This window comes from Tursiops truncatus, chromosome X, assembly GCF_011762595.2.
Source record: "Tursiops truncatus isolate mTurTru1 chromosome X, mTurTru1.mat.Y, whole genome shotgun sequence".
Taxonomy (NCBI): domain Eukaryota; kingdom Metazoa; phylum Chordata; class Mammalia; order Artiodactyla; family Delphinidae; genus Tursiops; species Tursiops truncatus.
Window position 1 is genome coordinate 109,292,152 of NC_047055.1, and position 144,179 is coordinate 109,436,330.

The following is a 144,179-nucleotide window of genomic DNA, read 5'->3' on the forward strand; positions in this document are numbered from 1 at the left end:
GCTTGGACCACTCACTCCTTAAGGAGAACCTCTGCAATTGTAATTATCCTCCCATTTGTGGGTTGCCCACCTGGGGTTATGGGTCTTGACCACACCCCATTTCTGCTTCTCCTACCCATTTCATTGTGGTTCCTTCTTTATATCTTTAGTTGTAGAAGACTTTTGCTGCTAGACTTCAGGTCTTTCTCGTCAATAGTTGCTCTGTGAATAGTTTAATTTTGGTGTGCTTGTGGGAGGAGGTGAGCTCAGGGTTTTCCTACTCTGCTATCTTGGCCACAACCTATGAAATTTACTATAAAAACTGATTCTACATATAAGTGATACCAAACAGTATTTGCCTTTCTCTGCCTGGCCTATTTCACTTAGCCTGATGTCCGCCAGGTGCATCCATGTTGTGACAAATGGCCGAATTTTCTTCTTTTGTATGGCTGAATAATATTCCATTGTATCATTATGTACCACATTTTCTTTATCCATTCATCTATTGAAGGACATTTTAGGTTGTTTCTGTATCTTGGCTCTTGTGAATAATGCTACAGTGAACATGGGAGTGCAGGTACCTCTCTGAGGTACTGATTTCATTTCCTTTGTTTATATACTCGGGAGTGAGATTGCTAAGTCATATAGCGGTTCTAGTTTTAATTTTTTGAAGACCCTCTGTACTGTTTATCATAATCACTGTGCCTATTTACATTCCCACAACAGGGTATAATGGTTCTCCTTTCTCCATATTTTTGCCAACATTGGTTATTTCTTATCTTTTGGGTAATAACGATTCTAACAGGTGTGAGATAGTATTTCATTGTGGTTTTGATCTGCATTTCCCAGATGATTAGTGATGTGAGCACATTTTCATGTACCTTTTAGCCATTTGTATGTCTTCTTTGAAAAAAATATCTATTTGGGTCCTTCACCCATTTAAAAATTGGATTATTTGCTATTTTGCTATTGAGTTGTGTGATTTCTTTATGTATTTTGGATATTAGCCTTTTATCAGATATAAGGTTTGCAAATATTTTCTTCCATTTGATAGGTTGTCTTTTCAGTTTATAGATTGTTTCCTTTTCTGTGCAGAAGTTTTTTAGTTTGATGTACTCCCACTTGTTTATTTTAGCTTTTGTTGATGTGGCTTTGATGTCTTATCCAAGAAATCATTGTCAAGACCAATGTCAAGGAGCTTTTTCCCTATGTTTTCTTCTAGGAGTTTTATGGTCTCATGTTTTAGATTGCTAAATTTTGGGATAATTTGTTACACAGCAATAGATAACTAAAATAGTGGATTGAAATAGCATGTCCCAGACTTACAAAGGGTGAAACTCATTTTAAAGTGAAATTTATTAACTATTTTAACATTGAAAAGCACCTTAATCTGTTAATTAAAAAATACTTGATCCCCAAAGCTACTACAATTTCACAATTGCTTTAAAATGAATATGTGTTTTATTAAACAAGCAGTATCTATGTATATCTGAAAAATATCTGTGTATGAGACATGTGAAAGTGTTCAGATTTTAAAACTTCATACCTGTTCCTCAGAACCCCAAAGATCTATGGCCCATTAGTCTTAGAGGTCAAACTAATTCTACTTGTCTTAATAGATGTAAAAAAGTTGGATATGATTTGGGAGCTAGTGGAACCAGCCCTTTGAAGCCCACTGATGATTTATCATTGAAAGATTTTTCTCCATAGGCCTAAGTTCATACATTGACTGAAAAACGATTGGTATCTAGGCAATGGCTAAAATATATATATATATATATACATATATATTTATATATCACATACACTTATATTTCATGATGTTCAGAAATGAGCACTGTGATTATTTTCGTCTTTATATATTTCCAGGAATTATTTTCTGAATACTCTAGTTTACCACTGAACATACTATAGGTAGTAATAAATTCTCATAATAACATTTGACCTTTGACACTTGTTTTGATCAAATGTTGCTTTAAAATGTCTCATACTGGAGAATGGGAAGCCTTATCTAGAAAAGTAAGTTAAGGAAAATATTAGGTTTTTTCCTTAAAGGTAGAGTGTCTGATTTTAAGCTAGTTCAGTGTTGTAGTCGCATCTAGTATCAATGTAATTTCTTTCACATTACTCGGTATTATGTGCCTGGTATATTTTCAGAGCAGTTTGGAAAGCAATTGAGTAGACGATGTAAGTGTTCTTTCTACTGAGCATTACCTGGTACGAATGGATTATATAATAAGACCATTTACTTTTGTGGAATTCAGTGTGTGATACATAGATCTACTGAATTTACTCCTGGCCTCCCATAACCCAAAGGAAGTAAACTTAAAACTAGAAGAAAAAGCAATATCTGAGACTAAATTTACTGATGTTGAATCCTTACCTACAAGATGAATGTAGCTAAACATATGAACCTATCTGAAAATAAAAGGAGGATAGCTCATAAAATAGTGTTGGGACAGTTCACTGTCCATTGGAAAGAAAAAGTTGGTTTCTTCCTCGTACCATTAACAATAGTAAGCTCCAAAAGGAGTAAATATTTAAATGTGAAAAATAACATCATATAATTATTAGAGGAAAAATTAGGAAATCATTTTCAGTTTTTGGAGGGGGTGAAGGATTTTCTCAGTTTGGCCCCAAGGTTTTACCATATTAAAGAAAAATTGTATCACTTTGACTGTGTATAGTAACCGTAGTAATAATAATAGTAGTAGTAGTAGTAGTAAAATCATTGACGTGACAACACTAAAACAAATTTTGAAAACCCATAACAAACAAAGATGTCACAGGGTTAAGAACATATTCTTATTATATAAAGATATTTTAGAAATTAATAAAACAGATAAACACTTAAATAGAAAAATGGGCAAAAGATTTAAATAGGCAATTTTCAAAAGAAGAAATTCATATAGAGGCCAATAAACAAGAGAAGATACTTAATTTCTCAGTAATTAGAGAGGTACAAATGAAAATGGCAATATTGTGGTACTTTGTTCAGGTACCATACTGTCAAAGATGAAAAAGATTGATCATAGCCAGAGTGGATGAAGGTGCCAGGAAACAGGCAATCTCCTGCCCTGTGGAGGCAGAGTCTAAGTTGACTAACCTTTCTGGAAGGCAAAATTGCATTAAAATTTATTTAACATTTTTTCACTGAAGAATTCACTTCTAGGTAATTAGTCTAAAGAGGTAATCATATAAGTATCCCTAAGGTGTTTTATTTCAGTGTTGTATAGAATAGCAAGTTTGGCATGAACCCAAGGGTCCATCCATGCAATAGAAAAGTAGGTGTTTATTTTAAACAAATAAACCAGGCCATATTTATAGGCATTGACATGGGAGTAATGCCACAGACTACTTCATACTTTTAATTTTTATTTATTTTTAACATGTTTATTGGAGTATAATTGCTTTACAATGGTGTGTTAGTTTCTGCTTTATAACAGAGTGAATCAGCTATATGTATACATATATCCCCATATCCCCTCCCTCTTGCGTCTGCCTCCCACCCTCCCTATCCCACCCCTCTAGGTGGTGACAAAGCACCGAGCTGATCTCCCTGTGCTATGTGGCTGCTACCCACTAGCTATCTATTTTATATTTGGTAGTGTTTGTATGTCCATGCCACTCTCTCACTTCGTCCCAGCTTACCCTTCCCCCTGCCTGTGTCCTCAAGTTCATTCTCCACATCTGCATCTTTATTCCTGTCCTGCCCCTAGGTTCTTCAGAACCATTCTTTTTTTACATTCCATATGTATGTGTTAGCATACAGTATTTGTTTTTCTCTTTCTGACTTACTTCACTCTGTATGACAGACTCTAGGTCCATCCACCTCACTACAAATAACTCATTTTCGTTTCTTTTTATGGCTGAGTAATATTCCATTGTATATATGTGCCACATCTTCTGTATCCATTCATCTGTCGATGGACACTTAGGTTGCTTCCATGTCCTGGCTATTGTAAATAGAGCTGCAGTGAACATTTGTACATTTTCAAAAGGCCACAGAATAGTGTGTGTGGAATGAGCACCTTTAGTTTACATGCGTATGAAAGTTGGGAAGACTAACAGATAGCAGAGAAGTTTCTCTTGGCGGTGGATGGGGCTTTGCTTTCATTTCTTTTCTTTTTTGTGTTGCTTAATTTTTTTGATTACAGTGAACTCATATTACTTTGAACTATGAAAAGACACTGAAGGTTTGCATTTTGAGTAAAATTGAAAATTAAGAGGAACTTTTCCATAAAGTACCCACATTTAATATAGTTATCTTGGATCCCTTGGGCCTTGTTTTAATCACTGTAAATAACTAAGGTAGACAAGAAATCCCTGGCCTGAAGAGTCTTCACAGAAAGAAAAATGGGGAAGGACCAAAAATTGTCTGAGTTTAACCCCTTTTGAAGGACACTCAGCTTTGTCCATATCAGATTGGAGTGTTGTACACACACCTTGACAGTGATACTTTTTGGGAGGGGGTGTGGCTGAATATTATCTTCCCTACTCCTTCCCACTTCCCTGTTTTTCCACTTCTTTTTTTGTGCCCTGTTAAACAGTAGCATTATAACAAGAACAGATACTTGAGACCTTCTTCTCAAGGACCTCTGGACAACACCTTGTTTTGCATATTCAGAGAATCAAAATGAATAAATAACCCATTCCAAGTTCAGTTTAAGGCAACTATAATGACTGCAAGCCTCACCTAAAATATTGGTGAGCTGAGGCCTTCAGCAGTTTAGCCTTTGCTGCAGGGAACATCTGTGAATAGCTGCCGTTAGGGAAAGGAGGTCACCAAAAGCTTGGCCTTGCCGAGTCCCTCTGTCTCCCTTCACTTCTCCTCTCAGTAAATAATCAGAATGCTGCTTTTTGCTTGGAGGTGTAAGGTCTATGCAGTGGTTCTAAATTAGGGATGCATATCAGAACTTAGGGAAGATTTTTAGAAATAAAAATGCCTGGGAAGTACCTCTAAGAGATGTGGCTGGATTGCTGGAATCTATTTCACTTTAAACATTCCTTAGGTGATTCTCATGGTCAGCCAGCACTGGGAAACATTGGAAACCATAGCTTATTGCATACATCTGCAAAGCTTTGAAGACCTGGAGGCTCATTATGCCGTTAGAGATGTCTCAGGACTCACTTCTTTATAAATCATATAAAAATTGGCTTTTGGTATTCTCTCCAGTTAGCAGTGAGCTCTCCCTTCTCTGAGTGCTTATAATACTTCTCGTATGTACTACATTACTCAAATGGTACCCTAATCCAACATTATGTCACTAATTCATGTAATTAACACTTATTTAGCACCTACTACATTTCAGGCTCTATTACAGGGATCATTTCATATTTACTGTTCCTGATTATGTGTTGCATCTCTCCCTGTAGGTACTGTGTTCATCTCAAACCACTGTAATAAGGAATTTACATGTCTGTCTGCCCATCCCACTATGGCTGAGTTCAGAGATTGTGTCTTATTTTTAATTGTGTTTCTAGTGTTTAGTGCCTCCCCTGCACTTAGTGAATGCTCAATGAATATTAGCTTATGTTATTATCCTTGAGGGAGCTGGGAGAACTCATGGTGTGTTCTAGGACTAACAGGTCAGTGATAACTACTCAGCATGGCTAGTACATAGCAGGCATGGGAAGAGGTGGTGGGAGTAGAGGTTGAAGAGGCATCGAAGATGAGACCATGAAGAGTCTTATATGCTATGTTAAGAAGTTTTGATTTTATATACAATCGTCAGTACTATGATCTGAATGTTTGTCCCTCCAAAATTCATATGTTGAAAACCTAATACCCAAGGTGGTGGTATTAGGAGGTGGAGACTATGGGAGGTGAGATTAGTTTCTTTATAAAAGAGATCCCATAGAGATCCCTTGCCCCTTTCCACCACTTGAGGACACAGTGAGAAGTCAGCAGTCTGCAGACTGGAACAGGGCCTTCACCAGAACCCAACATGCTGGCACTCTGATTTCGGACTCCCAGCTTCCAGGACTGTGAGAAATGAATTTCTGTTGTTTGTAAGCCACTCAGTCTCTGGTATTCTGTTACAGCAGGTTAAACAGACTAAGATAGCAAGTCACTCAAAGTTTTATGCACAGAAGAGGCATGATGAGAGTGCAGCTGGGAGGAGGTTAAGAGGAGAACCAGGAGTAGGCCGTGGTTGGTCAATTAGGGTTTATTGCAATAATCTAGATGAGGTATGATACAGGCCTAAGCACAGGCCGTAGTGGAGGGGTAAAGGAAGAGAGGATAAAATAATTCATGAGACATTTTCAGTGGTTTGCTGGAGCTGGTTTGTACTAGTTTGTGGTAGCTGATTCTGTACCTCTTTCCCCAACTCCGTGATCCATGACTTCACATTAGTAGCTTACAACTGGCCATGGTGGGAGTATTTACACTATGGAAATTGGCAAACACTACAAATCACGGCTTTTGCTTTTTTTCCTGGGAAGCCATTTTACCAAGACATCACTGCATTTACCTTGGTTTAAAGGTCATTTCAGCTAGAAAGCCTTACCTTATTGCAGTGTGTGGATAAGGTGCATCCTCTGTGTGCTCTCATAGCACCTACTCCATGTACATTAGAATACTCAACACTCTGTAGTTTAATAACCTGTTTACTTATTTGCATATCATGCTGGGGTGTAAGCTTTGTGATGGCAGCAACATGTCTGCCATGTTCATAACTGTACCCCCATGCTTGTCATATAAATAACTGTTCAAAGATAATACTGTGTGAATGTATAATGTTTTTTCCCAGTAGTTAGTGTGGCAGATATGTTTCTACAGCAATTCCAGAACTGATGAATTTTCACAGTTCATACTTTTATTTTTTTAGGATAAGTTGAATGAGTCAGAATCACAATGTAATTATCAAAAAAGCCATATATGTCTTCAGCTCTTGAAAGAGAGTAGAAAGAATATATCATTTCTCTGATCATAACATAAAAGAAATATTTTAAGAGAGAAATTATTTTTCATTTTGTTTTAATTTTTTCTTCCTTGCAGATATGAAGACTACAATTTTCTTTGCATTTTTAAGTGTAGCATGGGAAGAAAGAGACTTTTGAAGATCTAAGCCAGCATTTTATAATAGCTAGGAAAGTACTCTTTCAGTGTTGAGATTTGGAGAAGAAACAAAAAGTATTGGGAAAAAACTGAGACTTCCTTTTGCTTTTTCATGTTGTTAACATTACACCTGTCAAAATAGATAACTTTCTGTCAAAATAGATATGTATACTTACATGCACATATAAAACATATATAAAGCACAGTTATTAATTTAATATTTGTGAAAAATTTATAACGTAGCTGTGTTCATTATCTACTATTGCATCACATGTGGCCCTAAAACTTAGTGGCTTAAAACAGTGCGCATTATTGGACTCAGTTTCTGTGGGTCAGAAATCTGGCAACAGCTTAGTTGTGTGGTTCTGACTTAGGGTCCCTCTTGAGCTTGAAGTCAAGATGTTGATCTGGGCTACGGTCATCTGAAGCCTTGAAAGGAGTTGGATGGAGGATGAACTTCCAAGGTAGCTCACTTGCATGCGTGGCAGGTTAGTACTGGTTTTGTCAGGAGACTTCTCCATTGGGCTGCCTGAGTGTCCTCATGACATGGCAGCTGACTTCCTCCAGAAAGACTGATGTGAAAGAATGAGCAAAGAGGAAGCCACAGTGCCTTTTATTGACCTAGTCTACACCTTTTGTTGCCTTATTCTGTTCTTTGGAAGCAAGTCACTAAATACAGCCTACACTCTAGAGAGAGGGGATGGTCAGGCTCTACTCTTTGAATGGAAGAGTATGAAAGAATTTGTGGACATATTTTAAAACCACCATGATGGCAAAATGGTTGTTTTGTAATTCTGAGTGACAAAAGTCAAATTCACAATTACTTGTGTAATATCAAAATTGGGTTAGAAAAATAGCATAAAAAGTTAAAGAGATGATAATTATTAATAGACCAATAATCACGTAAGAGGTGTTTGAAAAGAGAATAAAAAACTTATGACTAAGAAGGCAAAATAATTGAATCACAGGACTTTAAAGGGTTCTTACAAAAGAGTAAGAAAAATTTTTAAATGACTTAGGATAGCAGTCGGGGCATGGGGAATGGACAGAATCCAGAGGTGGAGGCAAGATGTGAAGACAGCTGATCAGACTATGGTAAGGAGATCCTGGAACAAAGGCACATTTTGCCCCAGCCAGAAATCTATATGTGCTTTCTTAAGGGCGTAGGCTTGTTTCAGAGCAAGCCAAATTAGGAGAAAACAAGGTGAGTTAATTGGCATGGAGGAAGAACTGTGAGTGAGGCTGGAGGTGAGGCCTAATTCTGGTGTTAATGGTTTATCATTAAACAAGCTATCTCCCCTAGGTGTTTGACCTTCCATCCCCATCCTATCTTTATTCCATGTGTATGTATTACATAATGTTTTCGTGCTTTCTTCTGCCATATTGAGTATTGATTTTCTGTTAATCAAGTCTCCAGCTTTCCAAAGCTGGACATTCCAGGTGAGGGGATGCAAATATTGCAGGTGAAGGGGAAAAGATAATTGCCCCATGAGGACTCAAATGAAATTAGAGACCGTATTCCTGAGGTATAAATTGGGAACTGATGGCAAACAATGGAATAAAATGACTTAGAGAAATTAGAAATCAGTGCTCTCAACAGTCAAAGCACAGGTCCCAAAGATAGACAATGACACTTAATGTTCTTTCTGGCAAACTGCTTTGCAGCTTTGAATGTTTAGTGTGAGTCTGCTTTTTTGGAATCATGGCACAGAGCATAGCATATTCTTAACGTATGCAGACTCATCTAAGTGGCCTCTTAGGAAAAGAAGGAGTCTCTAGAAAGGCAAGTTGAGTGGTGTCTTTCCCAATAAGCTCTTGTATGTATTGAAAAGTAGCTTTGCAGTGTAGAAACTGGCTGTACCTCAGTGGAATGGATGCACATTGCTTTGTTTCTCAGAAGAGTTGGTAGTCTTAAAATATTTCCTTCTCAGATGCTGCAATGATGTATTCTAGTTCACTTCATAACCTTCTGATGAAGCCAGGATGTTTCCCAGGATTGTCTTTTCTCTGTAACCATGGTTCCAACTCTCTCCTCTGCCTTTGGGCCTTGCCCCAATCCACCCTGTCCTTCAGTTCTCTCAAAATCTGGCCCAAAACTTAACCCTTCACAGAGTCTTCTAAGATGAACTCCCTCTCTCTTCCATCACTACCAACTTAGAGTCTTAAGTCTCAAGTCTTTAGTTGATGGTGTATTATTAATAACTGGTTGTTTTTAATCATTTCCAAGCTGTGCCCTTTCTGTTGTCCAATGTAGTAATATAGTAGTAGTTGAGACCATGGGCCTAGATCCTAAATTGCAGCTCTACCACTCGTTCGTTACCTGTGTGACTTTGGGCAAGTTACTTAACTTCTCAGCATCTCCATTTTCTCATGTGTAAAATGAGAATAATATTAGCACCTCTCTTACAGGGTTGTTGTGAGTATTGGAGGATAATATGTATCAAATGCTCAGGAAGCCCTCAGTAAATATTAGTTATTAATAGTAAGAGAAGCTGCATCAGCAGGGCTAGTATGTGTAGAGGAAAAAGTGTGATATTGTTGAAACCCAGATCTGCAATTTAGTAGCATACTGACCTTGGGCATGTTATAGAAGCTCTCTGAGCCTTAATTTCCTTGCGGTAAATGAGGAAAATAATAAACACACCTGCTCATGGAATGAACGCAGGGCTGGTACTTAGAGGTGCTAGCAAATGCCTGTGTACTTCCTCAACAACAACAACAACAACACAACAATTGCTCATTTTAATGAAGCCCAAATCTATTTCCTCATTACCTCCCCCCTCCTGCTGATCAGGTAATTTAGTGGTGCTTTAATGAAGAAAAAAATTAATCAACCTGTATATTCAGCGTCCCAGAGAGTGAACACACAGCTGCTTGAATTTTTCACTCTGCATCTGGCTGGACTCCCATTGCTGGCATTATTGTGTAGGTTTGTTTACCTCTTCCTAGGGAACATTCACATTTCCAGGTAATATTCTTGTGTCCACAGAATTTCCTGCCCTAAATGAAAGAATAGGGATTTGTGAAATGGAGGCAGGAAAGTAGGTAGTCAAAATTGACCTGAACCAAATGGTCAACCCTTTCCTTGGGCCTATAGTATTAATCTAAATAGCTGATTCTGGATCCTGATTTTAGTGTTGCCATTGTTTCCACATGCTCAGTGAATATGGTCATTGTCTCTAGATGCATCCCCTATAGCTCTTATGACAGTGACAATGAGAGCAAATACTGCATTTGCTTTTTCCTTTGTCCTTATTATACCCCATGAAAAAAGGTAAGGAGTTTGGGGCTTCATCTTAACACATAATGTAGACCCTAGTTTTGTGAGGAATCCTTTAGAGTCTCTGATGCATGGGCTGGCAGCATCGGCATCAACTGGGAGTTTTTAGATATGCAAATTCTTGCGCTGCACCCAGACCTACTGAAGAGTCTTTGGGGGTGAGGGACACGCATCTGTGTTTTGCATCTCTCCAGGTGATTCTTGGGCCAGAGTTTGAGAAAGACGATAATCCAGAATCTTGCCAGATTTGGGTGACTTGTAACAAAATGCTTTAAAGAAAGAGTCAAACTCTAGCCATGAAAACCTAAAGAACGTTGGCCTAGTTTAAATCCGAATAACTGATTCTTCACTTTAGATTTTATGACAATCCTGGAGCTTTCAGTGTCCTTGAAGGTTGTCATGGAATTCTAAAAAAATTAAACCTCAAAACAAAATTAATTTTAATATAATAAAATAATCCACTCTGGGCAGATTATGGAGCCATTGGAAAAGAAACAAACAGAAGAATGGCATAACTTTGTAGGTTTTAGAATCACTGTCCTCAGTATTGGCCAGGAATATTTTATGATTATATCACTATTTATACACGTAAACATGACTTGTACTGTTGTTTTCACTTTAAACCCATGCTCAATTGTAATCTGTAGAATTATAGTTCTTAATATAAAAACATTTCCTCACAAACCAGACATGATAAATAAGTCTGAATGTGACCACGTAAATACACAGCATGCTGGACTTCCACGGTGCAGATCCCTCTTGAATTAGCTCTCACTCCTTTGGAGCAATACGTAATATCAGGGCCACCTGCTGTAATGCAGCCAAAACGAAAACAAGCCATCAGCTGCCAGGCACACCTCTGTCGCAGAGGTGAATGATTCAGGTAGACTTCAGCATTTAATGAAGCCCGTTGTTTCCTATAAATTAACTGAGTGCTGTTAAATTTTGCTGATAGAAAATAACTGTTCTGACCATGAGCCCCTCCGTTTATCAAGCTTGAAAGACAAACAAGGATCTGGAGTGGCACAGATAAGAGAACATAGAGAAAATCCCCCTAAAGGAAGTAATTCTTTTTATGGCCTTGTAACACGTTGGCCTCCGTATAAGGAGATACTGTTGGTGATCCTGTCACTGCCCTAGGATAGGTCATGTGAGTAGTTTTTCCAGTGCTAGGGCATAGAGTTACAGGCATAAATTATGGCTTGGACATTCACTACCAGCTGGCTTAACTCCTTTCAGAGGGAAGTATTTTGGAAGCAAGGCCTGATGTGCCTTGTGGGCCCTGGAGAATTGTCCATCCAGAGCAGAAACCACAAGAGGGGCTGGCTTCCCCCTTCTTGCCAGTGAGATATTCCTGTGACTGGTGTTATAGCTTCTTGCTCCTCGGTAACTTCATCTGTTGATGAAGTGGGACACCTGTAGGTCCTCCAGTTTTTGCTTGAAAAATAAGTACAAGGATTAAAATATCTAAAGTGAGGCCATGCCTGATGAGAGAGCAGAAGAGCAGTAAGGTGATGCCCCCTCTATTGACGTGGGTGCTCTTGTCCTTTTTGCTGCTGAGAGGTGAAGCCTTCTGAGCAGGAAGTGGTGAGGATGGCAGGGAAGTGGAGAATAGATGATGGCCACAGATGAAAGTGGCGGGCTCCCAGACAAGCAGAGCACTTTGGGAATTACTCTTCAAGGGTGCCTGCCTCCACCCTTTGCTATGGTACAGAACCCTCCTACGTTCTCGAGTCCTTTGACAGCCGTTCTGCTGGGCAGCTCCTTTCTGTGTGCTCATGGTCCCCAAATCACTGGTGTGTAGAATTGCTTGGTGTGTTGTGTGTGTCAGTCATAGTCCTGTAGCAGCCACAGCCCCTGCCGACGCTGTTTAGCCTGTGACCCACTATTGACTAAAATCATCCAGCTTTTAAAAGTGGCTCATTTTGTTAAACAGGAAAGGAATATTTCTGAACTCAGCCCTGTACATGCCATGCCCTCACCCATTTCTTATCTTTCAAAACACAAAACACCCGATCTGAGCTCTCCTGATGCTTAGGTATGAGGAAAGCAATGAGGAAGGACGAGTGTGGCTGGTGGCTTCTCCTCGTAGGAGAAGAGTGCTCCTCTGCGGGCTTCCTTCTTCAGCCTAGTAAGCACAAGTGTATTTCCGCATAGCTTTTGCTCACGTGTGAGAGTTTTGGGGAAACTGACCCTACCCTTGGCACTAGGGGTGAGATCTGTCACTTAGGCCTGAGCTCCTCAGAGTAATCCCATTCCTTGGTCATAGATACTGGTTCACGGGTGGAATTGTGACACAGTAATAGGCATTCCTGGGTAAGCAGCTTCCAGGCCCTTTAGAGCTAGGTTGACTCTCTCCCATATCTTGAAGGGGATGTAGCTCTGGGAGTCACTAGAGTTACCTTGAGACCAGAAAGGGGAAACAGCCTGAATATAAAATTGACACATGGAGGAAAGAACCTAGGACTTCAGTTTCGCTGTTGAACTGCTGAGCCAAACCTACCCTGAAACCTGCAGGCCCTAACACTGAACTTTCAAATTACACAAGCCTTTTATTGTTTAACCTATTTTGAGTTGGCTTTTTGGTTACTTGCAACCTAATTCATCCTAATAATACAATGGGTGGAAGTGGGATTTGAGGGGTATGTTTAATTAAGACAAATTTCCACTATGCTTCCAAATTAACAGAGGAGACGTCTTGGGAGTGGAAGATTTCAAGGAGGGGAAGGGGCTAGTAGAAGACATTGCAGACACGAGTGAGGCTCTTGGATGCTATTATTGACGTGCGTATCCTCTTTTTCTGTCTAGGTATAGGTTCCCCTGTAGGCTGAATTTCTCCCATAGCTACCTATTATTGAGCAGATACTCAATGACTATCACATACAATTACATGAAACCAAAGCTATGCTACCGAGAAAGCATGTACACCTCCTCCATTCACTTCTTGGTTTATTTAGTAGTGTCACAAAAAGGTCATATTTCCACAGTCCATCAGAGTCTGAGTCATTTGGGCTTTTTACTGAAGAGTAGATCTTTGGGATTATGGGTGATGACCCTTTGTAGGACACTGAAAACAGATAGTGCCACAGAGCAGAGGAAGGGCAGGCAGCACAAATTAAGCCTTCATTCTTGTTGTAGTTGCCTTCAAAATGTTTTGTCACTCCCTTGCCCTCTTTAATTCTTTTCTGAGCTATATTGACCCCCGCATCTTTCAGTGTCACTTGTACTATATACTCATTATTCCTGAATGAGTGTGTATCAAGGAACTTCCACTTTGTGTAAAACCAGTCAAGAACAAATAACACAGTGTTCACTCCTGTAAGATGCTGAGAGTACATACTTGCTTCCAGTAAAATGACTGAGATGTGTTTCTCTTGGGTGAGGGGGTCCCATGTTACGCTTCACACCCTATTGTCCTCACCATGGGTCCCATCACAGTTCACGCCCACCACAACATAGGGCCAACAGTTGATCCGAGTAGACTTGCCTTTAAAAATAATCTACTTAGTATCTGTTTTCGAAACAAATGGTACAGTAGGCCTCCAAGTTAATGCTGCAATGAATGTAATCTGTTTTATGGAATTACCAGGTTAGAGGCAAGAAACAATTTTAAGACTTTTAATATATAAAGTATCCAAAAAATCCCCGTTTGGTTTGAATTTTTCATACATTTACTTCTATATAAGATAAACAATTTATAAAATATAACAGAGAAAGCTTTTACACAAGATTTAAATAAAATTGTTAATGATTCATTTGTTATAACATTTATTTTGACTTATATTCATAGCTGTATACAGATGTATCAGAAATGATGGCAGAAATGAAAGCTAACATTGCTGTGATTAAATGAGCTAAATTTGGAGTTTTCCAGCACTGGCAAAAATTTACAAATATCCTTTTCCATGAGATATGAAAACTTCTTTGATTTCAGAGAATTGTTTCTCACTTTTCATCATCTGAAGCAACTTATTATATTAGTAGTAAATTAGAAGCTGGTATGGCAGGAGAAATATTTAAACCCCACTTAATTTCCCACTGCATTTTCCCACAAGTCTCGTAGATTCTGAGTATCCTTTCTGTTTTCTTTGGTGAGTGATTTGAGGAAAACTTAGGTGACTTTTATGTAGGAGCTTGGAATGTTTCATGGGTGAGTGGATGCAAGGAGTTTAAGAGGAATTGTTAATTAATAGTAGCAGAAAGTTATGATTTGTATGCAATAGCTAATAATCAAGTTCACTCCTTACAGAGGACCACTTTGCCAGACATGCTGTTTTTCACATGGGCCAATTAAGATGTAAAGCTTGAAATCAGATCAACGAAGTGTTTTTTTAAATCTTCCTGGCAGTTGGGGGAAATAACCTTACTCCATAGAACCTCTCTTTTACAGTGATACATGTTGTGATTCCATTTAACCAAGGGATTCTTTGAAATAGCAGCCTCCCTAGTTCATTAAGGAATTTGTCTGGCAATCATTAGTCAAAAGACTGGTGAGCAGAACAGTTTAAGCCCAAGAGGAACTTAATTGAAAATTAATTTGAAATTAAGAAAAAACCTTCTGGGATGATAACATAAATCATTTGGGTTTCAACAGGAAAAAAATCCATTTAGGTATCTTTTTTATTGATGTATAGTTGACTTATAATATTATATTAGTTCCAGGTGTACAACATAGTATTCAATATTTTTGTAGATTATATTCATACAAAGTTACTATAAAATATTGACTGTATTCCCTGTGCTGTACATTATATCCTTGTAACTGATTTATTTTATACCTAGTAGTTTGTGCCACTTAATTCCCTTCACCTAAAAAAATTAGGTATCTTTTAACAGTATTATATATTTTTTAAAAAGGTATTCTTCCACCATTGACAAGTTCTAGGATAGAGATGACAGCTCCAAACAGCCAAACACCTGATGAGAAAAAAATACTGTAAAAAATACTGTGTTCAGGAAATAATGAAGTTTATTTAAATACAGATTAGGCGCTCCACTCTTCCTCTTCCCACCCCCACCCCCTGTCTCATCTCCTTCTTGCCTATCCAGATACTCTAATCCTGTGGTGATTCCTAAGTGACAGCTTGCTATCTTGAATCCTATCACTGTCCCTCAAGTTTAGTTCAGTTTTGAGATGAAGCTAGGGGTTTAGAAATGTTGCCTTGGGGGCTTCCCTGGTGGCACAGTGGTTGAGAGTCCGCCTGCCGATGCAGGGGACACGGGTTTGTGCCCTGGTCCGGGAAGATCCCACATGCCGCGGAGTGGCTGGGCCCGTGAGCCATGGCTGCTGAGCCTGCGCGTCCGGAGCCTGTGCTCCGCAATGGCAGAGGCCACAACAGTGAGAGGCCCGCGTACCGCAAAAAAAAAAAAAAAAAAAGTAGAAATGTTGCTGGGACTTAAGATGCTGGGAAATGTTAACGCTGACGCATTCTTGCTACCTGGAACCAAGAGTGAGTAATAGGGAAAAATATATCAGGCAGTATTTCTCATTGTTCAAAGGCCAGTTGTTCTTGTCTGATTATTTCTTCAACTAATAAGTACTGTCGGGCTGCTGTGGACAGAAGGATGGGAGAGATGTAATAGAAAATGAAATATTGTATAGGTCACAATTTCTCCAAAGGAAAATCTGCCAGGGAATAGTAAAGAAATACTTCTCTTTGAATGCATCTTGAGGAAATGTTGGAACTTAATTGAAAAGTTGTTGTGAATGACATTGCTATTTGCTGCTACTAGGCTTCAGATGAGAGCAGAAAATCATACAAAGAAGTTTAAAATCATAGCGTTGATTAGAGGCTATGCTCAAGGGGCAGCTACCATGAAGGGAAGCCCTAGAAAGGTAAAGAATTGTGAACTGGATGGTTCCTTCCTTTCCAGGCCTTCCTTGAGATGCCTTCTGAACGCTAGAAATTGCAAAGCAGCAATATACAAAGAATTGGAACTTTGTAGTCTTTATCGCATAGTACTCCAGTAGACATAATTTAAAAGTCCTTTGTCATAAAACATGGGAACACAAGAATTCAACTCCAGTTTGCCACCTTAGCAGGGGAGAGGTGTGAGGAGAATTTACTGAGGTGCAAAGAAATCTGAAGAGTATATGAGAGGTGTCTTAGTTTAAACTTATGGAAGACCAGAGAAAGAGAAAAGGGAATATTTTACTTTGAAACTAGATCTATCCTGCTTTCTGAATAGAGGAGAAACAACCAAGAAATTGGAACACAATTCAGCATGAATCCGGAACAGAACTGGTATGGCTCTCAGGGAGTTTATAAAAATGTAGAACTTAATAGTTAAAGAAACACAGGTTTTTGGTGATATAAATCACTTGGAAGGCAATAGTTATTTTAAAATGTGAACGCTGTGATGAATGCCAGTTAGTGGCATGCAGCGTTTGAGCCATTGCTTGAAAAGTGGGTGCTTTTTTTTTAAAACCGTTTTTAAAATTGAAGTATAGTTAATTTACAATATTCTGTTAGCTTCATGTGTACGGCAAAGTGATTCGTATATATATTCTTGTTCAGATTCTTTTCCATTATAGGTTATTATAAGACATTGAAAATTGTTTCCTGTGCTGTACAGTAGGTCCTTGATGTTTATCTGTTTTATATATAGTAGTGTGTATCTGTTAATCTCATACTCCTAATTTATCCTTCCCTCTCCCCCTTTCCCTTTTGGTAACCATAAGTTTGTTTTCTATGTCTGTGAGTCTATTTCTGTTTTGTAACTAAGTTCATTTGTGTCATTTTTTAGATTCTACTTATAAGTGATATATGATACTTGTCTTTATCTGACTTCACTTAATATGATAATCCCTAGGTCCATCCATGTTGCTGCAAATGGCATTATTTCATTCTTTTTTATGGCTGGGTAATATTCCTTATATATATATATATATACACACACACACACACACACACACACACACACATACGGACAGACACACACACACACCATATCTTATTTATTGATTCATCTGTCGATGGGCATTTAGGTTGCTTCCATGTCTTGGCTATTGTAAATAGTGCCGCTAAGCACACTGGAGTGCATGTATCTTTTCTTTTTTAAAAAAATTATTTATTTATTCATTTTTGGCTGCGTTGGGTCTTCGTTGCAGCACGTGGGCTTTCTCTAGTTGTGGCGAGCAGGGGCTACTCTTCACTGGGGTGTGTGGGCTTCTCATTACGGTGGCTTCTATTGTTGCGGAGCACGGGCTCTAGGCACGCGGGCTTCAGTAGTTGTGGCATGTGGGCTCTAGCGCGCAGGCTCAGTAGTTGTGGCACACAGGCTTAGTTGCTCCCTGGCATGTGGAATCTTCCCCGAGCAGGGCTCGAACCTGTGTCCCCTGCATTGGCAGGCAGATTCTTAACCACTGCACCACCAGGGAAGGCCTGGGGTGCATGTATCTTCTCAAATTAGAGTTTTTTCTGGATATATGCCCAAGAGTAGGATTGCAGGATCATATGGTAACTCTATTTTTAGTTTTTTAAGGAACCTCTATACTGTTCTCCATAGTGGCTGCACCAATTTACATTCCCACCAACGGTGTAGGAGGGTTCCCTTTTCTCCACACCCTCTCCAGCATTTGTTATTTGTAGACTTTTTAATGATGGCCATTATAACCAGTGTGAGGTGGTACCTCATTGTAGTTTTGATTTGCATTTCTCTAATAATTAGCGATATTGAGCATCTTTTCATGTGCCTGTTGCCCACTTGTATGTCTTCTTTGGAGAAATGTGTATTTAGGTCTTCTGCCCATTTTTTTTTCTTTTTTTTTTTTGCGGTATGCGGGTCTCTCACTGTTGTGGCCTCTCCTGTTGCGGAGCACAGGCTCTGGACGCGCAGGCTCAGCGGCCATGGCTCACAGGCACAGCCGCTCCGCGGCATGTGGGGTCTTCCCGGACCAGGGCATGAACCCGTGTCCCTTGCATCGGCAGGTGGACTCCCAACCACTGTGCCACCAGGGAAGCCCTGCCCATTTTTTGATTGGGTTGTGTTTTTTTTGATATTAAGCTGTATAAGCTGTTTGTATATTTTGGAAATTAATCCCTTGTTGGTACCATTGTTTGCAGATATTTTCTCCCAGTCTGTGGGCTGTCTTTTTGTTTTGTTTATGGTTTCCTTTGCTGTGCAAAAGCTTTTAAGTTGACAGTGACTGATGGGGGAGAGACAGGAATCACTGTCCTCTCCGTGAGGTAGAAGCTAGATGTTGTGTGAACTGAACATGTCTCTCAGTTGAATTGCATGTGCAACATTTTGTTCATGGTTTGGGGCAGATACAATCTGCATCAACTACAATATCCAGAAGAGGGCTATGCACAGGGTTGTGGCAGTAAGAGTTCATTAAGTTAAGTACTCATGCCAGTCCCAGGTTCTTCTGCTTTTGGATATGACTATAGTTTGATTTTCTTATAAATACATGGTGCAAATGTTAGGGAACAAGCTATTGGAACAGACATGGAATGAAATAAATACATTATAGATGCCCATGTGCAGGTGGGAATAAAGGACTGCCACGGTCTGACCCAGAGGCACTTCTGCCAGCATCTTAATTTCAGACACAAAGGGCTTCAAAGGCTCTAAGGAAGATAACAATGAAGGGGAATCAGAGCGTACCAAGAGGGCAGTTTCCACTGAGTAACCCCGAAACCCAAATCAATAGTGTCTTCTACCCACAAAGGTACTGAGGTAGTTACAGGATAACCTCTCATATTAGGATCTGGATATGTTCTAGTGGTTCGCCCTTAGCCCTTCAAACCTCAAACGGTGGCTGGATGTTGGGTGGAGAGCAATAGGCAGTGGTGTGCTGGAGCCGGCTCATGCTAGCTTGTGAGACAATTATTAAATTTTTAGGAATTTTTGAGCTAGTTACTAAACTGTGAATAGCTTGAAATTGGCTATGCCCGCCCCCCACCCCGCCCACTTCCCCAGAAAGCCAGTTGTTAAAGTTTTTCAGCACACCACTGGATATGAAGCTTCTTGTGTACACAAAGGTAAACCTAGAATTGGAACTCTTCTTGGTCCGAACACTGAAGACCTGGTTTTTCTCGAGTCATCTGGTTTTTTTATTTTGTTCATACTTCACGATGACCTAGCTGCCATGGCACCTTATGGGCCATGATCTTTATCTGTGTTGACCGTGCCTATAGCCTTAGTTCTTCCATATCCTTGACCAGTTTTTAGTTTTCCCTTGGTGGTGTTAATTCTGCTGGAGACCTTAACTAGGCCTCAGTTTGCCTGCCTTGAGTCCTGGCTTATGGCACTACAGCTTCAACACCCATGATGTCTCAGAGAATTAAATAAGATTGTTCATTATCTGTGTGTATCTTGAAGAATGTTCCTCCTTGTAGCAGACATTACTGGTGCTCTGTCCATATCCTTTGACACTCACTATTTTAGTGTATGCCAACAGCATCTACAGAGAACACCTGCACTCCAGTGTCTGATGGCAGTTGTAAGGTAAATCCCTCAGCTTCCTCATTTCTCAGGTGGAACAATTCTGGCACATTTTCCACAACTATCTCCCAGAAATCTCCAGTGGGATTGAGTCCCAGTTGCCCAGAGAGGTAACGGTTCATTTACATATCCCCTCTTATCTTCCTTCCCTATATCACTTTCCCTCTCCCTTGCTGGTGCTCCTGGAATCACCTCCTAAATAAATGACTTGTACCCACATCCTTGTCTCTGGGTCTAATTCTGGGGAAGAACCAGCCTAAGACACTCATCCCCCTCATTTTTATGCCAACAGCAGAATGGAAGGCACTTATGAACTACATTCTGAAAAATTCTTGAGTTATAATACCAAGACAAAGAAGATTCTTGATTGGCAGGTCACATATTAATAAATGTTCAACTTGGCATCTCCTTATTTTTAATGCTGTGTGATGGCCAAACATTTTTGCAGTGGTGCTTGTTGCTTTCCCTTTGTCATCATCAAAGTGAAGTAAAAGGGACACACACATATTTGGTTTTAGTCCTGTGCTTTATTTTTAATTCTGTATAAATAAATACAAAATGACAAAAAGATATACGTTTACTGAACATTGCATTGATAGTGTGGCATTACACAGTGTGTCACAATATTTCAGCTTATAATTGTGTCCTCTAGCTGTTGATGCATAATTCTATAACTTTTAGGGTACAATTCGTCTGGAAGCTTTAGTGGAACCCCTGAGTGCTTACACTTGCAAAAGTTTGTTTGGGGAGTATCTGAGCCACAATGGCTCAAGTCTAGGGATATTTCTGGAACATCTAAAACAGTAAAAGAGTAAGGGATGGAGAGGATATTCTTTTTGCGTTCATGAGAGGCATGCAGGGGTACAAATCTCAGACTACCACACTATAGTTATTTCAAGTTTAAGCATTGGATTCAGTATGTCTATTTATAAAAATTATTCAGTAGTACTGATTCTTTCTAAAATTTGCGTTTTAACCATGGGAGGTCAATTGGCAAGGCCTGTTAACAACATTAGGGTTTTTTCTTTTTTTTTTTTGTCATTTTTCTACAATACACGGTCAACAAAAGCGAAAGATTAAGTGGGACCCTTTGCCAACAACCTCACATTTCTTAATTCATATAAATGCAGACAGATATAACAGCCTGGGATCTTTCATTTAATGACCTCCAGTTCATGGGACTCAACATTCTTACAGATTCCACATCCGCGTTCCTGTTCAAGCTGCTGTGATAAGTATTTATTGCACATTCTTTTAGGGCTCCCTCTCAGTGGATCCTCTTGAGTTTGGTGAGTTAAGTGCTGTGACTCAAGGGAATTTTTTAATATTCTTGTGAATCAGTGATGCCTTCTGCAGAAATGAAGATTTTCATGTAGATGATGAAATGTCATCTCAACATAATACCCTGGGGAAGATAACACTTGCTCCCAAGAGGGAGGGGCCTGGCATCTTGAGTCATGCCTTGGTGATGAGAATTTTTAGTTTTTCCAACCCTCACTCTTGATTATTTTTTTAATCCTAAGAAATGACTTTTCCATTTTAAAATCTTTGCCTCCCCCTCCCCCCAGGTTTTGATTAACGACTGTCAGCCCCCTCAGCCCTGTGTAAGACCACCCATTCAAGTATAAACACAAATGAGAATGTGGTGCAGTGAGGTTGAAAACAGAAGTCTCATGTTTAATATCTAACATGACTTTTGTCCTGATGCCCTGTTGATCTTTGCTAAAACATACAGCTTTCCATCCTGCTTTGGATTCCAGCAAAAGCTAAAATACTTCATGAGTTACAGAACTCACCACCTTTACTGAGGGGTGTGGTAAAAGAATCTACTTTGAGCTCCAAAATGATCATCTACAATTCATTTTTAAGTGAAATTCTTTAAAAAGAAATCCCGTTTTTATCTTTTCCTATGGAACAAAGACAGAAATGGAAAGTAAAATATTTCCCCTATCAGAAATTGTCCATGTATTGAAGGCATCCAGGTTGCCTGATGACATCATCGCAGGAGTATGGAGAGGGGCAGTATTCGTTCTTCTTCCAACCTTACTGAAAGTTTTAGCAGTGCCCTTTTATAGGCAGCAGCTTGAGTGTTGGTCTATTTTTAAGGGAGATTTGGACTAAGATGGAATCATTTACTAAATATCTGCATAAGTCTGGAATGTGAACGTATTTTGCCATTAGGATTGAAACTTAACTAAGTATATGTTGAAATATGAAAATGAGCTCATTCATCTTCGCTTTTCCCTTGGTCCTTATTTTCTGGGCTATTTAGGGAGATGTTGATGCTTGAGAGTAGAGCAAAGTGGCAAAAATCCAAGGGATTAAATTTAGTTCTTATGTATGTCTTCCTGCCATAAAATATTTCCAAGTTAGTTAACTAAATTAATTGAACATGCAGTTGTGAAGTGGAATTCTTCAAGGATTTGCTAGTCAAGGCCTGGTTTTCTGACCTAAGTTTTTTTATCTGCATTACAGGTTGGCTTCTGAAAAAGGAAGCCCTTCTGGCCTTTATTCCATTTGTTGGAGAGTTACCACTGATGAGAGAGTGTCCACACAGAAATTAGCCTGTGGATGTTTACACACACACACAGGCACCCACCAAACTCTAGACAGCTTTTTTCCCGTGTGTGTGTGTGTGTGTGTGTGTGTGTGTGTGTGTGTGTGTGTGTGTATGTGGGTGGTGTGAGAGACAGAGACAGAGAGAGACAAAGAGAGAGAGAGAGAGAAACAAAGGGGGTGGGGGCAGAGAGGGAGAGAGAGAGATCTGATTTCAGTTTCCATGGAAATGGGCTAAATAAGGACTTTAACAGACAGGAGTATGAGTGCAACTTCTTTGCTATTCCCAGCTCAGAACTATTGAGAGAAAATTTGAAATCATTCCAATCCTTTACATTTTTACAAGATCAATATTGTAATTTGGTACCTGTGACATATAATTTTGGATTCAAACTTTCTTTGTGATGGTGAAATCATGCATCCATTCAGTTAGCCCTGTGAAATCAACTCAAATGAACCCCCACCACACCCCCCAACCACTGATTTGACACTGCACGCATATATACTGCTTTGTCACTCCCCTCGCAGGCTTTTCTGCTCCCTCTCCATGTAGGTGTTGACCTACACCGAGCATTTCCTTCTCAACTCTAAATGCCTGTGGGAGATCAGAATTCTACGGAAAAGAGAGACCAAATTTATATTTTTCTTTGGCCTCTGTTGACTTCCTTTGAGCCCAGGCATGTAGGTACATAGGATTCTTCCTGCTACAGTTTTATTCGACTGTTTGTGATCATATATTAAACTGAGGCCAGGAAATGTGTCTTTCTTTTCTTTCTCCAGAGACAGAGATGTAACACTGTGACCATTAAAGCCAAAGAAGGCACCATATGCAGGGTTTTTATTAAATGACATCTGCTGCTAAACAAACAAAAAACCCAAACCTCTATCTGTAAGACATTAAGTCATATAAACTTCTTTGATTGCTCATTTGGGGAAAAAAAACAACAAAAAAGAACACATACTAACTGCTTTTAAAAAGCACTGAAATATCTGAATGTAAAAAAGAAAGGAAAGGGAAAAAAAGTAAAACTGAAGATATTTCCCTGGCCCACTGCCATTTCTCTCTTTGGTGGTGTCTATCAGAAGATTAGAAACCTGTATGAAAAAGTGAAAGCAATAAGTTTGAAATCTTCTTTACCCTTGGAATTTGCTCTCAAGATTGAAAACAGGATGCTTTATTGGAAGATGGGGCTTTAATATGAAAGGATAGTCAGCTAAGGCCTCAATGTATTTGGCATGAGGCATTTCCCAGGTTTAGTGTGCTAAGTGGCTCGGCGGCTGCTACAGCCTATAAGTTCCTTGTGTAAGCCTAAAGTATTGCCCTCTGGTGAAAGCTGGTCAGATGGAGAGGAACTGTGGGATTGCCAATCATCAGTGGGATGGTTTTCCCTGCTGATTTTGTTTTTGTGTAGGTGTGAGATGACGTAAATACATATTTTAGGTGTCAGAGGAACTCAAGTGCTACAGAATATAGGACATCATTTTCTGTTTCCTGAAGGAGTTGGTCATTTTTTATTCCTGATTTTCTTTAAACATCTTTAACATGCCTTGACTTTAGGTAAAAAATAGAGTTGGTTAATTCTCCTTGATAGACAAGTGTTTTAACTCTTTGTGGGAAATTTTTCTGGGCAAGTTTTCAATTAATTCTACCTGAGCAGGTGTTGCCTGCCACGGATCAAAGTGGTGTGACTCACACTTTGTCAAGCGCGGGTTGCAACTGTGGTATTTTTCCCAGTAGGGTTTGATGCTTATCTGTCTCAAACCTGACCAAGCTGAACTAATAATGTGCTCTAGGATTTGAATATTCCTTTTTAGTTTAAAAGTAATTTATTACTTTCAGAATCACCTACTTTCCTGTTGTGAAGAAACCCAACTAAAATAGTGGGAAACACAAGGTAACACTGGGGTCTCTGTTGAAGAAACAGATAAGACTTCTGAAGGCTGAATTTAGTGATTAATCTGACTGACAAGATGTAATCTTCAGATCAATTGCCATGGTTACAACTTTAAAATTCATTGTGATTTAGCCCAAACCTTTACAGAATAATATGCAATTTCAGGAACTTCTTTCATTAGCTGTGACAATAAGAGAGGGACCACATTTTGCTCTCTAAACTATTTTATGTCTAGGGTGAGTATCTTTCCCAGCATCATTAAATGCTTGATATAGATTCTCTTCCCTTTTGTCACCCACTGAAGTTGGACTGCTAAAGGAACGTTTAGCTGTTATGACTACTTCATTGTTAATCATTGTTGGCAGGAGTTACCTTTGATGTTAAAAAAATGCATTGGCTATCTAGACATCCTTTTTATAGCTTTGAAACATCTGCACATTTAGAGGAATGAGAGAAATTTGGCCAAGGAATTATTAAACCCAAGTTGAAACTGTCCTTGTTTGGGCCTAGCATTCAACAACTCTGCTCACAGAATCTAAGTGGAGTGTGAATACGTAACTGTGGGTGGGTGAATTATGGGATCATAGACAATAAAAATAGAACCTGAGTGTGTTTCATAAAGTTACTAAGGAGGAATTATGGATTGAGAATTCAAAAGAAAATGTGGGGTCCTTTTATTTAAAAAGTATAGATTCAGGCTCCATATCTTTTATCTTATGGAGATTCCTGAACAACTCCATTATTCTCAGCTCATGTTTCCACTCATTGCACACAAATTTGATTCATTTCACCTTCCCAATAATTACCTTTTTTCCTGCCACACTCTAAATCTTAGGAACTGCACTAGGGCTCCTCTCGCCAACTTCTCTTTTTTTTTTTTTTTTTTTTTTGCGGCACGCGGGCCTCTCACTGTTGTGGCCTCTCCCGTTGCGGAGCACAGGCTCCTGACGCGCAGGCTCAGCGGCCATGGCTCCCGGGCCCAGCCGCTCCGCGGCATGTGGGATCTTCCCGGACTGGGGCACGAACCCGTGTCCCCTGCATCAGCAGGCGGACTCTCAACCACTGCGCCACCAGGGAAGCCCCTCCCCAACTTCTCTTAATGTCTACTTCCTGTGTTTGTGTGTGTGTGTGTGTGTGTGTGTGTGTGTGTGTGTGTGTGTTGTGGGGTGGCTGTAAGTTTCTGGTGTTGGATAGTTCTTTCTGTTACTTGTGTGACTTTTCTCCCAAACTGATGTTTCTTATCACTAGGCTTCCCTGGGTGGCACCTCCTTTCCTTGACATGGATGAAAGGTACTGGCTTTCCCATCAAACTAATGCTGCAGATAAACGGCAAATGCCCACTCCTTAAGACTGGGAGTTGGCAAAGCGAAGTGACCACCCCATATGTACTTCTTCCTTCCTCTCCACTCCTTTTCTCCTTGGCTGGATTGCAAAGCAAAAATTCTAGGTAAATTTCCACAATTCCAGACTTTGGGAGAGATCTCTGTGGTTTGGGGTCACTGCTGTTCTCACCTATGACTTAGAAAAATTCCATCAAATGCAGTTTTCCACTAGAAAGCTGTTAGCGCTTTGTAAATTCCAAGAAACATTCACTTCCTCAGGTTTCTTTTTCTTAAAGTGTATTATATGGCTGGTCTCAGACATGCTCACGCACAGGAAACATATAAAAGGGGAAGATAATATTTTTTATGGTTCCCTACAGATAGCTGAAGCCTTTGGCTTGCCAAATCCCACCGAACCACAGGGCTGGGCCTACTAAAGCATTTTAATGTGCCTCAAATGTGTCAGGTATGTTGTAAAAGGCAGTGTGCATGTGCATGTATGTACTTATGTGTGTATATGTGTTATAGGTGTGAGTGTACATGCATTATGTGTGCCTGGTGTGTGTGTGTGTGTGTGTGTGTGTGTGTGTGTGTGTGTGTGTGAAGCAGCGCTAATGGGTCGTTACCAATTTTGGCCAGTCACCTATGGTCCTGGGAGGCATCATGGAATTTGCCTTGGTGATTCTGGAAGGGGGCAAAAGCAGTTCTGGCAGAATGTTAATTTAAAGAATAAAGATGTGAAAGTCTGAGCCAGACATGTTGAAGTTTCACCCTGGAAATTAAGTACATTGTTTTGCCAAAGAGAATCGTATGGGTTTTCCCCAGGATGAGCCTGGAATGGGTGGGTAATAGGAATGGGCCGAGTCTTTGCCATTTTGTGGGAATTAAACGAAGCACTTTATAGATCTCAGTGAGCAGAGTCTTCAAACTTCATATCACATGCTACAAAGTGGGGCTGATATCCCTCCACCTCAACAGAAGGCTTCCCTTTTCACGGCTGGGCAGAGGGTTCTGTAAATGGCACTGTTCAGTCACCCGTGCCTCCTTTGTGCTTCAGGGAGGGCTAAGCAGTGCTTCCCCAGCCTTACCCTTAGGACAACCCAGGTACATTCCTTGTGCCTCAAGTTATGCCAGAGGAAGCACAACTAACAGGTACACGTAGAGTCGTTTATTCTCTAGCTTCCTCCATCCATGTCTACGATATCTAGCTGATGGTTGGGAGTCAAGAGAACTGGGCTTCAATTTGTATATCTGTGTCCAAGACACATCTGTCCTTAAATGTAACCATATGTCCATGGCCGTGATTTCCTATGTGTTCACTACAAGTATTACCGAGATGAATGAGACACATTCTCTCCCTCTCTTGAATAGAGATCACTTGGGAGCACCCCTTCAAGGATGGCATGCTGCTGCCACAAGCATAGACCTGTAAAGCTTGGAAATAGGCTGCTCTGCTGCTTCTTCTTTAACAGGGCCCATGCCCACATGTCACCTTTGCTGGCTGCCCCCTCTGTGTGTGTCTATGTGTGGGGAGTGGTTACTGTAACTCTGAGGCTATATATTCCTTTGTTGCAACAGTAAGAATGTGGTAGCGGCCTAGTATTCTTTCTGCCAATAAGAGCATGATGCAGAGGGGTCCTTTCCCCAGTCTCGCCCTGGAGAGTGTGTTTAACTGGTGCTAGAACATAGATTGGACAATGAAAACACGTTTGCAGATAAAATAAATGAGTGAATGAGGAATAAAGGAAGAGTAGTAGGCACCTGGCTGGGCATGAAGAGACCAGTACCTAGAAGCAGTTTTGGCTCCTTGGAGAAAAGATGGTTGAGAAATTGTTGATTGCCCTTTAGCCAAAATGAGGACACTAGGATCACACTCCCAATGAGGTCTTTATTAATTGAGGACAGTTGTTCTTCACCCTTTTGGGGTCGCAGACCTCTTTGGAAACCTGATGACAACTATGAACTCTCTTTAGGAAAATGCACATATGGAACATATAGACACATTTTTGCGTATAATTCAATTCTAAGGAGTTCAGAGTCCCGCCCTCCCACCAACTCATTCATGGCCCCCAGGTTAAGAGCCCGTGATTTAGACACATAGAATTTGGCAGTAAAGTGGCAGAATGGAGAAAGGACTGAGGCTAGGAGCTAGGAGACTTCAATCATAGTCCTGTATCTGCTTCTAACTGGCTCTGTGCGTGTAATTTCACTTCTGCAGGTTTCCATTTTCCTAAGTGAAAAACAGAAGGGTAAGCTTAATTCTATCCAACGGTTCATCTGGTGTCAACATTCTGGAGGGGGAAGAGGCTGGCGTGTCCCACAGGAACAGCATTCCTTCCACCAAGGGCCCTCTGTGGGTCGCCTCCTTGGTAGACGTTGCTTTCTTTGTACTTTGAAAAGAAACCTTCTTTCCCCGGGTCGGCTCCTCCAAACCTTTGCCGTGCTCATTTTAATCTAACCTGAAAATTGACACACAGGCCATAGCTGTCTGCTCACCTCGCTTCCTCTTCCTTGCATGGTGCCCTCACAGATATCAGAGGACTTCAAACACATCACCTGGGCAGAAGGGGGGCAGGTGAAAGGCGGGCTGGGGAGGACAGCCTGACACTGCCTATTCAGGTGAATGGATTTTAGCTCATTCACTTTCCTCTTTGCTTTCTCCTGGACTGGCATGAAACAGAAATAAACAGTTGTAACCACCACGGGGAGGTACTCTGCAATGTGTTGGCTGAAGCCATTCTCAGTTCTTTGCCAGAGAATCTGGTAGTACTAATTTAATATTTTCCTTCGTGTTGCAGATTTACCATGCTTTAAAAAAATAGGAACTTTGTCTTTAAATACCTGGTGCTTTTTATGTAGCACAGACTTAAAAGCAAATTACCCCAAAGGAATGTTCAAATGTCTTCAGACAAGCCGGGCATAGTAATGAAATAAGCGCCCTCCCCTCCCCACTCCATTCCCAACTACCTGTAATCCCTTTCTTTCAAGGATTACAATCCAACTCCACCATCTAGGGCTTGTGCCACCTTCACACTCACTCCACTAAGTGATGATCCAGCCAAATTTTGAATGTCTTAAAATGACCAGGACAACTGCGTTTTTACATAGCCCTAATCCTGGGCTCTGATCTGCACAAATCTGCTTCTCTGTAGCTTTCCATCCTGAGCTCTAGTGCTACTGTGTGGGATGGACAAATTACAAATAATAATGTCTTGAGTTCCTTCTCTATGCCAGGCCTTGCCACGAGTGCTCTCTGAACATCTTCTCATGTTAATCCTTACAGTAAACCCACAATATCACTCAAATGTAGGCTCTCGAGGGCAGATTTTTTTTTTATGTGATTTGTTTACTGCTGTCCCCAGTCTCTAGAACAGTATCTGGGTGATATTAGGCACTCAGTAAGTATTTGCTGAATTGAAAGATAGTTACTGTTATTATCGCCATTTTACAGATGAGAAAACAGAGATTCACAGAGATCAAACACTACTATAAGCTGCAGGGCTACTTTAATAGGATCCAAAGGAATAAAAAGCCATTATAAGGAGGATATCATTTGTGTCCAAGAGGCTCTGACTCATGCCACACCCTCAGGGCGGCTGCCCAGCCCACTCGTTCTTGAGATAGACACAGCCACGCTCCATTGCTGGGGCTGGAGGAAAGTGATGTCATGGTCCCAGAATGCCACTTAGAACAATTGGGTGGTGGTTGGTTAAAATAAAAGGGTTCTCAAGGGCCTTGTTCAGAGCAGCATATTGCACAAATAACTGTAGCCATGGAGGATGGCATCTGATTAGCTCACTTTTGCCTGAAAATTGAGGGGGTAGAAATGGTAGAAAAGGTAGGAGCAAACACAAACAAATGTCACAAACCAAAGCAAAGCAAAACCCCAAAACCTAAAACCCCCCCAAACCCCAAACAAAGCTTATGAGCTGGAACAATGGCGAAGGAGTTTCATCAGCGATTATCTTATTTTTTCTGTGCAACAAATATGCTCCTTTTAGCCCGAGGAGCCCTCATGCTATTCATTGGGCCATTGCTATAGGACTTAACAATAATGCCCTATTTCAAGTGTCATTTTCTTTCTTGCAAACCCCAAGCTTCTTGTGAATTTACATCTTCTGTTGAGTTTAACTCAATGAGAGAATATCACCCTTACCCTGACTTTTCTTTTTTTCTTTATGAATGGCCAAGAAAGCCCAATATCACAGTTTTTTTTTTTTTTTTTTAGTTGAGCAGGGGAAATATTTTTGATGAATGGAATATTTTCTTTGGTAAACAAACAATAAATACCAACTCAAAACCAACCAAATAAGTTTCTTTGGTAAAGTGGACATTAATGTCTTGGTTGGAATTAATTGAAAAATAAAACTTTTGCAAGTGTTTGCTAGGATTGTTCCTTCCCTCTTTATAGCAATTGAAAAAGTAAAACTTCATGAAGTAAAGACTTAAATTTTGGGGGGATGTGATTCTGACCTATTTTCAAAATGTCTTCTCCATGGTGGGGCTAAACCAATGCTATCAGAGCAATTATTAATAATGAATATTAACAAATAAGTAATAATGATCTAACAATAAATAATAAGTAGTCAATCTTGGCATGCAGACTCCCCCCAAAATAATTCATTCATTCCACAGTCAGAATTCCATAAGCTTAGATTTCAAGTGCTGAAAAGAGAAGTTGACAAGTTTGAAAATGCCCTTCATTTAAAAATACAATATCCCAAGGTGTGCAGAGACCCAATCAAGAGGGAAAACTACTATCTGTCATAAAATAAAGTTCCACATAAGTCATTCTGGTTGACCAAACTGAATGGTTAAATTCTCAACAAAATCTGCTTAATTGGTATGTGTTGTATCAGTTTTGTGGAGTCACTGTAACCCAAGGTGCTCCACGTTGCTGGCACTAAATCAATGGCTGATTTAGAACACGCTCTTCAGAAAATGATTTAGCAACATATGATTTAAGAATAAAACCAATCCCCTCTTCAGCTGTGTTTTATCGATGATAGCCTAGTTGCAGGCCCCTTGGAGAGAGAATTGATCGCAGATCTATTATGCGAACTTGCCCTTTTTCGAGGATTGCATTTGTCCTTAGATTAAAGCTCATTATCTTCTAGTTGAGTGCATAACACATTGGTATGATCACTTAGTGTGTTTGCAGGAGAGCTTGAACAAGTGTGTAATGCACTAGCTATGATCCCCTGCACATATATTTAGAACTGTGTGAACAACAGTACATGAAATAGAAAGCACAGGTTTGCACTTGGTGTAGTTACATCTGAATCATTTGGGAATTTTTGCTGTCTGGAAAGACAATGGTAAACCTAAATCCCAAACATTACCCAGACATTAAAAAAAAGTCTGCCTTATGGCCAATAAGTCCTATGTTTCTTCCTTGGAAATGTACTTTGAAGGGAGTAGTAGCCCTCTTATGAGAAGATCTAAAATTGGCCTGCCCTGTCTTAGGCATGCTAAAATGATGGAAACCCTCCAGTGGTGTGACCCTGGGTGAGTCACTTTATTCTCCTAGGTCTCAGTTTCCTCCGCTGCAGGGGATGGGGAAGTTGCACAGTACATCCGCTAAGGTCCGGAAAGGTAAGGTGCTTTGGGGAAATGCTTACCACTACAGATGTCTAAATAAGCTACGTCTCTAAAAGGGAAAAGTACTGTAGACATTTACCTCAAGTGTGACCAGGTTTTAGCTTCATTTTTATAGACTTAAAGAAATGCAGGGGTCGGGGGCAACATACACAGCCTCTTCAGATCAAACCATTTCTGTTTAGATCCTGTAGATACTGCAAGTCAACAGTATAAACATCTAGGCTCGATAATGTACAGAAGGGCCGTGCAAGGAAGTAGAGGGGTACCAACGAAGGTGGGGGGGCGTGGGGACCAGGAAGATGAAAGTGCAGCCAGGTTAGCAGGAAAGCTTGACTGTCATCGTTGATAGATTTATGGTGGTGATTACATCTTCCAGTCATTTCCATTTATCTCACTTTCAGCCCTTTATGTCTGCCTGAAGTTCTCAGTTTCAGGACTTACAAAGTTTCAGGACTTTTCTTCTCTGTATCTCTGAGCAAGCATGTCTCCTGAGCAAAGGCAGACTGGCACTACAAGTGGGAAGCTGTGGCAGATAACCATGTCAGTGTTCATTTCTCCTTCCTCAGCTATGTGTGGGCAGATGTTATTTCTGGGCATCCATGCAAAAAAAAAAAAAAAAATGCATGTAGGGCCAAACCGCAAACAGCTGTACCAGCTGGCCTTTTTTTTTTTTTTTTTTTTTGTCAAAATGGAAATACTATCTCTGGGTTCAAGTAGACACCTGCTTTTCCTTCATCATGCCAGGTATTTCGGTTTGGCTCTGTGGTTTTGGGTACTCAGAGCCTCTTGCCAAGAGCTGTAAGTAATGAAGCAGATCCATTTGGTGACAAGCAACGAGATATACCAAAATAGAATTGCCTTAACTCTGCATTGCTGGAGCTGTCATTGGTTTAAAGGTATATTAACCAAACCATACCGATGTTAAAAGTATATTGATGGTGGGTGGGTGGGGTGTATGATAAATTCATTCTGGACAACAAAACTGCCTCACCCGGGTGAGTTTAGAGGTGACTCAGTTTCAGTCCATGGGTGATGGCCATTCCGCCATGTGTCTGTTTCTGAGGTTCTGGCTTGCTTTTGGTGGCCAGAACTTTCACAAACATCCCCTTGGGGTGTTGGGGGGATAGATGAGACGGCAAAGACCTTAGACCTTAAACCACAGACGCTGCTTGGAGCTGCCGCTCTGCAGAAGTTCTGGAAGCTTTACTGTTTGAGCGACGCTCGAAGCTATTTCTGCCTTGGCAGCTGACCTTTCAATCAGGAGGTTTTTGTCACAATACCAGCAACATCTGCAGTGTGAGTAAAAGAGGATTCTGCTTGCTAATAAGCTTTTGCTTATTTGATCTTAGTTTAAGAGACTATGAGTCTCCTAGGGTGTGTGTGTGTGTGTGTGTGTGTAAATTTTCTCTGATGACAACCTTTCGTTTTAAAGATTGAAGATATGCAATGCCCATTTCCCCACCTTGTCCTTTACTTTTTTTTGGCGATGCCTATTTCTTATTCTTAAAAACCAAAGAACAACTTTCAATTTGTTTCCATTAACATCATCCCTTTGCTCTTGATAAGACCTAGGGTGAAAATATAACAAGCAGACGCTATCACACTGTTGTAATTTGGTCAACCACTCTGGTACTATCGATATCCACCATTTCTACACACTCAATTTCCTCCCGATTTTCAGGATTTTTCTTCTCTTTCCTTTTTTTCTTAGAGGGTGGCAGGAAAGTCAGTATCACAGGTAAAATGGCAAAGCAGTGAAAGAAGGTGACAAATGCTATTAAAAACAAGCACCTGAACAGTGTACAGGTCAGATTTGAAGGCACAGCTGCAAGAGGAATCAGACCAACAAGATAGCAGAGGTAACTCTGTAAAATAGCTACCCCATGCACTTCCAGGGCATTTTTTACCCACTTCGTTCTTGTGAAATCCTTGCCCAGAACAAAGGTGGATAATAGTGGAGCACAGTTGTCGATTGTGTAGTTAATTCCGTAAATTAAGCATAGCACAGAGATGCAGTCCAGTTCTACTTTCCATAATGTCATGAAACCTATAACTCCAAACTCCACGGACACAACCGTTAGAGTGAGCCAGACATTAATCAGAGAATCTGCCACCAGGAATGCCGAGAAGAAGAGCAGGAACAAAGCACTGATGCAGGAGTTGTGCAGGGGGGCTCCCAGAGAGGAGGCGTATCGATCCATGTACACGAAGGACGGATTGAAGACGATGAACTTCACCTTGGAGGTGACAGAAAGTCTCCTCAGGGTCTCCAGGAGATCATAGAGTTCTTCTCTGTTCGTTTCCATGGTCTTGGCCACCAAAAACATTCTGGAGGCCACTACATCAACCTCATCATTGTACTTTTTAGAGAAGATGATGTCCTCTTGAAAATGTGAAAATTGGGGGGCTTTCAGGAAGGAATTTCTCAACATGTCTGTGAAATTTTTCTTAGGCAAGCCAGTGGTCACGTTGAGTTTCCGAAGGTAATTTAAATAGCTCTCAAACCAGGATATTCGCACAAACCCCTTGGTGTATTCTAGCACGTCTTCTTGGACACTAGTGTTCCAGTATTCTATAGACTCGTATATGTAAAACCCAATCACCGGACTGTAGTTGCTAAAGTACTTTTGCTGGGCAGTAGTGTACTCAATGGTTTGTGTCGCCGTTGCTACGATGTTACTAAGGTCTGACCCTTCACTGACCTGCAGATAGCCCATTAAGGCAAAGGAAATATAAATAAGGTAAAAGAGAACTACAAAAGGCTTGACATAGGTGTTGGTTATCCAGTCACAGTAATAGCGTTTGAGGAAACATACCAATAGGTGACTCTCGTAAGTGTTCGCTTCCTCGCCGTCAGTTGTGTCCTCGCTGAACCTGGCCGTCAGGAGAAACCTGTACCATGCGGGCTTCTCCTGCAATGCCTCGGGCTTTGGGACTTTCCTACAGAAGATACTATGCTGGTAATTGTTTTCTATGTAGCCAGTGAATACCAGGCTGGAACCATAAAACGAGAGTACATAGAGGTAGTTGAAGAAGATTGCGATACAGGAATTGCAGCAGAAAATCCTGGCTGCCTCAATGTTCGTGAAAGGGCTGGCCCCTATGCCAAAGGTGACCAGGTACATGGCAGTGGTGAGAGAAAAGGAGAGCATGGAGTCTGCATAGACTGCTGCAGTTCTCTCTTTAACGTGTTGGTCTTCTCTAGTTTTCCTCCAGGAGGATAACATTTCAAAAGTCCCATATAATCCATGACCTGAGGGGGCAGAAAAAGACCAGATCAAAAATTTTAAAGGCTAATCTCTCTAAAGAGGGGAAACACCTTGGTCCTGGGGAACTACTGGGTCAAAGGAAATATAACCTGTCCTAGGGGTGACAGGTGACAGTAAATGTCACTGATTTCTCCTGTGGAGAGAGAAACTCGTGTTTTAGTGAATCATAAATGTTAAGGGATAGAGGGAAGATAGAGGAGCTGAGATCTTCATGGCTTCCTTCTGGCTCAAGAAAGCTGGGTGGACTTTTGCCTATAAAAATCTGAGTAGACGTGTGCCTGTGTCTTTTGGGGATTATGCACATTGATAGTTTAGGGTTGTTGGTGCAGTTTGCGGAGTATTTGTTTGCCTTGGTTGGTGGAACACTCCAGAGAGGATGCCTGGCCACTCGTCATTTTGCTTGTCATCCCCACAAGTCTGGCTGGAGGTCAGCACAGACTAAGGCGGTGGGCAGAGGGTTCTGAGTTAACGGCTCATCACCTCATTTAAGTTTGGCCAAGTAGAAGGCTTTAGGGAGAAAGAAGCACTGTATTTAATCTGAGCCTTCACAGGAACCTAAATCACAGCCTCTTTTTGCTTCTTCCCCAAATATCAATGCAGGAAGCAATAAATCTGCGAAACAGAGGGAAGCAAAATAAGTAGGGACAAGTTTCAGTGAACAGGAAGGATGGAAGAAGGAACAAGATTCATATGAACTCAGTGGATAAAAATGAAAATTCAGGTTGCAAGTTTGTGGCGTGTCTCTTGTCTTCAGGGATGTCTGACCCGTTTTGGTTGTTTATGGATGGCGTCTCAAGCAGGCGGTGACTCTGCTGGCTTCTCTGCACTCTTTGGCAGTGGCCTCTGAGGGACCGGGCCAGACCAGTAACCTCTCTCCTGAACTACTTAGTGCCTTTGGCTCCTTGGTTAGTATTCCAGTAACCTTGGAACAGCACAGGTACAGTAAGTGCCCGTTTTGACTTTATTCTACTGCCTAAAACCAGATCTAGTTGAACTTCTCCCATCTTCCCTAGTTGGAGCCAGACATTTCCTGGACGGGCCTCCCCAGGTTTCCAGGCCGCTGCAACATTGAAAAGACCCACAAAGTGACCTGTTGTGGCTTTCTATCACCCCTGTCTTGGCACTGAGATCGGCAGATCTCATTTTCTGCTTCTACACCTTGGCATAGTCAATCCCATTACTGAGGAGAATAAAATCTTTACCCTGTGGTACAATAGTCTGGTTTTTAAAAATGAATTTAAAATCTCCAGCCAATCATAATACTGAGTAAAGTGAGTCACTGTTACCTTGTGTTCAGTCATTGAGCGCTTGTCTTCCCTCGTGCCCAGGCTGGTATTTATATATGTATTGTGAAGTCTTGGCCTCAAACCCGAATGCCCATTTCATAGTCACGATATAGATTTGGCATCTATCTTAATTTACTAGGCACTGCTTTACAGCCACTTTTAGAGGTCAGGTCAAGACTGTCAATTTGATAACTAGCACCGTGGCCCCTATTCAATTGGAGGCACCTAAACTCCCCAGACATGAAGTAAAAAGTGCACTCGTTGACTGGCATACTGTTGTTAATTATGTTTTAGATAGTTAATGTCTAGTCTTACCAGGGCAAACTATTTACTGAGTTTGTTGCCACTGTGTTCTCAGGAAGGACCAGCTGATCGTTGATTAAAATAACTGATCCCGGGCTTTCCTGGTGGCGCAGTGGTTGAGAGTCCGCCTGCCGATGCAGGGGACACGGGTTCGTGCCCCGGTCCGGGAGGATCCCACATGCCACGGAGCGGCTGGGCCCGTGAGCCATGGCCGCTGAGCCTGCGCGTCCGGAGCCTGTGCTCCACAACGGGAGAGGCCACAACAGTGAGAGGCCCGCATACCGCGAAAATAAAATAAAATAAAAAAATAACTGATCCCTTGAAATGAGGGTAAAAAAAGTACTTCCGAGGCATCTGCATCCTGGGGAAACAATACTGACCATTTCATCTGGGGCCATGTAGAATAAGTTCTGGTGGGCAAAACACACTTCAGAGTTTCACTGAAAATGGCAAATGGAATTTTATGTGTTTTCTTGCTAGAAAGAAAAAAAAAGTTTTAAAACAGGGCTTTGGTACTGAGTCATTAAATATGGTAAGAAAATAAAGATGCAGAGAGCAGAATTAGAATTACTCATATAGTAGGATTTGAATTAAATCTGTTTTGCAGTCCTTTTTTACAATTGGTGTGATGTTTTCTAATGATATTATCTGACCCTGACTCTTGTTGGAAAATACAGTAAGAATCCTTTTCTTACCTTGCTGTTGGATGATCTTAGAAGCTAATCGAGGAAAGGACTTTGAGTTAACAGAGCTATTAGGTGAAAAGAATAAGGCATTTGAGGGTCCAGAATGAAAATAATCAAACTCAAGGAGAGGTGGACGTAAGCTGTTCGCCTGTCTCTTGAGATCTGTTGCTGCATTTTAAATGCCTTATCCTTCTGTAGTTTGATCATTTTTATTGAGTCCTGACTCTTTTTGCACATCACACGTTCTTGGTTCTGGGGGCAGTTCCAGAGGATTCTGGTTTTATTCATAGGGGCTTATGCTTCTCCTTCATTCCTCTTGCTACAGGGGTGTGCATACAGATACAGAGGCCAGAAGAGGAAGCCCTGAGCAAGAATCTGTTTTACCTGATCACTCAGCGTTCGTTGCTAGTCATTGGTGGCCTGGCCTGCAAAGGCCCCCACCTTCATTCCTGATAGGCTAGATTCTTGATTCTCAAGCCACACCCCTCTAGCAGATGCCTACACCCTAAACTCCAAATGGCAGTTGTGCACTGTCTTCAAAGAGCTCTTTGGATTTCAGGGACAACCGCTAACACCATAACTGGGCCTCCTTACTGAAGCTCAGTCAGTCAAGGGAGAGATGAGTGCCAACATAGCTGCGGGCGCCTCCCAGGGATGAATAGCCTGGACTGCCTAGCTGGCACCAGACCTGATTCACAGCTGGGTATTTATGTTGAAGAGGTTGGTCTATTACCCTAATGGAAAGCGGAACTGTGGAGCCCCTATTTTCTGGCCTGGACTCAAGGGGAGACATGTTCCAAGAGCCGTAGGACATGAGGAATGCTCTGCCCCCCAAGAATGTCTGCTCTGCCCATCATCACAACTGAATTCCCTGTGGTTTGGCCTTCAAGGGTATTCTTTTAAATGCAGCCCCCTCTGGAATAGTGTGTCTACTGAAGCAGCTTCCCTTTGGTCTGGGGAATGGGACAGAGAACGGAGATGGGGAGGGAGTGCAGAGGAAATCATAGGTAAGGAGGATCTCACAGAGACTAACTCCTTCCCAGTTTTTCCTCCAGCCAGCCCAGGTCTTTGTTTTTACATCCATTTCAGAAACTGGGCCAATGAAAACCAAGGAAAGGCAGGGAAGAAAGATTTTGGTACATTCTGTTCCTCTTCACTTTCCTCTCTCAGCAGCTGCCTCCTTTCTTTAGTGTCAACAAATAGATTTAGCCCTTGGTGACCAGAAGCCCTGCACGTAATGGGAGCCTGGGCTCATCATCCAAGGGGCAGGTCCAAGACCTGGGGCAGCCTGAGACCTGGAAGTCAAAGACTGCTGCGTGGTAGTGAGCCTGCCAGGAACTGACCAGCATCCTAGCGCGCTCCCTCTCTTACAGCCACAGTGGTTAAGGTTGATGAATTGCCAGAGGGAACTGCTAAACAATACATACTGATTCTATCAAATTCTGAAGATAAAGAAGCTTTTAAAGTATTCACTTAGTCTTTGAAAAGCACATTCAAGATGTTTGTTTTGGTTCATCGCATGTCTGTATAGTTACGTGCATAGGAACACATGCCTATCAGTGTGTCAAGACACACACACAGGTCCAAGTTCTGATTATTCATGAGTGAATGCTCTGTGGCAGCGCAGGCTTTTAGCCAGGCCCTGGGATAAGGACAGTAGAGCTCTTCACCAGTGTTCAGATACAGTTTATACCAGGAGTGCAATTTAAATTTTATTAGCAGTAGTCTTTGGGATTTTCATCTAGTAAAGTCAAATACCGAAGGATTTAGGCTAATCATTTTTCTTCTTTTCCAAAGAATTTTCTATCTTTCTGTGCAGTTAACTTGCAGGCTTTGGAGGCAATGAAGAGACAAGGCAGCACAGATGATAAATAACACTAATGGTGGAAAATCCTCCAGTCACTTGGGGTGAGTGTCAGGAATACTCACAGATTAAATCTCACTCTCACCCAGACTCCTTTCTGGGACCTGACCAAAGCCTTTGGGATTGTTTACAACCCACCGACGCAGGAATCGACAAGTGAATAGTTGAGAGTTAACCTAACTTTACCCAGTAGATACACTTCCGGAAAGTTGTTCATAAAGTCACTTATATTTTATACGTATTTAATGGTTTTGCTATCAGAGGCAGTCTGGGTGATTTGTTTGTTTATTGTTTTGGCCAATGAATATCACAGGCAAATCGATCTACTTTGTACATTTGGACTTTGTAAGGCAGATGTTTCTTCAGGCCCAGATTCTCCTGCCTTCCCCAGCACACAGAACCACAGCGCGGAGGCTGATGCCTCTGGGTGCTCCTCACATTTTAATCCTTTAATCCTAGCAGGATTTCCTCATCCTGAGTTCTTAAAAGTAAGGAATAACTAAGAAGATGGAGGAGGTAAAATGAGATGGCTTCCAGTTTCAATGGGAAAACATTTAATATCAGGAGACACTGAAGCCGTTGATAGCATGCCTGGCCAGTGCCAGATTTCATATATGGAAATAAAATCACTACATTCTTCTAGAAAATCCATGGAGTGTAATGAATGCATGAGAAAAATCTGCTTAAAACGTATTTTATTCTTAGACAAGTTTCACTAAGTAGCTCATGTTTATAGAAAGCTTTTCCTTCCATGACATCCACATAAATTCATGATTTTTGTTTTTCTGAGAAGAAATTTAAAGTGTATATACGTCTGGCCTGAGTAACAGCTGTTTTAAGGGAGAAGTTCATTAATTGGGTTGCATTTACACTTTGCCTGTTACGAACATTTACTTTCTACGCTGAACTGTTTGGTTTATCACAGCCTGTTTTGTCTGACAGTTAAGAGTGAGAGTAAAGGTGTACTCTGTTTAAGTTAAGACAGATGCTCACATCAGGGCGAATATACACATCTTACTCTTTCTACCAGAGGCTTGTCACATTTTGGTAATTCTAATCACAGCATTGGGTTTTAATCTGAGAAATGATTTTCCTTCATTCGAGAGGTGCAAATAAGAGTCCAAGAAATGAATTGGCTAATAGCTCTTCCTTGTTTTAAGATAAAGTATTTACATACTCTGTGTGTGTGTATACACGCGCGCATGCACTATATAAAATCAGTGTGTACAACTGTGGCCCATAATATATGCTATGGTCATTGTGTAATATCTCTTCATATAGAAGACATATGTAATATATAAATATATGTATATGTGGCATATCTTATTCAAACACATTTTATATATTTACATATAAAATGTGTGAATATATACTATGTAATATAGAGAGAAATATATAGTATTTCTATTCAGACATTTAAACAATATATGTAAGGTTATAAACACATAAAAATGTATATAAACATGAACTTACTGCATGATATATCATATTACATATGATATAGGTAATGTGATATATAATATGTATTATGCACCCAGATTACACAGAGACACACACACATGTACCCACATACACACACACATGCATACACACACACACAAGATGACTAGTAAGTTGATATGAAATTTATTTTACTGGTGAGGAAGAGAAATGTTAGTGCTGCTACACCAGTCAGTGCAGAGAAGGGGCTAGAATCCCTCCCTTAGGTTCCATCTACACTTTGGTTCTTGGCTGGTGAAGTAGCCTAGGTGAAATGCAGGGTATCCTTGACAATGACTACGAATCTGCTTGCGTTGTGAGCTACTGTAGACCCATGTGGGCAACACTGCCGGGCCCCAGCAGTGACTTTCTGAGATGCTAATCCAAATGCAACAACAAACTAGGTGTTTCTCCTCATGGTCTTTTTTTTTTTTTTAACCAGCTCAATGTCCTTCCAGCTGTTGCTTCCAGCTGCCAGACCTTCATGGAATTGGCCACTCTCCTATTCCCTAGACTAGTTGGCTAGACCACCCAGAGGATACCCAAGAGACCTGGGTCAGAGATGAAGCACCCTTGCATTCCTCTGCCTAACTGGGCTCTGCCCTCCCGGACTGTGCCCCTAGTCCCGTTCTTGTCTTCCTTTATGGTTAAGGATAGAACAATAAAACGTGTTTGATCCATTCCCTCAAACCTGTTTTTCCCCACCCACCCCTTACTGTAAGGAGTGGTGGAGCATAAGAATAAAAAGCCGGTAACTAGCCACAAAACTTGATTACACAGTAGCCTTGTAAATTAGTCCCACAATGAGCACAGGTCATTAGAAAAAAGCTATTCAGGAAAAAACTTTGAAAAATTACTCTCTTATTTCAAATCAGATGTAAACAACAGTGGGAACAACAAAACCCCTATGAATCAATTATTTTTCTAGAAACTACTGAACCTTTTAGTGATTTATATCTAAGCAGAGTATTTCCACAGCATTCTAGCATACTTCTACTCCATCATGTAGATTGTTCTATTGTTGCAAATAATGGACTTCTACGATAACGTAGTAGGTTGAGCCATAAGAAATGACCACTTTTGTCGTTCAAAAATGGTCAGATATTGGTACCAATTTTGTAGGTGAAAAATGGTTGAATATTGACAATTTTGTATTTTATTATTATCTGGCTGATTTTTCCCTCCCACATTTCTCATGACTTTAGAAGTATACCAGAATACTCATCAGGAAAGCAAAACTTTGCAGGTTTGCTTAAGTTTAGAGCCAAGATAATTAAGAGTTCCGATTTCTCCATTAGAACGAAATTTCTTGCACAGGAACTTTTACCTCTTTATAAGCCTGAGCTCCGTATACTGCGTCAGATTCTAGGTGGCAGCAAATAAGAACCAATTCTCATAGAACTGAGCCTGAGCTTCTGGTTTCTGCTAAATATAGATAATCTTAGAAACCTGAACGAAGCCAAACATCCTTGCTATTAGCCTCCTCCTAACACTTAATCACATCCTTTCTTCCTTTCCTATCCTTGAATTTGAGTGGCCTGGCTGGATAATGTAGAAGGAAGAGGGAACCCTGGATCTGACATTAGACTGTCTCAAAATCCCAAACATGTGAAAGGGCTTGAAGAATATTTTTCTTGAAGAAAAGTTTTCGTCTCATCTGGGCTCTGAGTCTCTTGTATCTTAATAAATGCAAAGCAACCCTTATAAATTAGATTACCACATAGAAAGTAATATCCCAAGTATCTTTCACCGCAACTTTACTTCTCCCCTTTTAGCTGTACAGAATGTACATGAGGCACCAAACCTGCCAGATGAAGAAGGAAGAAAACCTTCCTTCTGTTGCCTTCTATATTCTCCAGCATTCCATTCCTTTCCTGATTTGTGTCTGATCAGCAAAGCTGTGGAAATATTAAGCCTGTAAGGAGAGCTTGCATGTGCAAAACCTGTGCCAATTTCTTAAATCATACCCAACTGCAGGGCAACGTTGTAAATCCTCATCCTTTAAAGGAAATTCCATAACGGATTAACATGATGAGTGTGAGATGTTTACAAATGGCAGTTCAGGTACCTCAATACCTGGTGTTAACATAGTTTGGAAAGAAAGGCTATTACGTTACGCATAAGGGGCATGGATGAAATAAACTCCTCTCCAAATTATAACTACTAAAAAATGTCAATGAGCATTTATGATACTGTAGACCTTTAAGAATTTCAGCTCTAAATAAACTGATCTGACTCATATGGACAGGGGTTTTGGCAGAAGTGGGGTTGTCTAATATGCATGACACTGATTAAAAACATTCTAAATCCTGATGTATCTATGATTACATCATTGCCAAAATGATTCATCTGTGTAGGATATATTCTTATTGCCAGAGATGTCACGTACCGTCTTGGCTAGAAACACACAGTCACATCCCATTATGGTGAACTCTCAGAGTTTATCCAAATTCTTTCCTATTCTGGAATTTTGTCAGGTTAATACTGCTTGACACACATGGTCTTAAAATTTTCCATTCTAAATCTACTGCCATTTTGGCATTTGGCTGGGTCTGGCCTTATGTGACTGGCATCACACTGAGACTGTTTAGTTTGTTGAATTTTAAACCTATAATTGTTTATCACATTATAGACCTATTGTCGGCCAAGGAAATGTCTGGAAAGGAAAAAGAGACTTTTTCTAAGATACTTTTCCTTCTAAAGGAGGCCATATATTTTTAAAAGTTTTATTTGATCATATATTAGTATCACAGAAAATCAAGAAGTTTTGCTTAAACCTGCTTAGTTTAGAAACTGGACAAGTTTATTGACTCATACTGCAAAACGCTTTGCACTGCATTTCTTCTTGGTCATTTGAAATATTTATTGGCATTTTAGGACTGGTCATCAAAAAACCAGAATTAAACATTGGTCCTGAATGCAGCAGCATTTATGAGCATGCTCTGGCTTATATTCCATTTTACAATCAAATCTGAGAACGAAGAGTTTATCTGAGAAATACGGAAGGGCAACTATCCTAAATCCGGACGCTGTTGGCTTTACGAGCATGTTAAGCATCCGTTACGTGATGCAAAGTATTTATTGCAAATGGGCCTTAGCTACTAAAATGCGTAGCTTCCTTTCATGTTGTGACTAAGTAATTTGAGATCTCTTTGAGCTGAAAATGTACAGAAAAGTTGCCTACTGACTGTCAGCAGGGAAAACTACCATCAAATCAATGCATGTAACATTCCTCACAAATTACGAGCAAGGGTGTATGGGGCACTGTGGCGCTTGATCTCTTTCACGACAAATGCCAGATTTTTCTGAATTGAATTCATGTGAAGTTCACTGATACTGGGTCTCCCTTGCTAACAGCATCTTTCCATCTCTTACATCCCTCCCCACACCAGCACTACCTGCTGTATTCCTTTTTGTGTTGACTTCTACTTACAATATTTAAAACTTAAAAAAGTACAAAAATCAGTTTTAAGGAATTTTAAATATTGTAATTTATTTTACTTAATAAAATTCAAGAAGTTTTGAATATTTAATTTCATTTTACTTATAGTGAAATTAATTTGAAGAAGTTTTGAATATTACTGTTTAGTTTTACTTAAAAATTAATTTTAAGGACCTCTAAATATTGAAATTTTGTTTTATGAATGCAGTTCATTTTCAGGAAGTTTTAAATATTGTATCATTCTCTGAGCTCACTGGTAACTACTTAAGAGTGTCATAAAACCAGGAATGATAGTCCTTTTTCTATCCCTGACATCCTTTTTTCTTCCCCTTAAGAACCTGTCTCCCTTCAGTTTCCCATAAACCCTTATCCCCATTTATCTTCCTCCCACAAAAACAATCACATTAAAAAATACACTGTTTTTAAAATGGAAAGCTAACAAACAAACAAACAAAACAACCCCCCAAGCATCTGACTAATCATGAGCAGAACATTTTAATTGAAATCTTGACTCAGGCCTCCATGGAAGCTCCTCCTAACCAGTCCTTACTCACGCCTCAAGGAACCGCCCTGTATTCCACAGCTGACCCACATCGTCTTGGGGTTATCTTAGAGAGGCAAGTGATGCTGCCATCTCAACAGACTGAGTTCCGGAGGAAGTATGGCAGCCTCTCCTGTGCTGAGTTCGGCAGTGATGAGTAAACCGATCTGGTAATTGCGCAGCATGCTCGGTCTCCGCACAGTGCCCCGCTTTTCCACCAAGGCTGCTAGTATGTGTTTATTGCCTGGGTTTCAGTTCCCACAGGCCGCAGGGCATGGAAGGCCGCACGTAGTTCTGTGGCTCCGCCAGCCCCGCACGTTATCATTTAACCATCATGCAGCTGAGATTTCCCGAGTAAATTCCTTTCTTTTCTACTACCCCCAAACAGGACACAAGGCATACTAATGAACTCCACCATAGTTTTTCCTCAGCCAATGAGAAATGCCACTTCATTTGTCATGTCAGCATCTGATTCCAAATGACATTTTAATTTTGCTAAAGGGATTGATGAGAAGTTGCCAAAGAAGAGGGGGAAGCTAACTGAATCCTTGGCCCACAAGAACTCTGCCATCAGGTTTGCTGGGCATGGCACCTTCAAAATCAGATGGACAGAGCAACTGACATTATGTTATGACCACTACAGCGTTACGTTGACAATTATCTCTATCAGGAAGTTCCTGCAGCCTCCAAGAGAGAACATAGTGGGATTCTCACACTATCATTTTAAAACGTTCTCCTGAGTTCATAGCAAAGACAGGAAAAAGTTACCTTCTTATTTATGTCTCACTTGTTGGCTTCAGAGTTCTCGTACGTTTACCATATCGTTCTGTGTGATGTTCGCATCCACTCAGTCCATCGGGTAGGGAAACCGAGGCCAGTGGACACTGTTCGCGCCCAACCTCTGTGCCCTCCCGTTCCCCATTCTTGAGCTCACGGAAGTCTTCTTACTCCAAATACTGGTAACCTGAGGGATTTCTCCAGCTGCAGGAATGTGCTTGGTCTTCCCTGGGAAGTGCTGGGGCGTTAATGACTCGGGGGAGAACCCTCAATGAATCATACATAGGGTTTCTGGGTACACTGCACAGCTTTCAGCCTCCTCACCCCTCAAGGAGACCTCTGAGGTCTCTCAAAGGTCCCCAGTGGGACTAAGCCACGGGTGCCCACAGCTTATGCTGATTAGCATACCCCGAATCGTCTTCCTTCCCTGTTTCATGTCCTCACTCCCATGCTCGGGTCTCAAAGTACTTGTATCTAAATCCTTGTCTCAGGGTCTGCTTCTGGGGAAGCCCAGCCTAAGGCGCTGGAGCACAGAGATTAATATCTGCTCAACACCATGCAGCTACTTAATGGAGAACCAGGCCTGGAACCCAGGACTTTGGACTTCCGGCACATTTACCAGATAAGGCTGCCTCTTGTGACCCAACACCACCTTATAGAACTGGCCCCAGGGCTTCTGGGCAAGAGGAGGAAGCCATAAATGAAACAAACTTGTTAGACGGCTTCTCCTTGCCTTTTAGGAACCCAGTCACCACCACCAGAAGGAGGAAACAGAAAAACAAAGGGTAGTAATTACCTAGCATGACGAAAGGGACTCCCAGGAAGGTGGAATTGTATTTCCCACCAGTAAGATTGATGATCCCGGCCGCAGTGAGAGTGGCCAGGCTTATGGTCACCAGCCCGAGCAGGCCCAGCCAGGGTTTGCTGCGGACGCAGTCCTGCATGGAGCAGCAGAGGATGGCCATGGTGGCCACCAGGATCAAGCTGGTGACCAGGTAGCGTTCTGATACGCGGCTGGTCTTCTGGAAATCTTCCCTCAGTGAGGAGGACGTGTAAGGGTACATTTTGACTTTGCCGTTAGATTTCTGGAACAGTCGGACGGTGTCGCAGAAGCTGGACTCCCACCTCTCTGCCACCATGTCGTTGAGACTGTTGATTGACTGCAGGTAGTAGGTGAGCTGGACGGCCTCTGCGGATTTCACTCGGTCCTTGCTGTGCACGGTGACGCCTCCAAGCTGATGCCCGTTGTAAACTGCCCTCCCGTCCTTTAAGTGAGTGATCGGGTACGTGATAGCAAAATTGGTCCGGTTGGTGGCCCGAGCATTCTTTAGCTCCTCCAGGACATGCACTATGTCGTCCACGATGCAAGTCTTATCGTTATTCAGGATACATATGTGAGCAAATGTGTAATTAAATCCAGGCCTTGGAACCTGGATCCTGGTCACAGCAGCATGCAACTATGGGGAAAAAATGAGAGTCAGTGTTGATTACCAAAAATAAGACAGTACTAAGTGACATTAGCTCTGTGGATTCAAACGTCTCTATTTTTTTGTGGGGGAGGGGAAAGGGGGTCACTCATGCCATCTCTAAGCTAAAGAGTTCAAATTAAATGTTATAACCTTACATCAGAAGTGGGTAGTAAGGATGTAAAACACAGATTTGAACTTGTCAGAAATGAAAATTCTCAGACCTGGTAAGTCACAGTCTCTGGGGTGTGGCCTAGGAATCTGGGTTTTCACAAGCCCTTCGGGGGATTCTGATATAGCTAAAGTTTGAGGAGCACCACCATTATTTCTACACGTTGTGTGTTCTTTATGTGTGACTCAGTTGGTCTATAAATATCTGAAAATCGTATACTGGTCCACCCCAGTATAAGGTCTCCCCTTGAAAATGTAAGAAGTGAACTAAGGTGCAATTCCAAGTGCACAGGCCCCCTGTAGGCCCATCCCTTGCTGCCGATTTGTAGGGCAGCTAAATGATTTCCCCATTCAATGTAGTCACTCTGTGACATAAAAGACAAGCGGTTCACCTTGAGGGCTCTTGTATTCTCTGCTTCCGTGGGAAGGGAGCTGTAACTGCAGAGCTTGGCTGGGATACATGGCAGTCATGCTAAGGGAACATAGTAGGATTTATTCCGCACACCTTGCCCTAAATCACATTTGCTGTGCCCGAGTTCTGTATGCCTGTGATCCAAGTGCACATGGGAATACAGACGCTCATTTAACAGCCCCTACTACGTGCAAGGCACAGTTCTAGGCCCTTTATATGGATTAAGTCATTTAATCCTTACAAGAAACTCTAAAGTAGGTACAAATACTAGCCTCATTTTACAGACGAGGAAGCTGAGACACAGAGAAGCCAAGTCACTTGCCCAAGGCCACACAGAGCTGGGCTCTACCAGGCAGTCTGGTTCCAGAACCTGTGCTCCTGGCCCCTCACCATACGCCTCTAGGTTGGCAATCCCAGGAGCCAGATGAAGGTTCTTGCTAGCAACTAAATCCTGGTTTTGTGCTTTCACCGCCCCACCTCTAAAAAATGACAAGGGCTCAAGTTCAGACATGTAGGAGCGTGTGTAATCTAGTCTAAGGTGAGAAAATACGGCCTTCTCTCTGTGAAATGAGGCCATTAGTGGACATGTAGCTGAGTGTTAAACAAATGAGCACATCTAGGTCCATGCCTGGCACTGAGAGGGCTCTCCCAAGAGCAGAGCTAGCCGTTATTACATACCTGATGAACGAAGAACATTTCACACTTAAAGGGAATAAAAGCCTCGTATCCGGAGTTGCCGTACTGTTGCTGTGCCATTATAGCTCATAACCTTCTGAGCGTCTCCATGACCCTGATAGATTTGCTCTTAAATCTGCTGTAGCTGGATTATTTGCTGAGACATTTTCCTGTGCATGCATGTGCCAGAGTGAGTGGGATACTATGTTTTTTGAAAATGTCTGAGGGGCACCAGCTGTCAAAGTCCTCCTTCCTCACGTCTCCTCACGGGCCCCAACCCGTAAACACTGAGAGTGTGTTTTCATCCATTCTTCTCTAACCTTGGCCCAGTGAATTTTGATTAAAAGAACGCCTAACTACAAAAAAAATTCCAAAATATGAAAAGTTACTTTGGAGGAGAGAAGAACCAAGAGGAATTTAAAGACAAGAGGGAGTTAAAAGAAAGACTTTGGGGGCAAGCTTCAGAATAGGCTAGAAAAGGAGTGGTATTGAAAGCATGCATATGTGTAATATTTAGTGCATTGTTTGTTCCCATGAACAGTCTAATAAATCTCCCTTAGAGTGATTACTAAATATGTCAAGAGAAAAAGATTGCCAAATAAGATGGTGCTAAGTCACAGGGCTGAACCCAGTTATAGCAAGGGGATATTTTCCATCCATTCTCTAAGGCGACCATGCCACGCTGGGTGGGGAGTTGTAAACTATTTAGTGATCTGCCAACTCTGCCGATCTACTGCTGGGACCCCCTGGGACCACAGACCAAAGAAAGCAGACATGCTGTTAACCCCTGTACCACCAGCTCATAGGAGGGAGGCTTGGAAAATAAGAACCTTACTGAAGTTTGAGAGGGAAGGTTTCTTAATTCTCAGTACCAGAACTGCTGTGAGATTCACCTGCTTTGAATTTCCGAAGGGAAGGTGGGTAGAACATGTGTCACTCTCGCTTCTCAGTGGCAGGGAGATGCTGGGTGAAAAAGCAGCCAGAGAAGGGGCGTTGGCTGAGGCCACCCACCTGGCAGGGGGAGTCTACTGGGATTCTACTGTGGGATAAGAGGTGCGAGGATAATGAGAGGTATGGGAAAGGAGAATGGAGACTCCCTCCTGGGGCTTTTGGGATTACTCACTTCTGATCTTTGGTTCTTACGCCTACACGTCAGATACACACACATTCTACTCTTGGCTGTCCACAGAGCCACAGGCAGACACACTACACGTGCTACTTGGACATCTACCTGTACAGGGTTTTAGAATGCCTTGATTTACTTTCCTAAAGGAGCCCCACTCAGGACAGCAGAGGCATTAGTAGGTGATCTTAGATTATATTCACAGGGGAAAATGGAAGCCAGAGATCAAAGCTATGCTTTTGTTTTTTTGCTTTATACTCACTTTAAATTTCTGCACTGAAAAAGAAAAGCAACGTGAAAACGATGACAAATTAGTTTACAGTGACTTCATCTTTGTCTTTAATCTTTGTTCTTAGGGGCAGAAGGGGGAAAGAAAGATAGGAAGACATCATAGCATGATAGTGAGATGGTGACCAAGACACCTCAGTCCATGAAATGGACAATCTCAATCCCTGTAAGCTTATTATTAGAGACCCTCAGAAAAGAAAAGGAGAGGGAAGTGACATAAAGTCATAGTCCTGACCCTTAATATAGTCTGAATCTGTCATGTGAATCAGCATATAATCCACGTTTCTATAACTATGTACAGATTTTGGATTATTCACTCAACACACATTGAATAAGTACTCATCAAATCTACTGTGTTGTCAAAATAGGATAATTTCCCTGAATTTAGGGTGCTCACACTTACACATGGAAAATCACATAAGAGATCTGACGTCCAAAACAAAGGGGCTATTCTAACAATGCCGAGCGCTCTAGTAAAGCCTAATCCAATGTCAGTCTTGATCGCAATATGTTTATTATTATTGTATTTGCCGCCAAAGAGGCCAAAGTGAATGTTAAATTGAGATTCGTTCTAGGGCTCTGAACATACTGTTTAAATTGTTAGATTCTTTTCTCTCATCACCCTTCAGGCTAAGAATGATGACAGTAATAGTAACTCGTCTGCTAAGCACTCTCTATATAGTTTTCAAAATTTCTTCAATACAAGACTCTATGGACATGGTTAAATCGTGATTCCCGTTTTATAGCTGGAGCAGCTGAGGCCTAACGAGTCTAGACCAGGGCAGCTTTAGAACTTTTGGGGAAGAATGAAGAATTGTCAGCCCACTTGGTTCAAATGACCGGCCTTGATGTGACTGAACTGTGGGATGGCCACATTTGGGGATCTGGGGTCCATTAAGAGAGACCAGAAATAATCCAAACAGCCAAACTTCATCTTTAGGCAGCAACGGAACATGGCAATGTTAACAGGTAATGAAGGGGATGGGTTTTGAACTTACTGAATTTTCTTATTCTCCATCCAGCCTCTTTAGTTGCCAAATGAAACTTCTAAAACCGCCTTACCAAGAAAAAAGACCGGGGGGCATAACGGAATCCAGTAACAGGAAGTTTTGACTTCGAGTCTGGCTTTTGCTGCTTAGGTAGGAGTGTCGGAGACCCTAGGAATGTCATTCTGCTTCTTCATGTCTCAGATTTTTCAGTAAAAAAAGGAGGTTGGTCTAGCTAATCTCCACGGACAATTTGGTTCTAACATGACATGATTCGAAGATGAGTGACACCCACAAAGTATACAATCAGATCCTCAGTGAGAGAAAGTTAACTTCATAAATATCAACTTGAGATTTATTACAGCTGCTTGAAGTATGCTTTTCCAACACACTGAAGTTCTTTTTAGGTCAGTGACAGATCTGATAGTAGATGAAACCCAGAAAGAAAACCACAGGATAGGGAAAATAGGTTTACTGGGGAAAAAAAAAGATTCCCTTCTCTGAGTGATTTCCCGTGCTGGGGAGGCACTGGCTCTTATAATCCCCTTCTGCCAGAGCCTGGGACAAAGCCAGTGTGGGCTGCTGGTCACGACAGGCCAGAGTCTAATTTCCTCTCTGCCTCTCCTTGGCACACTCAGATCTTCCTCAGAAGACAGCAGGGGCACCTTGTAGAGGAGAGTACAGAAGGGAACTGGGAGGAAGGAAGTGTCTGCTCCTGAGTGGTAATTGACGTAGGAAAAATACCTGTGGGTTCAGAAGAGCTTTTCCATACCTTCCAGCTCTTTTTGTATTTGTTTCTTGTTGAAAAATGGGAGAGAGAAGGCAGGAAGGCCATTAAGGCAGGGCAATTAACACCTGACGCTGTCCCCCAGCAAGCTCAGCTGTGCCGGAGGCTCAGAGGAGGTGGGGGGTCCCCAGGGGGGATCAGTCTGATGGCACTACCTTTATCAGCTGCCTTCCTTTCCTTATCTCACCTTCCCGCCCCCTCCTTCTGCCACTCCCAAATAAGCTGCGCACATGGGAACAGTTTAAAAGGGGAGCTTATTGGTTTGCCTTTCTAACCTATATCATTTGCCCCCAAATATTACCTTCAAAGTGATGCTAAATCAAAATTGCTTTAAAATGCTTTCAAGGAATATCTGGTTTTCATGCCCGAATGAAGTGTTTTCTTCACCGAGTCCCCTCCAAATTCCAGGCCTTGACCAGGGTCTATATGCTGCCACTGTAAGTGGGTAGGAACGGACTGGCAAGGTATCCTCACCCAGGACACAAGAAAGCACCTTGAAGTGGATGGATCTGGTGTCTGCAGTTCATCAATTACGCTAGCTCCCTCGGTTTTATGTTCTGTCTCTGCATGATCTCACTCTCACCCACTCTCTTTCCTCTTCTTTTAATAGAAGTGTATTACATCAGAACATCAGTCGCAAGTTGGGGATTGTTACTGTGATTCATTTGTAGTGCAGCCAAAAGCAAGTTAGTCATGCCTTAATAAGTGGACAGAAATATCATTCTGCCTTTGAAACATAACGTGTTCGGAGGACACCAAATTTAAGCTGTGGATATAGCTAAACAAGTGACTATCCACACGCTTCCTTTACACACAGGTGCCTGGTGTCATGCTGACCTGCTCCAGTGACAAAAAACCCAAACGGTTACCTTTGTCAGTACTGCAGTGCCAGTGCAGGTCTGGGAGAGTGGAATGTTTCTGTTTCTCTCCTTGCTTTACCAGGGGGTAAACAGTGTTTTGTGGGTGCTGACACTAAAAGCCCCACATTGTAATTCCCCAAACAGGTTGTTTGTCTTTGCAGCCTTGACTGAAAAGACATCGCAGCTTTGGATTTGAAGGAAATAAATCTGCGATTTTCCAAACAAAATATAGTAATGACGAAGGAAAAGGCAATTGCAATATCTCATTGCAACTTTTGCCTGATTCCACGTTGGTCTGGATGAGACAGAATGCAATGAACCACAGGTTCAATGCTCTCTTTTTTCCCGTAGTCTGGGAGAAAATTTGGCTTGCTCTTGATTACCAAAAAAAAAAAAAAAATTCCTTGATATGAAGGCTCCTGGAAATCTGTAAAGTTAAACTTTCTGATTAGAGTGGTTATTTTTGAATCCTGCTGTCCTCACTTGACTTTCATGGTCAAGCTTAAACTCTGCTTGAGCAAGTTTGTGGGTCATGAGTTTTGCTAGGTAACTAAGAGAACAGGATGCTCTCAGAAATGGAAGAATATTAAAGCTGACTGGCTAAGAGGCAAAGAGAAGTTCCAAGGAGCCGAATGCCTGGGGAACTGCCAACAACCCTTTTAAGATTTGGTCAGGAGACCACAAATAACTATGCAAGGGGACAGACAAAATTAAAAAAAGGATACCGAGGACGTCTAGGTCTGGAGAACAACTGTGAACCTAAGTGGGAAAAGCACTGGATCAGGAGTCAGAAGACTTCAGTTTGAGTCCTTGTTCTGGGTCTTGCTGGCCACATGAGTTAGAGATAAATAAGGAATGAACTTTGGAAAACACATACCATGCCACTTCCCTGCCCTAAAGTCTCCAGTGGTTCCTCATCGTGCTGAGAGCAAAAACCCAAGTCCTGACTGTAGCCAACAAGATGATCCATTGCCCCTGGCACTTTCTACGGATTCCTATCTCACCGTGCCCGAGTCACACTGCCTGTCTTTGCCATGAGTCTGCCTGGAATGTCTTCCCTTCAGATAGCCTTACTTCCTTCACTTCCCTGCTCAAATGTAATCATCTTCCCTGACTCCACCCCCAAGTTAAAAAAATAGCATCCCTCGTCGTCACCATCATCTTTGCTTGTTTTAAGTTTTTCATGGCACCAACTATGATATGGCATTACATTCTATGTAATATATACGTATTAGTTTCTTTATTCTGCTGTCCCCACTAGAGTATGTTTTACCATGCTGGAGTGTTTGTCTCTTTGGTCTACTTCTACATCTCCATTACTTAGTTCCTGAAACATATACTCAATAGTTATGGCGTAAACACATGACCATAATAATCTTGTGAGTGAATGGATTTTAGTCTGTCTCACGGGCATGATGAGGGCCAGTGAGGTGACAGATGTGCATGCATATTGTAAACTTTAGAGGGCTACACAAATGTAGTTCTTATTCAGCAGGGAAGCATGGAGTGGTTAGTATCTTCCAGCTGTCCAGACACAACCCTACAATTGATTCCTGATTCTCCTGGAGCCCGTGATCTTTCCCACGATTTGGCAACATCTTGTGCTGTAGTGGGAGGGACATGGGCTATGAGGTCAGAATGCCACCAGTTCAAATCCTGCTGCTTAGTGCTAGCTTTCAGGGCATAGATAGCTGCCCCTATCTCCTTACCACTTCAGTGCACACCAGCCCTGTTTCCAGCCTGATGTGGAAATAATGAAGCATTAACGTACTATCTCAATCCCAAGCAGCCTGGATCGATGACTCAAAACAGTTTGTGTATAAATAGCCCAGCTCCCTTGTCCCCAAGGTGGGCTGACTCTGCAACATGTGTTCTTCATTGGCTCCTGGAGTTGCCCAGTGGGATTAGGCTCCAGTTGCCCACAGAGTAACCGGCTTGACAATGTCCCCATAACTTACTTCTTCCCTTCCCCGGCTCCTGTTGCCATTATCTTATCAGTGCTTCCTGGGGTTGTCCTCCACATATACTACTTGCATCAGTTCCTTGACTCTGCGTCAACTTTAGCGGGAAACCAAACTAAGACAGTTACTTCAGGCATTTAATTCAGTTTCATTATCTGTAAAATGGGGATAAACCTGACCTCATAGGGTCATTATGAAGATCAAGTGTGATAACATAAAAAAGGTTTGTGGTCTGGCATTTAATATTGGGTTAAACCATATGAAATTTCCACTTCTATAGGTAAAAGAGTGGTTCAGTATTGGCAGTTTTATGTGGATCACCTAACCTTCAGCGAGGGTCTGTTCTTTCCCCTTTTAGCCCCTCCTCCTTTCCAAGAGTCCTGCCAGAACTCCCCTGGGAGGAGGGGGTCACAGACAATTTTATTTGGTTTCCAAGGACCAGTTTGGTGGTACCAGGACAGGCTTTTAGGAAAAAGACAACAGTTTGGGGCTAGAATATCCACTCATTCCCTTTTCCACGAGCAAAACTGAGACTTGCAGATACTGTGGCCATGAGTCCCTGCATGCAACTGGAATGCACACTTTTAGCAGTTTTCAGCTTAAGGGAAAAAAATGCTATATAACCCACATCCCTGATCTACTTGGAACTGCAAATAATTGATAACAATATTAAATCTACAAAATTATGAACAAGTGTCTTCATCAGACGAGATCTTTGGCAATTTTTTTTCCTTCAAAGGATTCACTAAGTTTGTAATGGGCACGGAGCAAGGAAAAAGTTCCGCCTAATGACATGGCGGCGGCACTCCTGAGTGGTGGACCATGAGCTTTATAAGAGCAAGTACTTGATTTAATTCATAAAAGAGTGTGTTACCTGATAGTGCATGTTTTTCCTGGAAATGGTTTTTTTTTCTGTTTTTTTCTGTTTCCCAAACTACTGACCTTACAAAGCTACTGACCTTAAAAATCACAGGAGTGTCTCAGCTGCTGCCCTCCTTTTCCAGATCTGAAAAGAAGTCTTACAGAGCAAATGGTCAAGGCCATGATAGTTTCTGTGATTCAGCTTGCTAGGGCCTTGACCTTTCTGGGAGGTGCCAATGTCGGTGGCCTCGTGTGGCGTGGAGAAGACAGACTGCCTGGACTCAGTTGCCAGCTGTGGCTCTTAGTAGATATGTGATCCTGAACACTAAGCTGTTACTTAATAGCTCTTTCTGTGCCTCAGCTTCCTCATCAGTAAAATGAGGTCAATCATAGTACCTATCTCCTTAGGATTGTTGGAGGATAAGTGAGAAATTGAATGGAAACTGCTCGATATAGTCTCTGACACGCAAGTGCTACCCAGTAAAGGTTTGTTAGCAAAAAAACCAAAATGAACAAACAAAAAACCCCCTTTCTATCCTCTGTTTTGCCTTGTCCCCCTTAATTTTTTTCTTTTACCCATAGAACTTCCTCAGTGTTTCTTGAAAAGTATCTTCAATGAAATGTAAAGGTGACAGATTTTTGCTCCCATCTTTACTAGAGACTAAAGGGTAAATGGGGTTAATAGCATGCACCAATACACATAATTGAAGAGAAGAGCTGGACTGTATGTGTTTACAAGTTGCACTCCCTAATTCCAGGATAAACTCCCAGCCTGAAACCATTCCACCTTTTTCAGGTTAGCTTCCCAGTTAGATTACCGTGCACATCCGACTAGGAAGGGGACTATGGTGTGGGCGAAAGAAGGAAACTAAAAGGTGTTAACTGCCTATGAAGGGTTGGGCTTTGTGCAGAGAATGCTGCATCTATCATCTCATTCAGTCCTCACAGCAGTTCAGAGAGGTCAATGTTACATTGCATTTACAGGTGAGGAAACTGAGCCTCAAGGAACTTAACTTGCCCACAGTCACAAATTTAGTAAGTGGATCGGCCCAGATTTAAATCTTGGGCTCAGAAGATTCTCTCCCAGTGGCGTTTTTTTGGCACAGTAAAGACCTTACCCCTTCATCTCTGTGCTTTGGCCATTTGGATATTGATAAACTTGTTTTGGGGTGTTAGGCTTAAGCATGGTCAAGCCACAGAATGACATGGTTAGGGGCAGTTATGAATTAAAAGTGGTGATGGGGCTTCCCTGGTGGCGCAGTGGTTGGGAGTCCGCCTGCCGATGCAGGGGACACGGGTTCGTGCCCCGGTCCGGGAAGATCCCACATGCCCCGGAGCGGCTGGGCCCGTGAGCCATGGCCGCTGAGCCTGCGCGTCCGGAGCCTGTGCTCCGCAACCGGAGAGGCCACAGCAGTGAGAGGCCCGCGTACCGCAAAAAAATAAAAAATAAAAAAAAAATAAATAAAAAAAATAAAAGTGGTGATGACGTAGCAAAATCAAGGGGTCAAACGTGACAAAGCAGCCTAGGGGAAGCAGCAAGACTCTGACCTGTACTGAACAGTGAGACCCAGCAAATGCCAGCTATCTATGATAGAGACCTCAGAGAGAAGCTACAATCTCATTACTAGTGACAAGCACATGCCACTAGCTGGAGATGCCGAAAACAGATGTATGAGGACAAGCCTTTCATCGGTCCAGATAGCATCCTTTGCATCTTGTGTGTTTTCTATGTGACTCTCCCCCCACCCCCCATACACACACGCAGAAGGAAAAAGAAAAAAATACGTTATAGAACATGTTTGTGAAAAGGGCCGGCAATTTGGGGGTTTATTGCAAAACATGAGATTTAAGTTGGGGGTGTACAGGATTTGGCTATCACTCCGCCACAAAGGCAGTTTAACATTGGAATATAAATGCTCCATGAGGGCAGGGACTCTGTTTCACTCCATACTGTATGGTACATAGAGGAAGCCCGACAAAGCCGTGCTGACTGAACCTTCAGTGTTTGTTCCTTCTTGCTGATTTATATTTTCTCTGGTGACATTGAATGATACTTCATTTGTACCCAAAGGCTACTGTTCTACCTGCATATCATTTCCATCTTAAATAAACAGATGACATTGAATTTAGTCCTGTCACTTACACACTGCAGACAAATGGCTGACCTCATTAGACAGACGGATATGGTTAGAATGCAATGTAAAAAATGTAAGAGCAGAGAAACAATTTAGGTAGGAGATTGGGTAATTATGTGTTAAAAAATAATTGGGTAATTATGTGTTAAAAATAATTATGTGTTACGCTTAATTATAGAGTAGTTTGAATTTTTTTCTAGTGTTTTTGTTTGTTGGAGGGGAAAAGTTTTTTTAAAAATACAGAATAGTTTAGAGACTAACATAAAAACTCCCAGGTACCTATATCCAGTGTCATGTCTGTTTGAAGATTCTGGCCCTGGTGTTAATGCTGTCCATGTAGGTGACCATATAATTTATCATGCAAACTGGAACACCTTTTTTTTTTTTTAAATAATGTTATAGCCAATTATGTCTCAGTTTTTGTTTTTTTTTTGCGGTACGCGGGCCTCTCACTGCTGTGGCTCTCCCGTTGTGGAGCACAGGCTCCGGACTCGCAGGCTCAGCGGCCGTGGCTCACGGGCCCAGCCGCTCCGCGGCATGTGGGATCTTCCCAGACCGGGGCACGAACCCGTGTCCCCTGCATCGGCAGGCGGACTCTCAACCACTGCGCCACCAGGGAAGCCCTCAGTTTTTTTTTTAAAAATTAATTAATTAATTTATTTTTGGCTGTGTTGGGTCTTCGTTTCTGTGCAAGGGCTTTCTCTAGTTGCGGCGAGCGGGGGCCCCTCTTCATCGCGGTGTGCGGGCCCCTCACTATCGCGGCCTCTCGTTGAGGAGCACAGGCTCCAGACGCGCAGGCTCAGTTGTTGTGGCTCATGGGCCCAGTTGCTCCGCGGCATGTGGGATCTTCCCAGACCAGGGCTCGAACCCGTGTCCCCTGCATTGGCAGGCAGATTATCACCCACTGCGCCACAAGGGAAGCCCTGGAACACTTTTGAGAGTGCAAGAGGGCACTGGTAATTTCACAGGAATACCAGGCATAGAGTGGGACCATCATAAGCAAAGCAGGATGTTCTCCCTATGTATGGGGGTCTCAGAGGGGGTAAGCACTGATGTGATTTCATCCATTTATGCCTCACAATGGGCATGAGATGGCAGTCCTTTGGTTTGCAGACCCATCACTGCTGATGGAACCTAGACTGTTGCAGGTGATGCTATCCTGTCATCAGACAGGCCTCTGGGAAAGGAATCTGGAGAAACTCCTTCCGTCTCTATCTACTTCCAACCACACCTACCTTCCCACCGTTGCAACTTCTTTCCATGTCACGGCTCTGATGTTTTGCAAGATTCAGCTCTCACATAGCCTAGTTCCGTTCACTCCTGCAGAGGTGGAGTGCATCTCCATAGTACCCTTAGAACATTCCATCTTCCTGCCCTGAGCACACTGGCCTTGCTGGAATTGACAGATAGCTTCCCCTTGGTTGTCTTACTGACATGTGGCTTCGTCCAGCCAGGAGCCGAGGTTGCTTTCCATGTGCAAAGGTGTCACTCTGGGTGATTCTATCTTGCTTTAAGGCCGACAGTGGCGCTCAGACTTGGCTGATGAAATTTTTCAAGGCTCGCAGATGTGAAGACTGTGATGGGTCGCAGGCAGGTGGGAGGCCAGAGCATTTTTGCTTCGTTGGGAGTTAGAGGTCACACAGAAAAAGTCTTAGGCATTTCATCACCAGTTAAAGCAGTGAACCATCTACTCAACATGTACTAGGTGTCTACACTATGCTGGGCATTAATATAAGCCCTGGGGAGATAAAGAATATTGACATGGTTTTACCCTCAATAAACTTATTGTAGAGGGACTTTAGGCAGATTGTCAGAATTGGTTAGCACAGGCAAACCATAGAGTGAAGTAAAGTGCTACAGTTCTATAATAGGAGTAAAGGGGGAGTACACGGAGTCTAGTATGTTGGGGTGTGTGTGTGTGTGTGTAGCAGTGGGGGGTACAATGAAATACAAAGTTGGAGAGGAGACGGGCCAGATGAGGGAGGATTTTCACATTCAACAAATATGTATTAGTAACTATTTGTAAATCTTACATCAAGCCATGTGAACAAGATAGGTATGGCTCTGCCCTCACAGAGCATTCAAACTATGGGAGATACAGACAAGCAAAGAGGCAATTACAAAATCTGCATGGAGTCCTAAGATGGGAGAAATACTGGATATTAAGGGAAGGGCACCTACACCAACCTTCCTGGCACCAGGGAAGTCGTCTTCTTGAGGAAGTGACTTCTAAATTAGCACTTGAAGAATGACAAGAAATTAACCACAGGCAGAGGCTTGGCATGGGTTCTGGAACTGGTGGGGAGACTATATCAGGTGGAGGCTACAGCATGGGCAATCTCGAGGCACAAAACGGATGTCGGGGAAAAGGAAGTGATTCAGGCTGGTCCGGGAACTGAGAGGAAAGGTCCAAACCACACGAAGCCTTGTCTGCTGAACCTGGAAGACAGGCTTTGTCCTGTCGGCACTTGGGAGCCAGTGAAGGGTTTCAAACAGAGGATGAGGTGATCAGAACTGTGTCTTAGGAAGATCACTCTGTCTGCAACATGGTAGCTGGAATGGGAAAACTGGAGAGTGGAGGTGGGGAACTGGACTAAAATATTAATGCAGTAACTAGTTCATTGGTGAAATGAAGATCTGAACCATAGTGAGTAGTCATACTGGCGTGAAAGAGGCAGAAGGTTGATGTCTCTACCTTTTTACAGATTTGGACAGCTTAGCCCAGGGAGTAAGTCAGGTAGCAGAAGCCGATGACAACTTTAAATCTGCAGTACTGATTAAACACTTGAACTGCATTTCCTACGTTTGGGTCTTAATGTGTCGTCTATCAACTGCATGTTTATAGATGTGCAGGTCTAGCCGATGTGTGGCCTTTCACTTTTCCGTGTGTAGGATTGTAAAGTGCAGTCATAGACCATACAAGTGCAGAAGTTCTTGGCCAGTTGCTTCAAGTTCCTCTGTAGCAGATGTGGTTGGCACCTTGTTCATATCCTCCAGCCCTTAGCTCTTGAGAACATACCTACCTAACCTTGAATCCCAGTACCCACCCCTCTTTGTCAGAGAGCCCACTTTGCCATCTGCTTGGCAGGCCAAAAGTTCTGGGGAATTAACGTCCCCTGGGAGCAGACCTCAAGCAATGACAGATGGGAGTTGGCATAGAAATACCCAGCTCCCTCCCCATGGGTGGGATTACTCATGGGTGAGTGTGTTTTAAACTGGTTCCCAGAGCTTCCCCAGCGGGTTGTGCTCTAGTTGCCCACAGCCTTCGTCTGCTTGATCACATACCCTTTGAGGCTCCTTCCCCTTTCTTTGTCTCACTGCCCTGCATCCCTTCTGGTTGCCCTTCAACTCCCAAATAAACTACCTTTACTTGATTTCTTATTTTAAGGTCTGCTTCTGGGGAAACCCAAACTAAGATGTCTAATAACACTCAAAGCCTCTGGAATTAGAGTTTCCAAGTCTCCTCAAAATACTAAAGCATTCTAAAACCAACCCCCCAGTTTCTTGTGTATTCAAGTAATGGTTATGTCAAAACTCAACCCTTAGGGAGTAAATTTATGATCTTTTGAGCTTCTCTTCATATTGTCTTTTGATGGTGGACACATTTCTTTGATGTTGCCAACTTGCATGCAGTAGGTATGCAGCAAATATTTCTCAAGTGGCTCTGATATGTTCATGAATGTAAATGTCCGGATGCTCCCAACAGCACTTCTCCCTCATTTGGGGCAGAGTTCATTCTCTTCGTTAAGGTTTATAGCCAATCACATGTTGGGTCCAGGGTATATTGGTGACAAGAATGCACGGTAACCCCTCAAGAAAGGATTAGGCCTACATCCTGCCAGGAATGAACTATGAGATGACACGATCTCTCATCTTTCTTGCTGATGGTAAAGGAAGCAGGCATTTCTTTGGCTTTCCTTTATTTGAAAAAAAAAACCACTCAGAGACACAGTTAGCAGCCTCTTTGCATGCTTCTGGAACATCTCAGCAGGTAAGGTCTCAGGCTTCAGTGTTCTCTGTTGACAGCAAGTGCTGGAATGTCACCCATGTTGGATGAGAGTCCCTATCTTTACATTTCTGGATTTCTGCTGTTATGGTGGTAGGTGTGTGGGAGAGACAGCTGATGTGTTCACTGGATTCCTTCCCAGGCAGTGATGTGCCCAGGGAGTATGTGCTGCCAGTACAGGTGTTGAAAGTCTCCATGATGGTGGTGTGTCAGATGTCAGTAAAACTGAGCTGATCTGCCTGCCAAGATTCAGACTGCTTTTCTTCATGTCGGTCCTCACCACTGTTGGATGCTCTGCTGGGATGGTGGCCTAACGCTTCCGCCTTTTTAACAGGGTCACTGAATAGAATGTGTATGTGTGTACAGTGTTCATTATTGAGGTATAACATGTATATAGGAAAGTGCACAAATCTGAAGTGTACAGCTCAATGAATTTTATATGTACGTACCTATATAAACATTGCCTGGATCAAGACACAGAACATCTGCTGCACCCAGAAGGCCCCCTTGTGTCCTTTCTGGTCAATACCCCTACAACCCCCAGGGGAAGGTTATTCTGACTTCTATCAACATGGATAGCTTTGCTTATTCTTGAGTTTGCAATAAATGGAATCATGCAGTATGTATAGCTGACCCTTGAACAACACAGGTTGGAACTGTGTGGGTCCACTTACATTCGGGTTTTTTTCAGTAAGTATATTCTACGGTACTACATGATCTGTGGTTGGTTGAATCTGTGGATGTAGAACCACGAATCTGGGGGCCAAACTGTAAAGTTATATATGGATTTTCAATCGTGCGGAGGGTCGGCATCCCTAACCCCTGTGTTGTTCAAAGGTCAGCTGTACTCTTTTGTGTCTGCCTTCTTTTACTCAGCCCATGGCCTCTGAGATTCATCCCAGTTGTGTTTATCTATAGCTTGTATTTTAATTCTTGCTGCATAGTATTTCATTGCACGAACATTTTTTCATTCTGTTATAGGTGGACGTTTTGGGTTGTTATCAATAAAACCGCGATGGGCATTCTTGTACAAGTCCTTTTGTGGACATCTGTACTCATTTCTCTCAGGTATATGCAGTGGTGTGTTGGTAAATGTGTAACAGTAAGTTCTCTAACAAAAATAGCTCTGACTTGTACGATTTGTCAATACCGCCACCATGACCAGTTTCAAGCTACCAAGGGGATGTGGGTTAGGAAGAGATGTGCCCAATCAGCTTTCAGGAGCCAGTGGGAGCCAGTCTCAGCATAGCACTGGGTACAGAGACCAGGAGTGGAATTTCAGAATCAGAGAGTAGGCATATATTTGGTTTAAGTTTTCCAAAGTGATTGTACAATTTTACATTCCCGCCATCGATGTATGAGGGTTCCAGTTGCCCCATATCCTCGGCAACACTTGGTATATCAGTCTTTACATTTTTTACCATTCTGGTGGGTGTGTACTGGTACGTCATTTTGGTTTAATGTGCACTCCATGATGCCTGAAGCTTAGCGCCTTTGCGTATGCTCATTAGCCATCTGGCTATCCTCTTTTCCAAAGTGCCTGTCTGAGCTGTTTGTCCCTTTGGTTATTGGGTTGTTGGGTCTTTTCTTTATTGATTTTTAAGAGAATATGTAAGTTCAAGACAAGTGGGGCTGGCTTGTAAAGAAAGCCAAACAGAAGAGCCCCAGAGGCAGCCTGGCGTGCTGAAAAGAGCCTGACATTGGGGCCACACAGACGTGATCACATCCAGCCAAGCTGGTGACTACCTGGTAACGTTGAGCATATGCCCTTCTTGAGCTTCAGTTTCCACATCATCAAAATGGGCTTACTATCTAGAGTGCTGTTGGTTTCTGAACGGGACAACGTAGATGGAGTGCCTGGCAGAGGAACACATCACAGGTTCTTAGTAAATGTTGGAGCCTCGCCCCATCTCAATCAGAATCACCTGTGAGCTTCTAGTCACGAGGAACATGATGGTTTTAATGCGTAGAAATCCCATATTCTCCCTGGCTGTCTAGTGGTGTCTTGTCATAAAGCTACCGCCTGTCTCATGACATGAGGGCTTTATTCTTTGTGAGAAGTAGCATTTCTCTTTTTGTGGGAGGCACAATGGCAAGGTTTCCTAAGCATGATCTTTTGCAGTGCCTTATTTGATGTGAGGCAGGAAGGATCTGCAGGGCACTTTTTAGAGCCATGTTCTCTGTTTAGGGGGAGAAGCTGCTGCAGAGCAGGACTAATAAGAAAGTGAGGCTGCTTTGGAAAGGGCTGCCGAGTGAGCAGCCTAGTTGTGGTCCCCAGCCCTCCCTTCTGGGACTTTGGACTTGTGAGGAGCGATGGACTCAGCTCAGGCATCACCCCCTCCAGGAAGCCTGCCCTGGAAATGCAGACAAGGTCCTCTCTGGTCCCCTGCGTGTGGACACATCTGTCTCATCACCTGCCATATTATAAGGACATCTTCTTTCAGCTCTCTGAGTCTTATTCTTTGTTATATCCCCACTCCCAGCACAGTGCAGGCACACAGTACTTAAGGCAGAAACGTTCTGGACAAGCCAACACACTCTTGCCCAAATCGCCTTGGCATCACCAGCATGCTTTAAACAGCTTCCACTTGCATGGCCTAAAGCCTGGTTAAGTACTGAGAAGTGATCAAGCAAAAGAACTAGGTAGTTCTCAAATACTCGGGGGGTGGGGTGGGGGGGAAAGCAAAACAAACAAAAAGGCCAACAGACAAGCAAGAGGTACCAGAACACGTGGGGAATGGTGATTGCTACAATGAGTATATGTACTTTTATGTCTAAAAGTAAAGATGCTGTGACAATTTAAACACAAAACAAAACAGCCCTGTAATGCTTTTCCAGCCCAGCTCTCAAGGGAATACACAGGCAGTTATTAATATAGGCAGTTCTAGAAAGAATAGGACCTTGGAATTTGGAATAAGGAGATTTTTAAATTCTGAGTCTATTATTTCCTCTCCCCTTTTCCATGCTGAAGTAGCTTTATCAGAATCAATATAAACCAGCCTGCAGATCTCAAAGTTAGTTCGGGTTCATTTAAGAAATGGATGAGCCCAGGCATTACTCTGTTACCTTGTAAATAACATAGCTGGTAAAGGCTGAGACACAAACACAGAAGTATCCCTGTAAATGTCACCTTAGTGTTTTCCGTCTCACATTAACCACTTAAATCATTGTTACACTCTGTAATGTGCTTATTATATGTTATGAGGTGCTTCTGCACTATTATAATGGATATCGGTGAGCTTTGTAACTTCTCTTTTTAAGTTAAAAAGGGTCAAAAATGTCTTTAATGGGGAAAACAGAAATGCTGAAGAACAGACCATTTTGAGATGGAAACACCTTCATGGTGCTTTGCACACAGCTTTATGAAGAGAGGTCCCAATAGACAGCAAACAGCTCTCAGTGGGGAAACCCCAGATTGTTTTTACGAGCTGGAGACTGGTGGCATTGGCGGGTCACCCTGAAAAAGATAAACCACTAGCCATCGGCTACTTCTGACTTGAAGCTCTGAGGGCATGGTGCACGGCCCCAGAAGCCCTTCTATGGAATCCGGGGGCTTATTAGCAGTGAGCACTGACTGCGGAGGCTCCATTGCGCCTGCTGGCCTGGTGACCCAGGAGATGTGGTGGTGGCGGTGAGGGCAGGGGGCGGGCAGGAGCAAGCTTTTGGATGGATTCCAGAAAGCAGCCTCAGCAACCCCAAAGGAAAGACTTGTTCACAGGAAAACGGGAACAGCATCTGCGTGGATTTGGGAGAAAGGTTGGGAGGGGCTTCCAGAATGTGCAGAGGGGCCAACGGCAGTAAAAACAAGAAATTTCACCTTGTTCTCAAAGCATTTAGCCTAGTCTCCTGAAGACTTGTTTGTATAAATCCTTCAAAATTTGGGGTTAACAGAAAGTTGCTGTTGTCGTTGGTTTTTTTTTTAAATTGAAGTATAGTTGATTTACAATGTTGTGTTAATTTCTGCCATCATCGTTTTTAGTTTTTAATACATTTATTTATTTATATATTTGTGGCTGCGTTGGGTCTCTGTTGCTGCGCGCGGGCTTTCTCTAGTTGTGGCGAGCGGGGGCTACTCTTCATTGCATTGCACGGGCTTCTCATTGGGGTGGCGTCTCTTGTTGTGGAGCACGGGCTCCAGGTGCGTGGGTTTCAGTAGTTGTGGCTCGTGGGCTCAGTAGCCGTGGCGTGCGGGCTCTGGAGCGCAGGCTCAGTAGTTGTGGCGCACGGGCTTAGTTGCTCCGCGGCATGTGGGATCTTCCCGGACCAGGGCTCGAACCCGCGTCCCCTGCATTGGCAGGCGGACCCTCAACCACTGTGCCACCAGGGAAGTCCCTGTCGTTGTTTTTAAATAAGCTGAAGTTATGTCTGGATGGCACAAACGAACTAAGGTTTTATTTTCATTTAAAAAATATATGTTCAGACAAGCCATGGGAAGACAGCTAGGTTGCAAGGATAATGGCTTTACACGTTTTAACTCAGAGTCTTACAGTTTTACTCAACATAAAACAAATGGAAGAGGAAGGGCTACCTCCCTAATTTATCCTGGCTGCCTCTCTGCTGCCTCCTCGTCATCCTCTGTGGTTCCAGCACGACTGGACTGAAAACCTGTGAGGTTTCCCCTGCACTTCCCGCCTCCTCAGTCGGAGCCAGCTGCTCTCAACCCTGCCCATGGGAACCACCTGTGGAACTCTACAAACTCAGATGCCTGGGCTCCCCCTCACACCTTTAAATCAGAATCCCTTGGCAAGGGCCCAGGTATCTGTATTTGAAAAAGCTTCCCAGGGGCCTACACACACAGCCAAGGTTGACGAATCCTTGAATCATTCATCACATCCTGTGGATTCTGCCTCCAAAATCTCTCAAATCCATCCTCTCGTGCTCCATTTCCATTGCTCCTGATTTGGTTCTAGCCCTTATAATCCATCTGGATGACAGAAACAGGTTCCTAACTCATCTTTTCTGCTTTTAGTCAATCCTCCAAACTGCCACCAGATTTATTTTTCTAGAACACAAATCCAAACCTGTCATCCCGCTGCTTTAAATCCTCCAATGGCTCCGCTCGGAATGAATGATGGAGCCCGTTTATTTCTTAGATGATGATGGACAACAGCTGCTCCTTATCCTGGGCAGGCGTTCTCTTAGCTTAAAATGTTTTCTTTTTAAGTTTTTCTTTTAAAGTGATTTAAGACTCACAAGAAGTTGTACCTACAGTTCAGAGTTCCCATGTGTCTTATCACTCACCTTCCCCCTAATGATAATATCATACATAACCACAGTACATGATAAAAAGCATGAAACTGACTTGGTACAATCCTATTAACTCAACTACAGGCCTTGTTTGGATTCAGCGGTTTCTACGTGCACTCTCTGTGTGTGTGTAATACTATGACATTTTATCACATGAGCTTAATTAATACGGTTTCAAAAGGATCTCTTTTTCTGTGTAGCAGTGGTTCTCAAGTCTGGTTGCACATTAGAATTTCCTGGGGGAGTTTTAAAAAGTACCCATGACTGGCCCTGCTCTAGGCCATGCTTTAGCCCAGCATTTCTCAGACTTTAATTTGTACACAGATCAATTGGGGATCTTGTAACAATACAGATTCAGATCTTGTAGGTCTGGGTGGAGTCTGGATGGAGCCTGGGTGGAGCCTGCTGTCCTAATAAGGTCCCAGGGGATGCTGCTGTTGCTGCTGCTGCCAGTGTGAGGACCACATTTAGAGTGGGCCACCCCGTTGTCAGACCAGTGGAATGAGAATCTATGGGTGTGAGACCTAGGCATGGTATGTTTGAATTCCTCCAGGGATTCTACCATGTAGCCAGGGTTGAGGACCACTGAGATACGTGATGGAATTCTAAGGCCATGTTACCCTTGGAGATCACATCATGCCAACCTCTCTTTGAACCATTCTAGGTCATTTCAGTCTCCTCTGATGAGCCATTCAGATGCCAAACAACTCTTGGAGTTAAGAAATCCTTGCTTCTATGTAATCCATATTCTTCTAAAATGTAAATGTAGCCAGTGTGAGCTCAAAAGAGAGACAAAAGGGAGGAAGAGACTGTCTCTTCACTTTCATACCCAAATTCCAGAGAGATTGTTTCCAGTTTACCACCTAGTCTCTTCATTCCCTTGTCAATTAGCCTCCAAGCCCATAGATATTATAATGACAAACGCTCACTTTCTTCAGCACTTGACAAGACTTTCAGCTACTGACCTTGTTTTCTATCTTGCAGAGAAAACCCCAAGCCATAGACGGAAATTACCCTCAACTTGCTGCCACCATATCTCTAAAAATACCCACATCCATTCGTTTCTAACCTCCTCCTCCTGTGAAAATCAAGGCCATGACCCTTCCTCTCTCTAAGATCCATTGCTTCCATTGGGTTCTGGCTTTCCTTTCCTTTTTCCTAGTATTGTTTATCCCCTCTTCTCCCATGGCCTCAAACTTTTTCTACTAGTTCTTTCCCATGAGCTTTGAAATAGGCTTATGTCTTTCCCATATTAAAAAAGGCCTCATTGACCCCGCTTCCCTTCCAACTTCTGCCATAGCTCCCCTTCTTTAAGAAGCTCTTTACATATGCTGTCTCCAGCTACACTTGAAAGAGTGATTCACGCTTGCTAACTTCATTTCCTCACCTCCCACTCACTTCTCAAACCACTCCATTCTGGACTGTATCCCAGCACTCAACCAAAAGTCCACAATGACTTCTAAGCAGGTAAATCCAGTGACTACTTTTCAGTCCTCATTTTTTTGAACTCTCAGCAGATACACACAGTTAAGTCAAAATAGTACTTTAAACATATCTAAGATGGTTAGGCATTTTTGAGATTTTCGTGGGAATCCAATAGGTTCCATTAAGGCATGGGCATGGTTTCTTCACTGCTGCGTCCTTGATTATGTGCCTGGCAAACAAAGGTGCTCAATATGTGTGGTTTGACCAAAACCCTCCCTCTCTCCCACGATGAATTCCATGACACAATTTTCTCCTCTCCTCCTACCTCTCTACCTGGTTTTCCAGTGTCTATCTAACCGACTTCTCTACCTTTACCTACCTTGTAAATTTGATACCACTCAAGATTCTGTCTCTGGCACTTCTGATCGTGTCACATTCATAAACTCTTCTTGGGCAATGAGTTCCACCTCCATGGTTTGGCTTGCCATTTTTATGCTGACCAATCCCCAGTTCACATCAATGCCTCACCTCTCTTCCAAACTCCATATCTGAATTTCCATCTGCCTCCTGATGATTTGCAAATACATATTACGGCAATATTTCAACTGGCATATATCCAACAGCTGAATCTTTTCTTCCAAATTTGTTTTTCCACCTGTTTCCTGTTATGGTTAACATCCTTCTCCTCTTTCTGCTTACCCAGGTGGAAACTTCTAAGCCAACTTCACCCTTTTCCCTTTGTTTACTCACAGATCCAGGGAACCTCAAATCCTATTGATACCATCTCCCTATTTTTGGGATAGTATTTTCAGTCTGTATTCTGAAGCACATTAGTTCCTTGGGTTGTTAATAAGGGTCATCAAAAAAGTAAAAAGTATTCATGATCAAATAAATTTCAGAAATGCTGAACTGGATAGAGTTAAATAGATTTCTTTACAGAGGAGCTTTTAAAAGCCTTTGATATGCTAATGTGCATTCAATATGGGGCTACTACATGCATCGTTTCCCAAAGTTATTTGGTCACAGAAGCCAATTTTCTTTGCCGCATCACAGGAAATTTTTACTAAAGCACATTTTGGAAAATAGTGGTCTAATTTAGCCCCCATCTTTTCTCTTTCTGCAGCTTTTCTTCTCAAAGCCTCTTGCTTACAAACTTAAATAAGTCTCCTGGGTGGAGGAGGGGATCTCCCCTTCTCCAATATCTTGCCTCTCCAACTTAACCTCTATACTTCTATAAGAACTGTTGTTATAAAATTTGGGTCATGACTCTCCCCAGAGTATTAGACATCCTGCCCCTTAACTTCTGTCCATGTCATCCAAATCCTTACTGATTTTCTGCCTGCTTGCTCTATCAATTACTAACAGAGGAATGTTGAAGTCTCTAGCTATAATAGTGGGTTTGTCTATTTCTCCTTTCAGTTCTATCAGTTCTTGCCTCATGTATTTTAATACTCTGTTTGTTAGGTGTATACATGTTTAGGATTGTTATGTCTTCTTGGAGAATAATCCTTTTATCATTTTGTAATGTCCCTCTTTATTCCTGATAATTTTCCTTGTTCTGAAGTCAGCCATATCTTAAATTAATAATAGCTTTCTTTTGCTTAGTGTTAGCATGGTACATCTTTCTCTATCCCTTCATTTTTAACCTATCTGAGTCTTTATATTTAAAGTGGGTTCCTTGTAGGCAACACAGAGTTGGGTCTTGTTTTCTCTCGATCCACTCTGATAGTCACTGCCTTTTAATTGGAATATACCATTATACCATTCATGTTTTAAGTAACTATTGATATGGCTGGATCAATATCTACCATAGTTGTAAGTATTCTCTATTTGTTGCATTTGTTCTTTTTCTAAAAAAATTTTAGTGGTTGCCCTAGCACCTACAATATATATCAATACCTAATCTAAGTTCACCTTCAGATAATACTGTAATGCTTCATATGTAGTACAGTTGTAACACAGTAGTTCCAGTTCCTCCCTCCTGTCCCTAGTGACATGGCTGACATTCATTCTACTTATCCATATGTTATAGTCAATCAATATATCGTTACTATTATTGCTTTAAAGTTATCTTTTGATCAATTAAGAATAAGAAAGCTAAAAAGATTTTACTTTACCTTCATTTATTCCTTCTCTAACACTGTTCTTTATATAGATCGGAGTTTTTGATCTATGTAATTTTCCTTCTGCTGAAGAGAATTTCTTGCAGAACAGGTCTGCAGGCAATGAATTCCGTCAGTTTTTTTTTTTTTGGTCTGAGAAAGTTTTTGTATCTCCTTCACTTTGAAGCATAATTTTGTGGAATTATAGAATTTCAGGTTGCTGAGTTTTTTTCCTTTCAACTCATTAAACATTTCATTCCACTATTCCTGCTTGTGTGGTTTTTGATAAGAAGTCTAATGTAGTTCTTATCTTTGTTTCTATATGTAAGGTGTTCCCCCACCCCAATCCCCTGTCTTCTTTCAGGATTTCCTCTGTCTTTGGTTTTCTGTAGTTTGAATATGATATGCCTAAGTGTGCTTTTATGGATACTCGTCCTCTTTGGTGTTCTCTGAGATACCTGGATCTGTAGTTTGGTGTCTATCATTAATTTTAGAAAATTCTTGGCCATTATTATTTCAAACATTTCTTCTGTTGCATTCTCTCTTCTCCTGACATTTTAATTACGTGTATGTTATTTTGATATTGTCCCACAATTCGTGGATGTTCTGGGGTGTTTTCACTCTTTTGTCTCTTTGTGTTTCAATATGTGAAGTTTCTTTCATCCGGTATTTAATCTCACTGATTCTTTCCTGGGTTGTGTTGAGTGTACTGATGATGGTCCATCAAAACCATTCTTCATTTCTGCTACAAGTTTTGATTTCTAGCATTTCCTTTTGATTTATCTGGAGAGTTTCCATCTCTCTGCTAACATTATCTATCTGTTCTTGATGTTGCCTACACTTTTTCCATTAAAGTCAACAACATATTAATCATAGTTACTTTAGATTTCTTGTGTGATAATGCTGACATCTGTGTCATATCTGAGTATGGTTCTCATGCTTCTTTTGTCTCTTCAGACTATATATTTTTTTCTTTTTTGCATGCCTTGTAATTTTTTCCCCAAAGCTGGACATGTTGTATCAGTTAGTAGGAACTGAGGTAAATAGAATTTTATAGTAAGGACTTACGTTAATCTAGGACTTTGGATGTATTTAATGTTTGTTGTGGCTATAGGTACCAGAAGCTTCAAATTTCTCTATTGTCATTCTTTTTGTCTCTCCTCTTAACTTTGTCTTTCCTAAGTACTCCTCCTCAGAGAGAGTCTGTGTCTTACAGCTCTTCAGCTATAATCCACTATAATTATATTGGAGCCCTGTTGGTGTGGTGGTAAGGTGATGGGAGGGTAAATGGTATATAATCTTTTGAAGAAATCTCAGTCTTTAAGTGGGCCTGTGCCTTGGGGCTATGACCTTCACAGATATTTCTCCAGTGGTATAGTTTTCTTCCCCTGCCTCCTACTCCCTTTCCTGGCTGCTGCACTCCTAATCTGTTTCCTTGAAGCCCTGACACCTGTGGACTCTGCATCCCCAACTTACGTGAGACAAAAGCTAAAGGGGGCTCCAGTGGGAAGGAGGAACCTAGGATAAAGTTTCAGAATTGTGCTCTGGCAAAAGTCTTTTTCCCTGGAGAGTAGCCCTTCCTTATGGAGAAGACTAGGTGAATTTCAGGAGGATTACTTTTCTTCCGCTCCCTGCCAGCAGTACGTCAAGATTACCATTTAAGTGTTTCTACCCGAGACACGCGCTCCAGGTCAGCAGATTGTTTCCATGCCTTTATGGATTTGCGGATAGCACTTTGCCCTGTGACCTCAGTTCTCTGATGTGCTCGAGAAAAATCATTGATTTTCAGTTCGTCTAGGTTTTTCCTGTTGTAAGGATGGGGATGACAACTTCCAAGCTCTTTACATGTCGAAGCTGAAACCGAAAGCTCCTCCTTACTCTGTTACTGATTGAAATACTACTTCAGGGCCATCTGGCACCAGGGGCCACGCCTTGCTCATCTATTTCTGTATTTCTTGGGGGCAATGTGGTGGAGTTAATTTTTTACTGATGCTTTAGAAGCCAGGTGTGTGTTTCCATCTTGATTCCTCTGCTTATTAGTTAAGCTGTATGATGCATCAGTGATTTCTTTGTGAAAAGCAGTGTTGTCGGATAGAACTTTTCTGATGATGAAAATGTTATCTGTCCTGTCCATTACAGGAACATGTGGGCTACCGAGCACCTGAAAAGTGGCTAGTGCAAGTGAGGAAATGAATTTATTTTAATTAATTTAAATTTAAATCAGATAGCCACATGTGGCTAGTGGCTTTTGAATTGGACAGTGTAGGTCTAAGGCTTTAGAAGTGTAGACGATGGGTGATCAGATATGCTATTTTAAAATTCTCCTTGAGTAATTCATGTAATATTGATGATGTAATATTACATCATCTGGGAGTACGAGGCCATGTCAACAAAGCTTCTGGTTAGTAAAAGGTAGTCACAGACTGTACAGATACTTTTTATAAAAGGAGACGGTGATTTGGAATGTGTCAACTGAGTGACTAAGGTGGTTAGTCTTCTCCCCTGGGAATCCCCAGGAGGTTGTTCTCTTGCCCCAGACAAACACGTGTGCGTTCAGTGCAGATATTGGGAGGTTTGTGTGGCTTTAGGCGTGCTGCACTTTACAAAGTTTGTTTACACACGTTATATCTCCTTCTGTCTTCCAACACCATGATGATGATATTGCTGATCGCATTTTATGGGTGAGGAAATGAAGACCCCAGAGAGGATAAATGACTTTTATCACAGACACTTTGATGGTTCACAGCCTCGAACACAGAACTTTGGGGCTCTGAAACAATGCTAATTCCACTATGCCAAAATCAGTACTTACTGAACTTCACTCCAGTTCTACTTTACCTCTCTCTAACAGAACTGACGTCGGTCAGTAGTTGAAACTGAACATTAGCTACCAGGGTCCCCCCCCATGGACACTTCACCTCTGGCAACCAGAGCTGGGTCCTTGTCTCAGAAACACAACATGTCGCTCCTATTTGTACCTGCTGTGCCTTCTGGTCTGATGTAAACGATGTTTCTGCAAAGGCAAATGGCAGGTGACCCTGTGTGGGAAGTCTTTGGAAGGAAGGAAGCTTTGGTAATCACACTGATGGTAGTAACAACATCCACACTGCATGTGTGTGGAGTGGGGGGTTATCTCTCTCCCCCCCTCATCTCTGAGCGTCCTTTCTTCTACTCAGCCCCCTTCTCCTAAAGTCCAGCTCCTGGAGACAGGCAGCAGGGGCAGGGCCCTCTGTCCAATATGCTTGCCTTAAACCGCAAACTTAAAGGTTCAGGCTTATGTAGTCTCCTTTGAATGACAGCATCATTCAAAATTAACGGCTGAACAAATAACTTTTTCACCCTGCTGTATCTGTTGTCCAGGTTTCTACAGAGAGAGAGAAACTGCACTTTTAGAATTAGTTCTGGCAGCTAATTACTAGGATGCTTTATAGCAGTGGTTCTCAAAGTTTGGTCCCTAGACCAGCAGGAACAGCATCACCTTGGGAACCTGTTTGAAATGCACATTCTCAGGCCCCACCCCAGACCGACAGAATTGGAAATTCTGGGGGTGAGATCTGAAATCTGTGTTCAGACAGGCCCTCCAGGGGATACCTACTCAAGGTGGAGAACCACTGCTTTAGAGTATGGAGGCAGTTAAATGGCATTAATTAGTCAGGATATATTATGCAAAGGTTCTTCGGGTCCACCAATCCACTGATCTAGTCAGTGTGGTTCTCAGACCAGCAGTAGCAGCAGTAGCCCTGGGAGCTTGTTAGAAATGCGGAAGCTCAGGCCTGCTGTCTCAGACCTATTGAATCAGAATATGAACATTAATAAAATTCCCAGGGAATTCCAAAACATATTCAGATTTGAGAAAAATTGCTAATCTTCACTTAAACTGAGGTTAGTTTTGTTTGAAGAGTTTAGGCATAGAGAACCAGGAAGGTAGAGAAATTTTCTTCGATCCTAAATAATTGTAGGTTTCTTTTATAACCCTATGAAAAGAAATTTTAGACAAGGGAAGGTGAAGAAATGCACTGACCTAAATGACTAAAACCCCCAGTCAGCAAAATTTTACATTTCACAGTTTCAAGGGGCCTTACTATCACTTGGCCTGGTTCTCCTGATCTCTGGCAATTCTGACACACTCTTCCCTTTGAAGGGCTTGTGGGGAAGATTTCCCAGGGAAACACTGTAGTCATGTAAATTAAGTGACAGAGGAGAGTTATCAACTCGCTCACCTAAATTGCTGGAGAATCCCTTTCTGGCATGCTGGGCTGTGAGCGAACCTTGAAACTGGAGCCCACAGACTCCCAGAGCTTTTCATTCCAGAGATACTTCTGTACAAGAAGTGAATGCTTCCTTTGTGTGCAAAGCCCTGTCAAGCAGGAAGATGAGGTTCTGAGCCTTGCTACTCAAAGTGTGCTCCACTGACCAGTAACATCACCATCATCTGAGAGCTTGTTAGTAATTCAGAATTGCAGGTCCCACCCCAGGCTGAATCAGAATCTGTATTTTCCCGAGATGCCCAGGTGATGTGTGGGCATAAAGAGTCTAAGAGCAGTCAGTTTACTCAGTATGACCACTTGCCTACATGCTATACCAAACCCAGAATAAAAACGAGACAACAGTGCAAAACTCAAAAAATTAAGGTACTGAGTATTACGAAGATTTTTTTTTTGAGCACTTATGCTAGTTGTATAGCAGAGATACGGTTTTTACTGAGACAATTGGAAGGAATTGACAAAGCCATGGTATTTGACAAATTCGTGGAGCCCATGGAAGAATGAGCAAAGGAATCTCCCCTTTAATGCTGAGAAATGAACAGTTCTAGTGTTTCTGTTAAACTCACCAGAGATACACTGATTTTGTACCAGCATCGTTTTTTAAGTTCGCCTCTTAGAACAAGTCTTTGTTACCCTGGGCTCGCTCTTGAGAAATTCGAAGCTGAATGACATCAGAATGGTGATCTCTTGAACACTGATGCTACAACTGGGAAAACCACTCGTCCTTGATTTAAAAAAAATGTGTTTCATGTTTACATTTGAGTATGGGTTAGGCCAATGTTTTGAGACTTGACTTCATGTACATAAGGACACGTGTAGTGGAGAGCTGACTTTGACGGTATTGCTGGGAACTGCAGAGTGCTCTGCCCTCCCAAATGGGAATGGACCACTGGAGATTGAGGTCAGTTTACACCTTTCCAAACTACTTGAACCAAAAGAGGTGGTCAGGCGTTTGGTTTTGGTTTTGCTTTATATGAGTCTCTCCCCGTATAAAGTGAGCACCAACAGATCCTAAGGCAGAATGGATGCTTAGTGCTTATCATCGAGTTTGAAAGCAAACTTCATCAAGGATGAGAAGTGAAGACACATCTAAAGAAATCACATGGTCATGCTGCCCGGCAAAATTATATTCAAGCAAAATAAATGAATAGGGAAGGCAGAGCGTGTTTTCCATCCTACAAGCCATCAACCAGCAACAATTTATTAAGCACCTGCTGTACATTCCACATTATACTAGTTTCTAGGAGAGATGTGGGAGTATAAGACATTGGTCTTGCCCTTGAAGAGCTTTATGATCTTAAGAGAAAGCATCGCATGACAATACAGCAAATCATAGAACAGTATCTAGTTAAGCATTAAAGAATGTGGGTACAACTGCAAGCCAGATAGATTTAAGGGAGGGAGGGAGCCATGAATTCGGGAAGGCCTCACAAAGTAGGACACATGTGAGTCTGACCTCATAGTAAGCAGCGAGTGCACTTCTAGCGGGGGAGAGCAACACAGGTAGATGTGTGAAGATGGGGGCTGTGAAAGGGGGGCCTGCAGACTCCTCTTGTGTTCCTGAAGGGAAGAGGGGCTGGACACAGGCCACTCAAATGTGAGGGCTTGATATAAAACCACAAATCCGGGTGGCGTCCAGGTCCAGCTTGGAGCCATCTTTAGCACCATCCAGTGGCCAAAATGAAAATGGCAGTTACTTATCAAATTCAAGAATAACTGAACAGCTGTGCTGGGTCATTCTTGCCTGCGTCATGGCCATCTTGTTGAGTGAAGGGATGAACATCCCTTAGCAATGTGGGCCCTAAGCTCCTAGAGGTGTGTCTCTAGATGGGTGTAAGACCCTTAGTGCAGATGCTCTCAGGGTTCCACCTGTATTCTCTCCACTCACACTCACCTCTACATGTCAAGGCCGCTCACCGTGAGCACCTGCAGCTCTTTGCCTGTGGCTTTTATAAAACAACAACAAGAAACAATTGTGGGGCTTTCCTGGTGGTGCAGTGGTTGAGAGTCCGCCTGCCGATGCAGGGGACACGGGTTCGTGCCCCGGTCCGGGAGGATCCCACATGCCGCGGAGCGGCTGGGCCCGTGAGCCATGGCCGCTGAGCCTGCGCGTCCGGAGCCTGTGCTCCGCAACGGGAGAGGCCACAACAGTGAGAGGCCCGCGTACCGGAAAACAACAACAACAACAAAAACAACAAAAACAATTCTGATTGTGGGAACACATACAGCATCTGGAATTGCTAGAGATTTATTTACTGTGCCGGGCTGCAGCCGGATCAACTAATGATGGCTGGAGACTTGGGAGAAGATTATCCAGGTCCTTCACCCACAGTTGGGATAACTTGGATGGAGGTTATCCAGTGTCTCCCAGAGTTCCCCAGTGAGACTGAGCCCTGGGTGCCCACAGTGGACACTGGCTTGAGAACACTGCCTTGGCTGGCTTCCTGCTACTCCCTATTTCCTGTCCTCACTTCCTTACCGATGTTTTTGGATATCACGCGCCAAGGTAACTGCCTGCACTCAAATCCTCATCTCGACTGGACTTGAAGCCCACAAGTTAAACCTAAAGTAGAAGACCTAACAAAGGGGGTCTTTCAAAACACCGGAAACAATATTCTCAAGAGGATTTCCTGGAGAGCAAGAAGATAAATATAACTTCCCTGTCCCCTCACTGCCTTCTTTTGTTCAAAATATGACTTCGGAAGTTGAAGGCGCGACATATTATTCAGAGCTTCCCACATGAAATAACAACTGGTGTTGATTTTCCTTTTTGTTCTTGTCTTTTAAAGGTTAGAGATTACTCACCTCCCCTGCTGGTCATTAAATCAGTCTGGCAGGATACCTCGGAAGTTCTGTGGCCTTCCGGGCATGTGGCAGCAGCACAGGCAGTGCGGCAGACAGGCCTGCTTGCTGTGATGTGCTACCAAGCAGGTGACTTCAAAGGTCTGCTTCAAGCCTATCTCAGGTATCACTTGGGGCTCACACTGAGCCCCAAAGTCAGGTACCAGATGGCATATACCACAGAGTCAGAGCTGATCAGATCCCCTAGCTCCTGCGCCAAGGGATGCTGCAACCTCTCGGGTAGGAAACAGATAACCTCTTTTAGCTTACTTCTCCTTCTCTTAGTTATCACAAGAAGTCACCGGTTAAATGCTCAGCTGTTGGATGAGGTTTGTAAGTCTGGTGAATCCCGAGAGGTTCAGTCTTTGTGTTCGTTAAAAAAAAAAAAAAATCATCCTTCTCTAACTCTAATACGGCATCTGTCAAGATACTCTGAGTCATTGAAAAGGTGGGCTTCCTCTCACACTACAGCTTCATATTTAAATTTCAGTTTAAATTAGCAGTTTACCCAAAGTTTGTTCCAAATGCTTATCTACATGGGCAAGTCAAAGATTGCTCCCCAAATCTAAATGAGACAAACAGAGTGGGCATTGGAGGATACTAGTCACACAAATGACACGCGCTTAGAAGTCAGACAAACCTAGAATGATATTGAACTTGGATTATTCGGATGCACCTTCCATGAAATGCAAGGAGAATGAAACGAGATCTCACCCTCTCCTTACTTTGCTCCTAGTGTAAAAATAAAGTGCAAAAGGCAACTGGCTGGTCCAGCAGATGCACGAATGCTGCCCTTTCAGGCCTGGCCTCAATCTTTTCTAAGAGTACATGCCACCTGGATAACTCATCGAAGTGACGGGACTGCCCAAGGCATCATAGCACCTGTCACCAGACAAAGCACCCTGAGATGCGAAGAGCACATTCCGGTGTCTGCGGAGATGACCTTTAAGGTGCCTTCCAAACCCAAGGGTCTTTGATCCCCTGTCCTTTGGATGCAAGCTCTTCGTTTGTCATTTTATGTTCAGAAAGGCAAAGCAGCTGGACTAGGCAACAGAGCACGGCCTCCTGTCTCCTCGGCAGGTCACTGTTCACAGTGGGGTCTTACATACTGTCAGGAGAAGTACGGCCTGGTGGGTGGCTGCTACAGACTGAGGGTCAGGCCTGCCAGCAGTGGGCGCTCCGACAAGTCCCAAGGCCAGCAGCGATTCAGCAGCTTTATCATTCAAGCAGTTAGACCGTATTCAGTTTCCTGGGTTCCTCTACATTGGGATTTAGACCATAAAGGACAGAGCTCTAGGAGAGCAAGATAAGTGCATCTTGGGGAAGGTTACATTGGAAAATCTGGTCTTTGGCCAATTGCCCAAGCGAGCATCTCCTCACAGGTTGTAGTATTTGTCCCCAGGCAAACTTCTATAAGATTTTTGGATGTGAACTTCTCTTTGGCAATTTCTCATTTTACATAATCAATGCAGATGAAAAAATCCTAGCAGAACAAAAAGAAATACGCACATGAACCCTTTCAAGCAGTATTTGGGCCCAGATAATTCTTTGCTGGATGGGGCTCTCCTGCACACAGAGGATGTTTAAGAGCATCCATGACCTCCACCCACTAGATGCCAGTAGCAACTCACCCCTGGTTGTGATGAGCTAAAATGTCTCCAACCATTGCCGAATGTCCCCTGCAGGGCACAGTCGCCCCTGATCGAGAACCACTGCCTTAGAGATTACTTAACAGCACTAACTTCCTGAAATTGCTCCGGTAAGGGGGTTTTGGAATACAGTATAGGAACTTCTTTATGTAAAGGACCAAAGAGTAAATATTTTAGGCTTTGAGAGTCTTAGACCATCCCTGTCTCATATTCTTCCTTGTTTTTGTTTTGTTTTGTTACAATCTTTAAAAAATGTAAAAACTCCTACGCTCAAAAGTAGGCTGGAATTTGCTGATCCTTAGACTGTAGAGAAAGACGTAATGGCGATTCCTATAATGACTGAAAGTGCTGAGACGGTATTTGGAAAAATTGGGATCTTGATCCAACTATCAGGTCTTTGTGACCCGGAGCTAGCTGTTGTGCTGCCCTTCGTGGAAAGCTTGAATTAAATAATTCCAAGTTAAATTCTATCAATCTCATTTTGCAACTTAATTCTCCTTAATATAATTAAACATGAAAAGTTTAAATAAAGTAGAAACTGAATATTTGAACAAAATGAGATTCCCCAGTAAAAGGAAGAATGTCTGCATAGTGAGTATGTGTCCTTCCCTTGGTTTGGAATAAAACAGCCTATGAGGTCCCCCCGAAAAAGAGGACGTTATGCAAAGGGGACGCCCCTATGCAACTGCAAAACTGAAAAGTGTTTTGATATGACTACAGAGGTGATCTTGGAAAAAGAGGAAGGGAGAACGGTATCTTGGATAAAGAGAAGCCTTAGAATCTGCCTATAAAGTTGTACACATAAAAATGTCATTGTGAAAATACATTTCAGAGTAGTTTCTGTGGAATTGTCTTTGCCCGTCACGTAAATGTCTGAGCAAACTAGGGCACGTCCCTTGGACAGATATTTACTGAAGGCCTACTATGTGCCAGGGACTGTGTGAGTGAGGCATTGGAGTTGAATTCACCTGGACCTGGCCAGTGAACAGCACTGAAACAGGAAATCGCTGCATTCAATCATCCAGAGGTTTTTTTCCGGTAAAATAGTCTATCTTTCTGTCTTTGTATATTGCTAATTGCAAGTATCTTATGCTTTACTTTGGGCACGTAGAGTTTGTGTAAGTGGATTTCCATTGACATTACGCAGCATCAGTCGAGAGAATGTCCTTATGATCCAACTGCCACTGTTAGAACAACGGTATACGGTGGGGATGAGACTTTGGTTGAATATGCCTCATTTGGATACCAGAAATGTACATTTAAAATCATTCAAGTAGTTTATCATATGGGAGGCAGTAAATGATAGTGAAAAGAGCACTGGGCGGGGAGTCAAAACCCTGGGTCACAGTCCTGGTTCTGTCCTTGTCTTTTTTTCCATAGATAATTCGGTTAATTTCTAAGGCGCAGTTTTCTCATCGGTAAAATGGAATCACACCATTTCTCCTGCCTACCCTTAGGTGTTTGATGTATTTAAACATACTATATGCTTATAACTTATAAGCTGTTATAAAGGTGATATCATTATTATAAGGAATGGGCTAAATTGGTTCTTTACACAGATGGAACAAATCAGGTATTGACTTGGTCACAGCCAGATCGGTTATCAACTAAGACCTGCTTACACGTCACTTTAGGTGATCAGGAAGAGACATATCCATAAAAGCTCGGGAGGCACTACTCTGAAATTTGCTCTGAGATGAACAGCATGGATTTTTGTTAAAATACAGTAATGAGTTAAATTTAATATTCTAGTGAAATGAAGACTTTTGAAGATCAACATGTATTTAAAGGGGTTCAGAAATTAATGGTTGATCCTTTGCCAGTACCATCAGGCCCCACCTACTTTCACCCAAAATTACATCTTTGCCCTGTAGGCTTCAGAGGAAACCATTGCTAGGGAGAGTCACCCGTCTCATAGTTTGTGGTCAGATTCTAACGCTGCAGAGGTCAGAGCATGGCAGTCATGCCGCTCGCATGAATTTGAGACAGCTCCTCCAAAGCAGATCAGCTGGGGCTGTCAAGGGTGGATTAGTTTTTTCTGTGATACTCTCAATTATGTTTTTGAAAAAAACAACCTGGATTTTCATTTTTTGTCATCATCCCTTCCCAGTCTATTTTTGATCAGAAAGTAGCTGGACTAATATTGCAAGAAGGATCGCCTTCATTGAGTGGGTACAACCCCAGAGCACCAGGAGTGAGTGACACAGCCCTGCAAGTTAACTTCCTTCACTTTTGTCGTGGGGCACGAGAAAGCCTCAAACCCTGGTTATGCTTTGTCCACTTTACTTCCAGTGCGCTGTTATAAAACAGGCAGGGGCTGGCTGGTGTTGTGTACAATGTTAACTGTCAGTGCTACCCCTGATGCCAACAACAAAGTATCAGAATAACACCAGCAAGGGCAGAAACAGTGACTCTTTCACTCCTAACATCTTGTGTAAAGGACAAATGTTTCATGTCTCTAATAGAAAAAAAGAGGAAAAAAGTAAGTGCTTGTTCCCACACTTTACAGTACCATGACTACCGAGGGTCCATTTTTCTGTCCCCCAGCTCCATACCTACCAAATATAGGCGTTGGATATAAGAAGAAAAAGATGGATATATAAAATTGAAGGCAGTTCCCTCAGTTTCATGAGTCTGGGTTTTCATAAGCTCTGTGAATTCATTTTCACCAGAGACCCATCAGCTAGAAGTGAGTTCTGACCACTATGCCACTTGGTTTTGATCTTCCCCAGAAACCTAGAACACGAAAAAACATCCCATTTCTTAAAACAATTCACTCACAAGACCACCGTCCTTTAAAGTTGCCCTTTAGATATGAAGGCAAAGCCAGCCTCCCTGGCTCTCCAGTCCCAACTTTCTCTTCTAATACGGTTTTCTGTCCTGAACAGATCAAAATCAAATAGGAGAGAAACAGTGCAGTTGAAAAGACATCTGATGTGCCTGTTGATGTCTCATTAACCTTGAGAGTGAACAGAACTGGTGACTGCCCGTCAGAGTGGCGTGACGGTTAGCGGGGAAAAAACCCCCCAAAAACCAGCCAGTGGAAACATCACCTCAAAAAACAAAAAAAGAGAAACATCATTTAGTAGATCATCTATCAAAAGACGGGGCAGCTTTCTAAATGTCAGGACTGGCTAAATTATAGTTTCCTTAAGCCTATGATGAAACTACTACATGTTTTCTTGGGAAAGCATTTGGAGCAGTATTTATCTGTGTGTCAAAATACGGTAACTAAAGTATCGGGGGAATAAAAACCCACTTCGATGTTGGAAGCATAATCATGAAAAAAGAAGACAACTCGGGATTAATGTTACTGAGGTTCTGTGGTGAGTATGTGTGATGATGTGTGTGCCATTAAAAATACCACGAGCCACCCAATGTGGGAAGGTCCTAATTCCACTGAGTCTCTAGTCAGATTCCCCTCATTACTAATTGCTGATTGATAACATGTCAACAAATACGGGGGGAAAATTCGCTTGTCTCTAGGGGGTTACCTGTAGAGTAAAAGAGAAGGAAAGAGTCCCCCAGGTTCACTGGCTGACTCCCGGTGGGATAAGTAGACTAGAAATCTAACCAGCCTCCAATCCTGGATCTGGACCAGAGACCCACACAAAACCAGCACCTTCCATCCCTCCGCCCCAGGGCTCCAGCTGGGACTGGCTCCTGTCTGCCCTCCCCAGAGGAGTACCTTAAGTAAACAAGACCCAGAATCCCCACCAGGGCTTGGATGGAACATTCTCACCTATTTCTGCTTTTCTCTCCCAAGGTCTCCACTTTTCCAACTCTAGTCCTCACTCCTCTGCTTTTCTTAGGAACTTCCTCAAAGTTATCACCATTAACCTCACTTTTTACATCAAATTCCCACCTCAGGCTGACAGCACACCCTGTTTCTTTGAGTGTCACCCTGTAACCAGCTGCTCGGTTTCCTGTGCTCTTCTCAGGGCCACACAGCCTGGCTTCTGTCCTCACCCTTCTGGCTCTGCCCCTCACCCTCACGCCCAAATACACCCAAATGAAAGTGCATCAGTCGAATCCCTCATTTCCCAAAGAACTTTTTGCATTTCACAGGAGAGGAGCTACTGTGAAAGATGAAACAACTGCGAATTACAAACGTTCTCTCTCACCCTAGAAGTCAGAGATGGCTACCTCGCCCGGGGAAGAGGGCAGCAGGGCAGCCCCTGTCCTCTCTCCAGGACCACACTTCTTTCTGGTGGATGGGAGGCATTTTCTTTACCATCCCGTTCACAGCCCCTCCGAGCAGCCTTTTCCAAAACACTCCGGGGTCAGAGGAAGGGAGAAGAAATGAGGACAGGGGAGAGGGGTCTCTGAATCCCCCCAAGATGGTATTTTGTTTTCAAGTAGCAGGACTTTCTAGAATGTCTTCTCTAGTTCGGTTCCTTCTGGCCCAGTTACCCCAAAGCCTCCCCGCCCCCAAGACCACTGCAACCAAAACAAGCGCACCGACCACAGCACCGTAGCCGCCGCCGCCCCAACTGTTGCAGCGGCTGCCGGCGTGGCGGCGACGGCGGCCAGGGCAGGGCCGGGCCCGGACCCGGACGCTCCGCGCCCGGGAGGCTGGGAGGCTCCGGGCGGCCTTCGAGGGGCGCGCGGTGCAGCAGAGCCCCTGCGGCAGTCGCCTGGGATGGGAGAGGAGGCGCTCTCAGCCCGGACCCCCGCGCTCAGCCAGCCCAACCGCGGCAGCGGCGCCCGCAGAGGCTGCCCGTGCCCGCCCCCCTCTCACCTTTAAGATCAGGTCGGTGTGATGCTGGTCCAGCATGTTGGCTTTCTGGAAGGAGGTGACGATGACCCGGCCGTAGCGCCCAGGGGTCTGCAGGTCCGAGTAGAGCCGGTGCTTGGAGCGGTTGACCGGGAAGAGGCTGTTGACGAGGTTGCGCTCGATCTTGGCGAGGCTGTGCTGGGGCGCCAGCAGGTGCTCCACGCTCTCCTCGACCTGGTAGCGGCTGAAGCTGGCGCCGAGCAGGATGGAGATGAGCACCGGCGCCGAGGCGAAGAAGACAGGGTGACTGGCAATGAAGTGGCCGAGCCGGGAGAAACACGTCCTCAAGCCCCTGTGCAGAACCTGCCGCAGCATCCTAGAGCAGAGCGGGCGCGGGAGGAGGGCGAGGCGCACGCTCGGCGCGGGCTCGGGCGGCGGCGGCGGCGGCGGCGGCGGTGGCGGCGCCCGCGGCGGCGGCGACGGCGGCGGCGGCGGCGGAGGCGAGACCCGGTGCTCTCCCGGAGCCGCGGCACCACCATCGGGGAGTCCCGCGCCGCGCTTCGGGAGGGTCCCCTCGGGCCGGAGACACGCCCTCCTGCCCGCGGCCGCGCCGGCCCTGAGAGCCCCCCAGCTTGGCGGCCTCCGCGCCGCCCCCACCCCGCCCTACCCCGTGCGCCCTCCCCACCCCCCGCCGCCTCCCCGCCAGAGGGGCTCGGAGCGGCGGGGCAGCGTCCCGGCTCAGCGCCGGAGGTGCCCGGGGCAGCCCCCGCGGCGCGTCATGACCCCACTCACCCGACCCCCGAGGCCAACGACGGGGTGGCGCGGGGAGTGGCGGCGGCGCTATCGCGGGGAGCTTCTGCGCGCCAGCCTAGGAGCACGAGGACGGAGAATTCCAGGCTACACCCAGTCCCCTCCCCTCCCCGCACTCCCCTCCCCCGGCCCGGCCCGCCGCGCACGCCCTCCCCTCCCCTGTCCTCCTCCGGGGAGACCCAGAGATGAATAAAGAAATGGCCCCGATTTTCCAAACAAAAAGTAAAGAGTTTTCCCGGGGGGCGTCGGGCGGACCCGCTCAGAGCCGAATCCCCCCAGAGGCGGAAAGGAAGAGGCTGAAGACTGCGTGCGCCCAGGCTCTCTCGCCAGGCTCAGGTGGTGGCGCGCACTGGCTGGTGCGGAGAGGGGGTGGGGAGCGGAGACGCTCGAACGTGGAAATCACGCCTCCTCTCAAGTAAGAGCCGTTTAAAATATCCCCAACATTGCAGCTTCCGCGGGACCACAGAGTCCGGTTGTGCGTCTGGGGCACGTCCACTCCAAAGGCGCCTCTGGAGAGTCTTCTCGCTCTCAATTAGGGGCACTCCAGAGTGGGTTGGACAGTTCTGCCGCGCGCCCCTCAACCTCCCCACACCGTCCCCCGGTAATAAAAGTGCTGATAATGATGGTCAGTCGGTGGAGCCGCCGGTCGCCAGGGCTCTGTTGCTCCCGGACTCCCGCCTCTCCGCACTGCCGCCGCCGCCGCCGCCTCCTCCTCCTCCTCCTCCTCTTCCTCCTCCTCCTCCTCCTCTCTCTGTCGTCACTGGCGGGTCTGGGGGACCTGGTGCGGCGGGGCTGGAGCGGGCGCCCCTGCGGGCATAGAGTGTTTGTGAACAGCTGGTTAGGGAGTCTGTAGCGTTACTCTCCTTCTCTCCTCCACTCCGCCCTCTCCTCCTCAAATGGGCGAGTGTAGGAGCGGGGGACACCTTATCTCAGACCTGGAGAGATGTGGTCTCCGAGAGTGCCGAGCCGCAGGGGGCGCGGGGGAACCCGGGGGGCGCCGACGGCTCGGCAAAGTTGGGCGTGTGCTTGTGCGCGCCAGCCGTGAGCTAGAAGGCAGCCACTGTGGCTCCCCTCGCACACCCCCTCCAGAGAATTCCCCGAGAAGGCGGGCGCCGGCTTCGGGCCCGGGATAGACCTGCGGCGGCGGCGGGAACGGCCACGCACAGGTACAATTTAGCGCGGTTCGTTGCGCGCTCCAATCCCCGGGGTCCATCCGTTGCAACGCAGACCGAAGCGGGATCTCGGAGTCTGGGCCGCTGGGGCGCTCGGTCCGGCCAGGGGGGTGGGGACCGGGGCGCGGAGAGGGGTCCCCAGGCTTCGCGCTTTGAGCGCTCGGCCTTCCCATCCCACGCCTCCGGTCGCTCCTGCTTAGCTTTTTAGTGCCAAGGGTCAAGCGAGAGGCGGCGGTGACTGGAGGCGCGGTCCCTGGAGTGTGGCCCGCACTACTGAGCATGGGCATGCATATTAATCAAAGCTGAAGGAAGACGGGATAGGGAGAGGAAGAGAGGAGGAGGAGAGGGAGAGGGAGATGGATGGGAGACCGCGACTAAGGGGGGTATTTCCCTAACGTTCCCAGCCCAGATTCCCCAATGCCAAGCGGCCCTCCACTTCTCAAACTGAACTTGGGAACTTGCACGTCAGAAACAGGAAGTCGTGGGCCAGGAAATCCTCCTTTCTTGGTTCCTCTTCTCCCTTTCCCCACACCAGACCCTCCGTCCTATATTCGCTCAGCAACACCTGCAACTGCTGCGCTGCCCACCCCGGGGGCGCACCCGCTCAGCTCTGCCTGCGCTCCCTAGGTCCTTCTGCCCAGCCGTACTCTCGTCCACTTTCTGAGCTCCACCTCGCTGTTCCCCACACCGCTCTCTGTTTCCAAAGGCTCCCTCTGGTTCACCAGCAGCTTCCAGCCGACAGCGCTCCCCCCCCCCACCCCCTCAGAACTGCCGTTCCCGGGAGGGGCTCGAAATTCCCCTGCAACACTCCACTTGTGCCCTTCCCCCGTCATCTTAATTTCTGCTCGCGGAGACGCCGCTGCTCTGCAGCGCTTTGCTGATTCACGATGATCGCGGAGGGAAAAGCCTCATTGACTTGTGCCCCTGCTAGCGGCGACTCGAGCGCGAGCGGCTGCGAGGGCACACGCTGTGGGAAACCACCCACCACTGCGCAGCCGAGGTGCTAAATGGCAGGGTGGATGCCTCGCCTGGCTCTCGGCCGGGGCACTCGGAAAGAAGGAAAGGGCCGGCGGAGGGAGGGGGGTACGGTGGCAGTGGGAATTACTGCGAGCACCGTTCTCTGCGGCCGAGCCGGCGGCAGCTGGTGGGTGGGCACCTCTCAGGAGGCCTAAAGTCGGTTTCTGCGCGGGGAGCAAACAAAGATGTTGCCTGTTGCTCTGGTGCCAGCGCAGCGCCAGAAGTAAGAGAAGGGAAACCAGCCGACAGGTCTGCTGGGGAGCCTTTAACATTTCGGCAAAGCTCTTTGCATTCTGAAGTCTTTGTCCCTCCAGATGGTTCCCTCCCGTCCCTAGAATTTTCGGCCTTTTACTATAAGCCTTCACGCGGGCTGAAGAGCTGGCATCCCCGCTCTCAGTGCCTGGGCTGAGTCCTAGAGCGGGACAAACGCAGCGGTGCTCACCGGGCCGGTGGGGGTGTTTTCTCCCACGAGGAAAGGGCCTTACCTTGGAGACCGAGGCATTTGCTTCTAGTCCTCCCAACTCGGTTCCTAATTGTTCTTCGGTATACTGGGGGGAACATACCCTACCGGCTTTAATTCAGACACACGGACCGGCCTGAGACTGGGTCTTCCTGCCACTTTTTAATGCGGAAATTGTCTAAATTGAGTTGGAGTTAAGAGAAAGAGCGCGCGCGCGCAGGGAGGGCGTTGCCTCCTCCCGATTTGATTTGTCTTCTCTTTTGATTCAGACATTCAGGGGAGCATTGCCACCACCAAAGACTTGGGTTTGCATTAGGACGATGACCTTGGCTTGGGTACAGAGCTTCCATGAGTACATTTGTAAATTATTCCTTTTTCTGGTTAAAAATTAATACATATTACTTGTAGAAAATTTAGAAAATAAGAACAAGAAAAAGGAAGAGAAAGACACCTGTATTCCTGTACTTTCACCACCTTTCAAAGGTAACCTCTATTAATGATTTATTGTACACATAGACAACATAATGTAGAGGTTAAGGCTATTGGTCTATAGCCACTAAGTTAAATCCTTGCTCTACTACTTTTGTTGGGTAAGTAACTTAACCTCTTTATGCCATACTTTTCTCTTCTGGAAAATGGGAATATCGATTGTACTTACTACATAGAGTTGCCGTGAAGGTTAAATAGGTTAAAAATGTAGGGCACTTAAAACGGTGCCTGGAATATCACAAACAGTAAATGATATTTGTTACAATCCTAGTTCTCTCTGACTGAATATGTGTGTGTGTGTGTGTGAAAAAGAAAGTCAGTCCCTGCCAGTCCCTGCCATGCAGAAGCTGGCCTGGTATAATCTGCTGGGACTTGGGGTTGCTAGGACCTGCTCACAACGAAGCTTTGGTGTTCTCCTGTTGAGCAAAAACCATTCCCGAAACACTAATGGCAGATAAGGTCACTCTGTAACTGGGATGGATCCAGACAAAATTAGGAACACTCCATAATCATGTCTGAACACAGACAAAACAGGAACCTTGTCCAAACCACAAAAATGACCAAACATGTTCCTCCCCTGGCTAATATGAGTGACTATTGTGGTGTGTTGAAAAACAAATGACAGCTTTAGCCTTGCTCTAGTCTCTCTCCCTCCAGGTGAAGATTTAGTAAGACACAATCATAAAACTATGCCTGCTTCCCGAGAGCATCCAAACCAGAGCAAGCCCCACTGCTTTAAACCTTACCCCAAATCATTAACACGAGCCCAAATCCTATGATAAGTCTTCTCTAACACCTTCTTATTGAGACGCCCCTCAGTTCTCCACGGTGCGTGTTCTCCCTGGCTGCAATGAAAAATAAAGCCAACTTGTTCGATTATTGGCATGTTCCTGGTGGGCTTTGGCAGGAGGGCTTTGGTAGTGCGTGTACAATGTTTATACACTGCCTTTTTCTAAAATAGAGGGTTATAATAAACATTCTCTTTGATAAACATTTTTCCCATTAAATAGATTATGAACATTTTCTCATAGTCAATTAATATTGCTATAAGACATTTTAATGGCTGCGTAGAAGTCTATCATATGGCTGAAACTTCAACTTGTACCATATTGCTGGACATTTAGGTTTTTAAAATTTTTACTTTTGTAAATAGCAGTGAGATGAACAGCCTGTAGGTAAATGTCTGACTGCATCTCTATTTTCTTAGGGTCAAATATCCATCACTACATTTTAAGTGGACAGCTCCTACCTAACCGATGTCTTTCTGATTATTGTTCAGTTGGAAGGGACAAGGGCATTCCTTCACAGGGATTACACTCCTTGGTCAAATAAATGAAGTATTCCTGCTTGGGGGCAGGGGATTTCTATCATCTGTTACATTTGGAGTCCGTCTCTTGGCTCAGTATTGCTCAGAGATGCCAGAGGGATCGATCATGGTGTGGAAGGAGTGTGGACCCAAAGGAAAAGCTTATTTGGTTTGAAAAGGTTAGAAACAAGGGTATTCTCTGGTCTCGCAAGTATGTCAAACCTTAGCTTTCAATAATCACACCACCATTTTCTGCCTCAGAAACAACAAACTATTTTCATTCATATATCTTAAATCTAAACTGTTCTATGTCAACGATGAAATCATTGTACGTGGTTTCATGTACAGCAGGATCATGCATAGGAAAGTTGGGTGGCTGCAATTTAGGGTGGTACGTAGCATAGTGTGTTTATCGTCACTTTATACTATCCTGATCTCAATAAGCCTGATAGATTTCTTAAGTGGTGGGTGCTTCTGCCATCCTAGAAGATGCCATCTAGGTAAGATTTCTTGGAGAATGGAAACAGATGCAGGGAAGGAGAAAGTGTAACAAGCATTTTCCTTTCAGAGTGAGGAGGGTCCCCTGGCAAACATCAGTGTTTTTTGCGGGGATGCCTCCGTAAAATATCTCCTGGGACTCAGCCCTATTTTGACCAAAAAACCGTTTTATGCAGAGCAACACTGTATTCACAGAAAGTTTACGCAAAGGGAGACTTCTGAAGATAGTTTAAACTTGCAGTTGAAGAGAGGACACGTGTGTGGCAAGTCCTAATAGGTTGCTTAAGATAAAGAGGCACGCTGCTGTGTGTAGATGATCCCCTCTGAAAAGTGTGCTGATTGGATATCTGAGTCTTTCAGGATATTCTGCCAACTCAGTAGGCTCTCAATATCATCATGAGTCTTGTAGCAAAATGATCAATCATGACATAGGGAAAAAAGTCATGCAAAATAATTTTCTTGAACAAACATAGGACTCCAGGGCTAAGAGAGGGATATTTCATGCATCGATTCAGGGAGAAACATTTTGAAAGACGCTATTTGGGTGTCTGGGCTCACCATGCCACCCGTAGGTTGAGACGGCCAGGTCCAAATTGTTGCTTGCTTTTTTTTCTCCTCAAAAGCAGAAAGCGTGGCCTTGCCCTTTCTCCATCTTTCAAAATCCTTCCGTCCTTCAAGGTTCTCTTAAAATCCTAGCTCATATATCTAATAAGCTTTCTCTGACTGCCAAAACAACATTGATTAATTTAACTTGATTGAACAATTTTATTTGAATTCTTTCAGTGAGCAAGTTTCTACTGAGGTCAACAACTGGGAGAAATTGAGTGAGGGATTCCCTGCTCTCAAGAAATTTTTAGTCTAATAGGGTTGGATAAATATACTGAGAATTAAAATAGGAACCAGAGTTAAGGGTTAGAGGAGAGGCAACAAAAAAGGCATAGATGATATCTGGTTGGTTTCCAGCCTTAGAATACCTTTAGCCTTGAGCTAGCATCTTGCTGTTCTGAGCTTCTTTGTTATCTAACGTTATAGATATCTACACGTTAATGAGATGTAAATATTATGTATCAGTTTTTGATAGGCTTTTGACCACTGGGCTGGGCTGATAGAGGCCCCCTTCTCTCTTCCCTTGGGATGGTCCTAAAGTTTTGAGCTTGGTCAAAGATGACCGCTCCTCATTCTGGGAATTCCTGAGTAATGCCACTTTCTTGAAATCTAAGTGCAACTCAGGTTTTTCATTAAGTGAAGCTGGCTTTCCTTCCACTGCATCTAAATGAGGAGAGTTTAGGTACTTTATTCACTTTCAGCACCAGGGACAGATCCATTACAACCTAGTGACTCCTCCCCTTTCCAGCCTCTATCACTTCTAAATTGGTTTTAGGGAAATTTTAGAGCTAAAGAGTTTCTTTAAACTAATATAATCAGGGAGTTGATCATTTTTTTCTAAGCCAGGTCATTTAAAATGGAAATAAGTTTAAACTGGTAGACCATTAAATCCAATATGATCATATTTAAAATTGTGCCCAATAATTTGATGCATTTGTGGTGTGTTTGTATTGAGGGGGGACATTTAAAGGAAAATGTTAGAACAAATTCTAAACTACAATCTCTTGAATTTTAGGAGCGATTGTGCTGAAAACTCACAGGAATGATAGAAAATGAGGAAAAGAATATTCTCCTGTGTTTTATGTGCTAAGTTTAGCCTTAGGCACTTTCCCGTATCTTAGTCCATGTAATTTGCAAAATCACTCTGTGGGCTGTAAGTATTGTCAAACCCATTTTAAAGAGAGGAAATTGAGGATTAAAGAGATTAACTGTCTTGTTCAGGGTTACACTGTAATGGAAGTATAAATAGAATCCAGGCCTATCTGATATCAAAATCCATGTTTTCCTGTTCAATCATTCTTTTAAGCAGAAAATTACCTGATTCCTTTTCTAAAATGCCTTGATTGAATATCATGAAGTGTAAAAAACATCATAATCAGCTAATATAATGTGCTATGAACATTATAAACAATTTCATGCTGTTTCTGTATTTACTATTCATTTAATAGTGTTGTAAAGTGTCAGTATCAATGGCCTATCCGTCAATCAGGTTTTCAGTGTTTGTATTCATTTCTGATGTTGGTATTCCTTAGAGGAGTTCTGTGGACCAACAAAAATATTGTTATGGAACCCAAAGTGTTTGTTGATCTAATCCAACCCACTCTTTTTGCAGATGGCAAAATTTCTGCAGTCCTTGTCTGGATTCTACCAAGAAAAATCCCTCAAAATGTTAAAATGGAAAACTGTCAAGTGGTTCCAAAATACATAGCAGAAAAAGCAACCAAATAGACTCTGACCTTATGCCTGTTGAAATTCTTCCATTTTTTAGTGGTTCACCAGTAGTCATTATACTGCAAAGGAAAGATTCTTTAATTCTCTTCCTTTACTTACCGTGTAAAGTGAACAGAGACCATTATAATCACCAGATCCGTTGTCTTACGTATGAGCATAGGGGACATAAGAAAGCAGGGGGTTTCCTGATACAATTCTTAGCTTCGGGGCAGTCTTTCTTTGATGTTTATATATTTAATTCCTTTAAAAATTGTACTCCAGAGCATAACCTAAGAACAAAGCGCTTCATCTCTTCTGTTATTAGAACTGTGTACTTCTTGCTTTGACTTTTAAAAATGACAGAGCTACAAGGCATTCTGTTCCCCATGGCTGATAACATCCTTCTAGTGAATGGCATTACGTTGGTGAATTAATTAATAGTAAAATCTGATTTACATGTTCACAAATATTAGAATTTTAGAAAAGTTACATCGGAGGCAGCTCCTAGGAGGGTCTAAGTGAGAGAAGGAAAAAAAAAATCAAAGAATCCTTTTTCAGAAAAAGCACAAGACTTGGCATTTCTGGGGCTGCTTTGCTTCCACCTTCAGGCGTCTTCTGAATATTGTAAAGGGGATTATTCTAGTTGTGGAAAAGCCTTTTCTTCCATGAGTTGAAAGGTTTAGCCTCAGGTGAATGCCATTACCTCCTGTGGTCCGCCTAGCAGCAAAAACTGAAGTAGTTTGGCTACTGGCCTAGCCATCAGCAAATATGGCCTTCCATCTAGCTCTGTCTCATCACCGTATTTCAGATTTCTCTTCATAAAAATCAGAATGATAAAGATGATGATGCTATCTCCCAGGTAAGGAGATCTTCAGGTATAAAACATGATAATGAATGTAAAGTGCTTTGAAATGACCATACCCATTATTGGGCTTGATAAGTCCGAGGCATCTTGCTAAATGTGGAGAATGAAGACGTGTGAAGACCTTGCTTTTGAAGTGTCCACAGTGCAGTGGACTGGGGCCACCAAGTGAAACAACAAAATTGTGTAGTGTGGCAAGGACATTGGTGCTATGCGACCAGTGAGAAGGTTCCTCTAATCCAATCTGAAAAGCAGAGGTAGGGTTTGGAAAGGCTGTGAAGGGTATGTGTAGAGGTGCTGGCTGGTGCTCCAACCATAGCCTCTTGGCCTGCTCTAGAAGTTCACTCGAGGTAGTTCCTGTATATGCTGATGGCTTCCTGCTTCTCTCTGTCTGAGATATTCTCTGGCCACGGGGGGCAGGCTGGAAGTGCCAGAGAGCTAACAACCTTAGGAGTGGCCCTCAGTTAGTGAGGGATAGGAAAAAGAAAGAAATACCCAAATTTCTTTGCCTCTCTGTAGGACAACTCAGAGAGGTGTTTCACGCAGGCTCTCAAAGACACCACAGCAGAGCTGACCCCACGGTTGCCCATTTGCGAACACACCTTTTATTGGCTTTTCTCTCTTCTCTCTCTCCCTTCTCCACTCCCTCACTCTGCTTTCTGGAAATCCCCTCCCAAATAAACTGTTTGTGCCCACATGTTTGTTTCAGTATCTGTCTTCGGGGGAGCCCATCTGAAAACAGGAGATGACATCCAAATGGCATCTCAAAGGTTAGCAGTTAGTCAAGCCTAGTGAATTTAGTGGTATATAAATTATACCTCAGTAAATTTGTCTAAAAAAAAAAAAAGGAGTTGGCCAACCCATCATGGAGGGAAAGAATATTCCAGGCAGAGAGAATAACGTTTGAAATTATAAAGATGGCCATAGAGAGCTTAGCTTGTTTTGGTAGCTGCAGACAGTTCAAGATGGATAGACAATAACTTGGAAAAGTAGACAGGGGCCGTGTTAAAAAGGGACTTATAAGCCTAGATAGAGAGCTGGGTGTTTATTTTGAAGGCGACGGGGAGCCATTTCAAGGCTTTAAACAGGGGAGTTTATGGCCAGGTTTATGTTTTATAAAGTTACTCTAGTGGCTGTGTGGAGCGTGGATAAAGAGAGGGCAAGACTAGAGGCAAAGAAGCCAGTTAGGAGGTCATGATAACAATTAGAACAAGAAGAGATTAGGGCCTGAAGCAAGGTGGAGGCCAGTGGGATGGAGAGAAAGGGAAGGATTGATACATTTTTGGGGGGGATAGAATTGACAGGACTGAGGTGATTACAGAATGGAGCTAAGGCACTGCCTCATGGTTTCTGAAGACACAGTTTCATTGCAAAGAGCTACGCTAAACCATAGCCAACCTTAGAGATATTAGTTTATTGTTACCAATTCTACTGGAGAACAGAGCTTCTTGTCAGGGTGAGGAAGAGGAAAGATGGACTGCGTTAAGCTCTAAGCTACAGCAAATGGGGATTGAATGTAATGGTTTGGACATGAGAGTTGGACAAGAGAGGTCAGTAGCCTGGAGGAGTCCCCAGTGTGGAGGCTAAAGTCAATTAGGTCAAGTCTGTAATATGGTGATTCGTGTGGATTAATGAATGTCCTTGCTCCCTAGGGAGCTGAGTTATATCTTAAGGCCGGTTGCTTAAATGAGACAACTTCACTGGGGAGAAGGAAAAGGAGATAAATGAGGAGGAGGTGGTGGGGACAGGGGCAGTGGGAGGAAAATGAAATATATGGCCTTCATGGGTGAGATTTCCCAGAAACCTCCCTCTTTGGTTTATTTCAATTCTCTTCATCTTTATAATGCACCCCTGCGAATTTCCCCTCTGATGACCCTCTAGAACCCATCTCCGAAGGTGACCAAAAACCAGACCCTATACATAAGGCCCCCATTCCTTGGCAGAAGCTTATGTTTTTGTTAGGAAACACACACACGCATATGCCACGTGTGGGTGCTTTAATTTACACAATTAGCAATCACATTGAAGAAAACAGGCACCAGCATTTTATAGTATTAGACACTCATTCTTTCACTGTCACCTATATGGGAGCGCTGTAAATATTAGACCATTTTAATGAAATATTTTTAGTCCTATTATGAGTTATGCTGCTATTAACATTTGTGTACAAGTTTTTTGTATGGATATGTGTTTTTATTTCTCATGGCTATATACCTAGAAATGGAATAGCTGAGTCATGTGGTAACTTTATGCTTAACATTTTGAGGAACTACTGACGGTTTTCCAAAGGGCCTGAACCATTTTACATTCGCACGGGCAATGTTTTTTGATTGTTTGCTTGTTTTTCTCAATCATATTTATGCTAGTTTTTTCTCAGCTTATTATTAGATGGTAGTTCACGAAACCTTTCAGCAGTCTCTTTCTGGATTTGTCTGTCTTTTATTTATTTATTTTTTATTGGGGGATGGTTGCTTTACCATGTTGTGCTAGCGCCTGCTGCACAGCGAAGTGAACTAGCCATAAGTATACACATGTCCCCTCCTTTCTGGATTTCCTTCCCATTTCGGTCACCACAGAGCACCGAGTAGAGTTCCCAGTGCTGTATAGCAGGTCCTCATCAGTTATCTATTTTATACCGAGCGGTGTATATACATCAATCCCAGTCTCCCAGTTCATCCCACCCCCCCACCCCCTGGATTTGTCTGTCTTTTAAATTCTCCCTTTGTGATGAAAGACATTTTTTTTTACATCTCAAAATGTTACTTGAAAATCCCAGTAATATCCTAATAAAAATTCGGATAATGAGATTGTCTGGAAAATATACTTGATCGGACTAGTGTATTACTTAGATACATGTGGAAGCTCATTGTTTGGGGATTTTGAATTTCAGATTGTGATGTCCACATCTTACCAGGGATGCCCAAACCTTCCACAGAATCTCCAATTTGGGGGGATTTCTTTAAGCCATGGAACAGCAAAGATGGCAGTTGGGGCCACCAGGATGCTCTCTCAGTTTACACTCAGAATGGGAAAGAAAGGAGGGCGAGGCCAAAAGGAGATGAAAGACTCAGAGAGAGCTGCGGGAAGGCCACAAAGACATAATGTGCCAACTATCGTTTATAACTCTGAGGGTAGCCAGAGGCGGGTAGTGCCTGAGGTACAATAGTGGGTCTGGTTTGGACCCACTTGGAAGCTTGTCAAATTCACTTTATCCCCTTTCTCTAGTTGAAACTACTCACCCCAATTTACTCCTTCCAGTTCCACCCTACATTTATCCATCCAGTCCCCGTCAATCTGGCCAGTGGCTGGTGAGGAAAATTAAGGAATGGGAAAAAGAGAACAATAAGAACATATGTATTCATGACCCTTCCCCCACTTCTGCACCTCCCTATTTATTATCAGTCCAGTAGGCATTCTGTTTAATTTGCCTTACCTGAAGTGATAACACTTTGGTCTCCATAAGCAGTAGTATCACCTAAGTCATGGTAATGAACTCCCCTATAGAACAATAAAGGTGAAATTAAGTGGTGACAGAATCCCACAGGAAGGACTAACTAATGTTATTAAGTGATACTTTCTTAGTGAAGATTCCCTCCACTGTAATATTTCATTATTAATAGTCCTTGGGAATTTAAAGAAAGGAACGACCTTTTTATGTCTCTGGCTTAGTCTCCTGGTACTCTTAAAGGAATCCAGGCTACGCTTTATGATGCCAAAACCCACCGGTCAGTCCAGTCCATATGGTAATAGAACAACAACCAACCACATGATTTGGCATTATATAGACAAAACAGCTAATTGTTTGACGGAAATAGTCACATGCAAATCGGTTATTTTGACATCATATGGGCACAGTCCAAGTAAATATTTAAACGGTAATTTAAAAATCATTAATTGGAACCATATTTGTTGATTATCTCATATATACAGGGATTTTTCTCATTTAACAGATGGCTTTGCATCAAGCCCATCTTAGAAATTAGTAAACACAGATTTTCCTAACTGTGGAAAGAAGTAAATACATAAGAAGGGGCCAGAGGCAGAAGGCAACTTAAAGATAACTGAAAATGGTGGCAGTGGTAGTTCGCTAGCGGTCGTAAGATAATGTATGGAGGAGCTGGCGCTTGGGAACTCAAATATTGGAAGCTTCAATGATTAATCTGGTGTGTTAGATTCCTGGGGTTGCCATAACAAAATACCCAAAACTGTGTGGCTTAAACAACAGAAATTTACTGTCTTACCGTTCTGGAGGCTGGAAGTCTGAGATCAAGGTGTTGGCAGGGTTGGTTCCTTCTGAGAGCTGTGTGGGAGAATCTGTTCCATGCTCCTTTCCTACCTTCTGGCAGTGTGCTGGCAACCTCTGGCATCCCTCCGTGTAGTCTCATCACGCTCACAGGGTGTTCTTCCTGGGTGTGTGTGTCTCTAAATTCCTCCTTTTTATAAGGACATCAGTTATATTGAATTAGGGGCCTGTTCTACTCTGTATGACCTTATCTTAACTAATTACATCTGCAATGATCCTACTTCCAAATAAGGTACTAGGGGTTAGGACTTTAATATATGAATTTGGGGAAGGAGGTGGACAATTCAGCCTATCACATCTGGTATAGATTACTGTTCCAGTATAGAGGTTCATACCACCTCCACAGAGGACCAGAATTCCCCATGAGCTCTGGCGAGAGTCATCTTTTTTTTTTTTAGTTTATATTGAGTATAGTTGCTTTACAGTGTTGTGTAAGTTTCTGCTGTACAGCAAAGTGAATCAGCTATATGTATACGTATATCCCCTCCTTTTTCGATTTCTTTCCCATTTAGGTCACCACAGAGCATTGAGTAGAGCTCCCCGTGCCATACAGTAGATTCTCATTAGTTACCTATTTTATACAGCCACTATGGAGAACAATATGGAGGTTCCTTAAAAAACTAAAAATAGGGCTTCCCTGGTGGTGCAGTGGTTGAGAGTCCACCTGCCGATGCAGGGGACACGGGTTCGTGCCCCGGTCCGGGAAGATCCCACATGCCGCTGAGCGGCTGGGCCCGTGAGCCATGGTCGCTGAGCCTGCGCGTCCGGAGCCTGTGCTCTGCAACGGGAGAGGCCACAAGAGTGAGAGGCCCGCGTACTGCAAAAAAAAAAAAAAAAAAAAACTAAACCAAAAATGAACTACCTTATGACCCAGCAATCCCACTCCTGGGCATATACTCAGAGGAAACCATAATTCCAAAGGATACGTGCACCCCAATGTTCATTGCAGCACTATTTACAATTGCCAGGACATGGAAGCAACCTAAATGTCCATTGACAGAGGCATGGATAAAGAAGATGTGGCGCATATATACAATGGAATATTACTCAGCCATAAAAAGGAACGAAATTGTGCCATTTGCAGAGATGTTGATGGACCTAGTGGATGTCATACAGAGTGAAGTAAGTCAGAAAGAGAGAACAATTATATATTAATGTATATATGAGGAGTCATCTTTTTTTTTTTTTGCGGTACGCGGGCCTCTCACAGCTGTGGCCTCTCCCGTTGCAGAGCACAGCCTCCGGATGCACAGGCTCAGCGGCCATGGCTCACGGGCCCAGCCGCTCCGCAGCATGTGGGATCTTCCCGGACCGGGGCATGAACCCGTGTCCCCTGCATCGGCAGGCGGACTCTCAACCACTGCGTCACCAGGGAAGCCCTGAGGAGCCATCTTTGGATGTTTTGGGGTAAAGATAAGGGCAAAGTAGAAATCTGCTGTCAGCTAGACACTAACAACATAAAATACTAATTTTTCACTTAATGCCCTCTTGATGCCTCCTCTCCATATTTGAGAGGACTGGGGCTAACAGTTACCTTAAGATTTGGGGTCCAAGAGAAAGTTGAACATCGGTGACTCCCATGTTTTTTGAGAGTGCTTTAGGTCTCCCCTTGGCTTGAAGATTATAATGCAAGAAAATTCCTACTTTGTATGTTTTGTATATTTTCCAATCCAATTTGAAGTTTTGTCTCAGATGACTCCTGGGTATTTTCTTTTTTTACTTTTTATAAAATTACTCTCTCCCATAAGAGCTATTCCCCCCCCCCCATGAATTTTCATAATTTTAATCTAACAATTATGCTTTCAGAGTCTTCCCTTCTACTTTGTTTGAAAACAGTTTACCTGCCAACGTCCACTTCCTCAGGCAACGCCATGGCCATCTCTACCCCATCCTCACCCTTGTGTGCCTTTCTATTTGGATTCGGGAGAATCACTTGACTACCGTTTCCCACCTGGAAGAAAGGGGATGGAGGTCATCCTTTTAAATATCTTAAACGTCTCGGTTAGAACCATCGTGTCTCAGTGGTCAGCCCTTGATGTGAGTGATGGATTATGCTTTGCAAGGTTATCTCTTTCCCGAGAACATCACTAGCAAAGCCCTGGTAGACTTTTCCTGAGTAGTGTCACAGGGTATTTGTATCAGTGTTAAACTGGCCTTAGAAGGCACCTTGCTCTTACCGGCGATAAACCCTCTTATCTTGATCTGCTTCATTTGAGAACTTCTTCAGAAGTGGCTCCTTTTAATTGTCGATGATTTTTGTTGCAAAGCTTTCAGTGAGAAAATAATAGAGGCTATGTATGCATGCAGGAAGAACAGTTGGAGGGTTGAGTCAAACCACCAGGCAGTTTGGTGGGAAAAAAGTTTTCCCAAGCCAAGCTTTCATCTGGCACCTCTTGGCTAAGCGTTGTATATATTTGTACATACATGTTTCATGGTTACATGCTTATATATGTGCATATACAAGCAAATCATGTTCCTTAGCTGTCAAGTAGAAGTTATTGAAGTAAAACATGGTTGTCTGTACAAATCAGTGACCAAATATCTATTATAAGCCCACCGTGTGTATCACTAGGGGTGGGTGGAAGGAGGCAGAAATCTAGATTCCTGTTCTCAATGAGCTTGATATGTTGGTAGGGAGATGAGATTCTTCATTCATTCAACATAAATTTATTAAGCACCTAATATGTACTGTGTCCAACTTGAGAACTGATAAATGTTGTAAGATAGCATCCCTATCTAAAGAAGGTCATACTTTACTGGAGGATGTAGAGAAGGTGACAAAAACCTGGTGAGGACTTTAATAGAAGAATGCGTAAGGCATTGCAAGAGTTGGCATTAGGGGTGACTAACTCAGACAGAGAGGGTTGGGAAGGCTCACTGGATGTGGAAGATAATTAAGACCAACGCATAAGAGTGCCGTAGTGTTCAGCACTAAATGAGTGGCGCAATGATAGTGGCATTCAAAGGTGAGGAAATCACTTCACGTTGGGGTGACGAGGGAGGACTTCATGAAGGAGAGAGGTTTGAGTGAAAATCGATGTCAAGAACTTCACGTACTTGCTCTTTCTGCAACTGTGTGCTGTGGAACCTCTTTGTAGGGCGTTGGGTGATAAGACAAACCCAAGATCTAGGATAGGTTGGAGCTAGATATAATTAACCAGAAGAGAAGGATTTGACATCGAATGTGAACCCAGTTAGTAGTGCTATCCAAGGGTTGTCACCTGTGGCATCGGTATTTGGGTAGTCTCAGCGGTTGCTAGGGAGGGGTCGGCCTCACAGCAGATGGGTTTGGGAATGGAGCAGAGTTGTTACCTTGAGTTGATGGATAGATGTCGGAAGGACAAGACTATTGTGGTGTATGAGTTAGGAATGCTTTTGTCCACAAGTTACAAGATGCAACTAAGAGTGGCTTTAACAAAAAGGGACTGATTTTTTCCTGCGTAATCCAAAATCTAGAGGTAGCCGCTGGGCTTTGGTTCAGTGGCTCAAGAACATTAGAGATGGCAACTGTGCCCTTCTCCTGGCCTTCCCTTTGTGTTTGTTGCCTTATGGTTGAAATATGATTATCGCAATTTCATTTCAGGCAGGAAAAGGGGGCAAAGTTACGTCTGTTCCTTTAATAAGGAAAGGGATATTGTCTCCAGAAGCACCCCAGCAGATTTCCCCTTATGTCTGCACGGCCAGACCTGTAGCACATGGCTACTCCTAAAATCAAGAGAGGTTGGGAAAGAGATTAGGGTTTTACGCCTGTCAGAAAAGGGAGAAGGAGGTGGGAAATGTGTGTTGGGGGGACTAAGCAGGAACTAGGGTGTACGTGTGTGTGTCTTCAGGCCTGGGCAGGGCTACCTGTACCCTGGCTGGGGTGCACGACTAGGTGCAGTACCAGTAGTGGCCTAAAGGGGGAACCAAAGAGAAGGACACTCGGCTGGGCCCCGCACAGTGCTCGTTTCTTGACCCTCGGGTGGCTCGTCTCCACCATTGTTGCTTCTGTACTGCTCCCTTGAGTCCATATCCTCGGCCTGCCCCTCAAATGTTGGTTTTCTTTTCGGTTCTGTCATTGGCCCCCTTCTTTTCTCACTCTTCCCACACCTGGAGGGGAGTCAGGAAGCTGACACTGGCAGGGCCTGACTCCTGCCAGACCTAGAAGCTGTGCCAACCATAAGCTCCCTCTGGGTAGGGTTCAGAGTTGCCAAGTCTCACATCCCAGCCAGACAGAGGGAAGTAAACTATCAGGGGCTTGAGTGTCCAATGATCCATGCCAGGCCAGTCAGTGTGAAGCCAGACTGCACTCACCCTGGGATAAGAAATCCGTTCCGTGAAGACAAGTGATTCTGTGCGTTTGCATTTTCTACATGGTTTCTACCTTTCTCTCTAGTGTCTTAGCAAACTTTTCCAGAAACCCTACCTTTGTCATCTCAGAACTAAAGCAAAAGAGGAGTTGCCCACATCACACCAATGAGCCCCTCTCCCTTACATCCTGGGCCAGGAATGGGAGAAGCCAGCCTGTCCTAGCCTGCAATTCTGGTCGGCCTAGGGTGCTTAGTGAGGTAAGTACCTTGGAGAGGGTAGCCAAGGACAGGGTGATTTCTAGGTGTGTATCCTCAAGGGCATTCATTTAGAAGGTTGTTGGTGAGATTGGGGAATCAGAAGCGCTGGCAAAGTTGAAATGTGATGGTTTAAAACAAAGCAGCACTTTGCCCCACTGAGTGGTTTTTAATCACAGTGTTTAATTTGTTTTGCATTTCAGAGAGCATTTCATTTGCATTTCAGAGACCATCATTAAAGGTGGTCATGAATGTTTATTAAAAGGTGGCATGGCCCACAAAAGCTAACAAACACTGCTAGGGACAGTGACACAGGACAGAGTGGGGTGTGGTGTGGAGACAAATAAGATAAACTTGTCTGCACTGCAAAGTTGCCTAAGGCAAAAACTTCTCTGAAGTATCAGTGGGAGGATTTGGCCACTTTAATATAGGATCTGAGGTGGGAGCTAGGCTTTGGAAGTCTGGCAAAGCTTGTGGCATTCCTCTCAGAAAATGTTTTAAAATACATAAAATAAAATACATGTAACAAAGGAAATCAATTATATTGAAATACTGCTGTATGGGAATTCCCTTGTGGACCAGTGGTTAGGACTCCGTGCTCTCACTGCCAAGGGCCTGGGTTCAATCCCTGGTTGGGAAACTAAGATCCCACAAGCAGTGCGGTGTGGCCAGAAAAAAAAAAAAAAGAAATACTGCTGTCAAAATACTAAAAAAAACCCCCAGATTTGTGCTAGAGTAATATGTGTCCTGCTTTATCAACGTGGGAGATAATAAGGTCGAGCGATAGGTCTAATAACCGTTGTAATTTTGAAGTAGTGATGGGTGTTCACTGTGTTTTGAGCTGTGCAACAACCAACATGTGATATGACAACAACCTTGAATTTTATTGGTGACAAAGTCACAGGCAGTGCTAGTACTGCTGAGGTTTCCTGCCTATGTTGAGTTGAAGGAAATGCCAAATTTCAGTTAGAGAATGAAAACAAAAAGGTAAAAATTTCCCCATTCAAGTCATGGACCCCCTGGGACTTCCCTGGTGGTCCAGTGGCTAGGACTCCACGCTCCCAATGCAGGGGGCCCGGGTTCGATTCCTGGTCAGGGAACTAGATCCCACATACCTCCACTAAGATCCCGCGAGCTGTAAATAAGACCTGGCCCAGCCAAAATAAATACATAAATAAATAAATATTTTAAAAAGTCATGGACCCCTTGAAATCTACCCATAGACCTCATGGTGGTCCACAGGTTTAGAACTTCTGACCACAAAGAGGAGAAAAGCAGGTTAATGTTGCCATTAAGGAGGGCAGACAGAAGCCCAGACACTAACCACAGGGGCAGCTTTGTCGTTTGTCCCATGCACCATCCACGCTTTCGTGAACGGCCTGGAGTAGAAGCTGTGCTCCATTTTCTGGGTCTGTTTGGACTCTTAGATAATGCCAAGTCCAGGAAATGGTGCTGTTAATGTTTTATTGGCAGTAGACATGGTTATCTTGCAGGAGATTAATGGATTTAGAGTCTGGTCCAAGCCTGTGGGGATTTCTGGGGACAGTTTGCTCCCAGCCTTCCTGCCCTGACTGAATCTGATGCACGTTCACACAGTGTCAGCCAGTGTAACGTTTATTTGCCTCCTTCCCGAATGTGCTAAATGCAAACGAAAAGCCAACATCAAACGCAAAGGAAAGGCGCAAGATAAAGATTTGGCTTTGGGTGGTCCCTCTTTCTGAACGTGGCACTGGGAGTCTAATCGCTGACAGACATTGCGTCCTCAGTCAGAAGGTCGCCTGAAGACTCACGTTAATCATTTTTCTCATTTTGCAAGCAGAGAATGAGGCCTGGCGATGAGTTCAACGCTGAAGAGCAGGTCGGAGTGTGATGAGTAGAATTTCCAACCAAAGAATCACAATCCTTCTGGCCACGGACACAGTTACACTTTTAAAAGCGTGGCCACCAGTAAGCAAGTGGTGATTGAACGCCGGGCACTTGACCAGCAAGGTGGGGATGAGGGCCTCTTTAGCTCCGGTGGCCAGGTGAGGCCTCTCTGAAGAGGTGACAGTGGAGTTGAGAGCTAAGTGAGGAGAAGCAGAGGGAAGAAACGACATGCGGGGACACCCTGAGAGGGCAGCAAGCATCGCAGGACAGGTGGAAGGCCAGGCGGAGGGAGAGTGAGCACTGCAGCAGATGGAGCTGGAGAAATCGGTGGGCCCAGAGCTTGGAGGGCCCCGAGGTCACGGTGAGGGGTCGAGATTGTGGTCAGGATGAAACGGGAAGGCCCTGGAGGGTTTGAAAGGGAGCTGCCTGCTTGATCAGCACGCTCTGATTTCGATTTCTCTTTCCCACCATAGCTCACACGGTCTCCTGGGAGGGAGTCGGGCCGACTCGGTCTAGGGTTGTAGCTGCGTGGAGAGTGAGAAGTTGCTAGATCCTGGAGATACCTGAAAAGCGTAGATGATAGGACTTAACTGATGAATTAGGGACTTCCCTGGTGGTCCAGTGGTTAAGACCCCATGCTTCCACTGCAGGGGCGAGAGTTTGATCCCTGGTCGGGGAACTAAGATGCCTCATGCCGCACGCTGCAGCCAAAGATTTAAAAAAAAAAAAAAGAGTTAAAAAAACCTGAAGAATTAGATGAGGGGTGTGAGAGAAAGAGCGAGTAACATGGATGACGCCTCAGTAACCCGGGGAGAGGCTTCTGAGTGAGGGGAGGCTGCCTAGAGGTCTGCCAGAGCTGGCAGCACTGTCCGTGGGAAAAAGTGACTTATGGAAAGTGTGTCTTGTGTCCTCTGATACTTCCCTCCATGACCCTTCTCAATGCCACCACCTTCTCAGACTCTAATTTTCTTTTTGGCTTCTCAAGGGTCTCAACCATCCACCTCTGTCTTAGAAAGCAGTATGGGGGTAGTAGACAGATGGTAGGATTTGGAACACAAAGAGACTAGAGCTTGAATCCTGCATCTCTCCCCCCATTTACTTGTTGTGTGACCTGGGCAACTTGCTTCTCTGAGTATCAGTTGTTCTTCATCTGTGAAACGGGATGAAAAGAATTGTCTCATCAAATTAAAAAAAAATTTTTTTATTGGCCATGCGGCGAAGCTTGCAGGATCTTAATTCCCTGACCAGGGATTGAACCTGCACCTTCAGCAGTGAAAGCGCAGAGTCCTAACCACTGGACCGCCAGGGAATTCCCTTAATTTTTTTTTGATACTGAATAACACAGTGGATGAAAAATGCCCAGCCCAAAGCAGGCTGTCAGCAAATTCATCCCAACTTCAATCTACCTCTCTTGTAACCCATTTGGGCTGGGAACAGACTGGCTAGCTGTTTAGTAATACACTAAATCATGTTAAGATGTCCTGATTCTCAAAGCTGGACACATATAAAAGAAACTGGGGAGCTCTCCAAAATACTCAGGCTCACACCCTACCTCCTAGGGGCTTTGATTTGATTTGTTGGAGGATGTCAAAGAGTCATAATTATTTTTTTTTTTGAATTTTATTTATATTTTTATACAGCAGGTTCTTATTAGTCATCAATTTTATACACACCAGTGTATACATGTCAATCCCAATCTCGCAATTCATCACCCCCCCCCCCACGGCTTTCCCTCCTTGGTGTCCATACTTTTGTTCTCTACACCTGTGTCTCAACTTCTGCCCTGCAAACCGGTTCATCTGTACCATTTTTCTAGGTTCCACATACATGTGTTAATATACGATATTTGTTTTTCTCTTTCTGACTTACTTCACTCTATATGACAGTCTCTAGATCCATCCATGTCTCTACAAATGACTCAATTCCGTTCATTTTATGGCTGAGTGGTATTCCATTGTATATATGTACCACATCTTCTTTATCCATTCGTCTGTTGATGGGCATTTAGGTTGCTTCCATGACCTGGCTACTGTAAATAGTGCTGCAGTGAACATTGGGGTGCATGTCTCTTTTTGAATTATGGTTTTCTCTGGGTATATGCCCAGTAGTGGGATTGATGGATCATGTGATAATTCTATTTTTAGTTTTTTAAGGAACCTCCCTACTGTTCTCCATAGTGGCTGTATCAATTTACATTCCCACCAACAGTGCAAGAGGGTTCCCTTTTCTCCACACCCTCTCCAGAATTTGTTATTTATAGATTTTCTGATGATGCCCATTCTAACTGGTGTGAGGCGATACCTCATTGTAGTTTTGATTTGCATTTCTCTAATAATTAGTGATGTTGAGCAGCTTTTCATGTGCTTCTTGGCCATCTGCATGTCTTCTTTGGAGAGATGTCTATTTAGGTCTTCTACCCATTTTTGGATTGGGTTGTTTGTTTTTCTGATACTGAGCTGCATGAGCTGCTTGTAAATTTTGGAGATTATTCCTTTGTCAGCTGCTTCATTTGCAAATATTTTCACCCATTCTGAGGGCTGTCTTTTCGTCTTGTTTGTAGTTTCCTTTGCTGTGCAAAAGCTTTTAAGTTTCATTAGGTCCCATTTGTTTCTTTTTGTTTTTATTTCCATTACCCTAGGAGGTAGATCAAAAAAGATCTTGCCGTGATTTATGTCAAAGAGTGTTCTTCCTATGTTTTCCTCTAAGAGTTTTGTAGTGTCTGGTCTTACATTTAGGTCTCTAATCCATTATGAGTTTATTTTTGTGTGTGGTGTTCGGGAGTGTTCTAATTTCATTCTTTTACATGTAGGCATTAGTCCAGTTTTCCCAGCACCACTTACTGAAGAGACTGTCTCTTCTCCATTGTATATCCTTGCCTCCTTTGTCATAGATTAGTTGAGCATATGTGCGTGAGTTTATCTCTGGGCTTTCTATCCTGTTCCATTGATCTGTATTCCTGTTTTTGTGCCAGTACCATACTGTCTTGATTACTGTAGCTTCGTAGGATAGTCTGAAGTCAGGGAGTCTGATTCCTCCAGCTCCGTTTTTTCCCTCAAGACGGCTTTGGCTATTCGCGGTCTTTTGTGTCTCCATGCAAATTTTAAGATTTTTTGTTCTAGTTCTATAAAAAATGCCATTGGTAATTTGATAGGGTTTTCATTGAATCTGTAGCTTGCTTTGGGTAGTATAGTCATTTTCACAATATTGATTCTTCCAATCCAAGAACATGGTATATCTCTCCATCTGTTGGTATCATCTTTAATTTCTTTCATCACTGTCTTATAGTTTTCTGCATACAGATCTTTTGTCTCCCTAGGTAGGTTTATTCCTAGGTATTTTATTCTTTTTGTTGCAATGGTAAATGGGAGTGTTCCCTTAATTTCTCTTTCAGCTTTTTCATCATTAGTGTATAGGAATGCAAGAGATTTCTGGGCATTAACTTTGTATCCTGCTACTTTACCAAATTCATTGATTAGCTCTAGTAGTTTTCTGGTGGCATCTTTAGGATTCTCTATGTATAGTATCATGTCATCTATAAACAGTGACAGTTTTACTTCTTCTTTTTCAATTTGTATTCCTTTTATTTCTTTTTCTTCTCTGACTGCCATGGCTAGGACTTCCAAAACTATGTTTAATAATCGTGGCGAGAGTGGACATCCTTGTCTTGTTCCTGATCTTAGAGGAAATGCTTTCAGTTTTTCACCATTGAGAATGATGTTTGCTGTGGGTTTGTCGAATATGGTGTTTATTGTGTTGAGTTAGGTTCCCTCAATGCCCACTTTCTGGAGAGTTTTTATCATAAATGGGTGTTGAATTTTGTCAGAAGCTTTTTCTGCATCTATTGAGATGATCATATGGTTTTTATTCTTCAGTTTGTTAATATGGTGTATCACATTGATTGATTTGCGTATATTGAAGAATCCTTGCATCCCTGGGATAAATCCCACTTGATCATGGTGTATGATCCTTTTAATGTGTTGTTGGATTCTGCTTGCTAGTATTTTGTTGAGGATTTTTGCATCTATATTCATCAGTGATATTGGTCTGTAATTTTCATTTTTGTAGTATCTTTGTCTGGTTTGGTATCAGGGTAATGGTGGCCTCATAGAATGAGTTTGGGAGTGTTCCTTCCTCTACAATTTTTTGGAAGAGTTTGAGAAGGATGGGTGTTAACTCTTCTCTAAATGTTTGATAGAATTCACCTGTGAAGCCATCTGGTCCTGGACTTTTGTTTGTAGGAAGATTTTTAAAATAAATTTATTTATTTATCTATTTTTGGCTGCGTTGGGTCTTCGTTGCTACGCGTGGGCTTTCTCTAGTTGTGGCGAGCAGGGGCTACTCTTCGCTGTGGTGTGCGGGCTCCTTCTCATTGTGGTGACTTCTCTTGTCGCAGAGCACCGGCTCTAGGCCCGCATGCAGGCTCAGTAGTTGTGGCACATGGGCTTAGTTGCTCCATGGCATATGGGATCTTTCCGGACCAGGGCTCGAACCCGTGTCCCCTGCATTGACAGGCGGATTCTCAACCACTGAGCCACCAGGGAAGACCTGTTGGAAGATTTTTACTCACAGTTTCAATTTCATTATTTGTGATTGTTCTGTTCATATTTTCTATTTCTTCCTGGTTCAGTCTTGGAAGGTTATACCTTTGTAAGAATTTGTCCATTTCTTCCACGTTGTCCATGTTATTGGCATAGAGTTGCTTGTAGTAGTCTCTTAGGATGCTTTGTATTTCTGCAGTGTCTGTTGTAACCTCTCCTTTTTCATTTCTAATTTTATTGATTTGAGTCCTCTCCCTCTTTTTCTTGATGAGTCTGGCTAATGGTTTATCAGTTTTCTTTATCTTCTCAAAGAACCAGCTTTTAGTTTTATTGATCTTTGCTATTGTTTTCTTTGTTTCTATTTCATTTATTTCTGCTCTGATCTTTATGATTTCTTTCCTTCTACTAACTTTGGGTTTTGTTTGTTCTTCTTTCTCTAGTTCCTTTAGGTGTAAGTTTGGATTGTTTATTTGAGATTTTTCTTGTTTCTTGAGGAAGGGCTGTATTGCTATAAACTGCCCTGTTAGAACTGCTTTTGCTGCATCCCATAGGTTTTGAACTATCTTGTTTTCATTGTCATTTGTCTCTAGGTGTTTTTTCTTTAAATTTTTATTTATTTATTTATTTTTGGCTGTGTTGGGTCTTTGTTTCTGTACGAGGGCTTTCTCTAGTTGTGGTGAGCGGGGACCACTCTTCATCGTGGTGCATGGGCCTCTCACTGTCGTGGCCTCTCGTTGCAGAGCAGAAGCTACAGACGCGCAGACTCAGTAGTTGTGGCTCACGGGCCTAGTTGCTTCGCGACATGTGGGATCTTCCCAGACCAGGGCTCGAACCCGTGTCCCCTGCATTGGCAGGCAGATTCTCAACCACTGCGCCACCAGGGAAGCCCTGTCTCTAGGTATTCTTTGATTTCCTCTTTGATTTCTTCAGTGATCTCTTGGTTATTTAGTAATGTATTGTTTAGCCTCCATGTGTTTGTGTTTCTTACGTTTTTTTCCCTGTAATTCATTTCTAATCTCATAGCGTTGTGGTCAGAAAAGATGCTTGATATGATTTCAATTTTCTTAAATTTACTGAGGCTTGATTTGTGACCCAAGATGTGATCTATCCTGGAGAATGTTCTGTGCGCACTTGAGAAGAAAGTGTAATCTGCTGGTTTTGGATGGAATGTCCTATAAATATCAATTAAATCTATCTGGTCTATTGTGTCATTTTAAAGCTTGTGTTTCCTTATTTATTTTCATTTTGGATGATCTGTCCATTGGTGTAAGTGAGGTGTTAAAGTCCCCCACTATTATTTTTTTTTTATTTTTTTTATAAATGACATATTTTTTAACAATACAAAGGAAGGAACTCTTAAAGTCCCCCACTATTATTGTGTTACTGTTGATTTCCTCTTTTATAGCTGTTAGCAGTTGCCTTATGTATTGAGGTGCTCCTATGTTGGGTGCATATATATTTATAATTGTTATATCTTCTTCTTGGATTGATCCCTTGATCATTATGTAGTGTCCTTCCTTGTCTCTTGTAACATTCTTTATTTTAAAGTCTATTTTATCTAATATGAGTATTGCTCCTCCAGCTTTCTTTTGATTTCCATTTGCATGGAATAGCTTTTTCCATCTCCTCACTTTCGGTCTGTATGTATCCCTAGGTCTGACGTAGGTCTCTTATAGACAGCATATATATGGGTCTTGTTTTTGTATCCATTCAGCAAGCCTGTGTCTTTTGGTTGGAGCATTTAATCCATTCACGTTTAAGGTAATTATCAATATGTATGTTCCTATGACCATTTTCTTAATTGTTTTGGGTTTGTTTTTGTAGGTCCTTTTCTTCTCTTGTGTTTCCCACTTAGAGAAGTTCTTTTAGCATTTGTTGTAGAGCAGGTTTGGCGGTGCTGAATTCTCTTAGCTTTTGCTTGTCTGTAAAGCTTTTGATTTCTCCATCGAATCTGAATGAAATCCTTGCTGGGTAGAGTAATCTTGGTTGTAGGTTCTTCCCTTTCATCACTTTAAGTATATTATGACACTCCCTTCTGGCTTGTAGCGTTTCTGCTGAGAAATCAGCTGTTAACCTTATGGGAGTTCCCTTGTATGTTATTTGTCATTTTTCCCTTGCTGCTTTCCATAATTTTTCTTTGTCTTTAATTTTTGCCAGTTTGATTACTATGTGTCTCGGCGTGTTTCTCCTTGGGTTTATCCTATACGGGACTTGCTGCGCTTCCTGGACTTGGGTGGCTATTTCCTTTCCCATATTATGGTAGTTTTTGACCATAATGTTTTCAAGTATTTTCTCGGGTCCTTTCTCTCTCTCTTCTCCTTTTGGGACCCCTATAATGTGAATGTTGTTGCGTTTCATGTTGTCCCAGAGGTCTCTTAGGCTGTCTTCATTTCTTTTCATTCTTTTTTCTTTATTCTGTTCCGCAGCAGTGAATTCCACCATTCTGTCTTCCAGGTCACTTATCCGTTCTTCTGCCTCAGTTATTCTGCTATTGATTCCTTCTAGTGTAGTTTTCATTTCAGTTATTGTATTGTTCATGTTTGTTTGTTTGTTCTTTAATTCTTCTAGGTCTTTGTTAAACATTTCTTGCATCTTCTCGATCTTTGCCTCCATTCTTTTTCTGAGGTCCTGGATCATCTTCACTATCATTATTCTGAATTCTTTTTCTGGAAGGTTGCCTATCTCCACTTCATTCAGTTGTTTTTCTGGGGTTTTATCTTGTTCCTTCATCTGATACATAGCCCTCTGCCTTTTCATCTTGTCTGTCTTTCTGTGAATGTGGTTTTTGTTCCACAGGTTGCAGGACTGTAGTTCTTCTTGCTTCTGCTGTATGCCCTTTGGTGGATTAGGCTGTCTTAAGAGGCTTGTGCAAGTGGGACTGGTGGTGGGTAGAGGTGGGTGTTGCTCTGCTGGGAAAAGCTCAGTAAATCTTTAATCCACTTGTCCGCTGATTGGTGGGGCTGGGTTCCCTCCCTGTTGGTTGTTTGGCCTGAGGCAACCCAACACTGGAGCCTACCTGGCGCTTTGGTGGGGATAATGGAAGACTCTGGGAGGGCTCATGCCAAGGAGTACTTCCCAGAACTTCTGCTCCCGGTGTCCTCATGGTGAGCCACAGCCACCCCCCACCTCATTAGGAGACCCTCCAACACTAGCAGGTAGGTCTGGTTCAGTCCTCTATGGGGTCACTGCTGCTTCCCCTGGGTCCCGAAGTGCACACTACTTTGTGTGTGCCCTGCAAGAGTGGAGTCTCTGTTTCCCCCAGTCCTGTCGAAGTCCTGCAATCAAATCCCGCTAGCCTTCAAAGTCTGATTCTCTAGAAATTCCTCCGCCTGTTGCCAGGTCCCCAGGTTGGGAAGCCTGACGTGGGGCTCAGAACCTTCACTCCAGTGGGTGGACTTCTGTGGCATAAGTGTTCTCCAGTTTGTGAGTCACCCACCCAGCAGTTACGGGATTTGATTTTATTGTGATTGCGCCTCTCCTACTGTCTCATTGTGGCTTCTCCTTTGTCTTTGTATGTGGGCTATCTTTTTTGGTGAGTTCAGTATCTTCCCGTTGATGATTGTTCGGCAGTTAGTTGTGATTCTGGTGCTCTCACAAGAGGGAGTGAGCACACGTCCTTCTACTCTGCCATCTTCAAGAGTCATTATTTTTAAAAGCTCCCCAGGTAGTTATAATGAGCAGCTAGGTTTGAGATCCCCTGTTAAATTGGTAGACAATTTTAATTTAATTAATGACCATCAAGTAGGTACTAGCATTTCTAGAAAAATATTGGGGGTTGTAAAGATTTACCCCAAGATGGAGTTACTTGAAGAGCTGAGGGCCTTTCTATTTAAAGAAAAGAGTCCTTCAATAGCTAATATTTACTGCGTACTTACTATGTGTCAGACAGTGTTCTAAATTCCCTTTCTCTTCCTCTCTCTCCCTCCCTTCCTCTCCCTCTCTCTCTCTCTCTCTCTCTCTCTCTGTCTCTGTCTCTCTCTCTGTCTCTCTCTGTCTCTCTCTCTCTCTTTCCCTCTCTGTCATCTACCTGTTTCACTACTATGGCTCTGTGGCTGACATTGGCGAGGACCCCTTCCTAGACCTTGAATTCCTCTATGTGGAGCTCCCATTTAAGACCTCTTCAGCGGCTTCCTGTAGGACTTAGGTTGAAGAGCAAAACTTTAGTAAGGTTGTTCCCTCTCTCTCTCTCTCTCTCTCTCTCTCTCTCTCTCTCTCTCTCTCTCTCTCTCTCTCTCTCTCCTCACCTTAACTGCATTGGGTTTCTTTCTCTTCATTAAAAATCCCATCTTCCCTGCCCCCTCAGGACCTTCACACATGCTATTTTCTCCAGCCTGCTTCCTTTACATCCCCTTTGCCTTGAAATTCTGAGTTCTGATATTGTTTAGATACACCTTTTGTCGGTAGCTACCTGTTTTCCTGCTTGTCTAATATGTGTCTTCCACACTCTACTGTAAGGTCTGCAAAGGCAGGGACACGTCCCTTTTGCTGGCCATTGAATCCCCAGTACCTTGCCCAGCACGAGAGTATTTGTTGAGTAAGTGCAATGGTGAATGTGTCTTCCCTAAGTGTTAGACTCAATCAGGAGTGGACTATGGGTGCGGACGGATTCCAGCGCCAGCCTCCCAGAGGACTCCAAGTGACGGTCCTCTTCCAACATGAGTCCTTGCTGCTAAATCCAGTCAAGTGGTCACTCTCGGCCACCCTTCCTTATGACCTCAATGCACTTTTCTGTTATCTGGCCGTGCTCAGGGCCATGAAGTGGCTTCAATCATGTTGAACCTCACACAGAAATGGTTGGAATCTTAAGCTGTTCTTTCCAAGAGACTCCTCTGCTTCTATGTTAATTCCTAGCTGTGAATTGATCCATGGGCTGAGGAGTGGGGACCATTTGTCCAGCAGTGTCACCAGTGTCTTTGCTAGGGTGCCTGACTCAACTCTGCCGGTCCAGGCCCTGATTTAGTCAAGGTGTTTCATTATCGAAGGCTTTACTGGCCTATTGGTCAAAAGAGAGGTTATACTGATAGCAATATATAATATGGTTTCGGTGCCTGCCCATACCTCCTATGGGGGAATGTGTGGTGTATTTAGAAAACAAAGCTCTAAAGTCATTTTTATTCCCCCATTCTCAAGTATGGGACCTTTCATTGTTCAAGTCTGTGGGGCAGAAAGACCCATACATATCACTGAAAACATTTGCTGAGTGATTTTAGCAGAGGGTCCCCCATAAGCAGACCTCGAGACAAGATACGGATGCAAGTAGTTTATTTGGGAGCCATCCCAGAAAGCACTGGTAGGAAAGGGGCAGAGTGAGACGTGGAAGGGCAGGAAGCCGATACAGAGACAAGCTCACGAGAGCCTTACTGTTGTGGGTGGCTGACCGTCAGTTCTGTCATGGGCTTCTGCAAGACAGTGTACAACATGCCTCAGAGTTGTTCCACCCCAGGGGTAAGGAAGCTGGGGTGTGTATCCACCCACTCCCATCCTTCATTGTTGACAGCCACTGGGGGCAGCATTAACTCCTAGCCCTTCAGGCCTTCCCCATGCGTGGACAGAGCATGCCTCCATGGCTAGAGTGGCCTTTCAGGCAGGGGGCCACAGGGACTTGCCTTGAAAGCCAAAGGCATGTAAGAGAATAATGGATGACAAGAGGACGTGGGCAGGGTGCCAACAGCCTCTCATATCTGCTATACTGAGGATCTCTCTGTGTGTCATGTTGCGAGGAGTGGCAACAATAAAAGTTAAATATTTTTCTGGAGGCTCATGGGTTCAAACTGATGATAATTCAGGCAGATGTATAGAACATATCATATAGAGTAAATGTTCAGGACATATGCCTATCTTCAGCAAATACAAACAAGTAGATGAATTAAGAAGGAATGTACCCTGAATGCAAATTGAGTCAGCACTAGCTCCCTTCCCTTCTATAGGTAAACTTGCAGGATTTGGGTTGGGGGCAGATTTAAGGAATATCAGAGACATCACAAGACCATTGCCAGAAAAATGTGCATCCTTACATTTATATACTTTACATACAACTTTCCAGCAATGAACAGGGAAAGTATGAGTGGATTTAAACGGATACATTTATCAAAAAATATTTTTTCTTCCTGTTTGCTGCAAGTTTAAGAGCTGTCACACTGAATGTAAGTTGTCCTATAAATTAGGGGTTAGCCCTACTTGAAAGGCATATAATGTAGAAGAGCTGAGAAGAATACTGGTAAATACTGGAGAAAATATTGATGTGCAGAGCTCTAGATGTGTGAAGATGTGGGTCGTGTGTGGTGGAGGCTAGGTGGGCGTAAAGACTAGAATTGAAGATGAGCCAGCAGCTAGCCTAAGAGATTGGTAAATACAATAGAACTATTGTGAAACATTTGTCTTATCCTCTGTTTCCTTCCTGTGATTTCATGTGTTTCCCACCTTCCCCCCCGTCCAGCCGAAAGATAAACCGAATCAGGGGCTGTTAACTCAAAAAATTATTTATCAGGGTTAAGACCTTATCCTGCCACACAAATGTCAGCTGGAAGTGTAAGAAAAAAAATACATATTTGCTTTGGCTGCCTTGTATTTTGCTTTGGGTTTGACTGAAAACCATTAGCATTTTTTCCCAGCTCCCCCCACTGCCTCTAAATCACTGAGCCAAGACTGGTTTTATTTTCTTGAGGTCATATTAGCTCTGGGCATGAGGGGCTCAGTGACGCTCAGAAAGGGAAGCTAAATGCTGCAGTCAACGTCTGCCAGAGTTCAGTTTTAAAGTATTCATCTCGATTCATTGCATTAATAATTTCTAGAAGTGATCTTTTTTAAAACCAAAGTTATTTATTCAGGGAATCATCCTCCTACATTTCTTGAAATATTTGTTGGTTAATATTTAATCAAAATACAACACAACCAAAACACTAGAGAAATAAAGATACCCTACAGATATAACAACATTATTATGGCATTCATGTGTAAAAACCAATACTAAAGAGTTTCCAGTTTTCTAAATGAGTTTTTAGCTTGAATTTGTTTCTGGGCTATGATCTCTGCTGGGGTGGAAGATGTTTAGTCCGGTTTTGAAAGTACATTTGCTGGTGAGGTTGTTCAATGTCATGGGTTGGGAACCTTTTCCTAAGCCCTGGGCTAAGGTTCTGTTTACTTGGCTCCTGTGTGGGCTGACTGCATCCTCATGCCAGAGTGTAGGCACAATTACATGTGTGGCCTCTAATTCTTGTGAGGGTTGGTAGCTCGTGTGCCCCTCCCATGACTGGCTGGGGAGAGCAGCCTTTGAAATGAATAGTGACAGAAGTATGGTCGTATATGGTCTAGCATCATTACAGATCACCACTATTGACACCTGTGTGGTAGGTGGATTGACCAATGGGGCTAATGGGTAAAGGAACTCCTTGAAGACTCCCATAGATCTCTTCCATTGCAGCTACCTTTAGATGCACACAGTATGCCCTTGTAAGACGGCCCAGAAACCACATTACAGTTAAAGGAGGAAGAATGGCAGAAAGAATAATGGTGGGGAATGGCAATATTATCAGAATCACCTCTACAGCTTCCAAAAATAACGTATTGATCCTTTCCCCAATCCCTCACCAGCAATGGAAAACTCCCCTTTCTTTCTTCATTGACAGTCGCTGCCTTGGTGAGAATATCAATTAGGATCTAGTCAAGAAAAAAAGAAACTACACTAGGAATTTAAATGGAAGGAATTTAATACAGGAATTGGTTACACGGGTGTTGGAAGGCTAGCGAACAAAAGGAGAAGCCTAGGGAGGCCCTAGATGAACAGCTGTAGGAGCTGTTCCCACCCTGGGCTGAGAGGACAAGAGGGACAAGGGGTGTCTTAGAGCCCAGGGGCTTAGAAAAGGAGCAGGTTGTGACTGGTGCCTGGACCTCCGTGGAGCAGATGCCCTGCTGCTGGTACTGGGGCCAATAAGGGGGTAATCCAGTGGGTGCTCTGATGGCCTAGGTAGCATGGCCCAGGGAGTGAGGGAGCACAGATGACTGATCCTCCAGCCGCTCCTGGCACCTCTCAGGGTGCAGGGTGAGGCTGCTGTCGGAGTGATGCTGACAGAGACTGGGAAAGAAGTAGGAAGTCCCCTTTCCCCTCCTCCCACGTTCCAGCTTTCTCTAGGAGCTCCTCCACGTTCAGTCTCCCACCGGGAAAACTGGACAGGAAGCCAGCTAGCAAGGGTGCTGGGAAATTGTGGCTTGCAGAGTTCCAGCTCCAGGCTCACAGAAAGGTGATCTTAGAGCTGAGAGGTAATAGGTAAAGGACAGTCACAGTGACCCTCTATCACCAGTACAAATGGGCCTTTGTCCTTGACCCTGGTCTCTGCTTTCCATTCCCTCCCTCTATCCTGGCCATGAATAACTCCCCAGCCTGGCTTGTCCCTTGCTTGGTTCCCCTGGAAGGATGTTGCACAACATGAAGATGCGAGGGGCTTTGGTTTCTATTTCATGTCAGCAATATTTTCTCCACTCCTGCACTTCCGGAGGACCTGGCGAAGCTTTGGATGTTTAATTGAATGCAATAATATCAATTCGATTTGATTTTAAAATATACCATTAATTTGAACAAGATTCAAGAATATTGAGGCTTGAGAGAGACCAGGAATGAAAACAAACACATCAGAAAAGTTCAACGCAAGCAATTGATGAATGCATCTCCCTCATAATCCCTTATAAAGTACTTTGCTGTTTACAAGGCAAAACATTCTTATTCTGATGAATTTGAGAGATTTAATAAGGTCTTAAAATTGTCCTGGTTCACTTTTAAATGAACCAGCAAGCTGTAAGGTTCCCTTTGATCCATGTATGCAAATTGATCTTTGAGGCTGATGCAGGTGACAATGGAATTTTCCAACTGCACAGCAGTATATGCTTAATTATACATGGTCGTGTTAGAGACACCCATTTTTCATGGAATTATGAAGGTTTCATAACTTTGGCAAAGTCATTTAGTGAAAGCAGGGCTGAGATTGTGGCACTGATACTCTAAGTAACATCTCTAGTCATCAGTGGTTGGGCTTTATGGGGGTTTGAAATTTGTGATAAATAACTCCTTTTATGTCTGAGGGTATGTGCTTTATTAAAAACATTTTCTATTTGTCAGTGAAAGTTTTTGATAAGATAAGCTGACTCAGTGGCTGATGTCATAAGGTACCTTCCAACAATTAGCATGCTTTACTTTAGGAAATATTTGGGGAAGGAAGGAAAGAAGTAGAGAAAAAGTTTATGGGGAGAAGGGTAAGTATTTAGGTTGATTATATGTTTAAACAATTACTTTGTGAAGTGCTGGAGCTGATAGACTCTTTTTTTGTGTGTCTGGAACTCATGGGCATTGATTTCATATCAAGGAAATTGGAACCAATGCCTAAATAAGATCACTCCACGCTCTAATTTTTTAGGTTTATGCCCTGAGTTCCCTCAATCGATATGATTTTTGGAGTGTTTACTCATCTTTCCTTATCCCCTGTCCTGGGCACATATCTTTCTTCAGTATTCTCTTGAATCTGCAAAGACTGTCACTTTTCTGCTGGTCTGGCAAGCATCATGCTTTTTTTTTTCTATTTTAATTGGATTTTCTCAGAATGATGGAAACAATGGTGGCACATGGTTTGGGGTCAGGGTATTCCTCCATTCACTTCAAATTGTCTCAGTACCACAGACTTCCTTGTATATAAATTAGGCACTTCTGAAAACAGGATGCAGTCTTCGAGACCTACAGCTATGCTTAATTATAATACCTTATATTTGCATAACGTTTTAAAGTGCATTGTCTCCTATAAGGGCTCTTAACTCATTATATTTTAATTGTATTGTTTACAGGTCTGTCTCTCTGAAGGCCAGAAATATATGTATTTCTCATGTGGCAGGCCCGGTGCCTGGCATATAATTAGTGCTTTAATAACCATGTGTTGAATACGGGGAACATTTTCTACTAGTTTTACTCACAACATTGTCACGAGGATTAGATGAATCATTAGATGGAAAAACCCTGATCACTGAGCCTGGTACATAGATGGCTCTAAGTAAATGTTTTGGAATTAAGTAACAACGTTGTGATACAGACAGCATACTTGAAAGGGGTGGAGCCCTGGGATGCAAGTCCTCAGCTTCTTAAAGTGAGAAATTTTCCATCCTACCCACAGATTCTCACATAGACCCATAGCCAGAAGAGCTGAGAAAGGCTATTCCATTGGTTCTGTAAATAAATTCAATGATTTACTTGAACGAATCTATCTATATGAGACCATATGACATATGCATGACAACAGAAGGGGAGCAATGGTGAAAGGATTTCAAAATAATGGAGAATCCCTCAAAGCACTTATTCCTCCTAGAAATGCAGGATAAGATAAGGGTAACAGATTTACCTTTATTGTTAACTTTTGATTATAGTCGTAGCAGACTGCAGTGGAGTCTGTGTGGTGGATGTTTAATGATCAGTTTTGACTGTAAGCTCTAGCAGGCCAGCTTCTGTCATGATCAGCACTGTTTCCTTAGTGCCTAGCACAGTGCCTGGAATATGGTAGGTACTGTCGTAGACTGCGTTCGTGGGCTCAGTTCTTCACTCCTCCCGTATCCATATCCTTTGCCATCGGACTTTGCAGTTTGTCCCATTAAAGAGGAGGAATCTGTTTTCCTGCCTCTTGGCTTTGAGTTTGGTTATGTGACTCGCTTTGGCCGATGGAATATTCGTGGGTCAGAGGCTTGGAGGGCCAACCCAAAGCTTGGAAAATACTTGAAAATGAGCCTTATCTTCCTGTACCTCTACTATTGCCATGAGAGGTACATGCCTGGGCTCACTGTCCGGCCCCAGGAGGAGGAGGATGAGAGACATGGAGAAGAGCTGTACCACCACAGTCAAGTCCCAGCCAGGCCAGCCAGTCCATAGCTGAGACCAGCAGAATTGACCAGCGGAACCGATCCTGAATTATCTACCCCTCAACCAACACATAAATTTGTGAGAGTATAATGACTATTGTTTAAAGCCACTTAGTTTGGGGTGTTTTTTGTAGTTTTTTTTGTGGCAATGGCTAACTGATTCGTTGAAAGAATAAATGTATAAGTGATATAGCATGGCCACCTTTTCTTAGGCACTTACTTTTATCTAGCATCACTCCTCAGAAGAAGCTTTCAGGCAATGAAACATGGAAGAAAGTGCCCAGAACTGTGAATTAGGAGGTCCAGGTTTTAATAGTGGCTCTGCCAACTATGAGTGGCTTCACTGAGACAAATCTATAAAGTGAGGATAATTGTACCAAATACTTGGCAATTTCATAGGGAGGGTATGAAGATGAAAAGAGATGGTAGACTTTGAAAAACTGAATGTCCTCTACTACTATTGTTACTAGGTTTTATCATAATGACCAATATATCTGACCTCATCAGAGAATGAGATATTTCACAAAAGAACATTTTTCGGAAAATATAAGTTTACGTGTGTAAATGCCATTACATTTATTTTTACTTTCCGTAGCCTTCTTAAACATAGTATTTTGACATGATCATTACTTGTTCCTAATGACCTGGGATTATAATTTTTAGCAGCAATAGTTTTGTCACTTCATCAACTCCATTGTAAAATAGGGAAGGGTCTAAGGTGGCTTCCAGTAACCTCCAGTGTCCTTTCTTGTTCTAATATTGTAATATATTTAGGGGCTGTTGAAGCATGGAGGACTCAGATGGTCCATTCACTGAATGTCCGCCCTCACCCTACTGCTCTGCTTGGACACTTCTACTTCTGCCTGCTCTGCTGATCTCTTGTTCCTTGCCACTGGTAGACTTTCTTTAGCTCTCAATGAGTTCTGTATCTAATCCATTGCTGTTTTTCACACATACGGTTATCTGGAGGAGACCAGTGGTATCTGTACATATTTCTAATATTATTCATTTCAAAGCTCTTTGGGGCATCTGTGGTACCCAAATGTCCTTTAAACTAATTTTGAGGTCCCCTGGGTTACAACTGCCTGAGGCTGCTGCAAGTCGGACCTCTGAGTAGGCGAGGTTTTCTTGAACTGTTGGCCTCCCATCCACAGCTGTGTGTTAGTATAGTCTTGAGTGTGTACTCAATTCATCTATCTCCCTTCACTCCACCTTGCTTTATATGCTTTGTAGGGGAAACAAAGCCAACTTTTCAGATGCCTACTTTGCGTCCCTTCTTCCTATCTCCTATTCTGCCTTCAGATGGAGGGCAATATTTTACATCCCACCTCATGGCGATAAACGTGGACACATTGATCATGGTGAGGCACTTCTAATGTGTGGTCCAATGAAGGTTCTCTCGCATCAGTTATATCACATGGTGTAGTGGAAAGAATACAAACATAGATTCAGATAGACATGGACTCATATATTGACTTTGCCACCTGTTAGCCGTTCCATCTTTCCACGTGTGCGATGAAAAACCTCTAAGTTGTAGTTTTTCCATCAGTAAAATGAGGTTAATCATAGTTCCTACTTTTTGTCCTGTTTTGAGGTTTAAACGAGGTTTAAGAAAGTAAGAAAGTGTATCACAGTGACGGGCAGATATAAGAATTTAATAAATGGTATCATCGTTCATCTCATTATTAATATATATTAATTGTAGAAATTTGTAAGATATGCAACAGCATAAAGAAAACTTAAAAATAACAGAATTCTACCACTTACAGAACTATTGTTAATATATAGACTTAGGTATATTGTGCGTGTATGTGTACGTGGGAGGGGTGTGTTTGCCTGTCCCACTCCATGTTACTCTATAAAATGGGCATTTCCCAAAGAAACTCTGATTAGAACCTCAGACTTTGGACCTCATTTGGGGTTCCCCAGACATGATTTTGGAGGAAAGTATTGACACATTTTTTAAGCAAGTATCTTCCCAAAGGACTGGAGGGAAGGTTCATAGTAAAATTATATACAGCAATTAAAAGCCTCATTTCTTCTAAATAATTTAGCTCAGTTCAATGACATTTTCTAAGCACGTGCTACATGGAATACACGTAGCCATTTCTACGTTTATCCTAGATAAAACATCAAGAGTAAAAATGCTCTAAATTTGCTTTTTGCAGGGCTGTATGTCCAAAGGTTAGTAATTTTCCCGGATGGGATGGTAGAAATTATCTGTAAGGAATAGTTAGGCTTTTTGATAAGGGACTGCCATTTTTCCCTCAGAGATACCCCACAGAACAGGCAGCCAGAAATCAAGTTAAATGCTCCAAAATGTCAAAGCTTCAGTTGAGAAAGAAATCATTTTAGAGTCATGGTGTGAAGTGCAAAGTAGGCTTTCCATGAAATTTTGACTAGAACTCACATCTGAGAACAAAAGGCAGCAAGTCCCCTGCGTTTTGAGTTCAGGGAATTGCCAGTCTGTAGGAACAGTCACCTCCCTGCGGAGTGTGCCTGCTGAGAGGCCCCGTTTCAGCGGAACACGCACCAACATTCCTTCCCTATTTGCCTGCTTCCTCCTCCATCAGGTAAAATATGGCTGTAGGGTGGGAAGCCATCTTTGGTGTGTGGGGGGGATAGAGATTCATGGAGTGGCGACCATCCCCTCCCCCTCCTCTTCCTGGGGGACATGTAACTTACCTACTCCTTCCACCAGATTGAGCCACGCAACCTCCTCACCCCAAATCTGACAGTAAGATTATCTCCTGGACCAAGATTGCTGAGCCACCAAGCCAGAAGGGTGCTTCATTGCTCTGGGGCACAGGGTGATGGTAAGGGTGAAATGTCAGAACTGAGAGGTGCAGTGCCAGGTGTAGCCAACATTCCCACCCTTTGGTGTGACAAGAATGTGCGACTTCCCTGTGTCTGAGTGGGTGCCATGGGAGATGGCTAGCACGTAAACTCTCCTGTTGGTATCCTCCAGCAGGGCTGCCAGCTTAGCGAGGAAGTCGCATCAGCAAGTCACCATGGGGAAGTTACCAGGGAGGGGTGAGAAAGAGGCCAACTTCAGCTGGATCTTCCCTCCCTGATAATAAAATGAATGTAAACAAGCTAGATGAGAATTTTTAGGTTGGAGAATTGATAGTTTTTTAAAATGGGAACTTTAAAATTGAATCAATAAATACTGATGTGTGCATAGGTGTATATATACGTATACGTAAAGTTCATATATTTTATCACTGCTCGACCTATTAATTTAAAATGCACCTTGGATGGTATTTAACATGAGTCTACATAGAATTTTTGAAGAACTCAAAAATACCTGCTGGGAAAATCTGTACTAGGCTCAAATATATTTCATGAGAGAAGTCCTCAAGAGGAAAGTGCAAAAGAAATTAGAATAACCAAAGTCTTTAAGAGAAAGGCAATGTCATAAATAGAGATACCACAAATCTTTTCCTCTTGACTCCCTACTTCCGATTGGCATTTCCCTTTTCTTTACTGCTCTGTCAGTGATTTATTTGAGGCTGAGGGCAGATGCCTGGGTGATTTGCGATGCCTACCTAATGCCACGGTGATAGGGATCAATGATTTGCTCTAAGAAGTAGTAAAATGCATCATCTCTATTGAACAAATGATATTTCTAAAAATATTTTGCCAAGCATAGGAGTAAAACTTGAGATTTACTGTCAGGAAAGAAACATTAGAAAGTTAATCCATCTGCCTCATGACACGACTGGCATTTCTCTCAGTCAAACTTTATCTGTTGTCCCCATTGAAAGGAAACAGGTGCCTCCAAAAGATGTTCATTTCTAAACAGTCTTCTTTGGAGGAAGAAGAATTCTGCTCAGTACAGTGCATTTTGCTGTGTCACTCCTTTTCAGTATGAAATTGAGGACAAGAGACTCCTAAGACCAATATGAAGCAAAACCAATTTTTATATGTAATTACATACCAAAAGCTAAGTGGCTCAAAGAAGTCCTTTATGTTTCATTCTTGATTTTTTACTCTTTCTCTAATTACAAGATGAACTATATGGTCCGTGCAAAAAACTTGGAAAACCCAAATGAACACAAATCAGAAAGCGATCACACCACCCAAAGACAACCTTCTCATCTGTATTCATTTAGTATATTTTTCTATAGTTCTGCTTTAGTTAAAACATTTACAGGCCATGGATTTCAAACCAGAAGCTGGAAACCTGGAAACTTGATACTACTGGATGAGAGAATGGGGCATAATGAAAATGATAAGAGAAAGAAAAATTTAAAGAAATGAATCTGTAGAAGTGTGATGAGTGTATTTCAAAAATATTGCAAGTTTAATTTTGTTAGAGATAATTGATACTTTTGCTCTTCTGGTAAGATACATCCATATTTTACAAATAAAATACATTATAATGCATCTAACATATATATACAGTAGTATATAATTAGTGAGTAGGGCTGTGGTAGTACAGGGAACATTGGCAAGTTGGGAAATTACAATTTTACAAATGCTACACTTGGAATATAGAAAGAAATAGTCAAGGTAGGAAAAACTGAAATCATACCGAAAAATGTCTCCTGATTCTTAGGAAGATCTAAGGGCTTGAATATACAGTGTTAGCAAGAAATATCTGAAGGGTGGTCATGTAAAAGAGTGATTCAGTTTCATCCTATGAATCCCCAGAAGGACAGGATAGAGACTTTGGAGAGTTCCCTTAATTTAAAAAATCACTTTAGAAAAATAAACATTAAGTTAAATGATAATTAATAGCATCCTACCCTCATGAGAAAATTTCCCTTAAATTTCAGCAATTTTACTTTACTTTGGATGTCCCTCTCTTAAAGCCCGGGCAGGCCTTTGGGACCATATTAAGTTGTTTCCCTTTTTGGAAAACATTTTGGTCTCTTCATGTTGAGCATTTCCCCCAAGTCAGCCTGTTAAGATATTTCTTTCATATTTTAGTTAGAAACATTTCCAGCACTTGAAAAGCAAATACAGTATGTTTATGTCATCTAAGAAGCCACTAGCTTTTTGCTTGTCACCCACTGATGTTAAAACGACATAATTTGTAACAGCCCAAAATGGCTGAGATTGCAGAAAGTTGAATTGTCTGTCTTTGAACATTTAGCATTATTATTACCACGGGGTGTTTATTTTATTCTCTGTATAAATCAGGGTAGAATAAGTGTCATAACAAACGATTCAAAAAATCTCAGTGGCTTACTACAGCGAGATTTTATTTCTCGCTCGTGTCACATTCCAACTCAGGTACGGGGTGTAGGTGACTCTGCTCCACTCAGTCATTCAGGGACCTAGTCCCTTTCTCTGCTGTGGTGTAGATCACTTCCACTCATATTTCACCAGTGGGAACTCAGTAACATGGTCCCTCCTAACTGTGACCCAGCTATATGCCCGGGAGGAAAAGAAATGATATTTTGTGAATGCATAGAAGTCTCTGTGTCACCTCTAAAAATTGGAATAGTATGCAGTGAAAAGTCTAAACTCTTCTAGATTTTTTCTTAAAATAGGAAATTACCATGAAAATCAGAAGAATGGTTATGTGGTTAACATTCTGGCTTTGAGGTGCCGCCAGTATACATCTGTGCATCCCAAGTTGCTCTTAGGGAGACCTTTCTGTTGCTGCGCTGTGGGGGGCCCTTTACTCATGATCATACATCATCACACGGCATGATAGGGGTCAGTGATTTGTGACCTGGGTTCCCTCACCCGTGAAAATTCTGAAAGTGGATCCATGAACCCATATGCAAAACTCATTTTGTAAATTAGCCCCTGCACCATGTTAGGGGACATTATATAATGCCCAAGAGTGCCATGCTATTCTTTGCTAATGATACTATTCTAAGAATTGAGTTGTATTTTTTGGAGCCTGTTTAAGAGGGCTTATAGCCAACTGAGGGACGTTCAGAGAAGAGTGGCTAGGAGAGTGAGGGCATTTCACATCACATCGTTCACTCAACAGTATCGAAGGCTTATCACGTCCCACTCACTGTGGTGCTGGACATATGGGGAGAACAACACAAGCAGTGTTTCTCCCTTCATGGAACTTAATAATAGTAATAATGAAAGAGGAAATAAATGTATGAGCATGTTAAATTTTTTCATGTCTGAAAAAAATAGAGTGATGTGCTAGGGAGTATCTAGTAAGGATAGGACTTCATTAGACTGGCTAAGTCAGGGAAAGTCTTTCTGAGGAGGTGGGATATTCTAGTGGAGATCTGAATGATTAGAAGGATCCAGCCACGTGGGGAAGAGCATTCCAGATAAAAGCCGTAAGGTGAAAAGGACTTTGGTGTGTTCAAGTGACAAAAAGGCCAGTGTGAACATTAGGAAGTTGGGAAATGATAATTTTACAGATGCTACACATGGAATATAGAAAGAAATGGATTATTTAGAGGATTACCAAGTATTATAACTTGATAATGGATGTGAGCCCCTGAGCCCCTGAGCCCCTGAGAAAAGGGGAGGAGCGGCAAAGAAGCAGTGAAAGGGATGGGGAGCGGCCAGATGACGGTGTTTGGATTTTACTCTGTGTGATGAGAAGCCACCAGAGAGATTTCAGTAGGAAAGTGACACGGCTGGGCTTACATTATTAAAATGGCATTCTGGCTGCCGTGTGATGAGTGGAATGTAGGGATGCAAGAGTGGAACCAGAGAGAGCAGCTATGGGCTGCTAACCACTAGGTGAAGGATGATGGACCTTGTAGAAACTGGTAGCAATAAGAAGGCAGAGCAGTTGGTGGATCTTTTTTGGAGGTTAGGTTTTTAGCTTGAACTACCAGCTGGAAATCTTTTTGGAATGTTGAGGGAGGATTCAAGTGTTGGATGGGGAACTTTAGTGTTCCTTAAAACTTAAGGGCCAGTGATACGATGAAAGACAAAACAAGAGCTGGGTGGGGCATTGATCCTAGTGATAGGGAGATGGTGACCTGGCTTCTGGAGGCTCTGTCCTATAAAGCTTTAACCACAGGCTCCCATAGGTACCATGGGCTCGGCTGCTGCGGTACTGATCCGTGGGAGGCTGCACTACCCACTGCATTAAAATAGAAAGCAGTCATTTTGTAGACTGGATCGCTTCTTCCATCTTACCCTCCTTCTTTCCTGAGCCATGTGGGCTAATTGCCATTCTTTGTCCTTGGTTTAAAAAGCTTAATCTTATTATGAGAAGTCACATTCTGGCTAAAATACATTGCCAGGGTTGCTTATAGCTAGGGGTGGCCAATGAGATGTAAGCAAAACATGTTGGGCAGGACCTATGAGAAGACTGTAAGAGGGACAGTTCTGCTTGGAACACAGGAGTGATGGCTGGAGATTAAGCAACTGTCTTGGCCTGAAGCAAGCTTGAAGATGGAAACCAGGAATTGAGGGACTCGGGAGAGTAGAGCAGAAAGGTGAAAGGAGCCCAAGTCTCCGATGACAGCATGGAGGCAGCCTATGTTTCTGAATGGCCTATCCCCATGCTTCTTTTATGCAAATGAAAAAGAAATGTTTAGGCCACTATGTTTCAGACCACTTATATTTTATTTTATTTATTTTTTTTTATTTTTTTTTGCGGTGCGCGGGCCTCCCACTGTTGTGGCCTCTCCCGTTGCGGAGCACAGGCTCCGGACGTGCAGGCTCAGCGGCCATGGCTCACGGGCCCAGCCGCTCCGCGGCACGTGGGATCCTCCCGGACCGGGGCACGGACCCGCGTCCCCTGCATCGGCAGGCGGACTCTCAACCACTGCGCCACCAGGGAAGCCCTGGACCACTTATATTTTAATTACTAGTGGCCAAATACAACTGCTTATTGATACACTCCTCCTCCCTAGCTGAAACTACCTTTTAAAACAACCTCTTCGGAGATATGGGGATATCTGTATATGTATAGCTGATTCACTTTGTTATAGAGCAGAAACTAATACACCATTGTAAAGCAAGTATACTCCAATTAAGATGTTTTTTTAAAAAAAAACAAAACCTCTTCTAACTTCTTTGAGCTGCTCGATGACAGTTTCTTTGGGCCAGTGAGTTTGGTAAATGTTGCGTTTTATTATATATCCCCCCTCAGGCCTGCCTTACCCACCCTACTGAAAAATGCACCCCCTCAAAGTGTACTCCTCATCCTCACTTCCTGCTTCATCTTTCTCCATGTGACTTAGCATTATCTTACATGTCATATGATTTCTGTTTTTTATTTATTGCCTATCTCTTGCACCTCTCCCCACAAATTAAAAGTAAGCTCTATGAGAATTTTTGTCTGTTCCATTCACTGCCGTATCCTCTGATCTTCTGATTCCTCCCAAACTGTTCAGTTTGTAGAGAAATAAACAGGCAGAGCGACAGTGACAGTGACGCTTCTACTCCTCTTTTAGCCTCTATTCTCTCTCTCTCTCTCTCTCTCTCTCTCTCTCACTCACTGTCACACACATACGCACAAACACACACATGCTGCATGTGTACATTGTTATAGGTTGGCTTCTGTTCTGTTTGGACCATGTCTTACTGGATTAAAATGCATGTTAGTAATCAAGTTAAAAAACTAATTGGCAAGGAGGAGAAAGGACAAAGTTCCAGATATCTCCCTGTCTCTTGTGCTGGAGCTTCTTGTGTGATGTGAACTTGTTGGGAAATGGTCCCCATGTCCCTGCACCAGGCGCTAATGATGACCTGGTGGATCGTCTTGGTAGAGGTCAAATGATGAGGGGAGATAGGCTCTGTCTGGTGTTCTCTCTCTGAAGGGAGCTGGCAGCAAGTGATGCTGAGATTTGGGGCTGAAATGATTGGAGAAACTCGCAAGGATCTTGTTGTTCGTGCTGCCTGCCCCCAACCCCATGTTAGCTGGTCTTCATGCGTTTTCAGTGCTCACACTCGCTCTCTGTTGCTCTCTTGCCTCTGAAGGGTGTGAGTTAACAAGAATGAAGCTTTGCTCGGTAAGACAAGGGGCATTACAGAGATCACAAATGACCCCAGCCAGGGCACTACATCTCCAGCTCCAGGGAAAGGAAGAGATGCTTTCCTGGTCAGGGCATAGTGTGTTCGAGGGGGTGCAGAGCCCTATGCAGTCAGATCACTTCAGAACTGCCCCTGTTTGTTAGTGAGGCAAGATGGTTGGGAGGCAGGGCCTGGGTCTAGTCTGGGAGGCTGAGGCCTTCGTTCTGGTTCCGCAGTCTTTACACCTCCTCAGGGGAAAGCCATTGGCCTACCCTTGCCAGTCTCCCTCCTGTGCCTTCTTAGGACTCAATTTGTGCAGTTGTAAAAGGGAGACGAAAAGGTCCGAGATCTGCCTGTTCCACAGCAGTTCGGGGGGATGAATCAAACAAAAAACTCTAACCTATTTCGGTGATACATTGCTTGCTTAACACCACTCTGAGATGCAGTGGCTTAAAACAAAGCAACTTATTCTTTCGCATGATTTAATGTGAGTGCAAAATGAGTTCATATATGCATAGCCCTGAGCCCAGAGCCAGGCACAGAGTTGGCACTCAATAAGCGTTACCCCTTATAATGTGGAGGATGACCTTGCCCATGAGAATGTCCTGAGGCTGTGTGCCATTTCCAAATTACATAGTCAAGCAGCACAGGAGAACTTTGGGACTGCTTGGCACTAGGGCCACCCCTAAAGTGTGTGGGGCACTGACGAATATTTCGTGTGGGACCTCTATCTGTGTAAGTGATTCAGTGTAAAACATATTATAAAAATTCACGGACCCATGTGAGGTATAGCAGTGTATTGATGAAGGCTGAGGATAGTGGATAGAGATGCAGTAGATACATATTTGGTATTTTTAAAAATTTTATTTTTATTTTTGGCTGCGTTGGGTCTTCGTTGCTGCGCCCGGGCTTTCTCTGGTTGCGGCGAGCGGGGGCTACTCTTCGTTGCAGTGCGCGGGCTTCTCATTGCGGTGGCTTCTCTTGTTGCAGAGCACGGGCTCTAGGTACGCGGGCTTCAGAAGTTGTGGCACACGGGCTCAGTAGTTGTGGCTCGCGGGCTCTAGAGCGCAGGCTCAGTAGTTGTGGCGCACGGGCTTAGTTGCTCCGCGGCATGTGGGATCTTCCCGGACCAGGGCTCAAACCCGTGTCCCCTGCATTGGTAGGTGGATTCTTAACCACTGCACCACCAGGGAAGCCCTACATATTTGTTTATTGTCAAATCAATACACCTGAAGATTCTGTCTCGTGTCCAGCTATAATCTCTACTTGCTCAGGTCTAGGTCCCATCTATTAGTGTTTTTTATTGTCACATGCACCATTCCTGGATAATATCACCTCCCCACCCGCCTCTTCCCTTCATGAGAAAGAGACACTCAGAGTGCCAGGGCTCTTTGGAACCTGGTTATACTGGAACAACGTAGATCTTATTGCCCTGCAGTTCCCTAAAACGCTTTACTTAATGCTGGCTATTTCCTTACCCATGACACTGCATCAGCCATCATGCTGCCATAAATACTGGCTTCCAGTGACTCTCTCAGATGTTGCTTACCATGCTTTGTTGATGCTGAACAGACTTATTCAAAGTATGCAGGAAAGTATGAATGATAAGTCACTTTCTGCTCATGTTAAATTTACCTTTCAGAATCTTATAGTATAAAGGCAAAAGGACACATTGTCCAACCATGTGTTCTCTCGAACTCCTTAGGCCATAACCACTGCATTCCTAGAGTGATCTCTTTCAATGTTGATAACATCTTGGGTGTCAGTGTTGGGGTTGGAGAGGGCAAAGTGTACCTGCTGCTACCCCTGTAAACCAGAGGTAGAACAGGGAAGGGGGACTTGACACACATACCCGCACTTGTGGCTCAAACTTCTTTCTGCTATACCTGTAATTTTCTCTCTCCCCTTGAGTAGACTTACTGGCTGGAAAAATGAAGAAGATTCTGTATCAGTAAGTCATAGCACTGACCTGGGATTTTATTAAAATATAGTGAGGGGATTGGGAAGGGAGTAGTTTCAGAAACTTAAATGAAAGGAGAGTGTGTTTTTCTTACTAGCATTTGGCTGTATTAGCTATTTGACGAGAATACTAGTTTGTCCAGGGACTCCGGTGGTATAGCTTCTTAGAAGTGGTCTCCATTGCGAGGCATGCAGGAAAAAAATATTAGAACTCCTATTTGTATTTACTTTTGGTAAAAAATGAAGAAAAAAAAGAAGAAACAAATTAAGCTTTTTTAGTATTTAGGGTTGCCAGATAAAATACAGGATGCTCAGTTCAATTTGAATTTCAGATAAACAATAATTCTTTAGTATGTTCCAATGGGGTATACTTATACTAGAATAGTTGGGTTGTTTATCTGAAATTCAAATTTTACTAGGCATCTGATAATTTTATTTTCAAAATGTGGCAACTCTACGAGTATTTAATATCCAGATGGACATAGATGCCCACACTCTGCCTATATGTTACTTGGTCACCTATCGTATATCCTGAAGTGAAAGAGGAGTTGACAGTGGTACCATGACTCACCTATGTGTTTTCAGGAAATTGCCACTTACTGACATTTATGTGTACCTTGTTAAGGGGCTTATAGATATCATCTGTTTTCTAAACATATTATTATTACAGATATTTAGTTATAAAGATATTAGATTTTTTTCACAGCATGTATTATCAAGTTTTACAATTACCCTTACTTCTTCCATTTGAATCTGTGTATCTTTGTGGGATCTGTCTCTTTCTCTCTTCTTTTTTAGCTGTCATAGCTTTAAAATCCAAGTATCAAAATAAACTGAACTTAGCACAAGACTTTTGAAGGAAGCTAAATTTAAAAACATTTTAAAAAGCACGCTTGATCATATTGCTCCCCAAATTTTCATATTTTCCCAGTAACAGCAAAAGTGACTTTTGTCCTTTTAATAAATGAAACAAAATTAAGCATAATTTAAAAATAACATTGCATTTTCATTTCTAATGTTTTTAAGGTTTCAATTTGGGGAGCATGTTTTGTAATGGGATAATATATTAGTGTAAGTACTTTATAAATAAGGGTACATACACTTGGGAGTGTGCAAAATAATTCTTGTATGCTTGATCCAAATAGTTTGGAGACCCCTGGCTTAAAGTACAGTTTTAGAAAGAGGTGGTGGTAATGTGGGTCTATCTAAGTGGAAGCAACTACTAGCCTTAAGAAAAGTTGCCTGTGTTTAAATTGCAATCAGTAACACTCTTGTGGTTGGACAAACTGAAAAATTTCACCAGATTTATACTTAGATGCCCAAAGGAGAGAAATTTGGAAGCCCTTTAATATCTGTGTAAACCTCTAAATGAGCGGCTATGCTGCTTGGGAGAGGAGCTCAGAACCCTTTGTTGCAAAGACCTGGAGGTTTGCAAGAGACCTCATTTCCTTAGTTGCTTGTTGCCTCGGATTCAGAGGGAATTTTCCAAGCGCATTGTGCCTCTATACACATAAAGAGTTGATCCAAGGATACAAATTTGCAGCCATGAGATGAATAAGTTCTGGGGACCTAATGTATAGCATGGTGATTATAGTTAACAATACCGTATTATATACTTGAAAGTTGCTAAGAGGGTAGATATTACATGTTCTCATGCCGCCCCCCCCCCCAAAAAAAAAGGTTAACTATGTGAGGCGATGGAAGTGTTAACTAACCTTTCTGTGGTAATCATTTCACATTATGTACATGTATCAAATCATCACATTACACCACACCTTAAACTTATACAATGTTGTATGTCAATTATATCTCAATAAACAACTTGGGGAAAAATGTGGGTGGGGAATGGCAAGTGTCAATAGGGGGTGAAAACCAAATACTTTTCCAGAAAATCCCTCATGGGGGCATTAGCATCCTGGGCTCCTTCCTGGGGTCTTCTGCGGGGTGGGAGGCTCTGGAGGACACAGCCCAACCTGGCAGCTATGGAAAGAGGTGGTCTCAGCTGCTGTATTCATTGCTGTGGAAATCAGATCCATGGGTGGGTGACATGATTGACTCCAGTGCCCAGAGTAACGGGCGAACCAGGTCCCCTACCACACTTCAGGGCTGGAGCAGCATTGCCCTCGAAACTGCAGCAAGAGAGGAGCGTCACAGCATGGGTGGCAGGAGTCTTGGCAGCCTCCCGGGATGTCTGCAAATACCATTCACTTATGCAGTTTGGCAGTGCAGTGGTGCATGGAGATGGCATCCTGGGTTAGCTTGGGAAATATTGGCCTTGGAAGCAGACTTCTCAGTTTGGAATCTTGAGACCAAGGCTTAAAACAGTATGGAAAGGACCGTAGCATTTTCAGAAACCCTTCTCTTTTGCTGGCCAACAGATGGTGACTCTAAATCTGCAGTGCAGTCAGGTTAGGAAAGAAGAAAGTATTTAGAGCGCTAGTAGAGCCATTATTTGAATAGTGTGGAACATAATGGTTTCTTTGGTAACCAAGCCAGAGAGACACCCACACAAAGTTAGAATGCATTGGGCTCCTTTCTGTTCCCCACCCCTCCCCCCAATCCAGCAAGATTAAAATAGTATACAGAGAAAAATGAGATGCAGCAGCATTTCATGCAAGACGGGATTTGTTCCCTATGAGAATATATTAGTGATCTATGTTTTATCTTATGGATAACCAGACATCGTAGTTTCTAGCTATGAAACTCTGTTATCATGGTCACTCGGATTATTTACCCTCTGCCCAGACTTCAGCACTTATATGTCCTATCTGGACACTGAGAAATATGAGAGAGGGGAAAATGAGAAACGTTTAACCCATTCTGCTTTGCTTATAGTTTCAGTGCTAACCAGGCGAAGGCAGCACAAAAAGGCAAAACAAATGAGTTTGAAAGGGAACCATTTGTCTTTCAAGAACAATCTCTCTTCAGCTCTATGAGTAATCTGTCTTCTAGCTGATAAAGTTCCAAATCACTGCTCTGGGTGAGGGTTTTAAAAAGTGTCAAATAACAGGAGTGACATGCAAAGAGTTGAAAGGAAAAGACCCTCCTAGATTCATGGCTCTCTGTCCAACAGAATTTTCTTTGATGATGGAAATGTTCTAAATCCTGCTGCTGCACATGTGGCTATTTGCATTTTAATAAATTAAAATTTAATTGAATTTAAAATATAGTTCCTTGGTTTAAATCAAATGGCCATATGTGGCTAGTGGCTACTGGATTAGTAGTGCTGTCCAAACAGCAATTTTGTCTTCAGTGTTTCACTTTCCTTTTTTTTTTTCTGGTGTCAGCCTTGCTCGTCTGGAAGTCACCCCATGGGTTACCAGAAGCAATGTTTTACTTAACAGTTCTAATAATAGTGTATCTAAGGGGCTCCGAGCGCTCCACAAACCTCATCTCATTAATTCCACCAACCTCCCAATGGGACAGGTGAGGAGTACAGATAATTATGTTTAATTTTATAAAAGAGGAAAACAAACACTAGTCTAAAATGTAAATTATTAGCAGCAAAGGCCCTTCTGGAATACCACTGTTGCCTTCTTTTGCTTTCTTTGTCCTTTAGAGCAAGAAGTTAGTGTTTTCTCATGTCAGGAAAACGATTCCTCAAACATGTTAGGATTAAATGACGAAACCGCCACATCCAGTTATAGATAGAATATTGTTTGATTAACATTAGGTTAAAACAACTAAATATTTATTTCCTTCTCATTCCCGCTGTAAGACTTTGGACTGTACTTCTAAGTAACCAAGATAATTAGAATATGCTATTTGACTAGAGCAGCAAACCGTCAACTTTTGTTTGCCTTCCTTCATTCCTCTCGCAGGGATATAATATACTGTTATTTAAAAAACATATTGCTTTATACATGGTTCTTATGAGAGTGACCTGGAAGCATAGGAGTATGCTAACCAAAGATTCATAGGAACTGACAAGCTCCATGAGACCTCTTTATTCATACCATGGATATTGGTGAAGCCCTTAATATGAGTCAATAAGTATGCTCTGGACCGTGTATACAAAGTCAGCAAAACCAGATAAGATTTCAGCACTTATGTTTAAGGAGCCGACTGATAATAATCAAATGGTCAAGACAGTGAATGTACAATTTCATCTACAGCAGGCGCCAGGGAGGAGGGGTTACCCGTGCTTGTAATAGGGAGAGTTGATGCTGTCAGGGAGACCAGGGATGGTTTGTCTTGAATAGGGGCCAAGAGCTGGAGGATGAGTAGGAACTGACTAGGTGAAAGACAGGAGGATGAAGAGAGCATTCCAGTTAGAAGGAGCAAGGCCCGTGCGTTAATGTGGAGCATATGGTGAGAAGGAGGGACTGAAAGAAGGCTGTCGCTGGGGAAACACACACAGAGAGAAAGCGAGCTGGGTGCAAGATAGGTTGGAGAGGTTGGCAGAAGCTAGAGCAGGCAGCACCTGTAGGCTAATTTAAGGAGTGTCTTTTCACCCTGTGAGCAGTGGATGTCATTGAAGGGTTCTTGGTGGACTTTACAACCCGTGACACAATTATATTTCAAAAGACCACACTGCTTGATTGTGGTGACTAGAGAACAGTTTGAAAGGTGGTCATATCGGGAGGTGGTGTGGAGCCGCTTTATCTTTAGTTTTTGCACCTGGATTTATTCTGAGGCTATTGGGCGGTCTCAGAACTTGCACTTAACCATACTTCTCGTATATCGCGCGAAGCCTTTTGGCCTAATGGGATGCCCTTACTTTTCTGATAGAGCTAAGCACAGCAGTGGTGGGTGGGGGACTGAGGGGGCTCTGGCCTACAGTGTTGCAGTAATACTTCCTGTGACTGATGACTTCAGCATCTTAGGGTCTTTTCTTTTTCCTTCTTTGTTGCTAGTTTTCTCCCAGAAAAGGTAAACACCATTATTTTCTTTTTTCACTTTGATGTCTTGAATCCTTCAGCATAGGCTGATTTGAAAGTACTATTTCAAATTCCTGTCCTGCAGGGTTTTGGTCTCATTGTGTTCCAGGCTTTTGAGAGCAACTCCAAATCTAATACAAGCGTTTCTAGGTTCGTGCTTGAAATACGATAATTTCAGGTGATTTATTTAATAAAAAAGGAAAAAGACCCTAAGGTTCTATTGTGCTTTTTTGTATGTCTGTTACAGGACTTGTTCATTCTAATTTGCATTACAGTTATTTACACATGCACATTAAGCTCTTTCTACAGCCCCACTCGCCTTCCCTTTCAGCTCCTACTCATCCTTCAGATTTCATGTTATCATCACTTCTTCAGGGAAGGCTTCCCTGACCTCTCGAACTAGGATGCTTCCCTATTTTATATGCTTTCGTGGCACTGTGATCACTTACACGAACTCCTCTGCTATCTGAACAGTCCACCTGCTGGATGGGGAGGTTGTTGGGAGGCTTGAGTGTTGCCCTTGACTGTGCTCACCACTGGGTCCACCGCACTAGCACAGTGCCTGCCACAGAGGAGGCGCTGACTCAGTGTTTGCTCATGAATGAATAACTACACTTACGTGAATGTCCTTGAGGTCAGGGAATTTTCACTTCATGGTTGACCTGCCTGTCTCTCCCAACAGCTGAAGGATCGATATAAGCTTCCGGCAGGCTCCTGGGAAACCAGGCCCCTTCTCACCTTGGTGCATGTTGGCTCTGGCAGCCTCTGGCAGCTAATGCAGCCCCAGGTGGCTCCTGTGGCCCCAGGTAGCATCCTTGGCACCAGGCTCCCGGCGGTTACAGGACAGTTGAAAACGCAGGCTCCCACATAACCCCTGTGTTACCAGGCTTCCGGTGGATTCCTGCGAAGCCAGGCTCTCAGCTGGGTTCTGGCACTGGCTGGTTGCCATGGGCCCGAGCAACTCTCATGCCACCAGGCTCCTGGAATATCCCAGCACTAGCCAGCTCCTGTGGCCCTGGGCAGTTCCCCAGGTTCCCAATCACCCCTGTGAACCCAGGCTCCTGGGCAGGCCTAGCACCAAGCCTGTTCCATGGACCCAGTCGTCAGGCTGGTCCCTGTATACCCATGTACCAGGCCTGCCCACCTACTGACTCAAGCACCAGACTTGCCTACCCAAGGACTCCAGCAGCAAGAATGCCCACCAGAGCCACCAGATGGCCCACCCAGAATCTCTAGACAGGCTGATGGGGGAAGGGCTTTGCCTGCCAATCCAGTCTGTAGAGATTGGAAGAGTCGTTTACTTCCTCAAAGCTGTAGACACCAGTGTAAGACCACAAGGATCATGAAAAATCAAGGAGCCATGACCCCACCAAAGGAAATTCTTTATTTTAAGGAAATTAAGAAATGGAGATCTACGAACTGTCTGACGAAGAATTCAGAATGATTCTCCTAAAGAAATTCAGTGAACTGCAAGAAGACACAGATAGATAACCAAATGATTTTAGGAAAACAACGCATGAACAAAATGAGAAGTTGAACAAAGAAGTAGAAACCATTAGATAACCAAACCGAAATTCTAGTGTTGGAGAAAATAGCAACTGAACTGTAGAATTCAATGGAGAGATTCATGAGCAGCTCGACCAAGCAGAGAAAAGAATTAGTGAATTTGAAGACACATCATATGAAATCATTAACCAGATAAGCAAAAATGAATGAAAAAGAGTGAAGGTAGTAGCCTATGTGAATTAAGGGACACTATTAAAAGAAAGAATCTATGCATTATTGGAGTCCCAGAAGTAGAAGAGAGGGATAAAGTGGCAGAAAGCTTATTTAAAAAATAATGGCTAAGAACTTTGCAAATATGGGGAGAGATTTGGACATTCAGTTTCATGAAGCTAACAGGGGACCCCAAACTTTCAATCCAAAATGATCTTCTCCAAGACACATTATGATAAAACTATCTAAACCCAGGCACATAGACCAGTGGAGTAGAATAGAGAGGCAGAAATAAACCCACAGATGTACAGTTTTTTGACAAGGGCACCAAGAACACACGATGGGGAGAGGATAGTTTCTTCAATAAGTGGTGTTGGGAAAACTGGATATTCACATGCAAAATAGTGAAATTGGATCCTTATTTTTATGCTACTCACAACAATTAACTAGAAGTGGGTTAAAGACTTAATGTAAGACTACTAGAAGAAAACATAGGGGAAAAGCTCTTTGACGTTGGTCTTGGAATTGATGTAAAAAAGGAATTGATGTAAAACCTGTATTATTGATTTCAGTCATCTCACATGTATCAATAATTTTTAGCAGCAATGCCAATATCCAAGTGGACATAGTTTGCCACTTATTATAAATGATCTTTTGGGAAATGATACCAGAAGCGCAAGCAATAAATGCAAAAGTAAAGTGGAACTATATAAAACTAAAAAGCTTCTGCACAGTAAAAGAAACAGTCAGCAAAATGAAAATCAGTCTACAGAATGGGAGAAAATATTTGCAAACCATCTATCTGATAAGGGGTTAATATCCAAATTATATAAGGAACTCATGCAACTCAATAGTGAAAAAACCCAGTCTGATTAAAAAATGGGCAAAGGATTTGACTAGACATTTTTCCAAAGAAGACATACAGATGGCCAACAGGTACATGAAAGGATGCTCAACATCATTGATCATCAGGGAAATGCCAATCAAAAGCACAATGAGATATCACTTCACATGTTAGGATGGCTATTATCAAAAAGTCAAGAGACAACAAGTGTTGGCAAGGATGTGGAGAAAAGCAAACCCTTGTGCACTGTTGGTGGGACTATAAGTTGGTATAGCCGCTATGAAAACAGTATGGAGGCTCCTCAGAAAATTAAAAATAGAACTACCATATGATCCAGCAATCCCATTTCTGGGTATATGTTCGAAGGAAATGAAATCACTATTTTGAAGATTTATCTGGACCCCCATATTCATTGCAGCATTAGCCACAGTAGTCAAGACATGGAAACAACCTAACTGTCCATCAGTGGATGAATGGATATAGAAAATGTGGTATATATTTACAATGGAATATTATTCAGCCATGAAAAGGAAGGAAATCCTGCCTTTTGGGACACTGTGGATGGACCTTAAGGGCATTGTGCTAAATGAAATAAGTCAGACAGAGAAAGACAAACACTGTGTGTTCTCACCTATATATGGAATCTGAAAAAGCTGAATTCATAAAAACTGAGAGTAGAATGGTGATTACCAGGGACTTGGGGGTTGGGGAAATATCGGTCAAAGGGTACAAACTGCAACTGTAAGTTGAATAAGTTTTGGGGCTCTAATGTACAGTATATGGTGATTATAATTAATAATACTGTATTATTTGTATTCTTGAAAATTATTAAAAGAGTAGATCTTAAATGTTATCACCACAATAAAATGGTAATTATGTGAGATTGATGGAGGTGCTAACCTTACTGTGGTAAACATTTCACATTATATATGTGTATCAAATCATCACACAGTACACCTTCAACTACATATGTTATATGTAAATAACATCTCCATAAAACTGCAAAGAAGGAATTGATGTAAAACCTGTATTATTGATTTCAGTCATCTCACATGTATCAATAATTTTTAGCAGCAATGCCAATATCCAAGTGGACATAGTTTGCCACTTATTATAAATATATTAAATATAGTCCATTTAAAATGGAAACAAAATACTAAACAACATAAAATATACAGAAATATAGTGAAGTGGTCAAGAGCATGGATTCTGAAATGAAACTATTAGGATTCAAATTACGATTCTGGGGCTTATTAGCTGTGTGGCCATGTGCAAGTTATTTAACCTCTCTGTGCCTGTTTCCTGATTTGTAAAACTGAGATAATGATTCCTGCCTCAAATAATGCTATGAGTTGTAAATAAGTAAATCTATGTAAATCATTTACAGCGATGCCTTGTGTAAGTGTTAACTGTTATTATTATGTGACTGTTGTTAGGAAAAAGGAAAGGCTATGTCATGTTCATTAGGCCCATAGAGCAAAACCATTCGAGTTCCTCCGTGGCTCCTTTCTAAGCTGAAAATGAGCTTTACAGTGTTCTCAGTTTATGCTCTTCTTCAATAAATTGATTTGATTTTTTTCAGCTCCCACATTTTAATATCATGCAGATGGTAATGGAATTATATTGTTTTCCCACCAAAATTTACTGCAAATGCTGTAAACTCGGATACTGAGATGACATTGATGGTATCAGATTATCTGGGAAGCTTTACAAAAAGGGTATAAAAGCCCCAAGGCTGCTGAATTAGTTTCCACAGGGCACGTGAGTGGGTGTGTATGTGTGTTTCGGGGGTGTGGAAGCTACTGGGCTGGGAGCAGTAAGTATATGTGTATGTATTTTAAACTTTGTACTGGAGGGTAATATATACACAGAAAGGCACATACACATAAGTGTACAGGTTGAAGGTTTCAAGAGTGAACACACCCGAGTAACCAGCAACACCCAGAACAAGAAGTAGAACATAACCACATGCCCAGAAACCCTTTCCAGTCACTAATCCCCCAACTCAAATCACCATCTTGACTTCTAACACTGTAGATCAGTTTTGCGTGTTTTTGTTGTTTATTCAGATAAAGTCATACAGTACATGCTCCTTGTATCTGGCTTTTATCCTCAATATTAGGTATGTGAGATTCCTCTATGTTGTTGTGTGTAGTTGTTCCTTAAGATGTTATGGAAAGACCCGAACGAACTTTCTGGCCAGCCCAATATCTCATTCATTCACAGGCTGTAAATTATTTTTTCGTCTGAGATGGTATTTTCCCTGCTATTGTTGATGGGCATTTGGGTGGCTTCCAGTTTGGGGCTACTGTGTGCAGCTCTGAGCATCCTAATACATATTTTAGCGCACATACGTGTGTATTTTTGTTGGGCATATGCCTAAGAGTGGAATAGCTGGGTCATACAGTATGCGGGTGTTCAGCTCTAGTAGATTGTATGTGCATTTTTTAAGCTCTAGAGGTGATTCTGATTCCTAGCCAAGGCTGGAAACCACGGATCTATAATATCTACCCAAAAGGAAGGTTTAAAGCCACACTATCAAAGCATGGATGAGCTCATTAAACATGTAATATTAAGAAGATGAACTACAGGGATCATCCAGACCGCCTCACAGATAATAATAATAATATCTGTTGCTTCAGTAGTTACCTTGCTGTTTCCATAGGGGGTCAGGGTGGGTGGGTTAATGCTAGATGCTGGTGCTCTCATTTTCTTTTCTCCCTTGGTTCGACCCTGATTTCTCTCAGGTTCAGCAAAGTGGAATGCCGACCGAGAACTGAGACTGAGAGAAAGCGTTGCCAAGTACGGTTAATTATTAATGAAATGAATTTGCATCAAACTGGAGGGCATTAAAGTGGCTTAAAATGAATAGCAAGTTCTCGATAAGGCTCTTCCCATTCTCAGGTGACTGGAATGATGCACTCGTGTTGGAGCACATTAATTTAGTAGAAGCACTGCTTCTCCCAGTGTAGCTCGGAGCTGGATATAAGCCCAGCCCGGGGACAGAAGGTTCCAGAGCAATTTCTGCTTCTGTGGCTGTGGTGAAACAAAGTGACATGAGCACCACACAGCCGGCTGAAAAAATGCTTTAAACGTACCTCAAAGCAAAACGTCCTTTCCCAACCCCACCCACAAGCACTGGGGAGAGAAAAGGACCTTGCTACTGTGTCAAACAGATCTCAGTTCAAACCCCAGCTCAGCTTTACCAGGCCCTATGATCTTGAAAATTTCCTAACCTCTCAGAGCCCTTGATTTCTTCATCTGTAAAATGGGATAATTATCCAGACCTCAAGGGATCACATGTAAAGTGCCAGGCGTCCAGTAGGCACCAAGCAAGTAGCAGGTATTATTGCCTGTGGTGCTGTGGGAGACTCTGTTGAGATTATACCCGTGTGATAGGAAAGAAAGAGCAATGGAGAGAAGGTGGCGCTCTAGAAGCTAGTCTTTGGACAGATGGCAGGCCCGTACTGAAAATGGAAATGTTTCCTCTGCTACAGATCCAAGGAAAGTCTTTAAGTCTGTGTAAAACATAAAGGGATTGGCTACCAGAATTTTCTATTAGTTCATTACACACACAAGCACACAAATGTGCCAAGGACGTGTGGAAAGCTCAGTAAGCTTGAAGATGGGTAAGAATGTCAGGCTGCCTCAGCAGGGCATTCTGGACAGGTCAGGACATTCTAAGACATCCCTTGAGGGACACTGTCCCCACTCAAAGGAAACTCACCTAGGTGGCCGTGTTCTGCTCCGTGTGTCCCCAGTTCTCCTTGGCCACAGCTGACTAGACCATAGATGAGCGTGAAAGCTGGGGCCCTTTAGTCTATCTTGCTCATCTCTTAAGGTCTAGTTCAAGTGTTATCATTTACAGAAAGCTTTCCCTAAGTGTCTAGGCCAGTAGGATAGAACTGACTTAGATAGAGTTGTGACAGGATAGGAAGGAACTAACAGGCATAGGGATAGACTGATTATCATCCAAGCCCTAGACACCGATCAATCAACATGGAAAGAACGACGGTGACAACAGTGCAGCATTTATTGAACACTTATTTTGTGCAAGGCATTAAGCTCAACACTTTTCATGCATGATCTCCTCTGATAACCCGTTAAAGAAGATACAATTACTTCCCCCATTTTAGAGATGAAGAAATCGAAGCTGCATTTAGTTCAGTGACTTTCCAAGCTTGAAGCAAGCTCGATCTCATTGTTTCTAATCCCATGCCCTTAAACCACTCCTCCACAGCCTCACCATTGGCGGACAGCAATGCCAGTGTGGCATGAGAGCTGGGATCTGCTCTGTTGTTCAGTAGAAACCATTTTCAGAGTGAGTGTGGTACCATTTTTGCCTGCATTCTTTGTATTTGATGTTTTAGGCTGGATTATTTCAAGTCGTGAAAAAAATCACTCTTGTTCAATTGATGGCAGTTCGTTTGTTTCATGATTAAAAGGTCACTTTTATATTTAAACAACATTTAATTCAATGAAAGAAATTCTCAGAGCAGCATTTTTATTAGACCCAGGACCATATAATAAACATTTGGAAAGCACTTGGTATTTTACAAAATGGCCAGGTCATTGATTGATTAGTTCAAATACTCCTTATGTGGTGGGTGCGTAATAGAGTAATCTATGTTTTAGGGAGGAGTTAAGGAAACCCTAGGAGGTTAATATGTACCTAGGTTCCCCCCTGAAAGAGATAATATAGGCTTAGAATTCAGCATCACTAACTAGTTATCCGACCAGTTCCTTGGGACTGAAAGGAAATAACCCCTGGAGTGGCTGCATACATTACAAAACTGTTCAAATACTTGAATTCTGTGCTCTTTGGAGTTAGGTTTACCGACAATTCAATACTATCTTCAATATTCCCATTCTGTAATTTTAATGATGGTAGATTTGCGTCAATTGATTCATTCCACAAAATTTGTTTTGTAATTATTATGTGTAGACATTGGGCTCCATTCTGGAGACACAACCCTCGGCAAGATAGAGCTTACATTGGGAGGTGAAGACAAGTAAACTGCAGTTACGTGGGGCTGATGAGAGCCATGGTGAACGCACACACTGAAGGGGTGGCGTGGAGCTGTGATGCATGAAGCTTATGTCTGCTAAAAGAGCACTTTTACTGTCCCAGACTCTTTTCTACCAGTTACCAGAACCCAGAATCCTATAGACCAGTGGTTCTCAAACGTTGGTGGATGTAAGAATCAACCGGGAACTTAGTCAAATACCAAGACCCAGGCCCTGCCTCACTTTAACAAGAATGGGCCTCTGTGTCCTTCATCAGCTCTCTATGCGATCCTGATACAAATCTTTATTTGAGAATCACTGCTGTGGGCCAACAGTACACCGTTTCACTGGATAAGTACGATCGTCCCGCCTTGTCCTGAAGATACCAAAATCCGCAGATGTTCAAGTCCCTTGTATCAAATGGCGGAGCATAGAGCACTCTGAATCTACACGTGGAACCCGTGGACGCAGAGGCCCAACTGTACGATATGTGTGGCGGTTCAATCATTTTCTGTGTTTTCTTTCTGGAGTGTGGAATAGGACCTGTTACGGGATATCTGATTTCAAGAGACTGGCTTGTTTGAAGCTGAATGACTCAAAGTGGGAAAATCCAATTTTATATCTCCTTTCATGTTGGTTACCTTGCCCCTGACCTATATTTTTGGCCTATTGCACTCATTTTCTTTGACGTTGTTTTCTGAGCAGAAAACATTTTGTTGAAAAGTGCTCCTGTGAATTCAAAATGTGGGATTAAGTAGGAAATACGAGCGCTAGGACACAGACAAATACTTGATTGAAGACAATATCCCTTTGGGAGACAATCCCCATTTCCTAGTTCTTTGTTGCTTTTTCATTTCCATTGAGACAGGGTTTAAATTAAAGCTTTCCATTCATGATTATGTGATTTAGGGGAAGTTGCTTAACCTTTCTGTGTTTCCATTTTCCTCATCTGTAAAATGGGGATGGTGATAATAATAGTGCTTCCGTCACAGGGTTGTCATGATGCTTAACTAAGTTAACACGTGAAAACACTTAGAACTGGAAGTCTAGTAAGTGCTAACTAAATGTTCCTGCTATTATTTTTTCCCATCATACCTTTTAAATATCTCATTCCTCTTCATGCATCTGTTGTTGCCTTTTGGATTATGTTCAGCCTAAAGACCAATGGATTCTGTCAAGATTAAGAAAGAATCAGGGCCTCATAAAGGACTAATATGGAATTAAACTAGCCTCAAAATTACTGCCAGTACTTCTTATAGACATATAATGTTTAGAAACTGGGGGTTAAAGTTTAGGAACAGAACCTATTGTCAACCAAGGGCAATGTGAAACTGTATCAGAATGGTGGACCAGACCCATGAATACTGATTCTCCAGAACTTCCCCAGAGGACACCAACAACCCACCCCTCCTCCCCTTCCCAGGACTTGGCAGAAGGGCCGAGGTGAGAAACACCTGGAGACTGTGTATAGCGTTGGGGTAGGGGGCTGCTTCTGAGGTAGAACTTGAATTTCAATAAGATATCGGTATTTCCATTTTGCTTTATTGCAGGCTAATATGCAAATTCTCCATCCAAAGGCTTGTTGCCTGTCTGATTCCTTCAGGGTCCCATTGTGGTCCCACAGAAACCGCCCTGAGCATTTGTTCTCGGGCAGACCTCTAAGCACGTCTCTGCTCCCTCTTTCCCAGATGCTGCCAGGGGGTCCAGGTCTGCATCCCTTCAGCTTATGTGTCCTCAGTTTCACAATGAAGCCCTCCACTCCTGCTCTGCCATCCACTTTATTTTTTAATTTTTTTTACTGAGTATGGTTTTTAATTTACCACATATAGCAAAAGGTAAGTATTAACATTATTCTGTATATATAGTTTAAGGAAATTGCTTTTTTTTCAATTTTACTATCTTTGTTTTGACATACGCTCATGAAGATTTATATAAACTTCTAATTTCTCTGTACTGGGCCATTATGGACCATACACCATAGTGTATGTTATCTGTCCTCCTATCAATGAACCTTTATGTTGTTTCCAGGTTTTCACTGTTGTGAACACTGTTGAAGTGAACATCCTTTCACAGGTCTCCTTTTGCCTGGGTGTTACCTTACCTGACTTTTTTAGTCAGTTTGGGCTTCTGTCTCTTTTTCAGTATGAAGCACTTAAAAACATTACATCCATTTGAATTCGTTGTTCTCTTTACAACCTCAAGTTTCCTCTTTAAAAAATGTGTATTCATTGTTACCCACCCTCTCCTAGGAAGAGTGATATATATACTTTGTTTCTATAAACAGAAATAAGACCACAGCTATAAGGATTTGATGCATGGACAATGTGGGAGATAGGAAGGATTGGTATACTATATAATTTTTTTTTTTTTTTTTTTTTTTTTGCGGTACGCAGGCCTCTCACTGTTGTGGCCTCTCCCGTTGCAGAGCACAGGCTCCGGACGCACAGGCTCAGCAGCCATGGCTCACGGGCCCAGTCGCTCCGCAGCATGTGGGATCTTCCCGGACCGGGGCACGAACCCATGTCCCCTGCATTGGCAGGCGGACTCTCAACCACTGCGCCACCAGGGAAGCCCTAATTTTTAAAAAATATAGTTAACTTAGTTTCATTTGTGTTTGGTCATTTCTTCAGTGGGTGCATTTTGTATCAGGTTCCTACTTTTCATCTTTGTTCTCACATACCAATTCTTTTTTTAAAAATTAATTAATTAATATATTTTTTAACATCTTCATTGGAGTATAATTGCTTTACAATGGTGTGTTAGTTTCTGCTGTATAACAAAGTGAATCAGCTACGTGTATACATATATCCCTATATCTCCTCCTTCTTGCGTCTCCCTCCCACCCTCCCTATCCCACCCCTATAGGTGGTCACACAGCACTGAGCTGATCTCCCTGGGCTATCACATACCAATTCTTAAAGGAGCATTTCTTAAGCTATAGTACTAAATTTAGTATGGTGGTCACCCTTATACGTTATTACTTTAATATATGAAATATTTTATGAGAAATTTCCCATTTGCTAAAGAAGAGAGA

At 42.9% G+C, this 144,179-nt stretch overlaps 1 protein-coding gene across 1 annotated transcript; it reads right to left on the reverse strand.

Moving 5' to 3' along the window:
* Positions 1 to 27,078: 27,078 nt before the first annotated feature.
* On the reverse strand, positions 27,079 to 84,233 carry PTCHD1 (patched domain containing 1). Its single transcript, XM_004319679.4, has 3 exons — positions 82,795 to 84,233; positions 45,590 to 46,250; positions 27,079 to 34,399 (listed from the first exon to the last, which is right to left on the reverse strand). Exons 1-3 carry the CDS (start codon positions 83,143 to 83,145, stop codon positions 32,745 to 32,747), a joined length of 2,667 nt encoding a protein of 888 aa, XP_004319727.2. The 5' UTR covers positions 83,146 to 84,233; the 3' UTR covers positions 27,079 to 32,744.
* Positions 84,234 to 144,179: the final 59,946 nt, after the last annotated feature.

What these genes read in the sequence shown, in the direction of transcription:
- PTCHD1 (XM_004319679.4), bottom strand. Translation starts at nt 83,145, where the DNA reads ATGCTGCGGCAGGTTCTGCACAGGGGCTTGAGGACGTGTTTCTCCCGG. An exon ending in ACACCGACCTGATCTTAAAG is followed by an intron (nt 46,251 to 82,794) that starts GTGAGAGGGGGG and finishes TTTTCCCCATAG; the next exon opens with TTGCATGCTGCTGTGACCAG. An exon ending in AGTCCCTTTCGTCATGCTAG is followed by an intron (nt 34,400 to 45,589) that starts GTAATTACTACC and finishes CTGCCCCCTCAG; the next exon opens with GTCATGGATTATATGGGACT.